At 29.0% G+C, this 121896-nt stretch overlaps 1 protein-coding gene across 1 annotated transcript; it reads right to left on the bottom strand.

Annotated features, from left to right (window-relative positions):
- Positions 1–232: 232 nt before the first annotated feature.
- On the bottom strand, positions 233–72669 carry kairos. The gene is made up of 3 exons (XM_088181439.1): positions 72567–72669; positions 70036–70258; positions 233–2880 (listed from the first exon to the last, which is right to left on the bottom strand). The coding sequence occupies exon 3, from the start codon at positions 2876–2878 to the stop codon at positions 1454–1456; it is 1425 nt and encodes a 474-aa protein (XP_088037565.1). The 5' UTR covers positions 2879–2880; positions 70036–70258; positions 72567–72669; the 3' UTR covers positions 233–1453.
- Between the last annotated feature and the right edge of the window lie 49227 nt (positions 72670–121896).

Below are 121896 nucleotides of genomic sequence, written 5' to 3'. Positions count from 1 at the left end.
TTATATATATATATTTATTTACATAAATAAAATTTGCATAATGTATGATACAAAATTTTAAACTCTTCGTTTATATTGTCTATATATTTAGAGATAGTATAACATCCATAAAATCATCCTAATGTATCTATATAATTGATTTTGAACATTTATTAAATATTTTATATTAAAATACACAATTAATATCAACGTTACAATAGATAAAAAAATACAATAGAAAATAGGTTCGTTTTGTAGAAATATACAAATTATATAGATAACGGTTCAAATTATACATATAAATTGTACATATTAATGTAATAATAAAAATATAAAATACCTTCTCAATTCATTCAGGTTTATATAACATTTTTAATAAAATATATTTTTAAATTGTAATAAAATATATTAGTTTAGAACATAATACAATAAGATGTTGAAATATGTAATATTCGCAGTTACAAATATTGTCTATTAAAAATATATAGAGACTTTCATAAGCTTGTTATATAATATTTTATACTCTGTCTGATACATAGTCATTATGATTTTTATGTGGTGTAAGAGAGCAATTCTCAGAAAATATTTTAATTATTATTCGTTTTGCATTATATTACTGACTATTCATAAAGACAGAGTGTAAAACTTAATCTAAAATGTAGATTGATATCTATAAAATAAGATGATTTTTAAAAATATTACATTGATCTATTTATATGTTTTATATATTATTAAATTTATATTTGTGTAATTTAATTACTGTTTTTTTTGTGCTACTTATATCTGAGTGTCTTGTAATTGAGATTCTAAACTAAGTAAACACAACCGGGAGGTGTCTATATACACATTCAACATTTAGACTTTCAAAAAACTTTATTTAATACATATGTATATAATAGGAAAAAATTGGTACAATTTTCATTAGTGATTATTGTTCATATGATTATCACGTTGGGGGGGGGGGGGAAAGGAAGGGAGATATATATTTTAAATATTATATAATATATGAATCAACAACATCAATTTTAGGTTTTAAAACGATACACGTTCGTGTGACACAACATTCATTAAATTATTTATCATTTTTGGGATATCGGGTTTCAATATACATAGAAACTACACTCGCTCATTTATCATCGATAACAGTGATAAGCACTTCTGTCTATGAATGTATTGTGTGTTTTCAATTTCATATGTCACTGTATGAAAAATGAGCGAATTATACTCGGGTACATAGGACTCTACACATATTTACAAGTAATTCAATAAAATTTATATATAAATTTAACAGTCATATATTATTTGATAAACTATATACGTCTCTAGATATATACCAAATGTGAACATAACACATTTATACGTGTATACATATATAAACTCTATGCATTATTCCAGTCTCAACGTTTCTGTAATTCTTCCAATCATCCTATTAGTTACTTTATACATTCTTATGTACATGATTGATTCCAAATATCTATTTTACAAATAGATCCTTCAGCGTGGAACAGAGGGATGTGTCACATGTCTCACCGGAGTCGTCGTCTTCTGATTTTTCGGCATACCAAGATCCTGCCACTTGCTGACCTTTGACGGATGTTGTAGATTGCTTAGGCTTATTGTTTCCTACTTGCTTAACGTTGGTTTTGGGTATTGCTCCTTTGTTAACAGTCGGGTTTGGGGGTTGTTGGATTGTGGGAGGTGAATCAGAGTTTCCAGTTTGTCTCAGAAATACTTCAATAGCGCTGCCTAGTACCTCAGCATCGACCACAGATCCGGATGGCTTGTCCCAAACAACTTTAGCCTTTTCAACTTTGGGAGAAGAGACCCTTTCAGTTGTTACTGACGAAGGTTTAACATAATCTTTCATGAAGCTAATATTTGGAGCTTCAGAACTGTCTACAGAATCTCCTTTCTTATTGGCTAACGTTTGATGCCTCTTAATAAACCAGCTCGAAGGACTCACAGTTTTATCTCCAGTTGCTGGTTTCTCTTGGTATACTCCATGCAGGACTGACACGTCGAAGCTGTTCGATCTGCTACTCTTTAGTTTGCTTCGCTTGTTTTCTATATTAGAACGATCTAGAAAGTCAAGTTTCGGTTTATCGTCGCATCGGTTGATTTCTGTAGCGGATGAAGTGAGCGTGGATAAGATTGATATTAGATCTGTGTTAGAGCAAACTATACCTCCTTTTATAGGCATAGCTCTGGGAGGGATTGGCGGTTGTTCTGAAGCTCGTCGACGTCCAGATGGAATGGAAGGCAGAGGAGTACCGCAAGTGAAGTCGGAATAGCGACGACCGCCTCTTGTGTAACGCTGCGGAGGTCTGGAAGCTCCTTCGACTTCATCCAACGGTTGGACTTCGCAGACTCTTTCGTTAGAAGTGTTCCAGAGCTTCATGCGCACTTTACGAGCAGTTACAATATCGTCCATAATGTCCAGTTGGAGATTATGAGAACTGCCACGTCGATCAGAGAAAGTAGAAATTGATTCTCTGCGGTTTCTTCCGAATAGGGCTGGTGGAACACGAGATATGGTGACCACAGAATGGCGACGACCTCCAGGTTGAGGTGCTGGAGCTGTGCTTAAAGTGGCCAAGAAAGCCGCTTCTCTAGGAGAAGGGCCAGAGCCTTCTCCTCCGCGTTCTGAAAGGCGACGCACTTGACTAGCAGTGATACCGGACGTGCAAGCCGGAGTAGGAAGAGAATGCTTCCTAGTTTCTCTTGGATCGCGCCATGGCGAGAGCAGATAAGGATTTTGCGGAGATTCAATATCCAAGCTGTATCCAGGCGGCGTAGATTCACTCTGCTGTTCTTCTTCTTCAACTCCACCAGATTCTTCCACTACGATGAGCGGCTCTCCTCCTTGACTCATCATTGGTGCTAGCGATGATCTTCTCATTTCTGGAAAGAGATAAAATAAATGGTTATTTATATGGAAAATCTAATTATTGTAATACATTTAGGAATAATGCTTGAGTGGGCACTGAGATGGATTTTTAACCTATTCGTACATGCGAAAAATGAAGAGTTTCAGTTTAATCACCCGGAAAATTTATATCCGCCGACATTCTTTTATGTTATAAAGCAATTGCCTCCGGATCAAAGAAATACTATTAGACCACGAAAAAAATATTTAAAGCAAGCCCTATAATACAATATATCACATAACTAATATTATTTTATACTTAATGAATATGTATATTTTTTCAAGAAATATATAATTAATTAGGTTTTGGTCGCTAATTAAAAATATGCAAATGAACTTGACACAACCAAAGTATTAATTAAGGATACTTTCATAAATTACGACCATAATTTTAATTATCAAATTTATTACACAGCTTACTTTCAGGTATAAAAATTATAAATCAAGTACATTTTTAATTTAGCGTATGTGACCAGTAATAAAAGCAAATTATTTAGTGGATTTTCTGAAACAACATATCATATAATGGTCATTTGCCTAATTAATTGTAAGTATTATTTAGAATTCTATTCATCATAAACACATATATAGCATAAAGCTAGTTGCGAGTGAAATAATAAATAATTTATGGTGTCACATACCTATGTAGCTCAATTTATTCAACTATTATTATAATAATTTCTGATCATAGATAATATAATATATATGTTTTGAGAATACTTTATTGATTGTTCAGCGCAAGAATTTTATAATAGTAACATTGCTATTTTTGGTATTTGTGATTATATTTGTCAGGGAAAAAAACAATTGTCGCAATTATTCGTTAAAAGCGTGATTAAACTAATTGTTACAAGTATTTGCGACTTGCAAAACAAGTTTATCCGTCACGTCGACGATGTCCAAGCGCACTTGACGATCGGAGATTTCGACGGATTAGGGCCGTTTAAAAATGTATGTTTGAAATGGACCTAAACAAAGGAATGTCGGTGTATATGCAAATTCAAAGGAACCAATATAAGTAAAGAGTAGTCGGTAGAAAGTGGATATCAGGTGTACAAATTGCAATTGTTTAGTGAAAGCGTTGCACAATCCCTAGCTGTTTAAAGTTTAACCGCTACTGCAGAAAAACCCAGACAACATAGTCTGCTTCCGCCCCAAATCGTGGGTCGGGAGTAGGAAAGAGCGTAAGCACATCTCGTACTTACGACACTTCATCAGAACCTTCTCAAGTGGTGTTTTATATGCGTTAAATAGTGCTTTCTTCTTTTTGTTTTATATATTATTTTATTGTAATTTTGAAATTCAATAAAGTGTGTTTTAATAAAAAATAAAAAAGCGCAATAAAACTAGTTGTTACAGAAATTTACAACATGCAAAACAAGTTTATTCGTCACGCCAACGATATTCAAGCGCACTTGACGATCGGAGAATTCGACGGATTAGAGCCACTTGCAAATGCAGCTTTCAAATGGTTCAAATGGTCGTACAACTGTAGTATTTATAAAAACAGATGTAGGTGTATGAAAAATAGCCACGCTTATCAGATAAATATTTCTTTTAAATTATATTAGATGTAGAAAAGTTTGAACGCTTTATTTTTTTTTTAAAAAAGAGAAAAAAAATTGCTTATGTAATGTTTGATCTATCTTTTAAGTCAAAAGAAACTCATTTTAAGGCGAAGTAAATAAACTATTGTGCGTATCAGAGCGGACGGATAAATTAAACGGTAGCAGTATATAATGATTTGGTGTCAAATGCGAAAGAATGCGGTGCGAACAGGTATTAAAAACCATATTACATATTCCATAGAATGACGACGTTAGCTATTTTTATACTGATTTTAAATATAACGTTACATAGATGCTGAAATACGAAAAAAATATATGTGTGCTATACCCCGTATTTTTGATGCGTTTCATCAATATTAGGCAGAGAATCGAGAACTAAAAAGGACCAATTCTCAAATGCGTATAAGCCAGAAAACTGCCGTAATATTTTTTTTAAATACGTAAATGTGTAATGAAGTCAAATAATTTATGTATTAGACAAAAACAAAAATTCTATTTCTGCCCCGAATCATCTAAATTAGGCAACGGATCGAGGACTAGGAAAGGTAGTTATACTCGTTCAATTCCTCGAAGGTATATAAGTCTTACTTCATCTTTTACGTTTCATCAGGAACTTGACTACAGAACTATTACTTCGTTCCCGACTTGGTATAAATAAACGTTCAGCCAAACTCACACCAAGCGGAGTACGCCACATTTACCGAAACGACATGAAAACGCTGCCGCTTCCCTCTTCAACCGACTTCATCGAATCTGATGTGAAATTATTAGGCAAGATTTACTCATTACTTGTTAAGATTTGTGTGATATGGATCAAGATTATCGTAGATCGTACGAGCCACTCGAAATAAAAAACTGAGTGATGAAAGTAGTTATAAAATATCTCTAATCAATGAGAATATTTTTTGTTATAGGCTTGAATAGGAAAATAAAAAAGAGCAAAGCAAAAAACCCTCACTTTGTTTCTGCATCCTACCGACAAATTATGTATTTTTCAATAAATTCTTAACTTTTTTTAAAAATTTAACTAAATACTTTCTCATCACGGAAAACGTATTTGTATTTATATGGAAAAAAATAAATGGGTAGACAGAAAAGTTTTCGGGAACGGTTATATTCCGTAAAACAAGGGAGAGAGAAATAATGAAAAAAAAAAAGTTTTTGCTACAAGACCAACTTTATAATGAGGCATTTCGTAAAAGACAAAATTATAGTATTTGATTGGCCTTTAATTCTATGTAAATACTATTTTATATGACTCGCCGATAAGTGCATTTGTAATTGAGCATCCCAAAATGCACCAAAAACGACTGTTCAATGCATTAACATATTATTATATTGTCAGCACGAGGAATGGGGTATGATAAGTGCAGTGTAGCCAAATCTCCACCTATAACGCAACTATACTTAAATAAATATAATTTTAGAGAGGAGCCAGACCAAAAAAATCTACTACAAATCTACCGTGTATAAGCGCATACATAGTGCATATCATTTAATTCCACCAGTAACTTTAATAAAAACTTCATTATCTGCTTCTGACTTATGACACACGAAGGTCCATTCGATTTCGCACCAAGTGGAGTTACGCCAAGTACCGCCCAAGACTATGAAGACCGAGAATGCAGCCGCTTCCCTCTTCACGTCGATTCTAGTCCAGAGAGTTCAACCGGATCTTTAGAGATGACTAGAGTATACGATCGCATCACGTACAATATCTACAAGAAATTACACAACTTGTACGGGATTCAAAATTGTTGCACAGCTATTAATAATTTATAATACAAATAACTTTGCCTTATATAAAAACAAAGACGTCTGGCAGTTAGATCAGGACAATCAACGAGATAATGAAACGAGAAATCGCCAAAAGAAGTATAAATATGAAACAAGGTATGATATAAAAGTATGGCATAATAATGACAAACTTGCAGTTGAGTTAAAATTTGATTTGAAAGAATGTCACTGTTCTGTATCAATAAAAAAATGTGAATAATTGTTAGGGACTGTTTTAGAATGTCATATAAATCATTCTCTTACATATCGGTGTATTCTATTGAAAGAAATCTAAATATTTCCTATCAGACGTCAGTCTTATACAAACGAACATAAGCGACTGACACGTGTCCAATGTGACCGCTGGAATGTTACGACACAAGTTTCAATTTTGGTCCGATGTCGTCCAAATACGATCGATAGATAATTCGGCCAAATATAGTACCGTATTCACCGCCTTATTTTGTGATGAAATGATAATCTATATGTAGCCTTTCTATCTACAGTTATGAAATTCTGATACCCATAGATAGTGGATGTAAACATGAAGTTCTATAATTTAATTTACCCTACATTTAGGTTCAGTAGAGTCATAATAAAAACGAGGCTTTTTAATTACTTTTATTCTAGATTATTTTAAAATAATTTTGTGTACTGTATATGACAGTAAGAATAGATATCTTTATATAAGAATAAAATCTCCATGTAAGCTTTTAATATTATACAAGGTTTAACGATATAAAACTCTCATCATTGTAAGTAAAATGTGATGGTAAAACTTAGGCTCGTCAGATTTTCCATTAAAATCAAATTTATTTTATGAATATTTTCAATTTATTTCTAAAATTAAATAATCATAATATAGCAAATATGTTTAGGGAAAAATCAGCCGAACCAGAAAAAAAATCTTTTCGGATGGAAAAAGGATATTCGGCGTTTCACCATTAAAATTCAATATCGCTCATTTCCATAAATTTCCAATTTTTTATCGCTAAACGTTCCGCTTGTGCACACAGTTTCTTAATAGAATTTTCCGACGAGCAAAGTGTCCGAGCGTTTTTGCCGTGCGAGAGAGGTTCCATTAAGAATTCTCCTTTGACCCTAAATATCTTTATGGAATAGGCGACCGGAAGCCAGCGAGAGAGAGAGGAAGCCTTTTATGATGGAAAATGTGTGGGGAGCGAATTGTTACAAATCATATTAAAGATCGCGTGGCTATCGCCCTATTTTGTTTTTTTACATATAGTATTAAATATTAGGCATTAAGTTATATGTTAAGACCAAGTTGCTAGTATTATAGTTAAGGCCAAGAAAGTAAGTTACGGCTAATAAGCGCGTTATATCACTTTTCGACCGCTAATAATTATTTTGCTTTTGCTATTCTCTGAAGTCGACTTGATTAATACTAAAAAAATAAATTATACATACAGTATACCATTAAGTAGCTAAAAAAACCACATATTAGGCAGATAATATAACTAATATAAGATAAATCTAAAGGTAAATAGTTTCGACGAGTTTAGAAAGCAAATTAGAAAGAAAGTTTGCGCATCAATTTTAACCCACATTATTGTAACTTTAATATTTTTATTTAAAAATATTATATATTATATAAATTTTATACATATATATAGCGGCACAAATGAGACAGTTAATCTACTTCTTAAAAATAAATTTGTTCTAAATTGGCAAAAATTGAGGATAGCAAAATTACTTGAAATATAAAGTTTTTTATGTGCAGCTGCGCTTCGGAATTTATTTTAATTATATTACGCTGATTGGCGAAATGGGATTTACTTTTTTGTTATATACGTTACACAATTAATATCTTTAGAATATTCAATGCGTATTATTGCTGAACGTGTAGAAAAAAATTATTACTAAAACAAATTAAATATGCAGATTGCTAGTAAAACATCCTAATAGCTTAGCAGATAATATATCATATATTACATAATTTAGCACAAATATGGTTTCGGTTTGGTACATAGGTTTGGGAGAAATATAGAAAGAGAATTAAAAAGAAACATTGCATATAGATTGGAACCCCCCTTTCCCCCAATAATATTTAATGTTTTTTTGTAAAAAACATTGAATATTATACTTGATTTTATAAATATACACAGTGGTATACATAATACGGTTTATTTACTTATAAAATATATATTTGTTTCAAATTGTTATACAATGAGGATGGCAAAACTGCTTGAAATATAATGTTTTCTATGTGCAGCTGCGCTTCGTTCGAAATTGTTTATAACGTAATTTTTTTGTGATATTCGTTACATGATTACCAATCTTTTGATTATTCAATGCGTATTATTGTTAAGCGTGCGGAAAAAATGAATAAAAAACTACAAAAATAAATTATGTATGTGCAGCTGCGCCTCGGAATTTATACAAATTGCATTACGTTAAATAGCAAAATGTTTTACAATTTCAGTATGTTTATAACATGATTTTTGGCGTGAGGGATCTATTTTTTTGTGATATACGTTACAGAATTACAAGGTACAATAATAAGGGGCGCAATCGCGACTCACAAGAGCACTCTAACCTACAGCTAAAAACCACCAAGTATCTTTTGATTATCAACATCCCCCTTTAGCAATTTTAAAAAGCTCTTCATTTAATACATACTATGCATTGCATCTCAACGTTATTAAATGAACGGCTCCTGTAGAGATATCTAGAAAAAAATTTCAAAACCTCAATAACAACAAGTAAAAAGCTATACTCAAGGACATTGTGAATTAATGATTCGTACAAAATGCGAATCAGGAATAAATTGTGACGCGCTCCGCATAACAAAGCCGAGGATCTTAGGTGATTTGCATATGAAATTTCAATCCTTGTTCAAACGTCACTCTTCTTCATAAGAAGTATTTCTGTTTAAAAAAATTCTGCCTAAATTATATTTATATTTTAATGATAGAAAATAAAATTATTTTGCTAGTTTATCTTAATCGAAAAGGTATAGATTTATGCTGTTACGCTTTCTTTAATAAATGTATTTAAAGTAAATTATATTTTTTTTCCAATAGGCTAAGTAAGTGTCCAAGCGTGCTCGGTGAGCTTTTAATAGCCATTAAAATGTCTCCTTTGATTCTAAATATTTTTATTGAATAAGCTACTGGAAGCGACGAGAGAGAAAAAAGCTTCTTTATTTGAAAGCGCGACATGAAAAAAATATCCACTTTGCCGCTTCGATGCCACTGGAAATTTATAGTGGAGACAAATTGCACTTTTGCGAATACGAGAGCTGCGATTGGAAGTTTTCTCATCAGATATTATTCGTAAAAGTTTTGTTGAAAGTGATCAAAAACGAGCAGCATTCAGTTGAAAATGTTATACTATACTTATGTACATATCTTGAATAATTTGAGAAATTGAGAGAGAACTTTACAGTGACCATTTTTGATATGATCCGAGGACCAGGGTTGAGAAGGGTCTTAGAATATGTTTGGTATTTCAGGAAGATATTTAAGGCTTATTGCCTCTATAAGCTCCGAGCTTCATTCCCTTTTATCCTAATAAAAAAATCGCAGCGAAAATGAAAAGGAAGGGCTACAGGCTTATGAAGATACAGTTGTATCCATTTCATCGGGAAAAGCATTATTACGCCAAAGTGCTGGAAAAAAAACTTTTTATGTTTAATGGATTTTTTTCAAGAATATGTACTTACTTATATTGAGCGTTCAAAAGCGGATATATTATACTATATAACACACACTTATTTCTAATAAAACATATAATCAGTACTGAAATTTATTAAGTAGAAATTTGTCATATAGCAAATGAAAATTAAAACCATTACTAAACAATTATATATTAACTGCATATTTTATGTAATAAAGAGCTATTTATAATAATAAACAACTAATTTAATTAGTTGTACCGCTTGATATTTATAAAAAAAACACTCGCTATGCTAAATTATAATGGAAATCATATAACGAAATTTATAGTATTATATAGGCATCCTATTGCTCATACGACAATTGCTCTTCCGGAAACTTTTTTGAAAAGTAGATTTTGAAAATATTTCAGCTTAGTTTTTATACGCCATCTTGTTTCAAATGGCAGCTATAAACATATAAAAAAGCAACTGCAAAATAAATAAATTAAAATTGCTACATCTTTATATGAAAAATATGTATTTTTTTTATTAACAAGGTGGCGGATCAGTGTGGGTAACAAACTTAGTTATGATACTCACAAGATCTATTTCAAAAAATGATTTTTCTCATTTGCTTATACAGTGGAATCTCTTTGTAACGAATACCGAAATAACGAAATTCCCAGTATAACGAATCTTTCATTTGTCCCCGAAAAACTTTCATACAAAATATTTTCATTGTAACGAAGACTAATCTCAGTACAACGAAATATTTTAATCCGAATTTAAGAATGACGCTACAATATTTCTCCAAATTCAATTCGTTCTTGGTTCGGCGTGTGCCAAATGTGGGTATTTCGCCGACACTCAAACTTTTTTTATAAAACATTTTTTAGCAAATTTTATTGTGTTCTTTACAGTATCCTTAAATATGGACCAAAAACAAGCTGTCAATCTTGTAAGTTTATTTTGATGCTGTAGTAATATGGTAATTAAAAATAAAATAAAAATATATCATCTTCCTTACATTCAGTATAACGAATTTTTTTTCTTCGGTCCCGTGAGCATCGCTATACTGAGATTTCACTGTATATAAATCTTAGCTGAGATATTTAAAATAATTTTGATGACTTAATAGTCACTAAAAAAAAATACATTTATGAAAATATGCAACGGAGAACATAAAATAAATACTTTACTTTACATTTTTAACTGTTTTACCTCATATATTAATTATAATAATATTGAAAGCTTTTACTAATAAATCGAACTATTTTTTTAAGATTATATTAAGAACTATCTTGCTCAAGTTTTGTTAAAAAACATTTGGTTTTACGAGCTCATCAAACGCTGGTGACCCGACTCGGCTGCACATCGTATGATACGCATAGCGTGGAAAGGGTTAAAATGCGCAAATGTTTTTTTATCGCTTTTTCAATGTAAATGTAACCAAATATATGACTGTTTAGTAAATTTCAGCGCTTGATATTTGTATAAATATTCGCAACGCTAAATAAATTTATGCAATTGCAAAACTATTCATATCCATAATCATATTTTATTACTTACTTGATTATCCAATTTGCGTTTTTATATATTTATAAATTTCGATAAGATTAAGAAATATTTTTTCTTTCACTTTTTTAATAAAAATATGACGTATAAGCAAGCTTTGTGGCTTAGTATGCATAAAAAAATCGCAACGCTAAATAAATAGCCAGCATGCATTGCCACTGCTGTATTGTACTACGGGTTAATGTATATTTTAAAAGAGAAAATTTCATAAAATATAAAATAATAAATAGATTTGTATGATAAGGGAAAAGAATATTTATAATAAAATTTAATCGAAATTAATAAGGAACATTTGGTTTATCAAGCAACACTTTTAGATATGAATTATTTTAAATTATGAGGAACAAGGATATTATAAAACGAACAGGATTATCGATTTTTATGTTTTTGAAACAATATTTTCAATTTTATATAGCATTTTTTTTTTAAAAAAAGGCCAATCCTTACAGTAAATCAAAGTCCACCGTAAGGATGAAGAATATAATATATAATAATCATATATGAGATTAGAAAATTTTGCGATACTGGATTTGAGCCGATCAATGGCAAAAATATATAATATCAATCTTCAATAGAAAGTTAAGAGGTATATTATTGGCAAAGTAAGTAAATTTATAAATTTATTTGGGGTTAAGCTTTTATCATAAAAGCAGATATTATAAATTTGTTGTATCAAAACTTTGTCAAAAAAGTTTACACCGAAATACACGACGCTACTAAATAATTTATAGGTTCTTTATATCACATCCTTTAACCCTTATAGTGTCATATTTATTTCTAGAGACACTGCCACCTTCAGGTATATAAGAGACGTTTTCCTGAAACGTTCATACTTGAGAAACGTTCTCCGGCTTTAGGCAAATTCACAGAGAGCGCACGCCTCGCTTGGCAATCAAATATGTCGCTTACCCAAGCAAAACTGTTTCTAGCTGTGTGTATGTGTGCGCACGCTATAAACACCTGCTTGGTTGCAAATATATGTCTTGTGAAAATGAAACGTGTTTCTGCTCTTAGTCTACTTTAATTCCAAGTCTTTACCCAAGAGTTATTTGACGCGTGTAACTACACGCCGTCTCTTCGCCGCGACCCTAACGTAGTTACTCGCACTTTTCTCTGGCAAAAATAAGAAAAGTTAAATTTGTTTTTTTTTCTCACCCCCCCTGGAACCGTGGGGTGACCGTGCTCTACTTTGATGAGCGGTTTATGTGTACATAGATATATCTGTAAGCTGATATACTCGTACATGGATAGATTTACAATGCGTCCCAGTTTGATTGGGACTATATCAGAGGAGATTGCTTTCAAAATCCACAACTGATTGATAATGCCTACATATAGTCTAGTTTTACTAAATTAGGAGATTGCTTTCGGAACGCTGTATACTATTATGTTGCTATAAAAATAATTACGGTTTATGCCATTAAAGTTCAAATACATTGGTTATTCCCGGCATGTAGTGCACGGCCAAACTAATAGTTTTTGGCGATTAAAAGGTTAACACTATGTATTCAAAAATAATACTTTTGTATTGTTTATTTAAATTTAAAAAATAAGTAACTTTAAATCAGTACCAAAAGTATTTTTTATATCTGCTGCTGAAAAAATTACAACATACCGGCTTAAAAAAATAAATTACTCAATAAAGATTTAAAATTAAACATTATTTAAATTAACTCAAAAGATATAAAAAAAAACAATATCAGCCATTGAGAAAGTCCACAGCTGCACAATATTTACTCGGAAATTTGAGCATTTTTTGGAATTTCGGCAATCACAAAGTCTTTTTTTTTTCAATATTTTATTTGTCGGCTATTTAGAGCCGTGGTTGTTTCAAATAACATAATGATAAAAACATCAATTCTTAAAAAAATACATAAAGAGTACAATTTCACTACAAATTGTATTTTTAAAATGTGTCAATTTTAGGTGATTAAAATTTTTCTTTTCAAATTTTACTTCAAATATAAACGAATAGTTGGACAAATATTGGAATAACGCATAGTTAAAAAATCAGGCATTTTGGCGGACATTAGCGTTATTGAAATTATATAAATGACGGCAGACAAGCCACCACCGACCATCGTGCTCCCGTCGAGGTCCACCCTCAACGCGAGGCCATCATGTCAGTGTCACCACCTGGTTTATTAACAAATAAATCGGCCTCCCACATCTTAAAATTATATTTTTAAATGCATTTGATTTTATTTACTAAATTTATTTAAAATGACAAACATTTATTATAAAGAAAATAACTTAAAAGTAATATAATTTTTAATGTTTCTAGTATTATTTTAATTGAAATTTAATTTGAATGCTTCTAGTTATTGTCGTCATTTATATTTGTGGTTGGTATTGTTCATTACCACAAAATTATATTAGATATAATTCTCGATAACAACAATATTACACCTCTCAAAGTTAATTTGTTAAATTGAAACTATTATATATAAGTATAGTATAAAGTAATTTAACCCTGCGGTGTATTATAGTAACTTAACATTGTTTTCTAACTTCAGAAACATAACTTAGTAAGAATTGTGAGAAGGCAAATATTGCTTTACAATTTTACTCCAGGCGTTTATTTACCCCGTAATTCTTATCTCAAATTCTTTGAATTGAATGATAAATTTTACTAAAAATAAAAATTACATCGTTGAAACTTTCAACAATCGGTCCTTTTGTTCAACTTTCCAGTCTTCGTACAGTCAACCAATCTCAATAGAATATACGTAGGTACGTATATCCAAAGTGAACCCGGGTATACGAGGATCGTAAAGTTTGCGAAGCAAGCACATTGTCCTGGTTGTCCTTAAACGAAGTCTGTAACTCCATTTGCTAGGGGTTGTAAAATTTGATTGGCGACATTATTCAGTAATGGTCCCGAGTTTAAGCCCTGAAGGATGTGCTTTTGTGTGTTTAGGATGATGTATGACATTTGAAAAGCCTTTATATTGCAGTTAAGCGCTCGCTTTTGCTATATTAATTTCTGACCAGGCTCGTGCTAGATTGTATTATAATAATATAAATGTTATATGATGTTAATGGGATTAGTTGAATTTGATACTACTGTTAAAGAGACGTTATGGAGAGTAATTGGACTAGGCTCTAATTACATTTTAAGATGCTCTTTGAGAGGTTTTATTTTTGTGCCTTTTACTTTTTTAATAAAAAAAAACAATGGTTTAATTCATAATTGCAATTATCTGGTTTCATTTTGAGCAAATTAGTTGCTTATATTAATATCATATAATTATTATATTGAACGAAGTTATAGTAGGATTGAATAATCGTTCTTGTTTGACCATCATGTAAATTATGTATCCTATAAGCGTTATAATGGCTTTTATGTGATTTTTATGTGTATACACATGCACATATTTATGGTCCACCTAAGCTTAAAGGCAGTATTTATAGATGACGAATTTTAAATATATTGTTATGTATTTATGTTGAGGCTTTAAACACTTTGTCACATCGGTAAACGTTCAGAGACGATCACACGCATTGAGAGAGACGTTTAATCGATTCGAGAAGGCAGACAACCAGACCGAGAACGAGAACAAAAAACAAGAAACACAAGACACCTTATTGGATCATCCAGAGGACATCACTTATCCACTAGTAAGTAAATATTTACAACTTGACACGATTTTGCTGTGGCAAATTGTACTTACTAACAATAAACTGTCACCAATTTTTTATAAAAATACATGACCAAGATTCAAGTCCAATATTAAATTTGTAGAAAATTAATTGATTTTTTTATAAAGGCCACCCTAATGTAATATGTGACTGAACGAATTTCAAAACCAATTTATAGGAACAGAATAGATAAATCAAGTCTTTGAATGGTGCCTAAATATCATTATATTTGTAATGCAAAGCATATTTCTAAGAAGTCCTAAGTTCAAATCATTATATTTATTTTATTGTGAAGTCATATCCTTTACATATGATAAAACGATAAAGGATAAAAAATATTTTTTAAATTGCGTTATCCTTTAGCTGAGCTTTTCCGGGCGATAATTTAATGGTGGCAATTTATTATAGTGGATATTGTAAGTAATTTATTACATTAGGTAATTTTTCAAAAGACCCATCCACATTCATCAACATTTCAGACCATACATCAACACCTTCATCTATCTATAACAACCTTCAAGACCCACATTAATTACATCGTTCACAGAGTACGATTAGCTATTTCTATAAGTATTTGATTTTTGTTCGTGCAGATCAAAAGACTCACTACTCAAATAACGCAAAGGCACAGACTTTAACCGTATACGATAAACACGAGTTTTTGAGTTTTAAAACTTGATATAACACAATTGCAACTTCATTATTCAAATTATATGTGTGCAGTTTATATTATTACATTATAATACTGATGAATTATTTAATAATAAATTATAAAATTAAGATCAAGACTTGGATAACAAATTATGTAATAGCTATATATCTTAAGAAGTGACATTTACTATAATATAGATTATTATCGCCTTCGAAGATTTAGAAGCGTTGAATGTCTCATTTAACTTTTATATCTGATCGTCGCTTAATGTGTATTAATGGCATACTTTAAGTTCAACGAGAAACTTCATAAAACGTAGGAAAATTGTTTTGTGTTTTACGCAGAAGTTGGAAAGTTTTTAGTCAAATATATTATATGTGATATATGAAGAAAAGTCTTATAACCAGGAAGACTTAATGTACAAATTTAATATAGCTAAGTTCCAAACGTTATATAAAACATAATGGTATGAAAACGGTAAATATAGCTTATTGATAAAATAATATTATATCAAATATCAACATAGGTTATGATAATAAAATATGTCGTAAACTTTTTACGCTATAAAAAATATATTTGGAACACTTTATATAGAATATTTTATTATTTTATTAAAAAGAGCAATAAAAACTGTACAGTTGTTTGAATTATGAATATTATACTTTGATTAAATCTTGTAACCCAAAATTAAATTATATTATTCTAAATAACTACATACGAAATCACTTATTAATTAAGTACTTACTACACGTTTTACTATCACCATTTATTTGACATTCACGAAATAAGATCTCAGTGTAAAAGGGGTTTCATTTTAATTCGTACAATCATTAATGGTTTCTTGTGTATAATTCGCATAGAAAAAATCGTGGTCCAAAAAGATAGTGGTAAAGTAAAGCAGTTAAGAAGCTAAGAGGTCTCAAAATCTTCACAAAATAAAGGAAATTCAAAAATATTTAAAAATAAAATCGATTTTCTAATATCATATTTTATAAAAATTTACTATAGGAATAAAACCTCAAAACATTTAAAAAGACAAATTTTTTAATATATGTAGTCAATATACATACATAATAAATCTGCAAAAAAATATAGATGTTTTAAACATATTCAGGATATTCATAACAAGTTTAACTAAAAAAGAACAATTCGACCGTGTTCAGCGAATTCAGACATATTAGCTTCGAGAGACACTTGCTGAATGTAAAGTACCTTAACAAATTAGTGGGACTTCTAATTGGTTCTTCGTATAATATCGATAATATGCAATCCCAGTACCATGTAATATTCCTTACCGTTAAAACGACTAAAAATATAATATATAAGATATTTGTTTTTAAATTTATTTACATATTTTGCAATTGAAAAATTAAACACAGTATTCAAAATCGACTGCAGAGATATACATATACATATGTATCTGACATTAATTTAAAATGAATTGTTTCATTTTTATTTTTCATTATTTAATCTGTTTATCTTTAGATGTATTTAGTGATACTATAGATTTTTCCTGTCTCTATATATTGTTTTTTTTTACATACAAAGCCTTGAGTAATGTATTTATGAACCTAATATTATAATAATGCTTTTTGAATTTATCTAGAATATTGTTCAGTCTAAGCGCTGGAGCTGAATAGCCTAGATTTTATTATTGCACATGTTACATGATATGCTACATGGGATATGAGAGAAAAGATCGTTGACTTTATAGAGGATGACCTAATTATTTTTCAATAAATTACATCCTATCGTCAGTTCTATCGTCGGAATATCGTTTATTTTGATATCTATATTTTATATTATATAAGTATTAAAATTATAAAGCCTTAATTCTCAAAAAATTAGATAGCTTTCACAAACGTGTCTAAATACACTGCCATTTAGCTGACAGTGAAATGTTAATATTATTTTAAGTGTAAACTATATACAGTATATTTTGTAATCTAATTATCTACCCTATATTTTTTTAATAAGGACTAAAGCATACTATTTTTTTTAAATATTATTTTTAAATAAGATTGATTGACAATAATGTCAGCAGTGACACAAATAGCTTTGCATTACTCCCATATCACCGCCACGTGCCTGAGGCATTAAACATAAAATTTTAATCAATATCATCTTCATTTTAGTATCCATAAAATTAATTCCAGCCGACACTGCATTAAGCAAAGCTTTCAATTTAATATCTCTCTCTGGATTTACCATTGCGGAATTATGGCATTAAATTCCTCACACGGAGAAGTTCCGCCGATAATTTGCGAAAGTTTAGGCTGCAAGAAGTTTATAGCGTTTATGTGGAAAATAGTTAGCGGAGCTTTAGCTACTATTATTCAAAGCCGTTATGTAAAATCGGGGTAACCAATGTAATTTAATATGTATAAGCATTAATTATTTGTAAAAACAACCATACAGATCCGTTTAATGCGTGAAGTTAGCAATAGTAAAAAAATACATATCTTGGATAATAAAAATATCCTATTGATACTACTATATGTAATTTGTGTGACAATTTTCAGTTATATAAGAAGCGTAGTTTGTGTCTGAAAGCTAAACATTGACGACGCATTTGGTCACGCTAAGTGATTTATTTATTTTGAGGATGACCGAATATTTGTATTGAATTTTAAATTGTAAAATCAGAATAAAATGCTGCTAATAATAGGGTAGCTTTTATGAGAATAAAATATCAAAATAAAAGTTTTTGAGTAATGCAAACGTTTCCATAAGGGTTATAAAGACATCGAAGATGATAAGAATCGAACAAATGTTTGATTTACTGCAGTAGCATTTGTAGCATTTAATAAGTTTATGTAGAAATGTGTATGTTATCAAATATAAAGTATTAAGAGGCGTCAAGTATTGCGGATATGTGCATGTGATATTTGAAAAAAATTAGAATGAATCAAAAATTAAATTTAAAACACAAAAAGTTGAGCGTCCGGTATTTACACAATCGATAGCTGCGGTACCTCACGACAGTGAGAGGCTGACAGCTAGTGTAAATGTTTGATTAATATTTTACTGCTTAATTTTGTATTTTTAACTTTATTAATGAGAAAGCTAACATAGAATTATTATATTGTTTTTATTTACTGCTATATATCAAAAACTTTGAAACTTTGATGCCAAAGAAGACAAATAATTGAACTGAGTTGCAAAATTAGACATTTTATGAATTAAGCCATAAAACGAGACATAGATTTTAGTGTTAATAATTTTTTAATTATTGTTTTTTTATTAATTAATTAAAACAATAGATATTGTAGTTAAAAAAATTATTAAAAAATTGTTTTTATTTGATAAATTTAGCTTACAAATTTAATTTAACGATTTTCGTTATTCTTAAAAAATATTAAGTTTGTTAAAAAAAAATATTTTAGAACTACTCTAACATTGTATTAAATAAAAAATAAAATATGAGGTATTTATAAGTATAATTTATTGAAAATGTTTAGAGGGGAAAAATGATTGAATATTAATCTAGTTAAGCATGGATTAAATGTATCGAATTTTTCTTTAGTACAAGCGAAAAATATTTAGTGCGATTATAAGCTTTTATAAATCTAATATTACTCTAAGCTACAAATATTAACCTAATAATACTGATACCAAACTGAATCATTAAATATTGTAATAATAAACATATAATGTATGTCACACTGTGGTTTTAAAATGGCATTATTATTATCTTACACTTATGTGTCAAAATATGTAACATAAACGTTAAAAATTATATTTTATTACTCTAATTTGAACAGTGAATAAGCTATTATTTTTGTTGTTGATATTTTAGGATATTGTATTATATAAAAAAATGATTATATTTTTGTAAATAGCGAAATTTAGTTTTTTAAAAGATTTTACTTTTCTAGTAATAAACTTTTGTATAACTACATAAATTTTTAATTGTTATACTAAATCATTTTCAGTACAAAAAGGGTCTCTTAAGTACGTGCCTCTACGGTAATCCACTACTGCCTTTTAGTATTACGACTAAGTGGTTTTGAGCCGCATACAAAATATTAGGCACTGCGTCATCCCATAAATTATGCACCTTTTATGTATTTGAAAATAAAAAAATATATTTTTTAAATATTTTTAATTATACTCCACAAATTATTAGCAGCTTTTAAGGCACTATTAAAAAAAAGTTTTTTTATTAAGTTTTGAGCGGAAAGTGGTTCTAGTGCATTTCTGACTTAATTCAATAAAATATTGATCAGGTTCGAAAATTGCATATACCTGTTTATTTTTGATGCAGATTGTTTATGTTTAATTTAGTGGTACTTATTGTTCCCGTTTGGAGATCTTACTTATATTATTTCTGTGCAAATGAATAGTAAACTAGGTTAGAGTTTCTGTACCTATTCTTTAACTGTTACATTAAGTAGACAAATAATCACAATATTAAATTTTTTGTAGTTATGAGACAATAATTACTTCAAAAAGAAAGCCATTAAAGATAATGATGTTTTTATAAGTTAAGGTTAAGGCCACATAAAAATATAATGCTTGAATTTTGTGGATATAAATGCTAGAAAATTTGTGATGAAACAATTGGCTTCTAGATGCAGTGCGTAGGGCGCACATATCCAAGCTTAAGAAAATACTTGTGAATAGCTTAATAAATCAAATTTTTATCAGTATTTGCGACATGGCGAATAACTCAATGCATCAAGCTGACGTACGTGACGAACGGAGATTCGGACGCATTAGATAAATACATATTTAAAATCAACCATACACAAAGGTCGGTTAGGAGTGCTACAATATATCTATTTGACAAGTTTTGACAGGTCAATTATTTGAGCTATTGTATACAGCTTGTAACCAATGGCGGTCGAGAGGTGGAACAAAATATATGGGATAGTGCTCATCTACTTTAGGTGTGCACTATAATTGTTTTTTTTTTAATATATATTTTTAGTGTTCAATTGTACATATATTGTTTGTATAATGAATATAATGAAGCATTGGGCAAACCTTATGTTGGTCAGATGTTTAATAAAAATCCAAAATACAATTTGCATATATAAACAAAAAGTTGAAGTCACTGTCAGCAAATATTATCTTTTTATAAAAAAACATACTACATAAGTTTGATGTAACTGAGTATCCTGAATTTGGATGTTTTAAAAAAGAAACGATTGCACAGAAGAAAAATTGATAAAAAACCATGACGTAGATACATATTTTGCTACAAAACATCGGAATTTAAAACGTACTTGGTGTGCAATTCGAGTAATTATATTCAATCAAATCTAACGAATATGTACATTAAATCACAAGCAATGATCATTTTTATGTATTGTAAAAGGAAAAACTCACTTTTCGGCCTCGGAGCCCGTCGACGGGAATTCAAAATTTGAAGATTTCATTACGAAGATTGTTGTATGATTGTTTATCTAGTTTAATCAATGTATTCTTATAATCCTTACACATATTTCATTTTTATAGTTATAACATACCTATTTAATTTGCAATCCGATTATTTATATTCAGCCAAATCGAACAACGCACTTGACAAATTAAAAAAATTGTTGATGTCGGCCATCTTGTTTTATATTTGAAAGCTTATTTTTCATTGGTCGAAACAACGGAATGTATTACCGGCGGCTTTGAAAATAATGTAGTAAATTCAATTTAAATTTAAATTATTATAATTAAATATATTTCCTTTGTTTACGTGTATTTTTTGTATGATGGTGGAATATTTTTATTTAACCAGAGTATACGCTATTTATATAAATATGGCAGCTAATAATGTGAGCATTTTAAATATTATATATTCTAATAGGTTTGAATTGCGTTGAACGTTCAGAGGGTAAAACGTGATAATAAAAAACATATATAACCGAAGTTAAAACAACACGCGTTTGAAACGAAAATATTGTTTCCATTAAAAGTAGGGTCGGGAAAAATAATTACCCAAGCATCTGGTTGACAAACCCTTCTCTACTCTTTTCATAGATATAACATTTTTTAATTTCCAGTAGCGAGGGATTTACTAAAAAATAATATTTTGCTACTTTTTGATCTTGTATCATCTGTATAAAATCTCTTTGCTTAACGTTAACAGCATTATTAATTTTACATTGAGCAATTTAAAAAAATGAAATTTTATATGAATTCCACAAGTATTAAATGAAATGTTTAACAAGATCTAGCATATGAATTTGAGTGTCTATATTAAAACATAAGTAACTAATAAACTGTTTGGATTGTGCTATGTTATTTTTTTTGTTACGTTTGTGCGTATTTATATATGTATATTATAATTCTTACAAATTTATTTTATTTTAAATAGAATATCAAAAGTCTTGAATACCGATTAGTACCAAGAAACGAAGAAATAAATATAGCAGCCCCATTAGTTTTATCGGCACCCATGAAACGTAAAATAATGACAGAAATCGTGGATAACAATATCAAACGTCACAATGGAAACAGCCAAACATTTTCTTCTATATTCGATAATGTCTAAAGCATTATTACTGCGGTCTATGGTGACGACAGGCGCCGTACACGGTTTCCTATTTCGTGCCATTCTGACTGACAGCCGGCTTCCTGTCTGTCCCGGGACCATTACGATGTGGTTACATTCCAAATTTGCGATATACGCTGAAGAATACTACGTAGCATTGTTAAATGGGAAACGCTGCATAAAATATAGGATTATGTCCTATTGACAGAATAGCCAACATAACGACTGGTTAATATCCGGATAAATTAAAATGTCATGATCCTTGTGTTTATTACGTATCAATGAGATCACATCGATCTTCATTAGAAATTGCGACGGTTTATTCCATAAACACAACTAAATCTATACTCAATCCAAAGTTCTTTGTTCTTATGGATAAATATAACTTTCAATATATCAAGGGAATACATCAAGAAACCGCGATTCAGAGAGACGACACAATCTAACAGTTATCTTATTCTCGTGGGAAGGCTATAATAATGATGGAGAAGTTATTCATTAAATTCTGATGTTTTATACTATTGCTGTATTTAATGCTCTAAATATTTTTTAATATCCATAATCGTGTAGATATATTAACATAGTCATTTAATTTATTAAAAACTAGTATATATTGAAAGTAATGTAGTCGTCTGTATATAAAAACAAATTCTAGCATAAATATTGTTATCATAATATTCACTTAACACGAAGCAAATATTCTTGACTTATTTTCATAGAATTATTAGTGTATTGAGTGTATTCATTTTTATTTTATTTGTAAAAATATTACATATGTATGTATTTGTATTACATACATATACGTAAATTATTTCTGTTCGGAAAATAACTAAAAAGCATTTTATTTTTAGATTAACTAATAATATTCATGGAACACACATTTGGTAATTCAGAGAATGAATTTCTTAATAACAGAAGCATGAAAGTTTCTTCATTTTACTACAATTTAATTATTAAAAACATAAAAAGTTTATTTTTTCAAATATTTGACTAAGCAAAGATAACGGATAATTGAGGTGATACTTAATTGAAGTGCTATTTTTTTTCTTTAGGATTTTTGCTGTTAAAAGTAATAAAAGCCATTAGTATGGAATTCTTATTTTTCAGGCCCAAGGCTTTATTTTTAATTTAATTTTTTTTACGTGCTTTAATTGCCCAATTATTTGTTAGTCTCACGAATTACACGTGTGTTTCTTTATGGGTATGCAAATAGTAATATAGGACATCAAAAAGCACTGACCAGCATCCCAGATTTTTCTTGATTGTTGTTACCTGTATTGTTTTAAATTTTTGGTGGAGAAAATATTTTAAAATAATTTGTACATAATTAAGAAAAATATATAATATCGATGAACTTAAATGGAAATCAGAATTATGATGTGATTTTAGATTTATATAATATAAAAAAATATTGCTTGTTAAAATTAAACACGAAATTTCTTTAAATTTAAATAAAAATAAATATTTCTCTCTCTATTAATTTTACAGGTCGGTTTTATTATACCACAAATGTTGAAATAAGTCAAACGGATGAAAATTTGATCTTTAAAAACATGAAAATCCCTAGGCTCGATTGATACAAAAAATGAAAAATAAACTTTTACCTTGAAATATTATTTTTCTTTTCGCAGCAAAGTAACCTTTTTAGAATTTAATAACCGGATATTGTCCACCCGATGCTTTTTTTTGATAATAAAAAAGTAATTGCAATAATATTATGCTGGAATAAGACGTTTCTCTTTCGGTGTTATTACTTTGAGTAGTCTTTCGTATCTCAGCCGAGCAGATGTCTCGGAATGAAATTTAACCCTTTGACGCGGCGACAGTACACAATGGGTTTAAATCCGCAGAGAGCTTTAGGCAAACTTGAAAACTCAACCCACTTTCTTTAGTGTACGTTGTACACTTTTAAATTAGTCGTTATCTTGGAGAACTTCCTTTTAACTTTAATTTACCTAAATAAACAGTAGAGAAATTGCTTATTTTGTTGATGAAATTAAAAAAGTTTATGAGAATGAAATTTAATTTAATATTATAAAAATAATAAATATAACATATATATACATATACGAAGGATATTTGGAAAGATAAGGTACAAGACTATTACAAGTATTAGGTGTAAATTATAGTAACTTTGTGATTGCAATGTGTGTAATAAATGGCATGTCATGATAATCAATATGAACGTATTTTGTAGGAGTCTCAAGCTACTGTGAAACGTTCTTTCCGTCGTTAGCACAGAACTAGTGTTCTCATAATACGCTTGAACAACAAAGTTCCGATATTTGATGGGCATTTAAAACGGCAGAGCTTAGTCTAACTCAGTATTCTACCTCTACTCAATGCCTCTCTGAAATATAAAATATATTTTTCATAGTACAATGTTAAAATATCATTCATCTACGCCCATTTGATATCGTTAATATGTAGTGTTTAAAGCAAATTTAAATAGCACGCATTTTCATAATATTTTTTATTTAGCTTTATTTTTTTAAATCAAATACCAATTCACATTTTAAATTATTTTACAGAAGAAAGTAATTCAATTTAATTTTTTTTTCAATAATGGTTTCAAGCGAATAAAATTCTAATTGTAAACAAAATTATGGCTGATTCAGAATAAGACTTTTCATTAAAAGTATTTTGGACAATTGTCTTTAATTTATTTTTATGCATAATCATTTCATTACCATTGTTTTTATTGACGTGCTTTGGAGCAAAGTATCTATTAGTTTGTAGTCGCATTTTGTATAATTTAATTACGAATGTGGTCGTCTCATAAATTAATTTAGAGAAATGAAAACACGCTCCGCTTTATTCACAAAATAATATATGCTCCTTTGCTTTAAATATAGGGTATATACCTCTGCTAAATATGGCGTATAAAATTCTTAGTAATATTCTGGTGGGTTGCTTGCGTCAAGGGGATTACATGTCGCCGATTTTATTTAATATCGCCCCGAAAGGAATAATGAGAGTCGGGAATATACATACTACGAGAAATGATTGCCTCATACCAGCATATACGGGTGATGGACACATAATATAAATATATGAGGCAGTAGTTTTATTTGGAGCGAGTTGCAGTGAAATTTGGCTTAGAATTATATGTGAATACATATATGAAAATATTGAAAGCAATTGTTGAATCCGTATAAGCGAATATGTATTCTGTCTTGGAATTTATAGAACGAGATTTCATAGAATATCCCATATAAAATTTGTTTTTAATTCAAGGAAATAATTTAAAACATTCGAGATTTTCGTTAAGAATATGTAAGTGCTACGATGAAGTCGTATAATTGTATTATTTATTTTTACAAAATATCGATTCTTACATGTTCTAAAGAAGAAATACTTTTATTGTACTAGGAACCAATTTTACAGCAAATAGGAGTTACATAAGACAATTTAAAAACAAATAATAAATACGATGAAAAATAAGAAACATTTTGGGTGGATGGAAAGAATTCTAGATGTTGACAACAACGAATATAGATTGCTTCCATAAAGCATTACTAACGATCAAGCATATGTCTACGGAAAATAAACGTGTATTTTGTACGATAAGGATTTATACAAAACGCAGACTCTTGAATACTTTATTTTTTGTTTCCCATATATATACATAGGTTGTTCAGTATATACATTGATCGATCGCAAATATATTTTAGGAAGTTCATAAAAGTGAAAGTGTCGAATTATTCTATAAAACTGAAAGTAATACTTAAAAGTGAAGATGCATTTAATAATATTTTTATGCATATTTTACAAAGCAATAAATTAGATTTCATGACTTCGATACTTTACTTAGAAAAATATAGTAATATAAATGTATATTAAATGTACCGAAAAATATTTTATTCATTAGAAACCTTTCTTTACCTTTCAGTCAAATTTTTAATGTCTCTAATATATAATTCAGAAAGCTTTGAATTAAAATACTGAGTGAGTCATATTTTAACCTTGCATAACATTTAATTTATTACAATATAAAAAAATGTTGATATTTTATATCTGGATAACAAATTATTGTTCATCTTAAGCTCTTACTTTTCCATTTACGTGAACGCAAGTTATCAAGCTGTAAAAATAATTTATAATGATAGACATTTTTCATCGTAAAACGATACAGCTGATCGCAATAAAACTGTGCTGTAAATTTCCGATAAGAATTGAGGGTTTCGAATTGAAACCTTCCAGCTCTACCATGAGGGTAATAGCACGTTTTTATAAGATATGCTAAAGGGAACCATTATGCTGTAGAGACCACTCATAATCAAGTTATTAAATATGTGAGGGTTTTAACACTACGATTTCGAAAGTTGCAAATAAAACGCTTAACAAAACATTGATAATATCAACGCTTCAGAATACACATTAAAACGGCATAAATTATAATTAAAACTTTTTAAATCCCTTTTTATTTAAGCTTAAAGACCCGCCTATAAAAATAGTTATCGCATCGAATAAGCATTGTTTTAAATATCCTTTGTAATTATCGGACGGTCACCAAACGTTGAATTACCTTGGAAATTTAAGCTTTCACTGAAGAGGTGAATATGAGGTAGAGCTAAAGAAAAGCACGAATGCCTCCCAATTTCTCAAACAGTCCAAAGCTCGCAATAGTGGACCATTAATAGCCGTATTTTTGTAGGTTTTATGGCCACCGGCCGGCCGGTGGGCATATAATAATTATATATTATATTTTCTTTTGCGAAATAAAAAAGATCCTGTATTCTTAATATTCTAATAAACGTTTATATAAATAAAAATAAATCAGAGAAATTATATTTTCCTAAACCACTGCCAGGGAAGAAAATCAGAAGCAAAATCTCAAGCACGGATGTATCAGTCTGATTTGCCGCCGGGGCTTTTTCCTTGGCTAATTAATTTATCAAGAGCTACACACAATGCCCGCATTACTGCTTAATCGAGTAGGTCTTTATACATCTTAGTGAAACTGCCCCATTCAAGTGAGTCGACGCTATAGAGTAACTCCAGTGATCACAACCTCCAGATGCTGCGTCACAAGATAACTTGCGCCCTTCAGATACTGGGTTCTCAGTGGCAGCATCATTATATTTTAATTATATATGTATATATTATATTATACCGCAACATTAAAAATGTCAACATTATAAATCTCGTGCAGTGAGCTCTAGCGTCATGAAATTTTTATGTTTAGAATTAAACTTCATGAATTATGATTTTTTTTATTATCAATTTAAATGTAAAATAATTGTGTGAAGTATTATAAAAAAAGTTATTCGAATGATATCCAAATAGCAGAGTTTTTTTATGGGTTAACTTGAAAGACCAGCGGAAATTCGTTTAACGACTTTTTTGTTGAAAATTCAATTCGAGAAAAGTTAAACAATTTAGCAATTATCGCAAATTAGTTTTCAGACAATGTTTGTGATTAAATTTCAGCGGGATTTAATTTTTTGATCAAAAGTACCTCATCTTTGATCCGATAAAAGTTTGGGCCTTTGAGAAAACATCTCGAGGCTCTCTGTGTATTAATTGTCCAGTCACGTATCCCCTTTATTACTTTCGGTGGAATTCTGGGGGACTTTAATTGATGTCTTCGGACGTGGAAACTTCTACTATCTTCCACAGCTCGGTTTGACAAAAGTTTACAAGCGAGAAAAATAAAAATGACATCCGAAAGTACAGTGAGAAAGTTGAGACTTGTAATTTATAAGTTAAAAGTTGCGGCGTCTCTAGACGCGTTTTTAAAAAACAAATTTTGTGAAAAACATATTTTTATAACAATAAACTAAAAAATATTATAAAACAACAAATTATAAAAGTAAAAGAAAAATTCATATCATATAAGTGAGCTCTTTTAAACTACTAGTCATATGTGATATATTTTTCATGTATTGAATTAGCACTTTGTTGTACTTCTGTAGTTGCCAGTGTGTATTTTATCACAAACTTGTGTACATAAAGTTTCATTTGCCATACAAAACGGGCATAAACTCGCAAAAAGGCACTTGTGAATTATTCATGAGCATGTTTTCCCAAATAATAATAATATGCAAACGGAATATACCTACATCTCGTGATACACAATATTTATGTGGATGAATATATATTTTATATGTATCTACATTAGAATCTTTGTTTGATGTTGTATAAAAACAGCAACAATAAAAGCGACCTAATAAAGAGAACAGAAAAAGAGCAATGCTTCTTTGAACGATCATAAATATTATATATAAAAAAATCCATCTTTTTTATATGTCAGAGGTGATCGAACCTGTGGGCCCTGCGGGTAATTTATTACTGACCTTATTGCTTCCTACAGCAAAATTCTCTACATTCATTCCAAAGAATATAAAAAAACTAAAATAATTTTCAGGAATAAATTTATGTAAAACATATAATTAAAAAATGAGAGCTGAAAATTTCGCGAATTTTTTATTGGAAAAATATTAAAATATTTTAGTATTGTAATTAAAATATATAAAACGGAAACCAGAAATTGTGTGATATTAAATGCGCCATTCAACGTTTCAATAGTAAATATTTAGACTATACAATTTGTCTAATCAATTGTTATTTAGATATATAATATTTATATATACATAATGGAACTTTTATTCCGTGTCGTAAGAGCTCGAGCGAATTCCTGGCGACTCTGAGGTAATTGTACCAAATCTGACGATGAAGTGAAAAGGCTGCCTTCCACGCTTATTTCAAAAAATCATTGCTGATTTGCGTAATACTGAAATTGCTTTACTTATATTGTAAAATGCACGAACACGTAAATATGTAACGGTATTTTTTGTAGGTTTCGCTACCTGCTCAGACAGAACGGTTTAAACTGGCAGTATTAGTATTTGTTTATTGTTTAATTTATAAATATATATGATATTATTTAATTTTAGAGCAATGAAATGTATTTTAGGCTTAAAAATTAGTCATTATATTTATAAAACTTTAATGTTCAATTTGTCACGCCTTAAAAATATTTTATCTGGTTTATTACTTAATTAAGCAATAATTGAGGTTAAATATATTTTTATAAGCATGCAAATAAATTATTTTACTTGTGAAGAATCCGTCAAAACCATGGCTTATTATTATCACTGAAACCCAGGGATTGAACAAGTGGCTATTGACCTTGTGCCTCAACAGCATTCAAGTAGCCGGAATATTTGCGTTTGCAAAACAAGTGGACGGATGTTTGGTCGAATTAATTTAAAAGGGTTAAGCAATAATATTAAATCGAATTAATTTTGTAAGAAGGTAATCATTATAATTATTTATATTTAAAAAACATAGATAAAAAAATATAGCGCCTTATTTACATAAAGAAGTAGTACAATAGATACATGTATAATATTAAAAAAATACAAAAGATATGTTTAAAAATATTAGATAAGACTTGAAAATGCTTAAGATTCTTATTGTGACAAAAAATGATGAGCTACGTAAACGTTCGATAATATATAAATATAAAATCTAAGATAAATCGCAAAAAATTTACGTAAACTCCAACACTTTTACCAAGGTTTCAACTTGACAACGAGATAAATTATTTCAGTCGAGATATTAAATTAACTTAAAATGACACTTGTCATCTCTGCGTATAACACTAATGAGTCACGACACTTTTTACATCGCAAAAGAGCTTTTCGCAACAGAAGTTACATCACTTATCTATTATACAAAGTTAAAATAACTGATCCCTCGCTTTTGTAATATACTATATTCTTATACATTTATGTATATATTCAAAGGGTTTCGTTTAGATACTTTCTGGCCGATACAAAAACAGTGTATATATTTTGTTTAATTTAATATAATTACACACAGGCTAGGGTTCAACTGGATATATGAAATGTGTTATATATACATATATGATTTTTTTAACCTCAAAACCCTAAAGGACTTTGGATTTTTGTATATTACTTATTAAAATAATACATTAGAACATGCGTGTAAATATGTGAGGATAAGCAAATAAATTATTTTATATATTTGGATCGATATGAAGTATTTATTACGCGTTTTTTGCTTTGGAACACGCTCATAAGTTAAGACCTTGCACACTAATTCATTATGTCATCAGACGCTAGTAAATCAACAGCACAGTTTTCGCCCGCATCGTTTCATGGCCACACACTTCTTGTGTAAAAAATCAATCGATTCTAATATCCGGGTCGTTATAGCCTATATAGATAAATTTTGATATAAACTTCTTCGGAATTAAAACCATTTCCATTACTCGATGGTTTTGTTAACTAGTCTAATCTGTTTCATCTGTTGTTTCTTATCTTTCTTAACGACCAACATATATCAATAAAGAACGAAAAATATTTTTTGTATGCTGGTGGACTGAAAGTATTTTAGAATATTCGCACAAATTTTTTAAAAAATATATTTGAAGTCGTTCTTACATTTTCTAAATATAATTTCCTGGCGGAATTTTATCGTATAATATTACAATTTAGACAAAAGTGTTTTAAGCATAAATAATGTTATTGATAATTTAATGAGATTTTGTATGCACATCGCCAAAGTTTGTGACAAGACGTCGAGATTGCTCGGCTTTGATATGCGGAGCGCGTGTCACTTAAGCAATTTATTGTCGATTTTCGTTTTGTACCATACACTATTTCATAGCATATTCGAATTTAAACATAAATCAAAAAACGTAATAAAACAAAAATAAAGAAATCACCATAACTACCACTTGAACAACGAAATGAGAAATTTCCTATTATACAGAATTATCAACTAATCTACGAAAGTTTAAGCCGCATACATCACACAGCGGATGAGAGATCTCAGTAACACAAAAGCAGATTTTTTCCAAAGACGTTACCACCCATTATTACTGCAAATAAAAATAACCCTTTAAACGAAAAGATGCGCGCCAGAGACAATAAGTTTTTATTACAATTGCTTTTTTTACCATCGTTCTTCGAATTCCCTAAATATTTATCGTCGTAGACCGTGCATTCTTTTTAACCATAAACACAATTTGAAGGTGTGTTCATGAAGCACAGAAAAACTATATAAGCACAGAAAAACTATATATATATATACATGGGTTAAGGCCTAGTTGGAAAAATACGTGATATGTGAAAATGCAAGTTGTTCAAAGCCTCTGAATATTTATTGTATTATTTATTTATAGATACTTGTGAGAAATATTGCAATATATCATATGTTATTGAACTAGTTGTATCAGCGGTAAACTTAGCAATCGTCAGTTTCGCGACTTTTGATAAAATGTTATCGCAAAAAAATATATTATTAAGTTAGGAAAGCTTATTATTATAGATATATTTTTGAGCAGTTTGCGATTGATGGCATAATTTATATTAAATTAAAATTGATTAAACTAAAATTACGATTTTTTCTTTTCTTTTTAAAGGCCACTTAAATTTTACTTGAGTCTAAAATATTCCCGATTCAGCCATTCAAAAAAAAATTGTTGTACCATATTTTAGAGGATCGCGATTTCGTCCCATATTCTAGTCGTTGCGGCCGGGATACAAGCGTTCTAGAACCATCCTATTACATGAGCCTTCCAGATTCTCATCAAGCTTTACAAACATAATGATGATTTTGGCGATAGTTAGAAGTAAACGGTACAATTTATGTGTGATGATTCAGATCTATTTTGGGTGTGCATTAAAATATTTTTTAAATAATATTTGTTGAAGTAATGCAACATTTAGTGTGAAAGTTGAAAACTTTTTTTATGTAAAGGTCACCACAACGCATTGGAGAAACTATATTTGTAATAAATTAATAAAAAAATACATTTCGGCATCATTTTCTAAAAATACAAACAGCATCGGTCCTTTTAAGCAAAAAATTAAAGCACAACATTGCTAGGACTGAGGCCTGAAAAAATTAGGGATAATTCATGTGTAAATCAAATTTTTAGTAATTAAATACTATAAAAAATATATTGTTTAATTAATCACTTCAATAATTTAAAGAGATTTGATTCGAACCTTTTTTTAAATAATTATTAGACCATAGTCATTAAGGTTTATTACCCCCTTGTTATATGATAACTGGTAATTACGTTTAACGTAGAAAGTAATTTATTAGAAAGGTGCAACATCGCAGTTTTAGTTTCCTCTTGATAAAAACTATATAGTGAGCTAGTTAGCCTCAGAAGTGTTTCTGCGAATTTCTGATTAAACGCTTTTAATGCTAGAATTTTTCTTTTGTGTCTATCTAAGTAGAATAGTGCTTATGTTGTCGTTTTATTTAGAGCTTATTAAATATAAAATCATGCTTTCGAAAGGATCAGCTCTTCGCGTGTTTTCTGAAACTGAACAAATATAATGCATATGCATTTTTAAATAGCAGTCTCGTAGCTCTTTCAGCGCTAACGACCCTTTGCACTCGCTTCTCGCTAAAAAACAAAAAAAAAAAAATGAAGCTGAAAAACAACACCGCTCCTTTCGAACTAGCTTCGAATTAAACTGGCCTTTGAGGTTTTCTAGTATTTAAAAAAATGTTTTTAATGTAATGGTATGTTAAAAAATATCAGTGAACATGGTATATAAATATTTACTGACATTTTTGGGAAGATCTTCGGCGCTTAGGGATATTAATCAAATAGCTTAAAACTCAATTGCCTAGGTCAGACTTGACCCAATTTCAACCGCAAGGAATGACAAGATTCCCTTCTGATCCATTCGCGGTTTCGCACTGAATTTGCAAATTGAATTTCGGACATCAAAGCTCGGGGGGACGTTGGCGGATGTCGAATTTTGTGACTTATTCGATTAGCCCAAATCGGCTTTGTTTGCGTTGGAAGGGGATAGATTGTCCATGGCCCACCGACAAGCGATGAGATTGTAGGGGTTGGGATGGCGAAAGGTTAACAAGGGATGGGGCACGAGATTAACTTCCATGTGGGTAAACAACGTTGTCCGCGGGGCGCAACACTCTCAAGGAAACGAACTTCGAATCTGAGTAAATAATGGTATAAGTGGTTTATTATTAAGTTCGTAGTTGATTTTTCAACGCAGGACTAACCCAACTAACGTAAATAGGACAGAAACAGGGAGGTCCACTAGTAATTTAATATTAATATAAATCTTACTTTAACAATGGCCAGTTATTTATTAGAAAATGCACACTGCAATAAGCAAAGACGATAAAATACGAATACACTAATGACAAAAATCTTAGATATGTAATTAACACATTCTTTATTTATCAAAGTGCAGTGTATAGAGTTCTTGTAATTATTGCTAAAATTTATTTTAAAAAAGAAATAAAAATCTTTAGACGACAATAGTTTAGTCGTTCATGATGAATTTAGTTCTTACGCGAATAATAATTGCCTATAAACTACGTAAAAGAGATCTGCTATACAACAGAAGGGTAGCCCAATAATTAATATATAATCGTGTATGAGACCCAATATTGCACAATAACCACAAACTTAAAAAATCCATTAATAATCACCTATTACCGTAGCCATAAAAAACTTTGACCCTTATAAGAGGCAACAAACACTACTTTTAGACGCCTTAGATTTCCATTTTTACATTTAAAGGACATATTTTCAATTATACTCATCAGTATTGTTACAAAGCTTCTATGAACACCGAGAAAGCATTAGAAAAGCAGATAAAGAGATCGAAAGAGCATATTTTTTGAAGATTGCAAAGAGCTTCAATACTTTTTAATATGAAAACTAATATTTTAAAACTTATTTTGAGAAAAAGTGTAATGCCTTTTTATGGGAGATTAGATTAGTTCAAGATTGCTTACATTTAATATAAAATAGTAAATATCATTAAAATCCTCCTAATATAATTATAACTAATGAATAAAATATGCATGAACACAAAATTTGAATTAAAATATTAAAAGTATATACAAAAACACATCCAGTTTGAATTACGACACTCGTAAAGTTAAGCATAATGGAATTTCTTCAAAAGAGTAGAGGCAAAGATTTTAACGTTTTCCTTAATGGCGATGTTTATTCGGTCTTCTCTGAAAGTATTTTTTAGCTTTCGCAGTGTGTAAAGTAATCCCTGAACTGGTAATTAAATTTTGAAATTTTCCCTTGTGTTTTCGAACAATATTAATGTGCCCCTTTTGTCCCTTTCCTTCTTCACTTCTTCTTTGGATTCGACTCGATTTTCGCGTTCGTTATATTGTTACGATGATGCCTTAGCAATAAAAAATACATTACGAAAGTGTCTCGTAAATTTTAATGTAGTCTAAAACGTAAATAATTAGCCAAATTTGCTTCGGAAGCGCAAAGAAAATATTTTCAAATGAATGCCAAAATTTATTAATTTTCTCAATCGCGCATCACTTACTTTTAACATTTAGCGCACTGTGTGAAATAGCTAAAATCGTGATGTGTTTTCATGATGCTCTCTGGACGATACACTGATGTCTCTTGTGTCGATACAGCTTGGTTTGAAACAGCTCTGGCAAATCGCAGATGCGGATGCTTGTGGGCCAATTGCATCATTTCTTGGACCCACCCTCCAAATGTATTCATGCCTTAAAAGAACAGCCCAGATAGCTACTCCGGCGATCATTAATAAAATATTAACGTATGCATTGTATAATGCGCGTATGCATTGTATCTAGCGCGCGTCCTTTCCAAACAAATAGTGTTTTTTAGCGGTATTTATAGTTAATAAATGTCTCTGGTAGATGTGCAATATTTCTAATTATTAACGAAATTCTTTGGTCACGAGAACTTTCTTCCATTGTTGTGTGAATATTTCTATAACATTTTTTCGTTAATTTAAATGATCCATAAAAATAAATTAAAATCCATATTAAAATTAGCGATGCTTAAATTTATTTTTAATGTAACTCATTCTAGAAAATGTCTATTCACAAATATATGTGCTGAAAATATAGTAAACATTTTAGCAGAAAATAAAGATATTTAAAGTCCATTATAAAATTATATTAATAACATTGATTTGAAAGAGACTATTAGCATGTAATTTGTTCGTAAGTCAATTATATCGATTCGTAAATAATCCGAAACATCTTTAAAACAGGTTGCAAAAGGATTCTGAAAAAGACGAATTTCTGTGACGTGTTTATGGAAATCTTGAAATCGTTTAGGAAATTCGTTTTGTAAAGATTCATTATACTCTGAAAATTAATTTATTGCTAACACTGTTCTTTTTTGTTTACATATAATAATTTACAATATGAAAAGTTATGAAGTTTATTCTCAATCAAGTTACTTTTAATTAATATAACTTAAATTTTGCATGCTTTAGTTTCAGAAAATGTTTTATGAATTTTTTTTTGCCCTGGAGTTTTAAATTTATATCATTATAGAGAGATGTGATATTTGCCAAAAATGCCAGTTGAAGAAGCCGTTCCGAATTTATCAGTTCTGACATTTTTTTACCTTTTTCGGTAACGGTAGTCAATATCTTCTGTTAAAGATATTTAGAATAAGCATTTTTAAGTACGGCCCAACGGCTTAGTACTAATTAGGTGTTTTACGTCGTGACACAATTTGCACCACTTCACTGCACTTTATTCCATTCTTAACGCACAATTAAATGATTTAAATGAGCTTGACAAAATACTATTTTTTATTTGTAATATGTGGTTTTAAAATATTTTTTTGCTTATTTATTTGAAATATTATTCATATATTTTTTGTATATGAATATTAATATTATATTTGAATTAATTTTTTTTAAACATTCTTTTATTTTCAAACATTTGACGCATTGAGAAATGGAGACTGAAGGAAATAAGGAAGCTTCTGAAAATTTAAACGTTGCAAGATCAGCGACGTCAAGAGCTTCAGGATCAAGAACAAGGACGATGCACAGACGAAGAGCAAGCAGGAAACGAGTTACTCCCGGAAGAAAAGCAACAATCCGGATCAATATCTGTAGAGATGCGGTCACAGGTCGTTTTCTGCCAAGGAGTGCTTGCTCTTCTTCACGCCAATGTTAATTAAACAATGTACGCAAAATAATTTCTTAGTGTAATAAATTATTGTAAAATTCAATTTCGAAAATAAATATTATATAAATAATTTTTAGTTTATTTTATTCCTCTTCTTTTATAATCTAATGTTTGTCAAGTTTCTCTTAATGTGTTACTGAGGTTTTTCTGGTATTAGTTTATAGATTTCATTGTAGAAAAATGAGATTCGCAACAGTAAGTTGCAATAAGAAATAATTGGAAAGCAGTTTTATATTTATTGTAATATTTTGCATTTGAGATTTGTTTTTAAAAGGTTTTCATTTCTTATGGCTTTTCTATGATCCTCAAATAATAATTTTATGTACTTAATCCATTCATTTTTTTTCACTCAAGTTAAATAATATTTTTCTCTTTGTATCTTTTGGTAGTGGCAATTTTTATCGATTTAATCCTAAAGTTTATTTTATTTTTTTATGTAAATTATATTTGTCGTGTTTTTGTTGCAAATTTTCTATTTCGTTGCATTTTTGATTCATTCAATTTTTTTTAATATTACGATGAATAAAATAGCATTCTATCTGATTCATGTTTTTTAATTTTCTACAATCGTTCATTAATTCCAATATTTCCACATTTAACGACATCTAACGTGTTTTTTTAACTTTCTTCTTAGACTTGAGGAACTTTTTTTTCACTTGAATCATTGTTCTGATATTTTCCACATTTCTTCTTCATTGTAATTTGGTTTAAGATTCTGATTAAAATCATTTGAAGTATAATTTGGTTTAAGTTTATGATTTTTGTATACTTTTAAGCCACATTTTCATATTGTCAATAAAAAGATTATGATCTGTGAGCATTTACACATGGAAGTGTTCTTGCTGATTTAATGCTATTTTTAATATCTCATTAATTAATCTAAAATCAATTTGGTTACGTATTATATTAGCCTTGAAATTTAACAATGACGTCAATATACATGCCCTTCTTTTTGATAATTCAAATAAGGTATTGGAGATGACTAAATCGTCCTCTTGGAAAAATTAAATTATCCGTTCTCCTCTTTTACTTCGATCACCAAGTCTGAAGCGTCCTGTTATTTGCGACTTTTGCATTGAAGTCACTTATAATCATAATAGTGTCGTGTTTTTTTTAGTATATTTCAATTATATTTTAATTACTACACAGAATTTTTCAGTTGCCTTGTTGTGTTTGACAACTGTAGAAGCATATACGCATAATAATAAGTTTGCGCTTTCGAAAGCTACGTATATTTTAAGCGTAATATTCATACCACCTATATAAAGGCCAAACAACAGCTTCAACATCGTCGTGACGTCACAAGCTCTAGGGTAGAGTGTGCAAACCGAAGTGCAAGCATTAATTTAAAAATTAAATCTCAGATTTATTCGAGAAATATATAATCATATAGCAAAGTATGCCATTATTGATTTTTTTTATATGTGTACATATATTTGCCACAATACCAATACGAGTTTTGTCTACATTAAGAAAGTAAATTTAGCTTTAGAGCAACGGTAAAGTTATATTTTATATATGATCATGCATTATTTAAAAAATCTCTTAATTTAAGCCACACTGATGAGCTACGATTCAAGTTGTATTTTTTATACAGTATCAGGCTCTAAATCTTATTTTGTTTAAATAAGTTTTGTTCTAATAACATTTTGTCCTAACACACAGAAATGCATTAACATGAATTAAAATAGTCAACTTTGAAAATAAAGTTTTCGTTGTATCTCCAAACTATCTTTACGATTTTAGCTTTTTAATTCAATCTAGTAAAAGCTTTTAAGCTTATGGGTGTTTCAATCACCTATCCAATTTGTTATAATTTAAAGGTCATTCTAACTACCAATTAATTACGAATTTAATGAAAAGAGTCGTGACCAAATAATTGCATAAGAATCACCAATAAATAAGTAGCGCCAAAAAACTACTATTTATTTGGAAAATACGCGCACTAGACAATACATTACTATTGTTCTTTTACTTTTCGGTTAACGATCGCTTGGATGGGCATCTGGACTGTTTCTCTTTAAGTGTGAATACATTTCGAAGCGATGTAATTGGCTTGTAAGCATTATCATATGTGATTCATCAAAGATATCTCACATTAGCATTATAATATATGTGACACTTGATCACAAAGAAGAAGCCGCCAAGGTGACGATACAAAAGATCACATAAACACAAGAGACATCAGCGGATCATCCAAAGAGCATTGAAAAAACACATCACTTACCGAATTACCGAAATCACAGCAAATAATAATACAACTCGACATGCCAGCGAAGACTACTTTTCATTTATATATATATTTATAAAATAAACTGTTACTAATAAATTAAAAGTTATTGTTAATATCATATATTAAAAAGTTAAAGAAATTTTTTAAACATTCTATACACGTGTTTGTCTATGATAGCAGGGCTTTTCCTGACGCATAATAAAAATCCATTTTTATCAAAAAGTTGCTGACAGGTCTCTGGGATTAGCGAGATTGCTTTCTCTATCCGCTTTTCCGCTGTCTGGCTACGCAAAAAAGTATCGAGGTATTTTTATGCGAGTGAAGTAAAAACAGGGTGAACTGTTCTCGTGTTCCACCGTTGAATAATAGTTGATTAAAATTAACGCTCTTGTTCCGGTTTCTAATTTCCCATTCGAGGCAAAGTGGTGTTCGGTTCAACTACGTAAACTCAAACGACCGAGCTAATTGAAGAAACACACGTGCACAGTGTAATTCGTGTAATGATCACGGTGAGTGAGCGTGTATGGGCTGCGCGGAGTACTTGTGCTTTACACATTTACTAGCTTTGTACTTGTAAATTTTAAAGCTGGCTTTAAACCAAAAATTATTGATAATAATAATATCGTACTACCAGTGATTATGATGTGACAGAGTGTCACCCTAGAAAGCTTTAACGTAAAGAAGACAAAGCCCAGTAAAAGTCACTCGTATTTGAGTCCAACTCCACCTCTAAAATCTACCTTTGTGAAAGCTCGTTTAAAGGCGCCGCGTTCAACCGTCTAATAATTAAAAATGATAAAATGCATATTTAATGAGAAGTGTTTTTTTCTATGCGAATTTCGAAGCTTAAAAATAAAATAATGTGCAATGTGCAAGTAGGAGATACTAAAATAATATGCAGGTAATTAAAATAATAAAAAAGAATTCTCAAGTAAATCACATTGGTTTAAGTTAGTTTTTCTGTTTGATTGTATATTTGTTTATTACATTATTTTATTTTAAAAGGCTCGTATTTATTTCCATCAAATTTATCGTTAAATTGAATGCATACTCGGCCTTTTGATGAAATATTAAACCTCATATACGGGCCGCAAATTTCCTAAAATAAGAATTAATACATATTTTCACAACATCAACGTTTTTTCAACATTTCAACTGTAACGCGAGCTTGTAATTCATGTTTCGCAGAAGAAACATAAAACCGCAATATACTTTTGACATTATCAGAAATAATATTATTCTTTTACTGGAGAGCAACAAACAATACACCGTTTCTGTTTTAGGTCTATTGATTGATCGCACTGAGCGTAACGAAAATGTATTTCACAGGTAAGGACAGGATATTAAAATTTGTTTTATAGATTTTATAAAATTTAATGAAATTTTGTCATACTAGCTCAGGTCAATTTTACAATCATTACATAGGCTACTACTTCAAATTCTTTATTGTAATATATTTTTAAATATGTATATAGTGGCTCATAAATATTAACAAAAATCAAGAGACATGGAATACGCGCATCTGAAGTCCCGCGAGCGGTACCTGCGGACATAACAGCTTGTACTTATTAGTCTCCTTATCATTTAGAATATACCAAATCTCTTTTTTATACCCCTGGTTAAAAATTTAAATTTTAATATTGATATATTTTGAAATGAAATTTAAACAGGTATATTTTTAATTATGGATTTTATTTTTTTATTAAATTTTCCGTTGTAACATCACAGGCATAAGCCAAATACGCTACAATGCGGTAAATTTGTACCAAGTGAGTAAGTCAATCAGATATAATAAATACCTACAAATAAGACCACCAGTCAGAAAGTCTGGGAATCGGTGAAATCTATATTATTAATTATAAATTATTATGTGTTATATGATTTATAATTTATAACCAATAGATGTCACTGCAGTTGGGGCCGTTTTATTTTTAATAGCGCAATTTTATAAATAAAAATTCAAGTGCCGCTCTTGGGGCTCGAACCCGCAACCTTAGAGTTACTAGTCTGAAATGTTACGAACTATTTGTAAACGTAAAATGTAAATGAAATTACTTTATTAATTAATCTAAGTGACATCAATAATCTATTTATAAGCTGATTAAAATTCGAGATGAATAAAGTAGGAAGTATTTTTAATCTAATGTATTCATAAACTGTAAGATAGTTATAATTAAATCCTACAAAGAGGTGTTAATATCGACTTTAAAACCGACCTACATAGCTTTGTTCCGGTATCGTTAATTTAAAATAATATCGATTCAGACTTGTAAGTGACAGTGTAAGGCGTACTGATACGTCGACGTCAACGAGCGCGTTCTGACACTGAAGTCTAAATACAATCTGTTATTTGATTTACTTTTTAACAAAATTATCGTTAAATAAGAAAACTGAGTTTGCGAATTTTTACTAATTTTATATGTAGGGAATTTATAAATATTAATAATAAATGATAATCAACATTTTATTTGGTATGTTTATATTATATTTAGCGGAAGTTTTATTTGATTGCGCTAATCGAAATATCGACTGTTGCTTAGCTGCACATTGACATTGTAATTTCCGACGCGTTGAACTTTAGTGCTTTTAATATTTACTCTTTAGAGAGATGAGTAAATGTAAAACTTATTCGAGATGTTAGTGTGCTTATTGCTTCCTCTCCCTCGGCCCTGATCGCCATGGAGGCATTACAAATATGTGTAACGAGCTAGAAAATTTCTTTGATGCGAGCGCGTTGGAAGTTTCGCAGTGTTCCATGAAGATGTGCTTTGCGATTATCCTGCAGGTGGAATTCGCCATATTAGCTTTTGCTAAGCGTTATGAAATTACAGTTTAGACGAGGTAACGCATTGGATTTAATGAAAATTGCGAAAAACTTGGAAGCAGAGCTCATTATCGAAAGGTGAAAGAGCTTTATTTTTGAACTTTGTAATATATTTGATCTAAAGTCAAAAGCATTTTATATAAAGAAAACTTTTATATAGCTTTCGTATAAGATACATAAAATAAATAATTATAGGTGGCAGTGCTCATAATCTAATTTATTTATAGAATCAATATATAAATAATTTGATAACCACATTTTTACATTAAAAATATATTTGCCACCTCCAAAATTTTTTTTTCAGTTTTACTAGATTATACTGCACATTTTACTTGAGGTACAATTCGTTGTTTGTTTTAAAGTTTAAGTTAAGAATACTACAGTCAAACTGCTGTTAAAATTATATGCTATAGTTGTACAAAAATTGCGTATTATCGACGATTTGATGAAACGTTGTATATTATTTTATGTTGCTAGCCTAGCACATTGTCTGTTATTTTTTAATTATTAAAGAATTATTATATATATTTACAGCAAACTAACATATAAATAAATGCTATTTAGATTTTACCTCAAAGCTATAGCGAGCGTGAAAGAGGGAGATTGGTTTGTTTTAGTAAATCTTGTTTGTAATAATTGCAATTGACGAATACTGCAATCCAATTAGTGATATATAACTGTTTGGAGATTGCAGACGATCAATACTTTACAATTGCGTAGTTTTCTCATAGTACACGTACATTTAGAACGCTGTTATTGTGTAAACTAATTAAAGTTAATTGCACAGCAATAACTAGCTCTATTAATTAATGAAACAATGAAATAAATATTCATTAATATTGTAATAAATATAATTAAAAAATTGAGGAGCCACAATAAATATTTAAAAGTGCTTAAAAATACACAAAATAATACAAATATCTATTTTATAATTTTGGTGATATTTTGATTGATATTTTAATACAGCCAAAATAAATCACTTGGATGTGCTGTTATAAACGTTAATCTATTGTTTTATTAGTTTTTTATCTTAGCCATATAAAACACGGAGAGTCATAAAAATAAACTATAAATATAAATGGATTATACTATTCCATAATTATTTTTAAATTTAAATATTTTATGTCAAATTCATAGCAGTAGCTTTTTGTAAATATTATTAAATAAAAAATATGACAATATTGGGGTTATACCTTTATATAATAATTTACCTCACCCGCAAAGAAACATGTATACAATCATTATGACCGTCATGACTCCTTTTTATGACTCAAATTAAAAAAACTAAAATATTTATAAGCTTACTAACACTCATATTAATAAAATGCTAGATATGCTTTAGAAATCAATGATTCATAAACTACAAGACAGACGATAAATGAGTGGTGTTTTTTCCTTGATCTACCTCGATATTCAGTGACCTTTTTAACCACTTTTTAATTTAACAATTAGACCATCTAATCGAGGGATTAAATACAGTAGACCCCTTAATAACTGTGAGCTAGCCAAATGGAGAATATCTCATCAGACGCGCCTGATTCGTATGTACTAAAAACGCTCGAAAAGCTTATAGCAAATTTTAAAGGCGTGAGAATCCACGATAGTATGCTAAATAAATAAATAATTAACCCTTGTGACTAAGCCAGTCAGCATATAATAAACAAAAACAGGATGTAAACGTTTACGACGAAAAAGAGTTTCTTTGTAAAAATAGAACACCACCGTGAGAAAACATTTTTGTTTATTAAGTAATAGTAAAAAGTAAACATGAAATATAAATATTAAGTGTTTATGTGAACTTTTCAAGAAAGGATGACACATGCATTTTGAATTATATGCTGCCGACTGATGGTTTTATGTGGGCATGACTTAAGAAAGGCTATTGTTTAATCTTTTAGAAGCATTTGAAATATAGATAGACTGACACATGCTTTAAAATTGTATCATTCAAATAATATACGTGGAAGTTATATTAGGGATGATGAAAAGATCGACAGTAAAAATAAGAAAACTCTCTTGCTTATCATCAAAGGTAAATGAAAAGATATCTGAGTCTTATAACTGAACATAATCGCTCATTATTCATTGAGTAATACAGGTAGCGTTACGCGCACTGCTGACTAGTTAACTACTAAGAGTTGTGTGGCAAGAGTTTGCGAAGTAGTCCAGTCAAATAAGGCGAAATAAAGGCTAAACCTCGGAATGAAAGATAACAAGCTGAAATTTTGCACAGACTTTTGTATTGATGTTCTAAGGACAGGGTGAAAAGTCTCATAAAATATCGTGTCTGCTAATCAAGATATCAAAGGTCAAAGGTCACAAAATTTGTTTTTTGCAAATATCTCGCATTTTATGCGTCGCACGTCATTAGATGCTTTACAAAACTTGTAAAACATAAAATTTTCTACAAGTTTGGTTAAAATATTTGTTTTGTATCCTTAACCGTTTTTGAGATATAGCGCGAAGAGTGGGAGGCGTACATCCGTTTATAGAATCCAGCGAGTATTTCTACCTGCTTATCTTGGTATAAGCTTTGAAAAAGTAAGCAATCGTGAAAAAAGTGGTCTCGGCAAGTCGTTTGAACCATAATTTTATTACTTTTTTTATTGTATTATTAGGAATTATGAATGAAATATTGCTCTACTAGAAATTTGTGCGAAAAAATTGAAAGAGTTGAGAGATGTCCTTACGGAGTATGTACCAGATGATAAGAAGATCATTTCCAAATTAAGAGAAAAATATTTAACTGACATTATAATTACAACGAAGATTGGATCATTCCCTATTTTTTCTTTTCGCGATGCTCAAGCTTAAGTTTTATCCATAGCTTGGTATGAAAATAAAAAAGGCACTTCGGAAGAAGAACACTTGCGCGTAGTGGAAGCTGCTGCGGCGATTATTAGAGAAGATATTCGATCTTCTGTTGTTGAGACCAAGTCCTATCCGCCCCCGAGTAAAATATTAATGAAGAAATTCCGAAAACTTTATTACATTTTCTGCAAGAAGTTATTATAAAGAACAGAAATGGAAAGACGGGGCATTTTAAAACGAAATACACAGCTATAAGTCATGCTATAATGACTTCCATACGAAAACGGTCCTTTTCTTCGCAGTTATTAATAGGCCTATCTGTATTTCTTCATAGAAGAAATACAGATAGGCCAAACATCCATAAAGACTTTTGGGTGTTTTGTCAAGTTTAGGTTTTTTCGCTTCATATAGTGATACTGTAAAATGTTAAATTTCAGCTGTTTATCACCTACAGCATCGTAATCAACCATCAGAGTCAAGTGCCTTAGTACAGTATGCAGCGGATAATGCAGAAAAATATTTATACTCTTGATGGCTATAATACTGTTCATATAATGGGAATGATAAAAATAATAACTTCAAAATCTGAAGTTATATCCGATGACCGCATAAAGAAATTTACAACAAATCCAAGTGCAAAGGAGTTAGCAGCACTATCACATATACCCCACCCCTTCTAGTGTATGAAAATCATGTCGTACCCGGATTGAGCAAGAGATTCAAGTTCGAAATTTTAATGATGTATAAGAACTAACCGAACAAATATTTAATGTAGTTGATTTGTTGTGGATGTACGGAAAGTGGAAAAATATCTCACCGTTGCCAGGGTGGAATGGATTTATTGAACAACTTACAAAAACAATGAGAACTTTGTAACTTCTCGGATTCTGTTTCTTACTTTTATTCATCATCCTGCGAGTAATATGGACACAATTTACAACACATTACAGTGTGCTATAAACACTGCCAAGAAACATGAACAAAGAACATGCTTAATAACTTTTGATCAGCCGTTGTACATAAAAGCACGTGAAATCGTAGCAGCTTCAGATGCTAGCTCAGACTTGTCCAGAGTAGTTGTGAAACTAGGAGGCTTTCATATGCTTATGTCTTTTATTGGATGCATAGGGTATATAATGAATGGAAGCGGAATCAAGGAAGCTCTCAGTACAATTTATGCATCGAATTCTGTCTACAAAATGTTGGATGGTCCCGCTTTTGCAAGAAGTATCAGAGGCCATACGTATTACTTTTTGCATTATCGATGATGATTTTTGAAGGTATGGAGATTGAAAGTTATAATGCTTTAGATGGGTTCATTCAGCAGATAACAATTTGCGATGTTTCCTATGAAACTGTGGAAGAATGTGCAGGCTCCGTAGTTTACATAGCGTTATCCTATAAACGGATGCGCGCTTCCCACTCCCCGCGCTATATCTCGAAAACCATTAACCATACGAAGAAATAAATTATAACAAACTTGTAGAAAATTTTATTTTCTATAAGGTTTGTAAAACATCTAATGACATGCAACGCAAAGGAGGCGAGATATTTGCAAAAAAACGATTTTTATGACCTTTGACCTTTAATATCTTGATTAGCAGACACGATATATTATGAGACTTTTCACCCTATCTTTAGAACGCCAAAACAAAGGTCTGTGCAAAATTTCAGCTTGTTATCTTTCATTCCGAGGTTAAGCCCTTATTTGACTGGACTAAAGAGAGCAATCTTCTTATTTAGAACAGTGGTAAATAAAATAAATGTAGCCAAAATATATGTCAACATCTCGATATGAATAATGCATTTTAAAAAGCTTGTATGAAGTAAATATGATGTATTTCTGCTTTAGTAGATAATATTTTTTTATGATGAACAATGTTATTTTCTGAAGAAATGTGTGTAAAGACTTAATCAATAGTTATTCAGTAATAAAGTTCACAACAGCAACAAGTATGAATAGTCAAAAGCGAATGTTTTATGTTAAATTTTGTTTTACTGTTCATTAAATATTATTATACCATAGATTAGAGCTTGAAAATTAGCTTGCTAAATGACACCGGGACCACCCTGTGATCGTGCGACTAAATTTGTCGCATCGACTTAATGACTATAAAGCTAATTGCTTTATTTATTTGTAACTTTCGAAAAACAAGTTTATTTCTTAGTTGCCATGATACAAACGCGCGTGCCAATCCACATTTAAGCACTGCCAATACAAAGCTAAATGTTTGGTGGCAATGCAATGAAATTACATCATTGTCAAGTCTATCACTTTTTTATTATTAATTATTGCATTGGCCAGACTATCCAAAGTGAGAAGAGCGGAGAAATTTCATAAATTCTAAAATAAATTAGATCGGAACACGGCGTACTTAAATCACTATCATCAGGAATTATATCCAGAATTACGACTTTCGACATGGAACGAGAAAATAAGACTTAAGCCAAACTCGTACAAAGTGGAGCTACGCTTGTATCAATCACCGAAAAAGCAGCTGCTTCTCATTTCACGTCAGAACTAGTTTAGCTAAGAAATCACCAGAATGTAAGGGTTTAATCATACATTCTAGACCAGTTGGGTCCCAGCCCACGATGGGGGTCAAAAAATGCATTTTCTTAAAATTCAAAGATTTTTTTATAACAAAAAATATAAGGATTTTACTTAACAATAATGAAGTACTAGTAAAATAGCTAAATAAAATTATATTAGCAAAACTTATATATTACTTTTTGGGACGACAGTAGGTACAAAGAAGATACAGTCTCAATAGCCGCACATGGAGTGCCAAGCGACGCGATGCAAATCGCGTACTCACTACATCTCTTAGCGACTATGTTTATTTTTATAAGTGCAAAATTTTAAAATAATTTATATTGTTCGTGTGCATTACACCAATAATTAACAGTGACGTCCTGTTCTAATATTTTTTTTTATAATAAACATAAACATATTTAATATTTAAAACACAGAAGTACTAAATATTATCGCAGTTTATTTTACCTTAAATAATATAAAGCGATAATCTAATATAAAGATTTTCATGATATTCGTTTCAAATTGTATCACGACTGAATATTTTATGACACTTCGTCTTTGAAGTAGAAATTAAATTAAAATAAACTACGTGACGCATTTTGGCGCTGAGGTTTATTTTTCTCTTATCTCTAGAAAGTTAAATGGAACTGGTCGCGAACTTTATTATTATATATTGACAGTACGTGATCTGAAAATGTAGGTCGAAAATTTAAATGTAATGCAAAAGTTGGGAAAGAAGGCAAAGGTCTTGGTTCACACATAGGTATATTCATACTCATACTTATATTATATATAGAATAGAGAGAGATTTACGACTCTCGTATAGAGTGTAGGAGTTTTCCGTCTCGTCGGAGAATTTGCATTGCCTATGGGTTGGCGCGTAATAACTTCTCCTCGGATGTAGGTGTTCATTCTTCCCTCGGTGGATAATGTAAAAAAATGTATATTATTTTTTTTATGGAAATTATATAAATTCAACATGATAAATATATATTAAGTATTTATTATAAGTACAATAAACACATATATGTGCTCCTACTTCATTTTGTAATAAAATAATTCAGATTTTTTATTTCTTTTTCACCTCGTGTGAAAAAAACTTAATACAAACTAGATTTATAGGATACTCTGAGAAGTTGTTATTTAAATGCAAAAGACAAATTTGACAGTCGGTTTAGTATGGCTTTCGTACAAGTTTCTAACTGACCAATCAAATAAGTTCTAGTTGAAACTCTGAGACTTTGAAAGTTTGGAGGATAGAAACTGTAAAAGACCTTCGTTAAAACTGTTTAAGTTAGTTGTCTAAAAGGTTTTCCAAGTTTGTATCTATATACAAAATTGTAAGCGATTTATGAACCGTCCTGTAGACACACGTGCTGCTCAAGTTGCTTAATTGAAAGTGATTGATTTTACGTGGAATTGCGTTTTAATTGAAATTTATATATTATATACATTGTTTTACAACGTTACAATATTATTATGGTATCATTATATTTTGTACAACAGTTTAGTTAATTAAAAGATTGAGGTATCGAAAATTTGGATTATATGACGCGAAATATAAAGCACAACAATAGTGAAGCGTCATTTTATATTTTATATTGTACACTGCTGTTTTAAATAATAAAATATGGGTAAATAATATCAAGTCTTAATCCGAGTTTTTTAATCAGCCCTTTATTTCTTATCCAGCAAAATTATATCAACAGATTTTAATGCAATTAAATACATAAAAGCACAAACGTTTTGCCCACAGGCTATATAAATTACATTGTAAATTTGTGAACTGTGCGCTTCAACTTTATTCTTTTAAATTTAAAAAGCATGTTTTAATGTTTTTTTTTTAAAGTTAAATTTGAATATTGATAATAAAAAACATGATTATTCAATTTCGGTACCCTAGATCCACCAAGTCGTGATCCAATGTTCCACTCTCAGATTTCAATTTACTCCTCAAAGTAACGTATTGGTATTCTGGTCGACTGAATCAAATCAAAATTTGGGTCAGGCTTGTGCCTGGAAAACGTTTCAGGCTTTATCTCTTGATTCCCGCTATACCTCGATCGATTCTAACAGTCCAAATACACACAGCATGTTCTTTAATCCCCATAGACTAAACCTACCCCGAAGTGTGTATATAATATGATGACACAATAGTGTAATTCGCCTACTGTTTATCGAATTGAATTAAGCATTAAGCATAGCAGAGTAGTGTTTACGATTAAATTGAAAGCATTATTAGTTTAAAATTAACTTTGAAATTAGACGGGTTACGTAATTGGGGTGAATTTTTAGTGTATTATTTATATACAAATTTTATTTGTACTTAGTAATATAGATAATAATAAAACACTAGTCGGATTTATACTAAAATTTATCAATCAAATTCACGCTAAATAAACTGGTAATTTTACACATGTATTAGAACAAGTTTGGAAAATTCAACTACTCGTACGGGTTTTAGGATATTTAATTAACGAGACTTTTGATCCGCACGAACAAGAATCGGCTGCTCTTCAATTTGTTATAGTTCGTTAATCGTAGAATGCGAAGGATGTAATTAACGTGGGTCTAGTTACGGTTAGATCATCAACGTGATGGATGAAGGCTTTGAGGCGTTGATGAATAGTTTGGGGGTCTTTGGAAAAAATGAGTAATACAAATTAATTTATTGGGTATTATCTAAGAAATATGTGGCATTAGGATTATACAGAAATAATGAGGGAATGTAGCGTTATAATACAAGATGTATTTATTAAATTTCGTATCAGATATTTTGTATGTCTCCATTAGAAACATGGTTTTTTAGCTAACTTTTCCGGTTTTGATACTTCCCCTTAACCTTTAAGAAAAGTTTGCCGCGATTCTATCCTCTATCATTGCGGTCTTTCAGTCTGATAAAAATAGATTTTCATTTTAGTCAGTTATCAGGTATCCTCTATTCTAAATATAATACATGCTTTACGTATTTCACTCTTTGGCTGTGAATAATGAGAATATATTCAAATTAAGTCCGCTGTCAGAGATAATTAATATCGCCTCTTTGTTTTTTAAAGATGCAGGAATGACATGAAAAGGGATCATTGTTTGAGAGTTTGTCATAAAACTCACACCTTTTGGAGCTTCCTACTCAACTCGTCATAACTGTATAAAACCAAAATTTTTCAATTGACGCATGCAGCCAGAAAATTAATTGTTTATCATTCTAATTCAATAGTCGGCAAACTACGGCATGAGAGCCAAATTTGGTTATTAAATTATAATTTTTTAAACTCAAAATTTTCAAGTATAGGCTATAATGAGTTAAAAAGTTGTGAGATAAGATCGTATGTGGTGCTCATATTGTGTGTTACACAGTTATATTTATACAGCGTCTTTTATAAACTGTAAATATTCATGATGTATTGTCAAGGCTAAAAAGAAGAGACTTGTGGGCTATGAATGTCGTTTTATTTTTAAAGCAGTGTGGAATGTGAAATATTGTGTTATTTAATTAGATGCCAAAATATAGTGCTTATTGTGAGATGAATTAATATCTGTACTAAAATAATACAATATACTTCGTCATTAGATGGCCATACATTCGCGGGCACATCCGACGGATCTGTCCGTTGCGGATGCCTAGCGGACAAATCCGATCGTGTGTGGTGAGAAAAGACACAGATTTGTCTGTCCGTCGTCTGTTCATGCTCAGAACGAACGGACCAGACACGGGCAAATAAATCTAAGCACCCGAACCCGATAATTAACAGTATTTTTTGTTAAAATTTGTTCCTTAAGTGATTTTATGACCCGGACCATTTCCGCTTGCCTTTATTAATTTGTGCTATCTGTCTAAAATAAGATTTTGGTAATAAATTTTTATTACTTTATGACAAGTTTTTGTTTTTTTAAAAAATACATAAGACAATTATTTTATTTAGACAAAAATATTTTTTAAAAAGAGTAATATTTAATGTGATATATAAACTTTCTTTACATAGGATATGATAATATTTAACATCGAAAAATGTAAAATATTTTGTACAAAAAACCTTCTATGATAGAATGAAACTGAGTACATATTCGGAATCAAAATAAATAGTTCTTTTAGATTCACTTATTATTTCTGATGTAATGAAATTTTATCTCGATTTATGAGCACTAATGCCATTAAAATGATTACTTCTGAAAATGGTTCGCCGTTCGGCACTTATAAATGTTATGTTGTAACATATTCTAGGAAGATAGAAATTTTCATATGATTTCAAAAGAGCTATTTACAAAAGGCAAAATTCTAACGAAGAATTTTGCCAGTTTGTTTAACGTAAATATTCGTTTAATACTCACATAGTTAATATTTTAAATAAGGCAGGAAATATGCTGGGAGTTGTGATGCGAAATTCGAGGCATCTCAATAATGCTAAGTACTTAATATTTTATAGCACACATTTGTGCTTTGCATATTATTTTATAATAAGGATCAACAATATAAAAATTTACGATACAAGAAAATATGCATTATTTATTATAAGATAGGATACAGTAAAAAATATATTTGTACGTAAAGAAAAATTATAAATTTCCATTTGAATATCGGAGCAAGTTTATCTTAGAAGCTCTTAGACATAATTTGGATAAAGCTCCTGAAAAAATGTTTGTGATTGTCAAAAAGACATTGCGAATCATTTTTCAATGCTTATTGGGATCTAGCTTTGCCTTAAAACAATTTATGTATATTTTTATTGTTACACTATTAGTGAATTATTGCTTTTTTGAACTGCTGGCATAACCTTTAGTTTTTGCCTCAAAATATAAACGTACTACTTTTAATTACCAAGACAATGGCTCAATGCATAGAATATTCATAAAAATTCTAATGGTTTTATTTTTAGTTATATTTTTGCTAAAAATCAAATTATTTCACTGATATCATGAAGTACGGTATTACAATACTTTTTTGTATTTATAATATTAAATGCACAAAAAATTGTATTTAAAAACACCGATGCCAATAACGAACTAAATGCTAGAGTTTATTAATTATTATTACGTTACACTAAAATAACATAATAATAAATACGTGTATTAAGTAATAAATTTCGAAGCGCAGCTGCAACATTAAAAAACACCGACAGTAATAATACTGGCGATTAATTGCAATATTATTCGCATTAAAAACACTGCTAAATAATAACAATAATAAACGTTAAAACTAGACGTAATTTTTCAAGTTACACTGAAATAACGGCAAAATATGTATATGCATTAATTAGAAATTCCGAAGCGCAGCTGCAACATATAAAAACACTGACGTCAATAGCAATACTATATTTTAAAGCTAGTCTCAATGTTTTGTTACGTTACACCGACATATCTGAAGAATGTGTACGATTACAGATAATAGTTTAGTTTTTTTGAAACGCAGATGCAACATACAAAGACACTAGAAAATATATTTAGTGTCATAACAACCGATATATTACAAAGAAGTTCCGACTTTATGCAATTTGAAATAAATTCCGAAGCGCAGCTGCAATATTATGAAATTAAATTATAAGCAATTGTAACAAATCCAGTTTTGGCATATAATAAGCAAACGTGGGTTAAACAGGTCTATGACAAAAAGGAGCTACTTTTTTAGAAATAGGACACCACTGTAAGAAAATATTTTTATAGATTAAGTTAAAGTATCCGTATTAAAAAAATTGATAAAATATTTGTCGCTCACAGTTTGAGAAAAGATAAAACGTGCATTCAGGATTGCCATCAAAACGGCCGTTTGTAATCTGTTTTAGCGGACAACGTTAATCTGTTTTAAAAACAAGCAATTCTTTTGTTTTTGGCGTTCCACCGCAAATGGCTCAAAAAGAGCTCATGGGTATAAAAACGGAAACGCGGGCAACCAACGATCACTTCCTTAGACATTTACTCAGAGACTGACTGTTCTACTGACTTTTACACTTGGACATCTATTGGACACAACATCCTATTTTCTTGTTTTTGCTGTTTAATGCATCAGAAAATCCATTCTTTAATTATATAATTAAATTATATATTTATAGAGTAAATTTAATATATGATGGAAATTGCTCGAGGTATTAAATTGTTTACTTTTAAGTCATATTTCAGCCGGGCTTTGAAATTCTCATCCGTTTTTAATTAGATAGACCATTAACTTTCTCACTTTATATTATACAACCACGTTTAAACCGCAACGTATGCGAGCGACTTGCATAAAGACCCCGCCACACGAGCCCTTTGTGTGTAGGTAACCACAGAGAGAGGGAGAGAGAGAGATATAGAGAGCTTCAGGAAGCAGGGCGCAGTCATACATTTTCATCAGACCGCAGAACCAGCGTGAAGCTAATTTATTCTCATTCGTCTCGCCCAGACACAACCGCCGAAACGTTTTGCAGGGTTGGGGATCGCTCACTTTCCCCACTCCTGGTCTAATGGCGGCGTATATAAATTTAGCCTGTGGCGGCGCATTTTGTATTAATCATCCGAAAATGGGATTATCTCGTAATTTTTTTATTTGGTAATTTTTGTATTCCACATAATCCGAAAGCGTATATCCGTATTTATGAAAATATAATTTAAGATTGGGATATTAAATTTTTCAATGTTCGCCTAAAATTACAAAGTACAAAGGTATTGTGAATTGAGTTTTCCAAGCCTTCCACTGTTCTTGGAAATTATTCATATATACAAAGCATATACACAAGAGGTAGTTTATCTTTAATGCATGATATCTAACGAACGAGTCAGTTATATAATTAAAATTTTCTATTAAATTATTTTATTTTTACGCAATAAAAAATGAGATTTTTCATTCTAACATTTCGTCAGCAGCACGACTTGTCCCATATGGACCTGAAATACCTGTTTTTTCCAGATACACTAGGAAGAAATATAAAACGATATCGAAGTACTGTCCCAAATATATAGCGATGACGATAGTAGTGATTCATATGATCCTGACAGCAATGATACAAAAAATGAACATGATCGCGGAATATTGCTATATGGTAAAAAATAATGATCTTCAGTAAGTTTACAAAATAAAAAGCGGAAAAAGAAGTTTTGAGGGCAAGAGAAAACGTTGTTTTGAGGACTTTTTTAATGATTTTAGTTTTCATATTTGTGTGTTTTTGGTAACATTTGAACGCAAATATCTTAAAATTGTATTTGTAGCATTTTTTTAAAATATTTTTGTGAAATAGCCTTACGTGATTGAAAAAAATTGATGTCATAAAAACAGCAATAAAAATTGCATAAAAATCATTTAACAAAACTAATACAATTTTCAAAAAGTTTTTTCCTGGCCTATGTTATTAATTAAAATACATATCAATACAATACAAGTTAAATATTCCTGCTATGTTTTTATATAAATATGACAAGATTGAATTTAAACAACTTAAAAGGTTATGCATATTCTAGAAAGCTCGAAAATTTTAAAGGCAATTCAAGTCTTGTACCTGTTACTTTGATGAACACAAATTGATGTGGATTTATAAATAATCACAGTAAAAATAATTATTGGAGATAGAATTGCAAATTATATGATCATATATTATATATGTCCATATAAATAATTTCATATGTATGTTTTAGTATATATAATATATGAAATAATCTATGTCTGCAAAAACTTGTTCGGGAAAATCTGAACACCATTGAATTTCAATGCAGCATTTGAAAATAATTTAAACAAAAAGGTAATTAAGATTAGTGGAGCAGATGATTCAAGTTTTAATACTGTAAATACTAATATCGTGTGAAATAGCTATTAGGTTTACTGAATTGATTGAGTTGGATTTATTTGCCAAAAGAAACATGACAATAATTGAAGCAGTTAACATAATTAATATTTTAACTGCTTGTTGTAAATGCTACTGCTACTTAAGGAATAAGTTATTAAAACAGGTAGCAAATATCATTAATGTTCTGAAAAAATAATAACTGGTTTTATAAAAAAATTCTATGGTTTTTTAATTTTATAGAATATAAAATATTTATTTTAAATTTTATAAGATTAAAAAAAACCATTGACTTATTTTTTGTATTATATACTATTAAATAAATATGTAAGAGTTGCGTAGACTTCTTAAAAAGTTTGGGTATCATTGTAAAAAAATATATGTTTATCTAGAATAGTATATAATGTGTTAAACTATAAAATTAACTCGTTAATAAATATACGAAGAGCTGACCTAAAAAATAATCTAAATTAAGTAAGATTAAACTATTAATATAAACCAACCGATGGTATTTAACACAGTAATATAATTTAAAAAAAAATATCCTTTGTGTACGAATAATATTAACATACATTACAGTTAAAAAAATGATACGATTTATTAAAATAATCTTTTGATACAATGGATTCATTCATTTGATAACATAAATTATAATTGGAGAAATAAAACATTGAATCATCGGTCAGGTAAGCATAAATATATAGTATGTTCCACCAGAGAACAAGAAACATCGTGGCACAAGCAAAAGTAGATTTTACCAAGTTTTTTTTATGGATTTGGCATTTAATTGAATTTTTTTAACGAACAAAATAACATTGGTTTATGAACTGGTCGATCAGCGAGCTAATTATAAATTGCCGGCCGACCCAGAGAAACACCTACAAATCTTATTTTTGTCTACATGCTGACCCAGACAATTTGTAATTCGACCATACCGAAGCAGTCAGATGAAATCCGACATAGACATCTGACCGCCAGGCGCGTATGGTGAGATACTTTCCCTTTTGCTCGCTCGTGTATTAAGTGACGAAAATAAGTGAGAAATAAGGGCGTGAGAAACGCATGTAACGCACGTTCTTATCTCTCACTCACTCTTGTCACTTAACAAGCGAGCGAGTGAAAAGGAAAGTATCTCACGGTGCGCGCCTGCTGACCGCACGTTGCACACGGATGTCTTCCATCAATATATATTATATATAATATGTTAATTATGCAAAGCATATTATACAAATTTTATGCTTATTATATATGTTTATTTGAGGAGTTCCAGTATTTGTTTTATTAATATGAATATTTATTTTATATTTTACATATTTACTATGTAAGAAATATTAAATTACACCGTACAGAATCGGCCTTTTATAAATGTTGAGTAAATTGAAACACATTTCTAAATGTTAAATCTAGAAATTAAAAATATTCAAAATTGACAAAACAAACCATGAGAAAGGTTAACGAGTTTTATGAAAGTAGTTAAAATTCTCGATTTACCCAACGCTTTGTGTTTAATCAAACACAATAAAAGTTAATTTCATTGCTTTTGAGTTTGTTTCATGTTTTAATTAATATTTGTTTTCAAACGAATTGTAAACATATTTTTTTGATCACAGAATTGGTCCTTATTAAATTGATAATTAGATCAGATTTTGATATCGTAGACTTACATATAAAAAAAATTCGTGGAAAAAATATAATGGTCGATATTGATTTATGTTTATAATTATCTAAAATGGGAGAAAATAATATATTTTTTACACGTGTAAAAAACTTTTTATATTACTAGAGAAATATTATCGAGAATTAAACTTATCTTTATGCAGATTTTGCGTGGAGCTGCATTGTATAGGGGAGAGAGATTATATATTTTCGAGTTTCTCTTATATTTGTATATCTATGGTAATATATATGTTCGGATTTTTCTCGGTTCATGTGAAATATAAAATTTAAATCCATCGAATCATTTTCAATGCAACCGAAGTTGAAAGGAATACATTTTTGTATTTATGCGTTGTATTTTTTTTATATTTTGTGTGAGACTGCACATATCGTTTGGATATGCAAATAATAAAAGCTTTTTCATATTGAAAATGTATTGGTTTAACGGAACTTTACAATGCTTCTGTATAGTTGTATTTGGTAGCATAGGAATAGCAAATAAATTTATAAATGCTTAAATTGTATGAATTTATAATATTTAAGAAAAATTAAAAACAGTTATCAGACTAATATTTGAAAGGTGATCAATGGAATTTTAGTGTACAAAAGTAAATTGGTGATAATTCAAAGAAAAAAAAAACTTATTGAATGTCTTACAATAACATACATTTTTAATCTTGCAAATAGTATTCACAGTATTTTGCATTCGACTAGATATTTTGTGATCTTATCAATAAAATAAAAATATGTTAAAGCTAGTTCTTACCTTAGAATATCTTAATAATAATGTTGCTTTAAGCACTAAGAATCTAGAAACATTGGAGGTTAATAGTGACTTATTCCGTTTCATTATTTAGCCCATAAATTGTGGCTAAACGTATTTATATAATAATGACACACTGTATATTAAATTATGCTCAAAGCACAATTAATTACTTACTTAGGAGATTATGGTAATTACTGCTATTCATCATCGGTGTGCGAATCAAAACGAAGATGTTTACGCAAATCTAGCGCTTTCAATGAAAGTGATATATGGTTTCCGTTAACAGTTTCGAGATTGCTTTCACTTAAGAAACCATTGTGTAAATAAGATATGGATATTATAAATTAAATTAGTAAGCGTTCTCCAAACATTTCGGTCACTAAAAAAATAAATATATTTATGTAATTGATTGAGATTATTTGAATTGCTTAGATAAGATATAAATTGTAACTAACTTTTATAAATATAAAAATTACTTATACAAATTTTGATATTCGGAAAGTAAAAATACAAAATCAAGAAAAAAATCTGAAATATATCACAGAAATTTTCCCTTAAGTTTATTTTACAACAATACGCTACGAACTGGCGTATCGTACAGAGCGCGAATCGGCAATAAATTATTGAAGTGACACGCGCTCCATGCAAACTTTGGCGATGTGCATAGATAATTTATATTCTTACTCAAAAATCACTCTCAAGTCATCAATGAAAGTATTTATTCTTAAACATCTCTGCCAAAATTGTGAGACAATTTTCAGAGAAGCAGTCGATTGTTGATCGACCACCTCCATAGCGGCTTAATACAGGTCATCAGTTTGTAATAAATATTTCGAGTTATTAATTACTACATGTATATTGTTTATAAAGACCAAAAAGAGCAGAGGATCCAGATTGAATTCCTATGGTATTCTAGAATGAGTACATTCTCACCAGAGCGACGTTTGCCATTGCTTACGTACTAACAATGAGGATTTAAGTGTCTAAATTTTAATAAAAATAATTTAAAATCGAGAAATATTGTCACCACTTTTGAAAGGCACAAGAGGTTAGTGACCGTGGAACGACGTGGACGAAACCCGTGTTGTAGGTTAGAATACGCGATTTTTAACCTTTTTAATGGATCGGTGTGATTTTTCCTATATGGTGTTAAGTAACAAATTGAAAATTAGTTCACGTTTAAATTGTCAAAGATGTTTATGACTAACACAGACAGGGAACTGAATTTCATTAAAGTTGTTTTGTAGCGACCTCACACAGATGACCACGTTCAAAATAGTCATTGTCTCAAACCCTAAACTCGCATTAATGACTGACCAAAAATTATCATTTATTAAAAATGGAAATAAACAACATAATAGCGAAAAGGATTTGCGGGACCACACGGAACATGAGTTCACAGTGAATATTATCCGTCGTTAAGAGAATCCCTTTGTGGCAAAACGGTCACGGATATCATAAATCACTACATCCGTGACATTTCCAAAAATGCAATACGACCTTGAACGAGCGAACGTCGCTTTCTAAAGGCGTAGACTTATTTCGTCGTTCTACGAAGCGATTGGCTGGAAGATGCGATTGCCCAGCGAGCATTATAGCCCTAAAGTATATAAGCCTGGACCCCGATGAGAAGAGGTGGACAGGCAGTCAGAGTCACCAACAGCCATATTTATCTATAATTTTATTTTATTTGTTTATTAATATTTTTCATTTTAGTTATTATATTATGTTAACATATTACCTATATTTAAATATTATTGTAATGTTATTATTATGATAACTTAAATCTAACTGTTCAATTAACTCAACGACCTATTTAATCATAATTTTGGAAAGCATTCAACTAATATAGATATAAAATTTGCTTTCAAACACGAAAATGATCCATCAATCAATCTGCCTAGTCACGGAATCAAGTTCTCGTTGATTGATCTATTTTTGCGTTTATATAAACAACGGTTTGAACTGGAGCGTAACCCACAATAGTTTATTTGTATTAAAGGTTAAAATATGTAGTTAATTAAACTCGAACGTTTCCCTTAGTAAACCATTTATATGTAACGATTCAGAAATTCTGCGAAATTGTAAAATGTAGAATTTCTTTCTCTTTCGCAGCTTTGTAGCTTTCCAATTAGCGAAGCAAAGATGTGAACGGAAACGTTGAAGGGCGAGCGAAGAAAATGCATTTAACCAAATAGAACGGTAATTAAATTACTTTTTCGCCTTGATAATAAAAAAATATAAAGAACAATTTACTAAAAAGGACACTTTTATTTATAAGACATTTGTTCGTGACAGGACGACTTTAAAACCAATTAAAAATGAACGCATCAAATTTATGCGTACTAAATTAAAAAAAATCCGTGTTAAAATTTATTTAAAACACTTATTGTTTTGCAATATATTTTTAATGGTAATCATCTCAAGGTATCACGCCTCATTAAAAAACAATCTAAAGGTTCGGCTCATTTAATTTATATCTATAACCATTTTTTTTATAAATATCTAAACCACTCGAGTTAATACGATTTTTTTATTACTCAATAATCCGAATTAATCGCCTGCGCGAGCAAAATTTCACGTCTCAAATGGCGAATAATCAGAGTTGCGTTTCGAATGAATTTCGGTATTTTCAGATCTGGGGTTGGGGGTCTCAAACGAGATCTCGTAATGGATGCTTGTCAGCGTTATTCCTTTGGCCCGTCTCGATATCCCTTTAAGCCCTTAAAAAAGTTACTAGGTCTCGTTATTAGATCACGCTGATTTGGCCCCGCAAAGCTCCCCCAAACAATATTCCATTTGTTGAGCTTTCGATTTTTATTGTGTATATGTACGTACGTATACATTTTGGACTAAAGCTGGGTAACTTTGTTACAAAATATTGTCATTTTGTCGTAGGCGCATTATCATATAAACGCAGCCACCTGTTATCCGTAAAGTTAAATATTCAAGTTCGACAAAATGAAGCTTTCATATTTAGTAGCTGGAGCTTTTTAAAGCTTTTGATTTTTACGACGATTTAGTTATGTGTTCAGAAAGCTTTGAATATTACAAACGGTTAAGTAGTATTCTACATATATGACACATCGGATAATTAATAAGCATATCCATATGTAATATTTATTTTTTACCTGAACATATAAAATACTAATGCACCCTGTATAGATGTATATCAACAATAATTTAAAATAAGGGTAAAATAAACAAACAAATAAAATATACATTAGTCAAAGTATAGCAAGAAAAATTGTTTTTTTTTAGAGATATACTACAAGAAAACAAATAAAATAAAATCGATGCCCAATTGGCAAACCCTTAAAACCCTACACAAAATATTAAAAATATTTGCAAACATTGAGTTCATAAGTCGAATTGCTATTATAAACTTGTCTTCTAATTGATAAGAATTGTCTAGGTCGATTTGGTGTTATTATGTTTGGTGAAAGTATGCCTGAACTCACTTTAATTGCAAATCGGAAGCAAAGTGGTAGTTATGTGGTAAACGGTAGTGTTCTGGCTCTTAAAATCTTGAGAAAATTCTCAATAATGCTGATGATTTAAGGCAGAACCATACACTCTGTTTTTTATACAATAGACTGTCATAATTCTATGAAATGTTAATCCAGGTTGCTTTAATGCACTTATTCAGTGGATATATTTGCACACCGACACTAGCATTTAGTTAAGTAGTAGCTTTTGAAACTGTTAATGGATACCGTCTAATGGATGTCTACTCAGATATGCAATATTATTTTGTTTACGCTGACGATAAAACAAGTACGTTTATAATGATAAAGGACACAAATAAATAAATTAGTTTTATAAGACATTTTTAACCAGTCTTATGGGATTAATTTTACCGCAGCGGTTAAAGGTATTCCTGATACTGATAATAATAGTCAATTTAAATATGAAAACTCATTTTAAGAACGACATAAGACCTCTACTGGAGTACCTCAAGGATCCAACTTGGGTCCATTGCTGTTTCTATTACTCATTAATGACATAGAAACAGCAATGCATCATTAATGTTTTTTATTATATCCAGATGACTTGTAACTTTTCAAGAAAGTGCAGTCAATTTTGGATTCTCTCAACTTGCAGGAGCATCTCAATTTTTTATGGAAGTGGGCTTGCTTATAACCCATTGCGTTTCAGCGTAAAGAAATGTCACACAATTTTAATTTCAAGGTTGTCAATGCCGGGAGAATATTCCTACCATTTCGGCGGATATATTTTAGATAAGTTTTTCGTTACTAAGGATTTAGGTGTGACTTTCAAAGAACGTTGGAAATTCAGCAAGCACATTGCAGAGAAAAGCTCACACTTGGTATTATGAATATGATCGATCAGCTGTTCTATTGCGTCATCAATAAATCAGCAAATCTCTCTTGAATGATATTATTCCCGTCTACGTTTGTATGGCCTTTAGGTAAAATAAGTCACGAAGAGAGATTTCACACCTGATCGGCTATTGAAAAGCTGGCAGCTTTCACTACGAGACATGAAGGCCGAAAGACCGGAGAAATAGACAGATTCAAAACGTCAACCGCATGCATGGTTGATGGCGAGCGACTGTAAACACGAGCACGTGTAACGACTGAAGTTCTAATGCGCACGCGCGACCAATTACATTCCCGAAAAAAACAATTCATGGTGCACGCGTATTGACTGTGTAAAACAGTTGACCAGCCAGTCCGCCCACGTTGCAGTCGACTTCAGCCTCTTCCTCGGTGTGGTTGTCTATAGCCGATTTTCTGAGCGATTACGTTTCATAATTGGGTAAATTAAAAAAAATAATAAGCGATAAAAATATTTAATTGTTAGAATCGTTTTACAATCTCAAGGCATGTGCCTTATCGACCGCACACCACTGATATGTACTGTTTTTAAAAAATATAACTTATATAAAACAATTGTAGAATTATATAACGACAATCCATAATCGACGCATTGCAAATAATTTGTACAAGATAAATTAAAGGAATCATATTACAATGTGCGTGTAGATAAAGCAACATTTTAGCGACTTGCGCAAAAAGGACGGAATAGCGTAGCCCGTAATGTCACAGCCATGTAGCTCTGAGGTTGCGGGTTCGAGCCCCGGCAGCGGCACTTCAATTTTTGTTTATAAAAATATGCGCTATTATATAAAAAAAACGCTCCCAGCTAAAGTAACATCTATTGATTATAAATTGAATGGCAAATAATAATTTATAATTAATAATATAAATGTCACCGATTTAAAGACTTTTCAATCTGGTGATAACTTAATGGTATTCAATATTTCTGATTGACTTATCCAGTTGGCACAGATTTTCCCGTTATAATGCATTGAGAAAATTTAATAAAAAAAAGCAATGAAAGACAAAGTATGAGCGACGTATTTCACTGCCATTAACAATTAATTTTAAAACGGAATCTATTTCAGATGACCCATATAACTAAAGAATGTATGCATTTTTAAATATAACCAACTATTAGCAAAATGTCAGTAATATACCATTTATTTGAGCAGGTAGTAATCTGTATTAAATCACATTATGCACATATTCATACAGTTGGAACATAGATTTCAGTAGTCCTATCAAAAAACCTACAATATACTTTAATTTCTCACTACAATTTTAATCTTAAACTTGCATCCAGCGGAGCTTACACGAAATCTGCACAGACATCACCATGCATCATCAATAGTTTTATCACAATATATTTATTTAGTTTTTATGCTGTATTCAATATATCTTAATAATCGACTTCTAAAACTTATGTATGTATTTCTAATAGATATTTCACAAAGTGAAGTCTATCTTTCGATGGACCATAATACTAGAATACGACTGGTATCGTTGCAAACCTTATATCTATATTTTGACTACGTCCTATAAAATATAATAAGTTCTTAACGGACGAAGTAATTTGTTCCAAAAACCTATAAGTCCAATAAATTTGAAGAAAAAGGTATTTTAAAAAGCTATATAGGGCATGAGTTCTAAACCGCACCCTTTAACGGTACGTAGCGTAGGATACGTTTTAATCCGATTATACGTATGACGGAATACGTGGCGTTCTCTCCCGCAAGATTACTCCTCTGAGAATCGATATTATTATTATTAAAACGTAGAAAGTTCCTATTTTACGTAATCGAATTTATCTTTACTCGAGTCGTTTTTGCTCAACAGTCCGTGACATAATAGTTGACGAGTTATACAGCGCACCGTTAAAGATAATGGTAAATAACGTAGCGCGACGTGAACACGTATATTGTATATAAATACGTGGACGGTTCAAAATGTTCCTAAAGCATAAAACTATAATTTGAGATGAAAATTTATTTCAGATAATTGAAAGTTTTAATATTTTTTGCCATAAATATGGTATTTTGAATTAATTAGGGTTTCTTTTCTCGAATTAAATTAAAATAATATTACAGCTATTTTTTATTTTTGTTATCACTAAGATTTTTATGCAAAAACTATCAAAAATATTCAGCGTTGCTCTTTGTAATGCTTTATCATAATTAACATTTTATATTTTTTTGTCTAAAGTTAAAATGGATCTATTGGGAGTGTCCATTAAAAAAACACTTATAGTTAATTATAATTATGATCTACCCAAGTAACATTAAGAGATTGTCACCGAAATTAGCTCATGGTCATTGAAAACACAAGTCCGACATGAAATTGCAGTATTTTAAAGTAAAATGTCCATATGTATATCACATATGAAACAACATACAAGTTAGTTGTGTGAAAATGTACTTTTAAAATATTAGATTTTTTTTAATGCATAAAGTACTATAATATCAAAATTACGAGAGAATAAATAATTTTAATAAATAGCTTTGTATATATATTAAAATATTTTGTTACACCTTACTGACGCTACATCACAATCGATCAACTATAGTTTTTGCATAAGATCTTTATCATGAGTTAACTCTTGATAAAGATCTTATTGTTTTTAATTATTTTTCAGAAGCAATAATAAAACAATATGATACCCTACTATATGACGACAACGTAGAATTGGTATATGTAAACAAAAAGTCAATCATCGCACTGTCAGCAAGTATTATCTCTTTATAAAAAACATATTTCATAAGTTTGATGAAACTGAATATCCTGAATTTGGCTATTCCAAAAGAGAAATGATTGCACAGAAGAAAAATTGATAAAAAAACATGATGTAGATACATATTTTGCTACATCGGAATTAAAAATAACCCACTCTTAGATATTGTGGCTATCGATTATTCCAGGTATGCAATCATATATTTATAATCATTGTAAAATGTCCTTTATTAGATGACATCCAAGAAACTAAACACTTATAAGCTGTCCGTTGGCTGATATACAGCGTTCCCACTGCGACAGCGCCAATTTTCTCGACATTAACTTTCAATTTTCATACATACTAAGGATATATTACACGTTTACGTTTAAAACGTAACTGATATATTTGAAATCCGTTAAATCTAATGAATATGTGCTTTAAATCAAGAGCAATGATAATTTTTATGTATTGTAAAAAGAAAAACTCACTTTTCAGCCTTGGAGTCAGTCGTTGGAAATTCAAAATTTGAAGATTTCATCCCGAAGATTGTTTTATGATTGTTGATCTAATTTAATGAATATATTCTTATAATCGCTACACACATTATGTATATATTTCATTTTCATAGTTATAATATACCTAGTTAATTTGCAATCCGATTATTTATATTCAGTCAAATAAAACAACAGGCACGACAAATTATTGAAAATTACTGTCGCATAGCAAATTATTACTAATAAATAACAATTATTTGAAACTGTTGTCACGTTACTGTTGGCCATCTTGTTTAATATTTGAATGCTTATTTTTGATTGGTCGACAACAAAAGAATTCATTAGCGGAGGCTCGAAAATCATCGTGCCAACTCTATTTTGTTTTTAATAATTATAATTAAATATATTTCCTTTGTTTACGTGTATTGTTATATACACCGTTCATACAAAGCCATACGATTTAAAGAGCAGAAAATAAAACGGAGAATGTTTCATTTTAAAATAGAAGCGATGGGTTAAAACAATTATATTATAGAAGATAGAGTCAGCACTTAATTAACATATAAATTAGGTTAACTGATGTTTGTGGCAAAAATCTTCAATAAAGTTATTATGATGAAAAAATATTTATTTATTGTACGACAAATTCTTTGTTGTTAAATACATTAGAATCTAAATATTTTTATTTAGTTAACTATTTAATGATTAGATAGTTAGCTAAATAAAAATAAATTGTTCTCTTATAGGGATTGTGGAAAAATCTTTTCTATTGTTTTACTTATATTTACTTTCGAGCGCCGAAGGATAATTTTAAATACAAGTGCAAAAAAATTGATAAAAAATACTCCGTGGCAAAGTATATTAAAATCATTTAAAAAAAATGCAGTAGAATGTATTATTGAATCAAATATATAAAAAAACAATGAAAATATAGTCAATGACATTTTTTAAAAATATTTTTTTTGTGTAATATTATTGGCAATATGGCAATATAGAATTTAGAAAAAAAATAGATAACACGAAAAAAGTTCTCGCGTATATTTTTGTACTAATCTTCGTAATTCGCAAACACTGTTATTAAGCTTAATGTAATTTTTGTTGATACGCTTTCGTGAAACTCAATTATCTCTAAAATCACCGACATGCTCTAAAATCGCATTATCTAAAACGATGCAGTACCAAAGCTCATACTAAAAATATCATAGAATGTTATAGCCGGTATTTAACTTGGCTCTTATAAAACTTCGGGAGCTTTTTGAACATCTTATGTATTATACATACATATTTATAAGTAAGTCTTCGTTTTATGCTTAATTAATTGAATTAATTCGCCGCTTTTCAGCGTTCATTGTTTCCCCGAGTTCTCGCAAAAACACGGCTTTTGAAAATGTGTAATTATTAATGTGTAACTTGCGAAATGTTACGTTGCTATAGCGAAATGATTAAATATAAACGCTGGACTATTTCACATAATACAATATTTTTAGAACCCGTTACGGATTCATTTCGATTAATTTTTAATTAAAATAGGTGTTTTTCTTGATATTTAAATATAAATCAAATTAAAAATCACTTTGAACGTTTAACACAATACAATTGTTGATAAATATAAAATATATGCCAACGTGACATTATACTTGAGGTGTTTAAAATAGCAAAATAAGGTGTTTTTTGATGAAAGCCTATGTTGATTGCTTGATTAATTAAATTTGTTTGTTAAAGTCTAAATATATATAAATATTATATTTTTTTATTTAGCATTTATAATATTTTGTTAAAAAAAATATGCCTTTAAAGCTTTTTTTTACTATAATATGTATGTTTATTTTATTGGCTTATTTTAAACATCTACTCGATATATATGTTATGTAAGAACAGATTTTTAAAGAAAAAATGGTAAGTAGCTTTCAAACGAAACGGTTAGTAATATAATATTATTAATATATGCTCAGGTAAAATATATATATAGTATAAATAGTTTATCTAAAACGGTCAGTATAGTAGCTGCTCTTATTTACCCATCATAATTTCAATATTTGTGTTGTATGGTATTTAAAAATCTTTTAACGACAAAGATTTAATTAAACATGAGTCAAATTGGCATTTTAGAACACCCATCTTTTAGTCACAAAGACTTTCGGACGACGATAGATGGCACACAATTTTTATCAATGGCACACAATTTTTATCAACCATACAATTCTACAAAATGAATTGGTTTTTAACACACTTTTTTAAAGTAATAAAAATGCGAATTTTCAAATAAGAAAAAATGTTTAAGAGTTACAGATAATACAATAAATTATTTTTAAATTTAATTAATATTTATAATTTAGCTACATTTAATTACACTTAAGTTAATATATTCGTTTTAGTTCGATGTATGTATTATTTTATTTTATAAGTTAGATTTACATTGACATATAAAAGTTTATAGGTACTAATCCGTTGGTAATTTTATGTATGATTTATTTTTAGCATTCTTCGAAAAAGCATAGCGTCAAAATAGATTCTGGGGTTGAAAAAATACAACTTTTCAAATCACCAACAATAACGTTACCAATGTTCGTGCAAAATAAAAGCCCGTTTCCCTAAACCATCCCATAACTAATCACGATAAAATTGAGGTTTATGATACATAATTTATTACACGGAAGAGCGGCGTTTAGATTCGGATGTTAAACCATTGAACGACCGTATTTCATAGCAACCGGGTATCGTGCTGCACGGCGATTCTATCCTGAATATAGTATAACTATACTTATATGCTACCGTGATGGGTATTTGGGCTACCGGAAAGTAATATACTAAAACCCGAGAAGAGCAAATAGCCATTTGAATTTACCGAGAAAGTTCTTGATTAAGAAAGTTATTTTATATATTGCATCAATAAATAAGTTAGTAGTTATGTGTTGGATTTGATTTTTCCTACATTACTAAAGATTGTTTGAATGAAAATTGTGGTTTTTATTTTTTTAATTTCAACTCTCATTTTTATCAATGAAAATGTCATAGCTCGTGTTTATGTTAAAAAGCATATAAACACATTTTTAAAATAACTTTAAAATTAGTAGTAAAGTAGCAGAGACTGTTTGTGAATTAAGCTATGGTTTTGATTTTTAACCACGCGAGCCCTACTCTTGACCGTTGAGCGAGTTTGTTCATTTAGCGGTCGAGCATTATTAGTAAGGTGCTTTACAAATAAAATTTACAAGAAAAAAAAAATACGCGTTCAATATTACTTTTGTATTTTTTGTCGTCATCAAGAAGTGATCACAATGTTTTGGCTCATAAAGGGCCACCCGGGAGACTCTTGCTTCATTAGAGTGGGTGTTAGTTATAAGCGAAGTTTAACAGTATGTTGCTATTTAAATTCATAAAATAATAACAATTTTTATAAAGCTAGATACTTGTTTAGAACGACTAGTTCATATAGACAGAAAGAGAGCGATAAGAAATGGCCCACATAATTAGATTAGCGCAAGGTCCAGTCATTACTACCTCATTGCCTCTACTATATCAGGCCAAATCTCAACCTTTTTAAATCGACTTGAATTATTTTTCATTTAACACCACTGTATGATATTAAGACATATTTTTTTGAAGTATAATTTATGCTTATGCTTAAAAAATTTAAATCAAAGTATTTGAAATTTGCAAAACAAATTTAATTATCACGTCAACGTTACACAAGCGCACGTGATAATCAGATATTTGGACGGATTCGGATTGCTTGAAAATGCGTGTTTCAATTGAATCAAAACAAAATAAAGTCGGCGTCTATACAAATATAAAGGAACTAATAAAAGTACTAAATAGTCGGTAAAAAGTGAAAAGTAAAGTATTTAAATTACAATTGGCTAGTAAAGTGTTGCACAATCTCCAGCTGTTACTGAAAAAATCAGTTAAATAGTGCTTTCTAATTTTTTTGTTATATATTATTATAATATAATTTTCAAATTTAATACCGTGGGCTTTAATTTAAAAGGCAACCAAAGACCCGGAAAATAAAAATATCAACAAGTTTGTTTCTAAGCTTTGAATATAGTAGTTAAATACCTTAAACTTTACACACATATCAAATATGTTTGCTGATCATAGAACGGTGAGCAAACACTATCCATTTTCCATATAATTGCCGCATATTACAAACATATTTTCGTATACTATAATTTTACGTTAGCATAAATTAATAATTAGTAACTTGATAATCGATTATAATTATAAATGTTGTAGTATATCCGAAAAACACATATACATATTTTTATATATTAATACATATACCAAATGTGGGATATAATTATATAATATTACAAACTCCATTTAATTTCCCTAAATAAAGGTTATTCTTGCATCGAATTCAGTTCAATATACACTAAAAAAATAATTTTAAAAGCCTCACTCTTCGATAAACGTGATTTCGTGTTCTTAAATTTTATTTCTAAAGACTATCAAAAGCTCCATCGAAAGCCTTGGATGTAATTGATTAATGGCGATATCGCCGAACTCGGTTTTATACGCAACCTTAATTAATTGCCTTTCATACTTACATAATTTTGTAAAACGTGGACGGTTTTATGTTTATTTTTTGGTCGAAACCCTAAAAAAATATTTGAGGGTTGCTGATTAAATTGAAGCAAATTTAAAAGGTAGACGGATCGATACTCTTGTTTGACTTTGTGGTTGTTTTAATTTAATGCGATGAGAGTAATTCATTTTGTGGTAATATGTTATTAATTCGACAATGGTATTAAATCATTTTCTAATTTAATGTTATAATCTATGATGACAAAACTATACACCTTAATTACATTATCTAGTAATTAATTAAATTTCAATAGCATTTTTTCGATATTTGTTAATTAAAAATCAGGTTTATAACAAAGGATTATAAAAAATAATAATCATAAATTTCATATTTTATCTAATTATATTAATTGGTCTAGGTATCTTTAATAATTATAATCTATTAAAATATTTGCTACACAAAATATGATATTAAATTATATTGTTCAATAGTCACTATTTTTTAATTAGCAAAACACTTTTGAAGTAATTATGTACAACCTAGAATGATTTTTATTTAAGTAAATATTTAGCTATATCGTGATGATCGATTAAAATCAAACATAGTGATATCCATTGATTGTTTGCAATCATTTCTTTCCAGTTTTTTAGTAGTTCTTAAATGTGTTTAACTCGTTGTAACGCATTGGTCTTACGCCTGTCATTTTGCAAAGATATTTTTATGAAATATAGTATATTTTATTAAATATTATTATCCCTTATAAGTAATGTATATTTATTTATTTTATATACATATTTATAATACCAATCTTTATCGAAGAATTGTCAATACGAAAACCCACTATAAACAATCGTAAATAAATAACATCTTCGAAGAACTTGATGTTCGATTTTATATAAAACATTAAAATATTCCAGACGAATTTCAGTTGAATAATAAAATAGTTTTATATATCTTCTATATTGTTTGAATTCATTTATCAGTTAAACTTGAATAAAGGACAAAAAGGTCACTATTTGCATTATCTTTTGGGAATGTAACAGGTCACGGTCTTTAGCTGTAATGATTGGTCAAAATAGGTCAAGGGTATGTCGCGACCTATGTAGAATCAGATCTCGATTTAATGTTAAAGTAACAATTATAAATGGAATATAAAATTTACAATAAATAAAATAGGCAACTTACCGATCGATCGAGCTCAATCCTAGGGAGTCAAATCCAAACACTTTTTTTTATATTGTGTACTTTCGGTTGTTTTTATTATTATTTTATAATAAAAATGTTGAAATTTTAAACCTTTAATTACATTGTTTTATTGTAAGGTTTGTGTACAATTATCGTATCGTATAGCGAGTTCCAATAGGGCGTGAACTTATCTCACAGGACGACGTATAATCAACTTGTTGCGCTACAAAGGAAAATATATTTTTGTATGAAAAATATAAAAAAAGTGCGACAGAATTTTATATATAAATAAATAGATTATTAAAAATGTGATTTTGATATTTTATTTATTGTTTTATTTAATATGCAATTTAATTTGCACAATTGGAGCAATTTTGATTTCAATAAATTAAAATTGCTTAAATAATTTTATAGTAATTGAATATTATTTTTTATAAACAAACATACGTGTAAGCCTAATAATAATTAAAAAAACATAAGATTAAAATATATATTATACTCATTAATAAGGCGCAATTTAAAAAGAGGTAGAAAATGTTTTACCTATATATTTGCTAGTGAAATGTATTTTGACATCATAAATATAAATAAATTTATCAAAAAAAAAAAATATACACTAGAATGTGGCACATTTAAAAAAAATTTTTTTTTAATTATATTTTTTAAATAATTGAAAAGGTTTTGCAATTTTTTTGGTATTGTCATGTCAAATTTTGTATTTTGTAATCAGATAAGGGCGTTTGTCTATGAATACAAAATTACTATAAGGTTTAATTTTAAGTTAATGTAAAACATTGCTAGCAAATATAGCATACTTTAAAGTCGTTATTCTGCATTTTTAAATTTATCAAAAAATAACTCTTAAATGATTTTTTATTGCAATTGCAATAAGCATGTGTATTATGTATTTTGTATTATTATTATAAATACAATAATACCAATTCAAAAGTAATGTGAAAATTCATACTCTAGAATATGGTGCAATTAAATATAGCGATATTATATAAAATTATCATTTTATAAAAATAAAAATGATTCCATCTATCAGTGAAAACTACTAAAAAATGTATTTAAATGTGGGGCACGCCAAATAGCCTCTATTTAAAAATCAATAATATTTCCCATACTAAAAATGTTTTCTAATATTTTCCTCATTGTCATGTACTATTTGTGTCTACAAATACAGAAATATAGAAATACAGAAAAAATATGCTTTTAAATGAAGCGCCTTAAAAAATAGCACTTAGTAATAATAATAAATATTTTTATGATTCATTAATATATGAATCTATATACATATATAAATATATAGAAAGAGCAAGATTAATTAGCAATCGATGTGAAAAAAGGCATTGAAAATTTTAAAAACCCGTAAAGATAGCCTCCATTTTTTGTCATTGTAAAATCCTTTTTATTTAATGATCATATGTATGCGTTCTTTAATGAATATAGAATGACCATGAATATTTAAAAAGCAATGAGAAAATATTTTCTCTTAAATATGGCGGATATAAAAGTAGGTTCGATTAGTAATACTGATTTTTGGAATTGAGCCTTTTTTTGTCATTTAAATATATTTGTATGTCAAATTCTAAAAAAAAACATAACTAATTATAAATCGATGTGAAAAAATATTTTCTAGAAGTAATATTTTTTTTATGTTGTACTAATTTATTTGTCAATACAACATATTTTTTTATCTTAAGAATATAAGCACGCATTTGCTTATTAATATTAAAAAAAAATATTATCAATTAAAAATTAATGTTAACTAATTTAAACTAAGCTTTTTTTTAATAACAAGAGATAATCGTCACCATTCATTAGAAACATTTTAGAATATAAATATATTATGTAAAAAATATATATTAAGAACAATGTTTAATCTAAACTTTATCCAAAATATAAAGCTTGTGTAATAAAATAATATATTAAAAAACAATAAGTTGTTCTTATTTAGAATCTGAGCTTCGGTACATATTATATTTAAAATAAGTTTATAGAAAGCTCACTTATAGCCTTTCAATAAAAAGATGAGTAATCTTGTCTTATCCTAATTTACTATAAAATATTTTTACTTAAATGATAAAAATATATTGGTAAATCTTTATTTTCATTTAAAAAATTAAGATTTAAAATTGTTTATTATATTTTTTTTAATATTAATAAGACTGAGTTATATACATTATAAAGAGAACATTCAGTAAGTTTTATTTAAATTGTATTAAATTAAAATATATCATACCTCACTAATCAAAACGCGCAAATCAAATTATAATGCAAATATATATTTTTTCGTTCATTTTATCTAACAGTAATAAAAACTAAAAGCTCCTGATAAAGTTCAAAAGCTCAAGATTATTTAAAAAAAAAAATACTTATTCCTAATAAGTATTGTAATTCAATTTTATTTGGAAAATAAGTTAAAATCTGTGCTCGTATTTCATACCCCCCCTTACTTTCCCCTTAAATCAGAAACTGCAGTGCATATAATAAAAATAATAAAAAACATTTTTTTAATCTTTCATTACGTTAAAGAAACCCGAAAGCTCCCGAAAAGCTCCGAAAGCTCGTAGACCGTGGATAGCTCAAAGCTCAAAGCTCGAACGTACGTCGCTCGAGCTGTGCACTGGCTGACGGCCGGACCACTACTGGAAGCTGGGCGCCTCCCACCTCTTCTCCCTCCCCCGCCTCTCTCCCCCGCCCCTACCCTTCGGCTGGCCCTGGAGCTTGCACGGCGCGTAGACGGATCGGACTCTATGTGTTTTGATTTCCCTGGAGGAAAATTGCTTTTCGCCCACAGCTGGACGAATGCGGTTCGAATGACGAAATGCATTCTCTGCGCTGTTTTCCGATTTCGATAATGGTGATGAGACTTGGTGGTGGGATTCAATAGAAAATATGGTTTCGGCCATATATTTCGACCAAACCGTTAAATCAGAACCTAACAATAGAACGAAAAATTGATGGAGCAATTTAAAATGAAATACTTATCCATACTGTATGGCAAATTTCGATCGGCTATTGTGAGTATTCTTTTCTAGCTCCACGTACTCTTTTTGATGTCACATACTTTTTATGCTCCTTGTTGATAATAACTTATATTCGACATTAGGTTAATAATTGACCCGCAATGAAATTATAAAAGATGCGTCAAAAATAATAGTAATTAGATGGCATAAAATTATTGCAGGTGTATGCTTCTTAAACAGTAAAAAGTTTGCCGTTAATTTCGATCCACTATCACTAACCTAATATTTTTTCTATCTTTGTTCTGAAATCATTGCAATAAATGTATATATAATACTTTATGTGCATTTGTAATATAAGTAGGTGTGTGATATTGTTTGTGTTTATTTATATGTATAAGTGCATATTTAAGTTGATATTTAGTACATGTATGTGTATTACGTGCATTTTTTTATGTTAAGAAGAAGCAATTATTTTCATAAAACGTAGAAAAAACTTGCTACTACCGCTTCTAATTGAAGAAGGCAATAATGGCAAATGGAAAACATGTGCTTAATACCTGGGCTTACACATACGCTCCAAGCTTAAATTTAATAAACATATACTGACTTGTTGCCATTGCGGCCTTTAGACCATTAACAATTTATTAGATTAATTTTAACATATGCCGGTGTGGAGTAAAACTATTTTTACATCAGTAAAACTATTTTTTCTAAATTAGAAGTCATTCAAAACAAAGCTATTTTTAGTTTAGCTTAGCTTAAATATGCATTTCTAGCCTAAATCCGTTATGTTAAATTTATTTATAAATATATGTAAAATCATCTCGATTCCATTCTACTTTAAGAGATTTTTTTTTTGGCGAAAAACATGTTTCTTTTTAATCGAAATGGATATATTAATATAAACATTTTATTATGGATTATAAAGTTGAAAGTCAGAATCGTTTCAATTAGATTCTAAAGTTTAATTAAGATTTAATTTGATTAAATAAATATTTAATAAGGGGCTTATATTTATTAAAACTTTATAAGTGAGCACATTGTATAATTTTTAATTACATTAATAATCTATATACTGACTGTATTATATTAAAAGGCTGCTATATTACACACTATATTATAGTGAATTATGTATATTATATAAAATCTGTGAAAAAAGTATCATAAAATACATATTTTTTATTGAGATCGATAAAGCAGAATATTAAATATTTATTTAAATAATATATTATTAATTTTGTGTTACTTTGTTAACTGAAATCCGTTTCAAGTGATCAAAGAGAAGAGTTTTCAGACGTTAAATAACATTAAAATAATGAAAAAACTGTTTTAATAGTAGTTGTGATAAGCTCTCGAAATGAATAGGTGCGTCTTGAAATGGAAGATTTGCACCATTTGAAACATCTCTAAAGTACTCATTTAAGACAATTAGCCGGGAATGCTTATCTCAGCTTCTCTAATATAGGCTTCTTTAATAAAGCATACGTATTTCTCCAGGGTGGAAACAATAAACATACATATTTTAGTGGATTCCCGAACTTTTACGCAAGGTCGTTTACTCGAACACAAAGGTTCAAAGAAAAACTATTATCAGACATAAGACAACGTTACGTCTAAGAGAAAGAAACAAATGTTGTGGTTTTGGGTTCTAGCGAACCCTTTTATATGTTTCTTACGAGCAGATTTGACAAATCGTGAGAGTTTATTACAGCTAATTATATCATATTATAAATACGCAAATTGGTAGACTATCTGGTCGGCCATTTGATGCAAATAAATAAAAACGTCTCACGCATGACAATGCAATACAATTTAATCGTATGTTTCAGTCAATATAACACGGTTGTATTTAAATATTTTATTAAAAAATATTTTTTTCTTAATATAATTTTTTTCAGGTATGTGCCATTATACTATATACATTTAATTACAAAGTTAGATATATTTTAAAATAGCTTTAAAATATATTTACCTTATTATATATTTTTTTAAATTTAAAATAACTATAATACATTTAACCTTATAATATATACAGGTAATTGTTTTAAGTTCAGATTTCAAGTGAAGCAAACTTATTGTCATTTTCGTCGTTTATTAGACAGTCAGAAGAAGATCTTGCTGATTCTGACCGCGCGATTGTTGGCCATTGACTTTTTTGGTTTTAACTGTCATACTTATTAATTAGACATAACAATTAATTGAGTGTTTAATTTAATTATAGTATATAATACTACATAAAATATTTTAAATAGTAAATCACATCAAACATTATTAACTAAATATTTAGTTTTAATTTTTATTTGAAATATTAATATTTTTCAAGTGTATACATGTAGTATTTGCAATGTCGGCTTTCAATTTAGGCCGTCGAAAAAGGTGAGTACCGATTCCAACCGCGCGCTTGTTGGCGATTGACTTTCTTTTTTAGCCTCAACTGCCAGATTCACTTACTGAACTTAAAATAATTTATTTTTACTGTATAACTACATACATATTTAACTCTACCTTAATAAAAAATATATTTTAAATAGAAATAAGTTTTTTTTCAATTAAAATATTATAATATATATCACACTACATTTTTTCAATACTCTTAACTTCCATTAAAATAATAATTACTATTTCATCTAAGAAATTGAAACAATACAACTAGACTGAAAATTCTTTTACAAATTTACAACGAATAACGAAAACACTATTATCGTAGATATTTTAAATTGAGGAACGACGGACGCTTTATTGCAACTTTGGCTTGTTTCTGGTTTGCGGTTAAAAAAGATAATCCAAGGATTTCCTACAAGGCTATCGCAATTCTGCTCCCGTTCTCTATAACTTATATAACTTTAAACTCTAGTTCTAATTAAAAATTGTCTTTGAAAGAACTTACGCTTCCTTTACAAATATTGAACATAAAACAAGGTATTGTATAAAATTATTTTTAGTCAATAATTTGTGATAGTATACTAATATATGTATTAAGATAGCTATACAACAAAGTCAAAATTCGTAAAAAAGACACATAATTAAGTTAAAGATACTTAAAAATTGAATTAAATTAAATTGTTATTATAAAATAGATAGTTTGTAAACGCTATATAAAAATAATTTATGTATAATTTTAGTTGGATGCTAAATCAAGTTTATAACTATTTTTGTAAATCAATTTTACGATTGTATCTTTACAATCGTGAAAACTACATTATTACGCTGTTTATTACCTACACATTACGATCCAAATTTCTAACATTTCTCAAAAATCGTGCATCAAACCGTAAAATAAATCACAGTCGTAAATTTCGTTATTGAACGCTCGTAACCGGTTTCCGCCGATTAATATTTCACTTCTGCTCTCTGTATGCGAAAATATAAATTGTGTAACTTTCCAACATAAATTTTCACCTTAATTCGGATTATTGTTATCATTCGATTGCCAGAAACGTCGATACAAATTTATCTGGATAAATAATCTCGTAGTTGAATAACTGAGATCTTTTACACACCCTTGGAAAGGCGTCCATTTAGCGAGATAAAAAATGTTGTAGATGTATATAAATACATACATCGAATAAAAACAAGTATTTTCTTGGTATATAGAGACTGGGGCTTATTTATCAAAAAAGTCAAAGAAAATATTGGCGTATTAGAGTAAGTATGATATGTCTTAAAAGTTTGATTTAAATAAAAGACGATGTTATTTATGTATTTATTTTAAATTATGATTAAAAATATATTATAGCATAAATTATTTTTTTAAATACAGACGGCCTTCGACTTTCGAACGTTTGACTTTCGCACAATTCGCTATTTCGCACATTTAAAAAAAAAATTTAATTTTTTTTTTAAATCGTTCTGATAGCGGTGAATCCTTTGCTTCAATCGAACGTTCGTATGATACAAAAAGGTCTACGATATGTTCAATTTTGCAAAATAAAAATATAATTAAAGAATACGTTCAAAATTGTGTAAAATAAAGCTATATTTCCTAAATCTTTAATAAAATGTTTCCAAAAAAACACAGCAAAAAAAAAACATGGATGAAATGGAAAATCTTTGTCATCGTAGATCGATGACCAACATCAAAAAGTTGTCCCTCTGAGTATTTCAATTATTCAAGCAAAAGCACTTAATTTGCACAAAGATTGGAAGGATAGATTAAAAAAATATTTTAACACGGTTTTTCAAGCAAGTAACGGTTGGTTTTACAATTTTAAAATGAGGTAATTTTTTCATAATATTAAATTTACTGGAGAATCGGCTGATGCGGATAAAGATGCTGCAAAAGAATTTATTTTCTAATTATCCAAAATTATTGAAGATGTAGAACATTCCTCTAGCCAAATATTTAATGTAGATGAGACAGGTTTATTTTGGAAAACTCTTTAACAATGAAAATTATGAATGAAGCCGTCACGCACCTTGATAATTTTTTAAATATTATGGAAAATTGTGATCCCAATGGAGAACGCATATCTCAAGTGCGTGGGGCGATCAATAAAAACATAGCATGTTATAAAATACTATATGAAGAAAAGAAAAAGAATAGTGTAAAACAGTTAAATCTTGATAACTTTTCAAAGGAAGCACCCGCAAACCCCACTTAAACGTGTCTCCTAAACGCTCCTTAAACATCTTATATTTACTTGATAAATAAATATTTTAAAATACACACAATTTAGATTTTTTTTACTTCCCTCGACTTTCATACATTCAACATTCGCACACATTTTCAGGAACCAATTATGTGCGAAAGTCGAGGGCCGCCTGTATAAGGTATGTTTCAAAAAGTTTTTAATATAAAATATTATAATTTTATATGTATATTACTAATACTAAAGCATTTTAGCAATAGTATTGAGTCAGATATTCATATACATTCAACTTGTTCTCTAATTACACATAAATATATTGTGAACGAAAAAATGTGTGCAATTTTAAATCCAAACTAAGACGCGTATAAAATGCCAGAATTATCACTTTAGTTTCATTACATCCATAATGAGAGATAAACAAATTTGTCTAGTGAACTTTCACTGAAACTAGAAAACGATTCGTTAAAAGATAAGCTTTAGTTAACATTATTTTTGTGGACGACATAATTTTAAAATTTAGTTAACTTAACAAATTGAATTATATGAACTATAAATAAATTAAAATACGATACATATAAACCTGCTATTAAAAATTGGATTAAAAAACATTTTTAACAACTTACTTATATAATATGAAAGCAAAGCTTTTAAGCTATGACATATGACAAAAATAAAATCTGCTCGTCTATCTTATAAAACATTTTATTTTATTTATTTTTAAATAAAAAAAATGTTATTTGTAATTTAGATTAATATATATATAAATTCATGCTTATTACCACTGATACTAATCGAGATTAATATTTAAAAACATGCATCATTGAAACGGTCATTTACTTCTTAGCTACCGGTTGATACATATGAGCAATTTATAGAAATTTGGAAGGCTTGGAATAAATTTGTCTTTATTTTATTATTTATATTAGTAGATACATGTTACATGAAATATATTATATTGTATAATAATGTATTATTATCTAAAATATATTTAAATAAAGGACTTTTATGTAGAAAGCGCGTATCCATAGCTTCAAAAGAGTTCTCACGACCACTCCAGTCGTCGTTTACCTGTCGAGGTCGTCGAAGTAAGCAGTAGAAATCCTCGAAAGCAAACATTCGAAGATAAATTGCAGCCACCCGGGGCGAGAAACTCATGTGGCTGACACCCCAGATACAAAACACACATCACACACACTAAAGGAATAAAAACACACATTTCACCCCTAAACCGGCTTTCAGTGAGCGTAAAGGGTATTAAAAAAGTTTATGAGCTGATAAAAATAATATTGAATTTTACTTGTCCATTTATTTTTCATCCTTGGGTTTATTAACTTAACATTAGATAGACAGTAATAATTTAAGAACAAGATTACAAAGAAATGGATTACAGCATAAGTTTTAATATTTGCTTTTATAAATAATGTATATATGTCTAACATATAAAGTGCTCGGTGCTTTATATACTTTTCACACAGTTGTCATCTTATCTGTCACCACTTTTATAAATGTCTTAATAAATAAATATTTATATTCAAAACTGAAAAGTGATTAAATATATAAAAACTATGCTAAATATTCAGTGCGATATTAATATACATTTATTTAAAAACATCTGGTTTAACTTCTCAAAAGCTGTTTCCATTTTAAGTGCTTAATTACTTTTTTTGCTTATCATCCCGTAAATGATACACGAAAGTCTTCTAATATTGTACAAAAAAAACGTAAAAAATATATTTTAATATATGACTTCCAATAATATATGTTTATTCAATATTCCCTTAAGCATTAAGGATCGATATTGAGCTATTCTGAAGTGCCAAATTTAGAATGCTCATTTGAATGAAAGTATCTCATATAAATGCAAGCGCTTTAAGCCAATTAGAGTCGTGTAACTTGAAAACAAGCTGAAAAGGATGCTCTTATGAAAAACCTGGACCTCATTAAAGTCGCTTTACTTTTGTATAAAATAGCATAGTATAATATAAACTCATCATATCTTGCTTTACAGCTTTGAAAATTCTTGAGTTAATGGACTTTATAAAATTAATTACTTTTACAGCTCCGTCAAGATTAAGTTTTAATTCATAAAAAATGAGCTTAGATAATATAAATTTCCGATGAACACAACAGTGACTTTATGACATTACTGCAAGTATATTAACAAACAATAAAATTGAGAATATTCTAAAAAGAAAGCTAATGATACAACTATGTATAATCTATTTATCTCATCTCCTTGTCTAACAACTTATTGTATATTATACGATATTTTTATCAATGGTTGCAGTACTGATTTTAATTTAAAAGTTAAAGACACCTTTAAAAAATAATAATATAAAAAATCTAAATAATGAAAAATAGTCGCAAACTTTCGAATAACCTGTATTTTCACCTTTACTCGTCTGATCACAATACAGCAGCGTGTTTTTGTCTCGAATCTCACCCTTTGTTGTCTCCTGCTCATATTTATGTTAGCGTGTAGTGAATAACGAGCGACGTGGAAAAAAGTGCTCCTTTTGCTTGTTTATAGCAGCAAAATATGGAAAATTTGCGGAAAACCGTTTGAGCTTGTATCTTTATGTGTGTTTTTTTCCGTGTCAATATAATAATAAATATTTCAAGGAAAGAGAATTTGACCAGCTTATTGTACTTTTTGATCCGTCCAATCTCAAAGGGTTGCGAAAGGCTGTTTATGTTTTTATTAATATATTCTTGACCTAAAATTATATCATTTTAAAAAGAAAAATAACAAGTAAAAATGGTAGGTAATTAATGTTTTAAAAATAACAATAAGTATAAAATATATATAATTTCTGTTAATAGTCTGTATAACAAATATATATATATATATATATATACATAATACCGTAAAAAATAGCATTAAGCTTTTTATACGCTATAACTTTTTTCTTAAATTTTCATAAAGATAGATATTTAACATTAGCGCAAAGAGAAAAGTATCGTCTAAGAAAAGAAAAAAAGTAATTAATTACGAGATAAAAGGGCGTCCTTAAAAAATATAAATCTTAATAAAAAAATTACAGGATTTTCAAATTATTTATGTATACTGTATTTAATTAAACCGTACATTAATATTTATCATATACATACAAACACAAACTTGAGCTAAAGCTAAATGGAAAATCCTAAATTTTAATAATAATATTTTGATACCCGCGGTGAGCTTGACATGTTGACATTTCATGTAAAACTAATCACAACGAGTTATCAGAACACGAGTAAAATAATAAACTAGATTAAAGATTGCATTGAAAAATTGACTTGCTACGTAGTTAGTTTGTGTCACTTAGCAACGCTGTTTCTTTTTAATAATTCATTTGTTTAATACAATCTGTCTATTATTAAGACAATAAAGAATTTTTTACAATTATATATAATAAACGATAAATAATTTTATTACGAACAAAGTAATAAGCTTAAATCAAATTTGAAGTAATCTCCTTCAGAGTACTCTCCTTCGCTAGCGATTCACTAATCCCAACATTTATTCTATGATTGGAAGCATTTCTGGAAGTCTTTTTTCGGAAGGGCCTTTAGTTGCTTCGTCGTGACCCTATCAATGTCGGGAATGGTGAAAAAACGTTTTCTTTTTAGCACGGTTTTTATTTTTGAGGAGAACCAGAAGTTACATGGCGCTAAATCCGAAGAGTTAGGTGGATGTGGACAGACAGGCCAAAAATTCTCGGATCAGAAACGAAGTATGGAACGGCGCGTTATTGTGATGAAGGAGGAAGCCATTGGCCCATTTTTATGGTTTTTTCCCCCGTATATCTAACCTAACCTAACCTAACTCTTCCGGCTCTGGAAGCCGACTGACAAGTCACAACTTGTTCAAACTTGACACCGACTATCTCAACGGATCAGGCTATCGGCCTTATTACTTTAAATGTATGTAGCATCAGCAAATACTGCTATGAAGATTTTGTAGTCTTCAATGAAGACCACATCAAATATGATTTCCCTATAAAATTGTTACTTTCTGTTAATATTTTTGTCTAGCCTTTTAATTATGAAAAATATTTACTATTTCTCTAAGTGCACTCGTAATAATTTGATATAGTGCGCCTTGAGAAAACCTGGATTCCGAAAATGCACTGAGAGGCAAAAAGTTTAAACTTTTTTTGCTATTAAATTGTCTATTGATGTTACTCACAGTGTGCTTAAAACTTCCAGCAATTGTTCTTAACAAAAGTTTGATAGATTGAAATGATGCTGCAACAATCATACACGATTTATCTATTCATAATCAGAAAATGGCTTTATTTTATTGGTTAATAAATCCGCTACTTGTAAACTGATTTAAATTACAGCTTCATTGACCATATTTTATTTTTGCAAAAAATACGCTGTGATAAATGAATCCGTTTTATACTTTAAACTTTTATGATCGTTGCTTTTATAATCTATTTATTATTTTAGTGTACAATAAATATAATACTTTGTCATATAATTCGATAAGAAAATTATTTACACTCTACTCTGCTTTAAAAACACCACATTCGGAGTTCACCAGTCTTTTCTCATCTGGCTTTAAAATTTGTATGAGGAATATTTACTGGTAATAAAATGAGAAGAATATAACAAGACAACGTTCTTGCAGTAAAATCGCATTACGTTACAGCGGAATGTAAAGCAATAGGAGCACCACATACAGGCAAATCTTGTAACTCCTCAACTGTTATAAAATTTTTTTTTGTTATAAAGCATACCTTGACAGTTTAAAGAGTATTTTTCTATGTATAGCCTGCTTGGAAGAACAACAGACGAAAATATTATGGATGAAATTGAGAACAATGTACAATCTGAAGTAAAATCGACTAAAATGTGTCACATTAGTTGGTGGAGAAAATATGTGCAGAACGCTTAATTGGAAAAATATGAAGCTTGTAAAAACTATAGGTTTAAAGCTTATGCTTCTAATTATTTATTGTATTACTTATCAGCAGGTACTTTGCGGTAAATATTTCAATTATTCGTGTGTTATTGAACCAGTTCTATCAGCGGTCGCAGTTTTTTTCATCAGAAATGGATACCAAATATCTTTTTGCTTATTTTTTTTATTGCCTATATGCTTTTACATTATTTTATATTTACAAGGATCAGTAATATAATGCTACTGTGGCAACTATCGTGAATCGATCATAGAAAATATTTACAAGTACACACAATATAAAATAATTCAAAGTTATGCGACATACATTGACAAGAATGCCATAAAAGTTAATGGATTTATGTCTTAAACGTCTAGATAAAATAATACAATTTTAAATCAAAAAATAAAGTAACACAACGCAATAATGATTTTTCCTGGACGACGACAACGATATACGGTACGCACTCACAGTAATACTAAAACAAATAATTCAAAGAATAAATCTCAACTACACACGAATAACATAATGGAACCAATTATAAATTAATGGCTATTTAATATTATATTTTTTCATTATATACACAGTTATAGTTGATTTAAATTATTAATCAAATTAGGTTATTTTAAAAATATCTGTATACATTTAAATATATTGCATATGCAATAAATAAATAAATAAATATTTATTGTATTATATTACTTATGTACAATATTAGTTACCCAATATAAAAACGATATTACATTTTAAATAGTACGAAGAGTACAATAATCCACAAAGTGGTATGTGTGGTCTCTTCGTAATCGAATTCTTCTCAAAAGCGAGATTTAATCAATGCGTCGGAGAGCTCCATATTACTAGATGCACTCAAAGCATTATCGCAACTTGGTAGCAAACAGGGATTGTCAATCTTTTCCATTATACCCACTACTTTAGACAGTAACACACATAGTCTTTCATATCAAAATTGATATAGAAATAATAGTGTTTCTTGAATATGTAACAAACGACTACCGTATGACATATGGTATAAACAATATACCAAAATATTAGTGCAACAACTTTAAACTGCCATTTTAATAAAGTTTTAGAATGTAAGATTTAGAACAGTTTTTAATATTATTATTATTATTATAAAAATTGTTATTTTAGGAATAAAATATTAAAAAAGCGGACATTAGAACGGGAAATGATTTTTTTTACACGTTTTTTGCGATAGTTACGATAGTTACTCTCAAATAAAATAAATCATACTTAAATTATAAACATATTGATAATCAAAAAATGACAAATCAATACATAGGTATTATACTATGTATATAATATAATGATAACACTAAAAATATATTTTATGATATATAATCTATTGACCTACACATAGCTAAATTAAGTTTACATTTGAGAAAATCGATATTTCATAGCGTTATCTTAAACTCATCAAACCCAAGTTAACGTCACTTTCTGACGGCTATTGATTGATCGAGATGAGCTTACAAGTTCGTTAAACCAGAGGGCCTTAACAAATATTGTTCTTTGGTAAAATACTTCTACTCTCTACCTAGTAAATATTTATATCTATACTTATATATACTATAATGAAAAAATAACGACTGAATAAATTTATTGAAACGATTTTTATTTGCTTAGTGATGCGAGAAACCTTTGTTTAAATTTATTGAAAATTTTATTTTTAATTAAAAAACATACATACCTCAAAGGTCATAATTTTCTGCGGCGTTGCACAGAAGACTTTTAATTAAGGGTCTTGAGGGAAAGAGGGATAAAAGCTCGTCGCATTGATTAAAACTAGGCAAAGCTTCGCAAATATAATAATTTTTCAAATTTAAATTTTACCTCTTTTTACTTTGATATGATCATATATGAATATTAGGTGATTTACTTTGTAAACTAAGAAAATACACAGTAAGCTTATTAAAACATGAATTATATTTACAATGCAGTAGATTTTCAATTTCTTTATAAAATTATGGTGGGGGTTTCAAACGACTGCATAAATTTTTATAATTTAGAGGTCACTCTAATGACCATTTAAATAATTAAAAAGAAATATCTAAAGTGTCGGAAGCTGAGTCACACACAGTATATTCACAACAATGAAAGAAAGATATTGTGACCTAGCAATTGCGTTACTAATTGAAAATATTGCATGGAACAGCTAATAGCGCATCTGTCACGAGACGGTTATCACCCATATGTACCGTTTAAAAAACTACCCTTTGTTTGGATAGGATGCGCGCAAGACAAAACATTTTTCTCTATGTATAATAGTATTGTTTTTCTACTTTTTCAAGGTGTGAACACATTTTATGGGTGTGTTGTGCTGCAAATATACTCATCTGCAATTCGCTAGAGCCGTCTTGAACCAGTATTACAAAATATATTACACAGAGAAAAAGACGCTACGGAGTCACATCGGCAGAGAGACCGTATGTACACGAGAAACATCAACGGATCGTACAGAGAGCAACGCAAGACAATCCCAGCCGCTCTACCGAAATCACAGCTGATAATAATACAACTTGACATGCCAGCGAAGACTCGCTGACTTCCATGACCTACCATTTCAACTCTACTGTCTAATAGATGCATTTACATTTCTCAATATATGTGGTAATTAATATATGCTCATAAAATAAACTATTATCAGCTTTTCCGGCGTCTATTTGGATGTCACCCCTTCGGTCTTAAAACCCGAAACTTGGCACTGATTTTTGATCCATGAAGTTAAAAAACAACTTAACAAATTGCAATTTTGTAAAGAGGAAATTCGTAGAAGGCATTTCGTAGATTCTGAAAGACATCAGATTTATTTTATTCTGGCTACTATCAATATATTAAGCACTGAACCGGAAAAATATATTATCAAATGTATAAAAATAAGGGAGATAGCGAAATCTTCCTCAGTAAAAGTAAGTAAAATATTATAATTTTTAATCAAAACCGTAGCATAAATAGGCCGGACTTTAATACAATATCGCGAGTATAAATTTAAATTATTATTTTACCCAAGAACCGGCACCGGTGTATCGGGTTTCCCTGGATTTTATTACGCATTATACCCGGGTACGACATTTGTTTTTAGGGTAAGAACGCAAAGGGTAATTTTGTTAACGAGCAGTGTGTGTTTAGCATTTAAAATTCAAAAGAACATTAAACAATTCGAGTGGCGTTTAACAAAACCGAAACCTATTACCGGGAACCTTACGAAGAGCTCACAATACTCTTTTGTTTAAATTATTACTTATATATGTTTATACATATTTAATATATACATTTAAGAGTGGCAACGACTAGAGGGAATCTGTTGATGAAATTTTATAGTGCTAAATCAATAGTGTCTGGATCGTTAAAAATATTTCAAGCGCTGCTTAACCACAAACACATTGTAATGAAGCGCAGTTAGTTTTAAATGTATTGTTCATATATGCAAGCACTAGTAGACCAACAACATAGGTTTCATCTGCGTTGTTCCATGTTCACTGATATTATGTGGCTTTGAAAGCGGTGGCAAAATCAATCAATTTTAAAATCAAGGTCGATGTAGTCTATACTGACTTTCAATAACCACATATTCTTATATGTCAGTTCAAAACAGCATTTTTATATATCAGTTCAAAAGCAAACAAAAAATAAAACGAATGGTAATTATAAAAACATCGTTCTAAAGACAAAATCATTGGAAATAAACAACTAAAAATCATAGTTGTATTAGAACAACGCTTTATAATTCGACTTTTAGCAATCTAAAATGTTTGAAGCACTTAAAACAGCTAGGTAAATAGAAAAGCTTGACTAATCTATTATAATTTAATTATAATAACATATAAAGAATCGTTTATATGTTGTAAAAATTACTCGAGCGCACATTTATCGTTTTGACATTTTGACATAGAACTCGATGTAAAACTTGAATTTCTAAACTTTCCACTGCACTGTATGTACATATGTGTATATTATTAAAATCGATACATCGGAAATGGACCACGTAAATTTTGCATGCGTGTCTGACGGACGATTCTACATAAATGACAGCAACTGTCAGCAGATAGTAAAGTGAATAAGTATTGATTTTTGCGATGAATGCATCGCTTTGAAAATATTTGATTACGAAGCATTTGGCAAAATGATGTATAATATAAATTGGAAACTGTGACGCAGAGTTTCACCGTGGGTATTGTAATATTATATTATATGGATAGTATGATGTGATACATTTTATGCTTGTAGTGAAGAAAATCTGTAGATCACGGATTCGATTTATTTTATCATATTTGAGATATTAAACTATGTACCTTCGTCAAAAAAATGTCAGGTCAATGTCGTATACTTATAATAGTTACTCTTATATAAAGGTTGGAATTTTTATTTTCGAAGCAGTTAAATTGAGTAGTGTCATATAGATATATTATACATATAAGTAAAAATCTTCGACTTGTATATATTAACACATTCATTTTTTGAACGAAGCAAAAAAAAAATCTAACGTTATATTTTTTTTCTTTGACACCAAAATCAAGCAAAGTTTCTAATAGTCTAATATTTCAATCTATAAAGTCCTAGTAAAACATTTTTTTTATTTGCATAGAGAAAATGAATCATTAGAATTGACATGCAAATTTTAAACATACACTGTAACTAGTACTTAGGATTAGTAAGCTCTACCACTTCTTGGAGATTCTATAAAATTTATCTCTATAAAAAACTTACTTTAATAAATGTATAATATTAATAAAATATTTTGTCAGTACAATATCAATCTTTTAGTCTCAAATATTATTAATTTATAAATATTTTATTATGTCATATATATGATACAATACATAATTAAATCAATGTTCATATAAAATAAACATATTGTATTATAAAATGATAGATAATGATTTATACGCCACACTATCATCCAGGCACATATCGATTGTGTGTCATATATATTTATACATATGTATAAACTTTCAATTTTATCCTTCCATCCATCTAATGGAAAAGAATCCAAGTGTACACTTACTCAAGTCGCTTTTCATAGCCTCTCTAATGGCGAAACGTTATGTTAAGCCAAACCCAAAACCCTTCGCTTTTTTCTGGAATCGAAAAACATTCCATTCAGCTTCAGTAACTAGGTTGACTTAAATCGAATATGTATGAAGGTAACCCTAAGTTTATCTATGAAAATGGAGATTAAGAACAGTTTTAATACTCACTTAATAATCAGTATTAGTTTTAATGATAGTTTCTTACCTTTTAGTCAAATTATATATTTATTTTTCGAAGCATTTAGATCCTTGGACGGTAAAGTTAAATCAAGTGATGATATGATTTACATATATATATAATTTAAAATTATATTAACTATAGTAAAAAACCGTATATACTTAATGAAACTTGGAAATAATTCCGAGAATTTTTACTGGAAAAATAATCGCATTTAATATCAACACCTTATACGTATATGCGTGTATTAGTAATACCAAGTTGTGTGAGCCTTATATTTGTACAAGGACTAATGAAAAATTCTTTCGAATGAAAAACGGTGTGTACAATTTCTCTTTCCAGAGTCGGACTGGGGATTTACCGGATTAGTGCCGAATCCAGCACGAAATATAACGAATTTGGTATAGTGTTTTTTTACCATGTAACAATAAGGACAAATCCATTTCGCTTTGAATTCTAGTTGATTGCCCAGTGGCGTTTTCGTTTTGATCTCATTCGTTCCTGATTTATATTTTATTATTTCATTTTAATCTGAATCGTCCAAACATCTGCAGTTGAAAGGGTTTCTAAAGACATTTCATTAATTTAAAAATGAGTGCTTTAATAAACTATATTTAAATATAAATATGAACGAGAAGGTAACGATTTTTTTAATTAAATAATTTTTTAAAAGTAAACAAATGAAATATATTTAATTGTAATAATAAAACTTGAATTGAGCCACCGATGATGCATTCTGTTGTTTCGACCAATGAGAAATAAGCATTCAAATATAAAACAAAATGTCCGACATCAACGTGACAACAGTATCAATAATTTTTATTAATTTGTCAAGTACGTTGTTCGATTGGGCTTAATATAAATAATCGGATTGCAAATTAACTAGGTATGTTATAATAATGAAAATGAAATATATGCATAATGTGTGTAAGGATTATATGAATACATTGATTAAAATAGATAAACAATCATAAAACAATCTTCGTAATGAAATCTTCGAATTTTGACTTCCCGTCGACGGGCTCCGACGCTGAAAAGTGAGTTTTTCCTTTTACAATATATACAAATTATCATTGCTTTTGATTTAATGCACATATACGTTACAATGTAATATATACTACTCAGGTTAATGTCGATCAAACTATATATTATAAATGCTAATAAAACGTATTTTTTATCTATTCATATTTGGGGATACAATCTTTCACGACAATAAACATATGTGTAGTTTCTTAGATCTTATCAAATAGATGATATTTTACAATGATTATAAATATGTGATTGCATACCTTGAATAATCGATGGCCAAAATATCTAAGAGTGGGTTATTTTTAATTTCGATGTAGCAAAATATGTATACGTCATGGTTTTTATTCAATTTTTGTTCTGTGCCATCATTCCTATTTCGAAATAGCCAAATTCAAGATATTCAGTTACATCAAACGTATGTAGTATGTTCTTTATAAAAAGATAATACTTGCTGACAGTGAGACGATTGACTTTTTGTTCATATATATAAATTATGCGTTATCGCCATATATTATAGATCAGCAAATTCTTTTATCATTGCTTCTGAAAAATAATTAATAACAATAATACCTTTATCGAGAGTTGAACATTGAACATTGGATCTCTTCTTTGATTGATAAGTTATCCTAATACGTCATATTTTAATTGTTTGCCATACATAAATGTTACTAGATCTTTTATTGCTTCTGAAAATGAACTGTAAACGATACTATATAGTGGGTAAAATGTAACTTTTTGTTTACACTAATATGAGATTTTTCATTTTTACTACCATTGTAATGTGTTTTATTAACTTTGGTATGTATATCTTTGATTGCCAAATCACTGGTGTTTGTCTTTTAATATTTTATCCTAGAAAGTCAATAGTAATTTTGTTAGAATAACCGTGATATATTATTCATATAACCAAACACTTACTGGCACACTCATAATTTAAACTTTTATTTATATTGTCTATAATTCCAAGTGCTACACCAATTTGAATCATCTTTAATTAACACTTTGTAAAAAAAATGCTGTGATTATAACATATTTCACTTATTATTTAATTGCACTAACTTGCGCGTAAACAAAATTGACGTTCAGGGGGAATCCCGGGTATTGTCGCGCTTGAGAACGAACGACGCAATTGATTTTAAAACACATCTCTACATATTTAGAAAAATCATCTAGTTCTAAAAAAAATATTTTTATTACTTTAAAATTATTAGGTTTATAAGGGATTTTAAATATAATATAAATAATGTGAATTTGTATTAGCTTCTCCATACAGAAAAAAAATGAAATTAAATTTTGGCGAACGTTGAAAATTTAAATTTATATTTTTTTGAGAATTTTTAAAATTTAAGCTTATTTTAAAAAAAAGGATGAAGACTCAAAACAAGTACTATTTGCGCTGTCACAATGACAGCGCGTTTAGTACTGTCATTAACAACTAACTACTAATAGTTCAAAAATTCTATTTACGCGTTCGAAAGGAAACTACACAAAATTGTAAAACACTAATTTAAATACGTTTTGAATTATAAAGTGTCAGAATAAAATCATAAGATTTATTCAAAATATTTTTTTTGAACCTTAAAAATATTTTTATTTTATTATGGATTTAAAATAATTTTGGTTTATTATAAATTAAAATATATAATGCAGAAAAAACCTCTACTAAAAAACATAAATCAAAATATTTTTTAATAAAAATAGGTCTTAAAATTATTATTTTTTTTAAAGCGCATATTGTGCTTACTGTCCACTTTTGGTCTAAAGCAACATATTAGGTGATCGATATTTTTAGTTTATTGTTTCTTTCTAATTTCTAAATGAATAAATAAATAATTAACATAGCTACTATGCAAATCATATATTATCTGTTCCATTGAAATTATTTACATTGTAATATTTGTGCTGTACTCTTTATACCTACATATAGTATACGTCTCAAACGCAATGTAAATATAATTTTAAAAATACGCAGAAAACTTATTCATTAAGTATACACGTTACTTAAACGATGCGAATTTATCGTTTGTACGATGCAAAAATAAATTTTTAGACCCGAAATAAAAGTAAACACGTGTAACGAGTCTCCTCGGGGGCGTTAAGCTAAAAAGGCGGCTTTGCTGAAAAAAGCAATGACACGAAGCATCGTGAAACATCCACTTTAATAAGAGCACTAAATGAAGCGAGACTGAGATGAAATTGAGAAAGAATATTAAAAAAATCGTGACGAGAGAGAATAATAAAAGCATTTTGCTTATATGAGAACAGGTAAATAGTTTAGACATGTGTAGGAAATGCACTTAGAAAATAAGACGCCAGAGCTCATCTGCAGAAAGAGCTTTGAGGTATTTTTATTTTATTTTTTTCTCTCTCCATACCTCTCTTGTACACAAAGCGACCATGAATAATTCATTAAATGGGGTCTGATGATAGTCGAGTATACCCATGAGTGCCTTAATGGGCACTGGCAAAAGGAAACGCTTCCGTAACCAATTTTTCACATTAAGGCGTGATTTATGTTGAGAAAGGTCTCGCCTTTGAATGATTGGTGATTGCTTCCATCGAATTCATTCAATAATTAAGGTAAAATCAAGCTATACATATATATTTGTTACAGGTAATAAATATTACGTTTACTAACATTTTCATGTAGTAAACACGTCTTGATTTTATTAGTTAGGTTAGTTGATATGTTACGTCTCTTTTTCATTATTATTTAGCCCATTTTATTTTAGTATATGTACTTATAATAAATTTGAGTTCATTAATATTTAAAATATGTATAATATGCTGACCTTGTTCTTGACTTTCATATTTTACATCTTACTTTTTTAGCCCAATATTTAACAACTTATATTAAATATTGAACTTAACTTTTATAAATGTAAATTGTTATACCACAACTAGTTATATATTTATATTCTCTATTTAATAAATTAATTGCAGGGAAAAGCTTAAACAAATAATTTTATTTATTAAATCTATATCACGTAGAAAGTCAGTTTTCTCAAATAGTCTCAGTGGCGTAGATTACACTAATATATCTGATCCGGTGATCACTGGTCGTCTCAAGTAGCAAAGGTGGACTTCGACTAAACTATGAGCTGGTCCGTCTTCCGATTTTATATTAATAACCTTGGACAGACTTAAAATTAAACATTATTTGTATTGATTTAAAAAAATCAATACCAGCCATTCGGAAAATTCACAGCTGCATAATGTTACTTTTTAAATATGAGTAATTTATAGAATTTCAGCAATGACAATGTATTTTTTTCATTGATTTGTGTGCATACAAGATAATAAGATAAATTTCGTAAATAAAGGGTATATTAGAGCTGTAAATAATGCATCGGTACATCGAATAAAAAATAATACACGAATGTATTATCAAAAGTAATTGGTCTTGTGGTTTTTAAAAAATATTTCTTAATTTTAAAATATTAAACTACTAATTTAATACAATAATACTTTACAAATATTTTAATACCAAATAGTTCTTTGAATTTCAACTTAGATACTTAAGGTTTTAACCTATGTGTAATATTGTTTATTCATTTTATTATTGATAGTAGTAAAGCTCTTTGTAAATCCAAATCCCTATTTTTCGCCGAAGGCTTTAAAGTTTTTCTCAAAATAGATTTCATTGCAGATTGTAAAATATGTATGTGCGTGGTCATTCTCTACTAATAGATTAACCATTTGACATAAAACATTATACATGGAGCAAAAACAGCACTTAAATGTGATTATAAAATGGATAACTAGAAGCATATTTTTCTACTGCAATGCAATATATTGTATTATATTAGATATTTAATTATTGTGCATATTTAATTATAGTAGCAAATAAAACAGTCCAAATAAAAAAACATATACCTAACGTATATTGATTGTTTACTACAAATTATAACCATTCAACATTTTTTTAATAATTACATACAAAGATTCCCAGACGGTAGTTTAAAGCTCCCACCCGCACGAGCTATTTGAAAAATTCATTACTACCTAGGTATGTCAACCGTTTAATAATAACGACCGCAAAGCGGTGATATTCTTGCGAAAAAATGGTATAAACCCATTATTTTTCAGAATCCTCAGACCAATATATTAGAGAGAGAGACTTCATTTAGAACCCTTAGGCTTGATTTTCGAAGCCACCCCTGAGCTATGTAAATTTCATCCAACTTGCATATTTAAGAAAACGTTTGAACCTCAGACGAAAAACAATCGAGTCAGAAATGAGAATAAATTAAAATATTAAACGCTTTGGAAAACAATGCTTCATTTCATACCGATTTACTTTCAGTCAGACGTATTAATATTATATATTCATACATCAAAGAGAACTATGCATATAATTTTAAGAATAAAATTTCTTCCTCATCCTTTCTTTATTGATCAGAATCGTGACCCATTTAAAAGTCTTCGCTGATTGTCCATTTTTATGTATTATTTTAAATATCAAGGGTGAAATTTAAGTTATGCACTTACATAATGTATAGTACATAATCAATAATTTATTGATTTAATATTTTTATGACCAAAGCTGTAGATGTATTAGTTATGTCTGCACCATAACTGTTTTTTATTAAAAAAATATTTAGATGTTTATTATTGTTTGTATAATAGTCACAATGACGCATTAGAGAAAGTTGTCAATTCATGATGGTCAGAGTGTAATTATTTGGGGTTCTAATATCTCAGTTTTTTTAAATTTTTGGTAATGAGTTCTAGAAATTCCCGGGACCCCAAACATTGATTATTTTTTATTTAAAACATAGAAAAATATTTTTTTAAATAATTTTACAAATTACATTTAGGGCGTTATTGAAGCTCGGTTTCAGACGTAGAATTTTATTTGGAATTTCTGCACTGTATTATTTTTAAAGTCACTTTCCTCATTATCTTGTCATTTTAATTATCATTATCTTCACCAGAATTTTCATCTGTTTGACATTCATCATATTTTCAGTATAAAACGTTTTAATAAACGGCTAGATGAATTGAATATTTATACATGGTTGATTTTCGAACATACTCTTAATTCCAAATTGCACTGGTTCCATCAGTTGTTATTGCTACAATCTCGGTTTTAATCACAATTCCAAATTACTCCAAACGGCTCTTAAAACTTCTTCGGATCTCAGAAGAATCCCATCATTCTGATATGTAGACTAGTCCTAAATTGAAAATATTTCGATATTAAACACACGAGTTTTTAAAATTATTTATTTGACTAATGATCTCTTTCATTTTGTCATCATAAAAATTTAAAATAAATTTCATGGTATCCGATTGATCCTCAGCAATGCTTCCCTTTATCCCGAACGCGCAATTTGTGATCGTTTTAATTAACTGTTTTCAGCAGCTAGCCGAGTCACAATTTCATTAAGCGATATTTTCCACAAAATTTGATAGTGAAGGCTGACTTAATTTCATTATTTCTGCACTGTTCTGGCATTCTGTTTCAGAGATTTCCGTTGCTTTTTCGGGTTTATTGCCGATGTGAATTTTTTTGTATTCGATCCTTTACTTGAAAACTTTTTTCCTTGTTTTATTGAAATGCTTCCAAACTTCCTATTGACACTTATTAATTGTGGGCTAAAATAATTAAAAAAAAATGGTTAAGTAACACAAATTATACTGAACGTATTGTAAATGACAATGTAAATAAATAGTACGCCAAAGACAGTAAAGCAAATAACGTATTTGGCTAAAGTTAGAAGACGATCTGATACTTTCAATGAACAAAATAAATTTAAAGTTTTATTAAGAACAGTTTCGATTTTTGGGATAATTTTTTTAATTCTCGCAAAGCAGCAAAACTTTCGGGGAATAAATTCTTAGGTTCTCTTGACACAATATTCTTACCTATGATACAAAGTATATTTTATTGTATTTTAAAATTTATAAATCACCCAAAAAAATGCTTATTAATTTATTTGCAATTGTAATGATAAATAGTCTAATAACGATAATTATAAACAAGGAAACGAAAAATATTGAGTATAATATATATTAAATTACATTAGAGATAATGAAATATTGTAGAATAATGTCACTCATTTATGAGAGAATATCTTTGTTAGACGTAGCTAATTCAATTTACATCCAAGAATACTGGCACACGCACAAGTTTACGCATTTCGCTTTCCACGACATATTAGATCCAAGATTATTCTAGATGTGAACTAATTCCGCGTTCACAACGCCTTTCATACACAATACGCCATCTCATAAAACGCCAATCCAAATTCAATCTTAGAGTCGATTCGCAAAACGCTCTACCCACCGAGGGAGATGAATTTCGTAGAGAAAAAAAAATATATGTAATATTTTCCACGCCAAATTTTCCCCAGGGATATAAACCACCCGTTATTACACCATTTTAACATCCTTTCACAATTCATATAATATAACACCTCCCTTGCGAGATTTTATTACTCTCAGCTATATCTCACGGATACGGTTGAGTTAAGAGTTTGGTATGAATTTATCGATGGCATGACTAGAAACAGTAATAAAGTAGTTTTTCATCGTGGTAGTTTGTCAAATGTAGGCTGTAAAACTCAGTTGACATTATTAGACGCTGCTTTAGAGGCGAATGTGCAATATGGCAATAAGTTTCGCTCGTAAAAAGTTAAACGAGTGGGAAGAACAAATAAAAAAGTCGTAAAGCTTGATTTTTGCAATATGATACAGTGTTCCGTGACTAGAGTTTCTAATCTGAATAATCGGATATATAATCTAGTATAGACTTTCCAAAATATGAATATTTCAGCGAATATACAATAAATTTTAATATATTATGAAAAAAGCACAGTTTCATAACTTAATTTATTTTCAATACCACTCGTTAGTTTATTAAAGAGAACAGCTTTTATATATTTTAACGTATAATATAAATCAGATGCGCCAATGATTTTAATTTTCATGAAATTTTGTATTCTATATTTCGGCCGTGATTTTCCGGCCATGATCACGAATTATTCGTAACAACAAAAGAAAGTTGCGAATAATTTGAATAATAATTACCGAACAAGCGCTGTCGTAAGCAACCGCTTCGCGTGTGATTCTGCCTTAACACTTAAGATGGCATTGAGATCAAGCGGCATTATCAAGATGCATAATAATTATTTTCAAATTAAATCAGAGCTCGTTATATATTATTTTAGATTATATATATATCGCTGTACGCATGTAGATGTTAAGATGAATAAAGCAAACATAACGTGTCTGTTTTTTTTGCAAAAAATGTTATTTAGCTAAAGTTACACGGTGGGATAGTAATGCCATGCTTCTGCCTCATATGCATCTCTAATCTCGAGTTCATTTCTAGCGGCTTAAAGGAGATTAAATCAGGCGATTAAAGTTCAAATGTTGCTTTTCTCTATATTTAGTTTAATGTTCTTGCGTCTGCGTCGATTATATGTGAGCCCCACTGATAGTGAGCTCAGGATCTAAACTCTTCTATAGTTGCAAATCAATGATAAAAAGTAGGTGAAAGTAATAATGAGAAATAAGCGATAAGTAGTAATAGATCAAGAGATATTTCTGCATTTAATAGAAATGAGAGGAGGGCAACGGTTTTTCAATCTGGACTTTCCATTTTTTTTGAGCGGTAACTAAAATATCATTTACTGATTCTAGCTACCACAGTTGTATAACGTGGTGAATATTTATGTAAACATGTCTCAGGTTTCACTCTATGTCCTGAAAGAACGGTTGATAGAATGATAAAAAGATAAAAATAAAAATTAGACTTTCATTCATAGTTATTTGACAATTTTTTTGTGATGTCTTAAACTACTCAAATACCTATATCCTTGCATTACTTCTCTACACTCTTTATGAACTTTATTGGGTTTAACTAATTATTGAGTTCTGCTCACTTTGGTTACTTTAATAGACGTAAAAAACCAAAATTTCAGTAGCGTAGTAACCAAAATTTCTTTAACGTTGCAACTAATCATACAATATGCGGTCTTTAAAACGATATGCATTGCTTCACTTGACGAATGGTTATTAATATTCGCTATCCTTTGTAGTAATCGGCAAGTGACCACAAAGGTTTCGTTTATAGAGGATTACCCGGTAGCTTTTCTCATACTTTATTAAGGTAAGCAGACATTAGAGCAAATTTATTGTCTAATTTAATTAAGTAGAATACAAAGTGTATATGGTTTAAATTTAATATCGATATATTATATAAACAATTAAAAATATTTTGCACCTTACTTATGCTATTCTATAAAATATGTTTAGTTTCATTAACTATTATTAACTAACTTATTTATTTTATATTTATTATTAAAACTTTAAAATCAAATTTTTGCATTATCTAAAAATTAAAATTTTTAGTAATTTAAATTTCATTTTTTTATCTAAAACCCCACATATTCTAAAAACTGTCCTTGGGTATTTTAACAATGCAGGTAGTCAATTTTTTCCCCTATTAATCGCCTTATTGTACCTCTCCTTATGTTGCTTATAACATGGCTATCCATTATATGCGAGAAACAAAATAACGAGAAAAAGCAATTTTGAATTGCCGAAATTAAAGAAATTACTCATACTTATTGTGCAGCTGTGGATTTCTCAAAAGCTAGTATTTTTTTTGTCTTTTTAATTTATACAAATATTTTTAATTTCATGTCTTTTTGCAGTTATTTTGTTTGGTTAAATATACATATAAGTTATAGTCTTAGCGGCAGTAGAAATAATTGAAATAAAACTTCGTAATGATTTAAGGAGATAATTTAAAATTTATAACTATCGACTAGATTGTTGATTTTTGATTGATTAAATAATATCTCAAAACGTATGGACAATTAAATTATCTACTTATTACTAAATATTGAGAACCGAACACAAGATAAATATTACTACGAATAAGATCTGGCAGAAAACACAATAACATCTGGGAAATCTTACTTAAAATGAAAAGAGATTATATCATTACATTGTTGTTTTTATATACACTCAAATGATGGAGTTTTATGTCTAAATTCTTTCGTATTTTTTAATATATATTTTGTACATATTTTTTTAGCATGAGTTAGCTTAATTTTAAATTTATTACCACGATATTCATCAATCAATTCAGTGTATAATCGAAAAAAAACCCACAAAATTTGATAAAAAAGTACAATACTGTATCATAGAGAAAAGCTTTTTAAATTTAAAAAAAATAAAGAAGAATTACATTTTGGATTATGTTATAATTAACGTCAAAAGTTTACAAAAGTAAACCGCAATTAAAAAGCAGCATTAAAAATATATTACATTAAAGAATCAAGGATAAAGGAAAAATTTTATATGAAAGTTAAAAAACTGCTGCATTAAAATCTTTACTTGTAACTATGAAAAAAAGAACGAAAAATTACTTAAAAAGAATAGCTTTAGAATGCAGTGTTCTTTGATTGTCTATATAAAAATATATCTTATTAAAAATGAATCAAACAATTTTTGGTCTGTTTGGAAAAATATTTGTTTGTTCTGGAGTAATGCAGAGATTTAGGTCCTCTACTCTTTTTTTCTCTTAATCAATTATATGCATGAGACAAATAAGAATTTTTGGGTTTTGAGGCCAGAGGAGTGTGACTGTAGACAAAATGTATATTAAATGTCTAATAAAAATAGACAAAATGTGTATTAAAAATAGACAGCCGAAAAATTTGGCAACAATTTATTTTATAATAATATATAAATTATCACACAAGCAAAGAAATGGAAATGTAAATGCAGTGAATTTAAAATGGCAGGTCTTGAAAATCTTGAATCTCAGCGGTAGCTAGAGTGCCTTAGAGAGCGATTGCATCCCTTATTCTTGCCGCTGCAATTAAGACGCCAGCGCTCGAAAGCGCTCTCATCCCATGAGCCATCCAGCTTGCCAGACAATAATGTATTTAACGATTGCCTATCTAGTTTATATGTGACTATTGCATATCATTTTGAAAATATTATTTCATAAAACATCGCATTGGTGTGTTAAAGTGTATTGTATACGTATAAGTGTGTTTGAACTATTTTGTATAAAAGTTATCGTGACGCATTTAGGAAACCTGTCAAGTCACGACCGTTAGATTTGTAATAAATAAATAAACACGATCCATTGAGAAATTTATTACCGATACAATCGCTTTTGTAAAATAAAATAGGTTATGTAATCGGCTTTTGAACTGGAAAAATCAGATGCGATCTTTATATATTTACAGTTTACATTAATAATATACAGTACAAAATATGATTTTAACTATAGTTTGTACTAGCACTTTTACTCATAGTAAAAAGTTTTATCGTATTTCACATTTATCGTACTTTTAGAACTTCTGGTATATACTTAAAGATACTTGTATCGTTATAATACATATACGTGCCCTTAATAGTAATTGACTCATAGACAAGATGCGACTTCCGTCTTATCTACCTTCTGCTTTTATTTCTTTCTGTTCGTAAAAGTAGTCACTCGAATTAACTCTGCAGCAACTTCGTCTCTCATTTTTCCGATGAAAGCCATCGATGTATAATATATCTAGATATTATATGTTCAGATATTAATATAAATTTTTACTTTTTATTATATATATTATAAATAAAACTTTTCACTTAATTTATTTTATAATTAGAAATATTTTTGCATACGTGTTCTATATGAAAATTCGATAGTCACGTTCCAGCGTCAATAATAGCATTACGACGTCGCGTTTCAAAATCTTGTTAAGCTTTGAAAATTTTAAAGCCAGGGGCGCTACTTGTATTCAAAATGGCGTCTCCAACTCAATTATCCCACATAATTTCATCTAGGCTTGCGAGATTAAAAATCGAAATTGATTTTCACACCGAAGACAAATACATTATGTACAGAGCGTCGCATAAAATATACGAGCATTTTAAATTTAACATTAACAACATTAATATTCGAGTGGACACACAGCCGCAAAGTTTATTGATCTCAAAAAGGTATTTGCCGCAGTTAACCACTCGATATATACTTTCGGAAAATTACAATTAATTGCTGTGGCTGGACCGCAACTTAAACTTGCCGATATAAATGCTAGACATTTGCGCTTATTCAAGTTTATATATACATATTGATTACACTAATACATAATTTACTTATTTTCACGATGAAAACTTCGAATGAAATGTAACAGTTTGTCAGTCCCATATTAGTCCTATTTATGTTGTTAATTTTATGGAATAAATTAATCACGCGCTTTCAATGCGGCCCTGTTGAATATTTATGCCAATCAGTGTAGTTCATATAAATTATAAAGGTTAGTGGAATAAATATGGAAATATTCGCCCATCCAATCTAATATTTCGCATGTGCTGTATTTGCGTTTATACATTGCGCGCGAATTCCTAGATTCGTGTTAATTAGAAAAACAGGTATACTGATTAACCTTTGAATAAACATTATATTAGAGTTATTTAATATCCTATTATCAAAATATTGGAATTCAGTATACGATTAGATAATATTTTATAATCACATAGAAATATAAAGCCGCAATGATGTCAAGTGATTTTGCTTTTTAGGTGTTCAAAGCGTTAACTATATTTTATGAGAATTTTATATTCATTTAAAAATGTATATAGTAATAAACTGTATGGTCGCCACAATTTAAATAATTAAAGTAGCGTAAATTTCTTATAAAAAATAAAGTCAAGAAAAGTTTGATATGATAACTAGCGATTTTTTCACAACCTATACGCTGAAACAAAATTATACTTACTCGCAAACACATGAAAAAGTCAAACGTGTGATTCGTTAAATTTACTAATTAGTGATAGGTATTTGGGCTAACATAGAAAAAATTATGGATATTTTTAGTTATATAAATTAAAGAATAAAAAATTTCCATGGCTTGATAAATTAGATATCTGAGTACAAGCATAAAATATATATAGACATTTTTGAAATATATTCCTAATTATGATATTTTACATTTGTGTCAAATTTAATATCTATTTCAGGAATATATTTACTACTTTTATATATATATAAATGTATTACTAATATTTTATATTTTAATTCTTGTCTGTATTTGTATACATTCTGATTATTATATTGTATTTGCAACGTACTAAAAAAACAGATTTCGGTCTTGACAAAAACTAAAAGAAGCAGTCTTAGTCTGTCTCTAATTAACTTTCTGTCCCAAGTGCAATCAAGCGTAAGAAATACTTTTGATAACCAGTTATTTTTGATTAAACATTGCCCAATTTCAAATTTGCAATTATAATCATATCTAGTTTAACTTTTGACGACAATGGTAATTTTAAAGCTAATTAAAACGCGGAATAATCCCTTTGTCAAATCTCCAGCGTCGCTTCCGAACTTTTCTGATGTATTTTTTCTCACTCTTATTGTTGTTCTTGTTCAAAATTTCCATTTTTATTAAAGCCCTTGATGTATTTTTCATACCTTGAGACGACTGTCCGGCCGTTAATTTTCACATCTATACATACATAAAAATACAGAGTTTTATTCGCAGGGTAATTAGAAAAAAAACAGCTACTCTCTGAATACATTAATTAAATGTAAATCTGTCTTTTGTATTATCCAACCTGATCGATAATTAATTAATATATTTTTTTTATTAAAATGCAATCTGTCTACCTGGACATAAAGCAATTTTTATTTTACATATATTTCCATCTTTCTCATTCTTCCAGCAAGAAGGCACTTAGGGACGGAAAAATATTGGTCATTTAGTAAGAGATGATTAAGTTTCTCTATTAATGGTTTGCCTCTTCTGAATAGTATTTTTTTTTGTTGATAAAACCAGTAAGATACTTATCGGCAGTAGGAGGCAATGGCTTATGGTTATTTTTTGGCTTAAGTAAAATTATAATTTGAGTTTAATTTTATTACTGAATTGAATAGAAGGGTTATTACTTTCACATGTCATTCTTTTTATAATTTTTCGCTTTTTATATCATATTCATATATATTTTTCTATTATATATTCTACTTATTTTATTAAGAATTTTTAAATTGTTTTCTTATCTGAAAAAGTTTATTTAAAAAAATGTAAATTTCATTGTCACAATTCCAACTATTTTCACAAATGTATTCCTTGGAGAAATGATTTAAATGTATATAGTAAGTGATCGCCGAAAGCTTCAGCTTAATCTCTATCGTCTCTGACCTATTTTCCACTATTAAATAATTCATATAAACATGAGTCTATAATTAAATTTGCTCAAATAGTTATAACAAATTCAATCCAACTACACAATGGACTCATTTAAATAATCTCAAAGTGCTTTTCTGTTAAGCGTGTTTGTACTGGTGCATTTAAAGCTTGGTTCGTTTCAGCTCCACTTTGTTCAACCAAAAGCGTATTTAACAGTGCAGTTCCATTTCAACGTATGCTACTACTCTAAAAGAATAATCAGCTTCTGTCTAAACGTAAAATATTTTAAATTAGAGTGCTTGAAAAATCATACACTTGCAAAAGTTCGTTGTATTACATCTTCCGTATGAAATTAGAATAATTAAATTAAGTATTGTTTCCTTTTAAATGAAATTTATTATAAATATAATAACTTATCAGTTAATAAAAAATAATTTATAATATTTTTTTACTATATTACTTAATAAATAAATGATAAAATATTTTTTTAATCAATAGCAATAGGTTTTTTAGGAACTACATACATACATATACTTATATAAAACGTAAAAAAATATTGATTAATAAAAAAACTTAATTGCAATTTTTGTGTTTTAATCAATACATGAAAAAATATGGGGTAAGTAATCCAGTGCGTATTTTTTGTGCCACCTTGTATTAATAAACATCTTCAGAATTTAGAAATTTTGACTTATTTAACAAAATTATTTTTTCTACTATAAATATGCAGGGAGCAAAATAAATAATATTTGCTATGTGCGAAGTACGGGGAGTGTATGGTCGTTTGATTGGACACTATTCAAACTTTCTGTAAGTTCTCTTGAGGTCAGATGTTTGTAATCAACTTATATTAGAACATATAGTGGGCTCATCTCCCAAGGATAAATCATTGAAATAAAACTTGTTAAATAAAATAAACGCGTTTAATTCAGTAAAAATAACAAAGATCCCAAGTCGAAACACAGCATCGAAATCGTTTTAGTGTAATGAAAAAAATATGCTGACTTGCTGATTTGATCAAGTTAGTTATTTTGACGCATGAACAATTGAGATTTTTGGTGTCTAAGAAACCCTGACCCCTTTTGAACGTCATTTAAACTGGTTTTGGCTCGGAGTAATATACGTTTTCTAGTCTTGCAGTATTCCTGCAGAGTTGCTAAGGAAAAGCTCGTGACTTAAATGTATGAGTGAGTCGAAGTCACGACTTTGTAAATAAAGAGTAAACGACCACTCACGTTCGACGCACGTAGCAGAATGGGAATTGATGTTGATGCAGATAACAACTATGGCGTTGCTGCTGTTTAGATGTATATATTTTTAGTACGATAGTTTTTTTTTATTTTGGTTGTGATTAAATATTGTAATATTTTATAGATTCTTTTGCGCCGAGATTTAAATGGGCGCAGATTTTCTTTAAAAATAACTTAAATAATAAAAATAGTAAAATATAATTCGATACAGATAAGAATTATGATAATTACATATTAATGCTCAACATGTGTGTATATTTACATATAATTTAATTATTATGTAACATGTGTCTTTAATAATTTATTCGTTACTATCCGAATAAATTTTTATTAAATAATGTTAGGGAATTGAACCTATTGGCACTATTTTATTGCTTTTATCGTGGATTGTGTGAATGTATATTATTTTATTAAATCACACTGTAAACTTGATGAACATGCTATATATAGTACGTTAATCTAAGAAATATATTTAACGAATTATAACGCCATACCATGGAAATTACGTATCATTATTTTTACAAGTTTTTTTACGGTCTCAAAGACTAAATTTTCCACGAAATAATTTTTAGTTTTATTTTAATATTTTTACTCGTTAGCTCGCTTACCATTATACAAAAATATAATAAAGTAAAATGGCAAGAACACAAAGTCTGCTTTCGTATTTAGATTAATTATAAGTCTGCTATACACCAACGATTTTGAAACTACTGCAAGTTTCAAGCAAAAGTGTACCGCGCAACAATATTTTTATGCACTAACTTTGTTTTGAAAACACATCTGAGCTACGTTGTATACTTTTTCGGATTATAAAAAAATAATAGTAAATAAATACATTTATTTTCTATTACTACGGTAAAAAGCTCGCGGGCAACGAAACTTTTTCGATTTCGTCCGATGGTAGTATAACGCCTTTTCATGCGATATCGATACTTATAAAAGCCTCCAAAAATTGAAAAGGCTTTCATAACTCACCCGCCTTGACTTTTCCAATACCTTATTGTTGACCTTTTGGTTTATGGCGCTTCGGGGGTCACATTTCCTATCAATGTTCGGTATATTTAAAAAGAAGATGATACTTGACAAATACTATCGTTTTACGATGGAACGATATTAAGTTGACTATAAAATTGTTATTTATTATTAAATATATCTATAAAGAGGTATTGAATAAGCAACGATTAAGAAAAAGTTGCTATTAAATATTCTGCTACATTTTTTTTTTATATTAAATGAAATTTCGCGTTTCGGCGATAAAAGACCACACAAAAAAGCTTCACAGAAAAAATAATTTAGTCACGTTAAAATCCCACACAGAAAAATGTGTGTAAGCAATATTTTATAACACCCTTAATATATATTTTTGTCAGCAATGCTTTGTATTATATTTACACCAATTATGGAGGCAAATATATTATTTGTCTAGGAGTTGTATTGTTTATTTATTTATTTTAAATTTTATTTAATTAATGTTTTGGTGAAAGACAGATGGTTTGTTACAGTGGAACGGGCGGATCAAAACTAATTTTGTTGGTCCAACAAAACTTACTTATGTATCTATAGATAATTATTTCAAACAATTTAGCAGGAGTTAACGACACTGCGACTAATCTATAGTAATTTATGGACAATTTGTCACCCTTTTCATAAATTAAAGTTACTTTTGTGTATTTACAAAGATTAGGAAATTATTACGTCTTGAGAATAAGAGCATAAAATGAAATCAGAAACCAAATCAATTAGAAATATTGCCATAATTTATTACATCATAGAATGAAAGTCGATTTCATGCAATGTAATAAAGTAATTGTTCAATAAAAAATATGTTTAAATGTAGAACTAATAATTAGTTTAATTGACGTATTCCCAAGTTATTTCGATATTCATCACCAGATTTACATTTAATAAATATGTTTGGAACATCGTTAAATTAACATATTCACAATAACTATACTTTCCTCTACACAAAAAAGGGTAATTAAAAATCGTCCTTACTACAAAAAACTCCTATATGAATTTTGCTCTTAGAAAATAGCGCTTCCTTTATAAGCATTATTTAATTTTCTCGCTGTCAAGAATCTTCTTCGGCAGTTATGAAGTATTACTGCTTCAAAGTATAAAGGATCTCCACCTCTAAAATCTTTGACGGTAAAGGGATTGCCTGAGGACATTGTCGAAAATCGATCACTAACGTTTCCCTTTGTGGTTAATCGCGCTTTGTCTTTTGTCCGATTTATACCATTTAGTGTCCTCGCACATGAACTTAATTAATTTTCGAAAGACTGTCTGTGTGCACAATATGTTTGTTGCGAATCTATTGTTTGTGCGAGTGAAACGATGTCTTTTGTCGACTTCTGAAAATTGAGCTAACGATTTTGTTATCTAGGATTATTATGTTTCATATAAATGTACATAAAATTGTAATCACTAATATAAGTTAAATTGTTACTGCTGCGGAATAAAATTATCTCGCAATTATCCGGTGATTGTATATTGCAAAGAATAGTACACTTTAAATAAATAAATTTAAAGTACATTGCAATAAGCAATGATTAAGTTAAGAATCTTTAAAAAAATAAAGGGTATTTTTCATAATTATTAATAATAAACTGTCTTTGAAGATACGCATTTTTCTAAAGGCTATTTATTTTAAATTATAGATAAATCCTAATCCTGAATTGGATACGGATCGCTAGTTATATACATATAATCTGAAATTTAGATTTTCATTATTAATACATATTTTTTTTTTAATATTTTTTATTATATAATTATATTTCTAAAGCACAATATTAATGAGATAATAAAAAAATTGCGACTTTAATTTTATTTATTTATCTCTAAAGCTTTTCAATATTTTTGCGTATTTACCATTTGTCTTAAAATTCATTCTCTAACTCAATTCCTAATAAATCGCATATTGAATTTTTTTTTATATAAAAATAACAGTTTTTGTATAATAAAAGTATATTTTTTTTAAGAGCTTCAGTGTAACAATTTGTTAAATAAATAATATTTAATTTTGAGACTTTTTGAGAATTATCACACAAATTTATTTTGATTCATTTTGATAAAATAAAAAGATAATTTAAACTCATGCAAAAATAATTGATACATATCTTATGTTTTAATAAAAATTTAAATTTACTAATTTAACTTATACTTCACATATCATAAATTTAAATAATTATTTGATAATTATCAGGGGCGTATATTCAGGGTGTGCTAGGTGTGCGGCGCACACCCGCAAAACCATCTAAAATATAAATTTAGAAATTTAGAAAATTTAGGGCGTAAAGCGACATCATTTTGCATACAGTAGTATGCAAAATTATAAAATTTTAATATGCAGTGTATAGTATGCATTGGTATTTGTCATTCGCTCTGAACGTTTTCGCGCGAGCGATTGTTTTGGAACAACACATATAACGCGCTGACCTTGCGCGCGGCCGCCGACTAAAGTAAATTGTTCCGAGATTTAACGGCTGAAGTCGATCTGTCGGCTGGCAGCGCTCAGTAGTAAAATTGGTCTCGAATTTGGTGCGCGTACTTCAAAAACTCTTGCGTCCGTCGCTGCTTTTTTATTACATTATATCACAATAACAGGTCACTCATTTTTTATATTTTGGCGTAAAATAGTTTATTATCTTATTTACATATGATCAATATTTAAGTTTCTATTCTAGATTATATTTTTTTATTTACCCCAATAATGATGAAGAATACTGTTGAAGATATTCTAAATAATCTATTTTCAAAAATAAGTTATGAAATTAAATTGAAGATAATCAAAATTGCCAAACCACGTCCACCACTTCCCAATTTATTTATGAAGCATAAAGACAATAAATGTGAATATACAAGACATTTTTCATTTTCATCATATGAACGAACTGAGTGGTTAACAGGCTGCGAACTTCGATCTAGATTGTTCTGTTGGCCATGTATATTGTTTTCCAAAGAAAGAAGCGAAGTGGATTTGCTGACCTTAGTCATCTGATAACGGCACTGAAAAAACACAAAAGAGCGCAGTCACACGTTCAATCATTTTTTTCTCTCAAAATGTTTGGAAAACAACGAATTGAAGTCATGATTGACTTCAATTCGAAAGCTAATATAAGTCAACATAATGAACAAGTTCATAAAAATAGAGAAATATTAAAAGGAATGATTGACGCAGTAGTATATCTAGGAAAACAAGAACAACCTTTTCGAGGCCACGATGAATCCTGTAATTCACTAAACAAAGAAAATTACCTTGAATTTTTAAATGCACTTAGAGAATACGATTCTGTTTTGGATACTCATTTAAATACTGCAACGGTGTTTCGTGGTACTTCCCCATCCATACAGAATGACATAATTGAAGCGATTGGTGATGTTATTAAAGATCATATTAAGGAAGAAGTAATTTCAGCAAATTTTGTCTCATATGTTGAATTTAACATTACAACAAGGTCTTTCCAATATAAAAGTGTGCAAATCATTCTTTCAAACTTTAAATGGATTGTCTGCATTCTTTTCGAAATCTTCCAAACGAATAAATGCTTTACAAGAGTTTGTAGGTAGAAGACTTCCTTCTGTTACACCTACAAGATGGAATTATACATCACGGTTAAGTATCACAGTGCAAAAATACAGAAATAAATTTACGGACTTTTTTCGAGACGTCGTGAAAAATTGTGAACTATGGGACCCCGACACTAATAAAAGCACGAGGTTTTCTTAGCTTTTTGGAAGATTTTGAAACAAGAAAACTTCTCCACATATTTTCAAACCTTTTTGGAAAAACTGATGTGTTATACAACATTTTACAATCCAAATCTTTTGACATATTATATTGCTGTAAGAAAGTTACCGAAATTTTGCAACAACTCAGACATGAACAGGAAAATAATTATGAAACATTATGGGATTCTTATGTAACGGAAGAAAATTATCCAAGACTGAGTAATGATTTGCTTGTTGAAGAAAAGCACGCGTTTAGCCAACTATTTAATAAAATATGTAAGCAAATTGAAAACCATTTTTCTTCAATGTCCAAATTGGAATATTTTCACCTTCTGGAGAAAGAAAAATATGAGCAATATAAAGAAAAATTTCCAAATGAATTACTTACCAAACTGCAACAATTCTATAAAGCATTATTTGATTATATAAGTTTAAAAAATGAGCTTGCTGTTCTTTATCATTTACCTAAATTTGCAGAGAAATCTGTTCATGAGCTTGTACAATCTATGAACACAAATAATTTTGAGTCAGGTTTTCAGGAAATAGATAAAATAGGCAAACTAATATTAACTCTTCCAAGCAGTACTGCTTCAGCAGAACGTTAATTTTCTACTCTGAAACGAATTAATAATTGTTATCGAAGTACCCAAGATCAAGAAAAGCTATGTGGCTTTAGCTTGATTTCAATAGAAAAAGGGATCCTTATGGATATTAAAAAGAAGAGCACTTTTTATGACAGCGTGATAGAAAAATTTATGATTAAAGAAAGAAGATTAGATTTTATATATAAATAATTATAAGTTTATGTTTATTGTAAATTTGATATTTTTATATAATAATATTTTAGATTAGGTTTAATGTTTATTTATTTATTTATATATGGGAAAAAGCTGTAAGGCAGTTTAGGCATGCCAACACCTCGGCTAATAAAAATGAAAAAATGTACTTTTATTTTTTATTTTTTATAGCACACCCAATATTAACACCCACCGTACGCCACTGATAATTATATCAATCAAATTCTACATTATAATGACATTTACGACTTAAATTGATTAAGTGAAATATTATTTTCGTTGTATTTTTTTTGATTACACACATTTCATTTTTATTAAAATATCATCAACTTTCTAAGAATTTTCTGTCATCGCAATTTTTATTATCGGATTCATAGTTTATTTTTCGAGATTATTATTATCAGAAATGTAAAATATATATATATTATAATACCTTATTTTATAAATAAAATTATTACAGCAAAGTTAGCTTTATGCTTTAAAAATATTTCATTATGTAAAAAATAAGACTAAATTTGCTAAATCTATGATTTTTAAGTTAATTATTGCTTAAGGAATCTATTAAGTTCCAAATAATCTAGAGCGTTCTTAAATACATTTTCTGGGATGTAAAAAACTTTGATCGAATAATACTTATATACCAAAACACATATATTTAGGGGAAAGTAGAATTTCATGATACAAATTTTTTTAATAATATAAATTTAATTTAGGTACTTTTCATTGTGTATTTCCAAATCAAATATTATTAATAATTCAATTATTAAAAGAGCTTATATGTGAGTTACGCTTTAAACATTATATATTATAGTTTATTTATGTTATACTTACGTTAATTATATTTACTCAACTTGATTTGATTGAATATTGTTTATACATGTTATATTATACATAGTTTCAGTTACCGTTACGTATCATCGGCAAATTCAATTTCTAGTAATTTAATTTATTCCAATTTCATAACCGTGACAGTTACCGATAAAATCAATTAATTCCGTATTATTTTAATACAGGTACCGCTTTGAAAATTTTACCGTGAGCACGTAACACCGATAAAATACTCATTCGTACGTTAACCTATTATTCGGATCGGATTATCAGGTATTACGAATTTATTACAATTTACTAAGCTAGCGTTGCGCTAATTAATATGAAGGATATTTTGTGCTATTAAATTAATAAAAAAAACTATATCTTTTAATGTGGAACAATGTGTGATATAAATTTTATATTTTTGTACATGTGTACAAAAATAATGATGTAACGTTAATATGCGAAACGAGAACATATACTAAAAAAACAAACAATACCTAAAACAATATTGTTTTTGTGCTTATATATTATTTATATATTGTAGTGTTTCACGTTTGAGTTGATAAAAGCTCCTTTATAAATACAGGAATTCTGCGAGAATTCTGGACTCATTATACTTTAATAGGTTACGCTATATTATTTTTGATATATTTAGTAATTATTCAGGTATTAAAAATATAATTAGACTATAATATAATATAAGGATTTTTTACATATGTACATTGTTTAAAAATAGTCATTATGAATATACAAAGTCGCTTTGTTGTACGATAAAATTGTATCTTTACTAAATTATAATTTAGTTTATGAAACAAATATTAGTACAAATTTTCGGATTTTGAGGCAAAAGGGATGTGACTTAACAGCCAAATAGACGCCATATAAGTTGAAAACAGCTTATTTTAAAAACATATATAAATGTCAAAATAATGTAGATGCCATTATCAAGCCTTAAAGTTGAAATGCCAAGGACTGGGAGTCGGTAATTCTTTACTGGCGTGTCATGTAGTATTATTGTAGGCTTTGACTTCGGTAGAGCGGCTGAGATTATCGCGATGTCTTTCGTGTCGATGCGGTTCCTTGACTTGTAACGTCTCTCTAGTTCTTTCTTCACAGAGTTTTATTACATGTTTATCAAGAACTAGTTATCAATCTAACTCACCTGCCGTAAACATTGTTAAACATTGTTTACGGCAGGTGAGTTAGCTTGTGTTAGAATACAGATTACGGCAGTAATGTTAGGTTGTGCTAGAACATATTTCACATCAGTTATGCTATGTTAAAAAATATATGTTTTAAATGATTATTTTTTATTTTTATTTTATAATTAAAAATGTTTTTTTTATTTGAAATGGTTTTGCTACCTGTTTATTAGGAACTAGTTTTTAGGTTGCTAAGGTTGTGCTAGCACAGAGATTACGGCAGGTTAGTTAGTTTTTGCTAAAACACAGATTACGGTAAAAGTGTTAGGTTGTGCTACATATATTACCGCAAAAATGCTTTGTAAATTTTTTTGTATATCTTAACCCTTTAAATGCCGCTAACTGTAAGTAAGGCCGTGCGCTACAAGGCGAGAACCTTCTAGCAAAAACATATTCTATCGATTTTTTTTTACAAAATTTAACGATGATATATAATGATGATGTTTAAAATAAATATTCAATATTTAATTTAGCTTCCCACGCCAGGGTTGTCACATTACAAAATATAAAAATAAAATAGTATTTTAAAATATAATTAAAAGAAAAAAATATAAGTTTATTAATTACATATGTATTAAAACAAAATGCTAGGACGGTCACATAGCTATTAGAAAATATAAATAATAATAAAAAAATTAAAAAAAACTATTTACATATTTTCAAATTTATATATATTATGAATTAAAAATAAGGATAAGCATATTTGATGCAGACGAATAAAAATACATATTATCATGGTTGTTACATTAGTTTTAGAAAAAAAAATATTCAAATATAGACATAGATAAGAATAAGCCAGTGTTGTCACATATCTTTTTTCGATATTTATATAAAAAATGTAATATAAAAAATATTTTTTAAAAATATTGAAATATACAATAACGTTTAATACAAGTCAAGCTTGAGTTTAAACTGTAATAATTTATTCTTTAATAGTAATAGAAAAAGCTTGCGCGTCACAACCCTGAATAGCAACTCTCATTCAACTGCAAACAAATGTCTCTAAGATCGATTGTAATTGTAATTTATTCCGTCTCAATATTTTTTTATTATTTAAAGAGTTGTCACTATGTGTTAAAATATTTATTGTCACGCAAAACTCTTGATATTAGCTAGTAAAACAAGTACAAACTGAAACGCATTAATACGTTTAAGGCACAGAAAGGGTTAAATGTTAATATTTATTATTATTTTTTATAATTTATATATATTTTTCATTTGAGTTCTGTTTTCATTTTTTTGAACGTTTTTTATAGATAATTTTACACTAATTATGCAGGTGGTTTAAACAAAATAAGTTTCTGCTTTAAACTAAAAACAGTCTAGATGGATTCTGGTGATCGTTAACTAAAGGGTAAAAGAACAATAATATTATGCTTAGGGTATAACGTATTTTAAGAGTAGTTTTTAAGGTACTTATTGCTGGTTTATGACACTTGTGTTAATAGGTAGTACGTACAATATTTATAATTATTAATGCCATTGTATGGTCAAGATATTTATCTTCCATTGTTGTGTCCGACTATGGATCTCTTTTTTAATTTTTTCGAATTGATCGTTAGAATGGAATTTAAATTATGCAATGATTATTTTGTCAGTTTAGAAAAAAAAATCATTTATATATAAGGCATTTTAACAAGCACAAATACTTTTTCATTATTTTGGTACATAGAAAAATTCTTTCATGAAAATTTTTGATTGAAATAATATTGCTAGGAGTACAAACTTGGACTAATAAAAAATGTTATAATTAAATTGTTAATTTTGTGTGTTCGACATTAACGGCAGTCAGGATACTTTTAATAAAGTTAGCAAGATTAACGAGGATCAAGTAACAAGTTTATTGTCTGTGAAACTAACTTGATGGGATTACAGCAGTTGTAATATTGGAGCGATTATGTATATTATTATGAAACAGATGCGCTCGAATGAGTTGTCTAAATTATATTATGCTTTGTTCTACATATATACATATGTAGAACAATATCGGATTTTTTCGAAACATTAAAATATTTTCAAACGCCTTAAAACATCGTACGCAACAAAAGTCGAAAAATGTAACCCTTTTTTCTGTAGTAATATTTAATAGCGTGGAAAAGTTGCCTTATGCAAAGACAAATGGAAGAAATTTGAAGAAAACGCTTTTCATTTGGCCTTTATAAATTTCATTTAAAGTTTTTAAATTATTTGTGTAGGCAATATTAATATATTATATTAATAAACTTTACGTGTTTTTAAGACATACAAGTAGCATAAGATTAATTCTAAACTTGTTGTACACATAAATAATAAACGTAATAATAGTAAGATAAGTCGATTGTAAGGTAGATTTTACGGAGAGTAAGGATTATGCGGAATTATCTCGATTTACGTCGCTAATTCTCGTCAGATGCTATACAAAATGGAAACTCTCGTCGATTTTCGATCGAGAGAAAGCGAAAAGCTCCGATTTATTTTTAATGTGTGCTTCATTTTTATTCTGAACTAGGAGAGAATTTTAAAAGCGTATTTCATCCATTAAATGGTTGTTGCATATTTAATTACCATGTAATATGCGGTTGCTTAAATTTTCTTAAGTTCTTTTTTACCATTCAAAAGCTTTCAGTTTTAATAGATCGTTTAATGATTTGCTTTTTGCTTTCATACAGTTGTAATTTATATTTTTTTATTGTACTTTTTTGCTTATTAAAAACAGTTTTAGTTAAAATTTGGTTTAGTGCTATTTAAATTTAAGATATAATTTATAAATTGCATTTATATTCGTAAATTTTTTATAGTTTTAAAGGCCTAATTGCAATGCATTAAATAAATAAATTATTCTCATTAAGAGCGCATGTTAAGTGTTTAATATCCTGTCATCGCTTTTATTACAAAAGTTGTCCAAAACAAAGTATTAAAGAACCCAAAGCGTTTTAGAAATATATGAACACTAATGTGCTGCTCATGGTGATGAATTCAATGAAAAAACTTTGGACGCAATATTTTCATTTTATTTAAAAGAAATATTTTTCGCCTTTCATTTGGTGTTCAGTACTGACCATTAAAAAAACTGAGTGCTCAGATCTTAAATATGGCGTTGAGAAGTTAAACAATTTTTGCTAAATTATTCGAAATAATTATTTATGAATAATAAACGTCCTATATACAGATTTTGAGAAGGCCTTTGACATGGGTTATTATTAAAAAATATACTATTTTATGATTTTTTGCTTCATTCTTACAATGTTACTTTTTTATAAATATTTTTGTGTATTTCAATGATTTTTTTTTACCATTGTGACGCATTGGAATAACCTGTTAATAAGATGGTTTAAAATTAATAAATATATCGAAAATTATTTTATTGTATTAAAACAATATTCTGCCAAATAAAATAATGATAATCAAATTTTACAAATCAAACGTTTTCTTGCTGAATATACAGCTCATTTTAGAGCCAACAGCTGAAATGTCATCGTCGAAATTTATTTCCACTAACGATGGCAATTTAGAATTTCCTCTCGATTTCCCCCTAACGTTAAATTTCACCTCTCGTCCTCTACGGCTACAATAAAAAATGCTAATTCGAACCGAAATTAACGACAGAACATCATCATACGGCTTAATTTTAACAACGTATTAGAGCCTTAAATTATTTAACAACAGGTTCAACTAATCGTAAATAAAATAATGATCTTCAAATATTAAATAACTGCATATTTTATATAATTTTTTATAATGAAATAATGCTATAATCTATAACAAGAGAACGAAGCAAAATTTGCATTATATCCAATCACTTATACTGGTATTAATTCATCCATGACGGTTGGTTGTTACGCTACATTAAGTCCATTATGTTAAATATTTCAAACGAAAGCTCTCAAAAGCTCCTTTATACAGTACAATACAACTATTTTAATAGAAGTAAAAAATACTCAACGAATGCATATTCCAATACCTTTATCATAGAAAATTATTGAATAAATATTATTGCAACTTAAAATAACGTTTTAGGGTTGAGTTTGATATTTCATATAGTTATATATATTTGTACTTTAATTAATTAAAATATTATCAAATATTGCCAAAGTTACAGTAAAATGTCTAGCAAGGCATTGATTTAAATCTTAATTAAATTAAAATATACACATAAAATCAATTAAAAGCTACTTCTCTTTTCATGGAAATTAATAAAATATTCGATTGAATCGACAATAAGTTTGCGAGAAATTTAACGCCAAAATCAATATGTTTCGAATAACTTACATTTCCTTGGCAAAAAATAAAACATCTCTCGCCAGTTCGTAAGTTACTCATTTTTTATATGTACTGAATACAAATTTATGGTTCGCACATTGACATAAATTATATAGGCATATGCGAGTCTTTTTGATATATCGTAAAAACGAAAGCTATAAAATATTAGATTATTATGATAAAAGGTGTTAGTATATATTTGTACATCGCTGGCGATATTACTTGAAGGAAGCTGTAGAAAAAAATCGTAGCGAATATTTCTAGTCAATTTTAATTCCATATGTGTTCACTTGTATATAAGACAAAGTTATTTATTTATAAATTATTAATGTTTTCGATAATATGCATGCGCCTGAAGAAACCAACCGTCTACGAGAATCGAGGCGAATTCTGAATTTTGAACGTCGTTGAAGAGGGAAGCGGCCGTTTCTCGGTTGGTCTACCTGCACTTTAAACGAGTTCTGGAAAAAATCAGATGTCAGATGGAAGATAATATAATTATATGGAAGTTAAATATATGTGCCTCGCACTTATCATTTCAAATTTTGTTTGTCAATGCAATACAGTAGCATTTGTATTTGTAAAAGTCACAAACGGTCATTGGGAATGCTTTTAAATAATAATAGTTACGTAGGAAAGCACTTGTCAGCACGTCGTAAAGACTAATGACATTTTTGTATTGCGTTTATTTTTGTATTTAACGCGTATTGCAGCAAGTTTTTTTCAATTTTAATGTGGATAATCGCTGGTGATTGCCAGATACAATTAAAATACCGACACACAGAAAAAATTCAGGTTTAATTCACAACACGTAGATTGAATAACTTATATATATGAAATAAATATGTAATAAAAACATCTACTATATATATAGTGTCAGAGTATCACTGATCAGTAAAAAAAGTATTTAATAAATTATAAATATCAAAAAAATATTTTAAATATTCAAAATATATAGTATAAGCGCATAGGTAAATATAAATAAGCTGCACTATTCCCATGAGCTCTACTCTCGATTGATAGAGCTAGGTCACCATCTTGCGCAACAGTTCTAAAGCATTTCTTATTTTATATGCATAAATATTTTTTTTAAATTAAATAAACAAATCTAATATATACTGTCATTTTTATATGTATCTAAAGAAAAGCAAAATATTTGTCTGCACTACTAATAATTAAGACTTGTTTAAAATGGTCATAAAAGTATCTAATTTATTTTTCTCAAATTAAGCAAGAATCAGAGCATCCATTGATTTTTCAATGGAATCAAGAGTGCTACAGCAACGAATAAATGTAACATTATTTAACCAATTAACAGCCAGCTACAAATACAGTATTCGAGTGAGTAGATAACGTAACACAATTTCATATAAAATATACATGCATTCATAAAAAAAAATCTAATTGGGACGAAACATTTTAATACCAGTGGTAAGTATGATCATTTTTATGTATTAAAAAGTTTATTTCGTATAGTTTTTTTTTTATGTTTATTATTTATTTTAAGCAAGCCTTAGAAATTTTTTACATATAATTCAGTTTTTTATTGCGTAAACCGTTGGCGTTCCATGATAATATTATATTTTTTTTAATCGTGTTTCTGGTTCATAATAATTTTTTTAGACTTTTACGTTTTCAACAATAAATAAACAGTATTAAAGTTAATTTAAAACTGTATTTGTGAATTTGCTTTCTGACTTTTTCAGAAAAAAAATAATGAATGTGCGTAGAAAACGCTGAGTACATAAATGTAAAAACAGCCTTGGTGCAGCTGATAATAATACAAAGATTAAAATTCAGCTCACAATAATTTTGTTTGATTAAATGTTCAAGAAATAGTAGTGACGTTTGGCTTTTCCTTTTCTCGATATGAGTGTGTTAAGCATGTACTCTGCTACTTCTTTACTATGGCAAGGAGATCCTTGCGATCAATATTGTGAGAAGTACTTAAAAATAAAGACGATTCATAATTGCAACTGAATGTAAATTGACCTTTAATATGGTTTTGGGAAAACATATGTAAAAAAATATTCCAACCCTGATGTAATTAAAATTTGTTTATTGAAAGAATAACAAGACCTTATTGCTCATTTTTTAGCTTTTTAAAATAAATGTTTTTGGATATTTATACTGCAAAAGTGACTCTCATACATTTCCACTTACGTGAAATCAAATTTAACGAAAGCAATTAATAATTTTCTAACGCGAAAGTTCGATATCAAAAGGCCTAATTTTATTATCCCTGCAAACGTATAGAGACGATCATCCAAATCCCATATGGTTCTCCGAATAGTTTTGAGTGTTTAATTAGTTTTGCCGTATATAAAACGTGTTCGTTAACTCATATTAAACTGTGCGATTTCTATCAAAGCTAAGACTACTATTACTTCGCACCTAACGAAATAGGGTAAAATAAAATATTATTTTTTTATGTTATAAACAAGCAATATTCGAAAAGTAATGTCAGTAATATCAAAAACTGCGTCGGAGGAGATAAGATGTATGTTTTCGATAAATCAAACATATTATTAATCGAAATCGATTCATTTAAGATAATGACTCCAACACTGAAGGTCGAAACGTTACAAGAAATGACGTGATAAGAGATTACTCTTGTATATAAAAAAACATTGCTTTACATTTATAAAAATGTATTTATATGTACTGTTTTGTATATGTTATTCTGAAAGTCCCGTATTCAATATATTCGAACCTTTCCCAGTGCAAAGCAATATACATGGAAAAAAATTCCGACATTGTCATATGCTTCGATGGACACGTGAAACGATACGAGAAATTTGTCAACATCCCTCTATACACATGCATACTGCAATACTATAGTTTAATATCGTTTTTAGTAGCACAAGGGTGTGGTACGGTTGGGTTCGGACGATCCTCACAAAACGTTTCCATTCTCCATATGCTACACGAATCGTGACAGATGTATATATTATATATAAAACCTTATTTACTTGATTATTATTTTTAATAGGTTTAAAATGGGAATTTATTATGTTATAATATTTTTATTTTGACAAATGTATATGTTATTGTACATATTATATAATACGAATAATATTGTTTTCTGCCATTAGAATATACTGTGAAAATATTTTTAAAAACCACATAAGCCCTATAATGTCAATATCAAAAACTACCGAAAAATCCTTAAATTTAAATAAACAAAAATGCAAAACTCAAAATCACACATTTTAATGATCCTAGATCTTTAGCTAAATTTATGTAAATATGTATTTTTTACTTAAATCGATACAGGTTTTTTTAAGACTAAAAACGTACGTCTTCGTCTTGGTTTCTTCTTAATTATATTTTATTAATATAACGTAATTTTAATGTTTACAATTGTGTTATATAAATACAATTTAAGTAAAAAAAGGAGCATAGGATTAAGTACTTATTTAATAAAATTTAACTAAAGCTCTAAGACTGTTTTAATGTGTGTTTTTGCATTTTTTTTATCATATTAAAATTGAGGCTGTTTAAATTCGTAGTCTTGTGGTTTAGTGTGGTCATACAAAATATTTTTATAATATATTCTAATATGAAAATAACAATTTTATTGATTTATTAAAGCAAATAAGTTTAATATTAATTTAGGATTAACAGTTCAAAGAATATTTCATAGAATCATAGATTAAATTTAACTGACACAATCAATTTTTAAGACGCATTTTGAATTATTTTACATTCACTCATTTTTGAGTGACTGTATTTGTAAATAGAGTTATTTACCTCAGTTTAATATAATTTTAATAATAAGTTGTGTGTAATTTTAATTTAATTAATACATTTTATTCGTAATAATTAACTTGTTAAGTCAATAATGCTATTCTCAAAACAAACTACAAATTGTTAGAATAACAACTTTAATAATAATAATAAATTACTTACGTACTAATACAAGTAGCGAGACAAAATTTAGCATTTTCGGATTTTAAGGCTTAAAGGGTGTGAATTTAAACGGTGGAAAAGCTAATAAAAGTTTATTACATAAATTACTACATATATATAGGCAAATAAAGAAGCCTCTATCTGGAGGTAAGGTTAAAATAACAGGTTTTAGAAGTCAGAGAGACTTCGCTGGCGTGTCTAGTTGTATTGTTGTCGTCTGGGATCCGTCGCAATATGTTTTCTTTGATGTTTTTAATCTTAATGGCCGCGGCGGATTTCAGGTTGTAAAGATCAAGGTAAGAGCCTGAGAATGTGTACAAGATACAACATTTTATATGAGTTTATATATGTTTCAGTAAATTTCATTATTATTTAATTTTTTAAGCACGTGTACAAAAAAATAAAAAACACATGTTTTGCACTCATATTAATTGCAAATAAACAGCGAAAAGAATATCACGTTTTTGCAAAATTTAATAAAGAAGTAGTTTAAGAAGCATTATATATAAATTGAGTCGAGCACCGACCAAAATTAGAAAACTTTATGACGCATATGGGGTATATTAAAATTAATATTTCATCATAGACTTAAATACGATTATTTTAATATTCGAATAGCTAATAAATTCATTCATTATAAACTATATCTAGCTATTTGTAAAAAAATCGTAATAGTTTTGAAATATTTTAAAACGTTAACTTCTGAATGAATATGGCATTTTTTCATCGATGTTTCGCTAAAATATATACGACCAGTAAGCCCTTCTTCATTGTTTCCTAATATCCTTCTCTTTTTATATTTATTTGTTAAAGCTAATTGGTTTCAGACAAACTGACAAAAACAAAGTAATGAAGGAATAATTTAGTACTTCTAAAAATTAGTCTTATTTCCGAGTTAATATTATGCAGCTGTTAACTTTTTTAATGGAATTTCAGATATTATTAAAATTTATTTTTAAAATAAACAGGTATTTATCTAAGTTATATTTTATAAATTTTACAGTAAATATTTTAAACTATATGAATTACGAATATTTGGAAACTAGATGTGCCGCATGAAGGCAGAAAAGTAAATCGTGCCATTCATACGGGTTAAATCAGTACTATTTGAATGCTATCCCATACCGTTTAATATTTTAAGATATATTATATTCATATATTTTAGGATGAACTTATTAATTAAAATGAGACCTCATCACATTTTTTTCTCCTTTTATAACAAAATCTGAAAACCGGCAGATTAAAGTGCGATTATGCATAATTGTCGTTCGTGCCATGTTTTTCTTCTTTCAAACACAACACACATACAATGGAATATGGCGTCGTTAATTATACTCAACGTTTGACAAGGGTCTGAAGGACAAAAACCCTTTTCGGTTGCATAAAATATTATCACGAAGGCCACCGGAGCAATTGTATCAAAGCGTCGCGATAACGTTATTAAAGAGCCTTTGTCGTGCGATTAGGTCCGGCAAAAAATAAACGAAATATATGGAAGTCATATGTAGAAAGGGACAATGTGAGCAAATGTTACTAGAACTGGAATTACAGATTATTATTAATATAATATTATGGAAATGTACATATTGAAATAGGGGTGGATTATATATTTGGTTTAACATTTAATAATGAAGTAATTTGTTTCATATATGCTATGTAAATTGTGCACATTTACCGCAACGTGTTAAAATATATAATATGATATATGAAGTTCTCGAGTAACTGATAATTAGTTATACACGTGATATTAATTAATTTTACTTTAATATTTGGCAATTTTCACTAAGCGAGAAGCATTTATAAGATTTATGGCTAGAGTATATTTTTTTATTATGCAAATGATTTTTTTATTATGCAACAAAGAGAAATTTATTTTATATATAAGTTTTAACACATTTAAAACTAATTAGAAGGTACTTATAATAACTTGATAATACTGAACTTCATCATTTTAATTTGCTTATGAAGGTACTATTTTATTATGTCATATTAATTATTTAAATTCCATATCGATGTTTATTAAGCTTAAAGAGATATTATTGCCCCTTTGTGCAAAAATGGGTTTTAATTAATTAAGAAACCCATTTATTATGCATATAATTATCAATTTTATATTCATATTTATATGAACTAAGTCAGAACCAGTCCGATAAATTTGCCATGAAAATTTAACTGCCGAACGTGAACAACTTAATTAAACACCGGCCGTTGGGGAAAATTTATTTTGTCCCCCTTTAACGACCCAAACCCCCACATAACGTTATCGATGGTGCAGACTTTGAAAAAATAAATTTATTCCCACCAATCGCTTATCGTTCACGGACAGGTGTGTACATTTAATTCGCTTGTATGCTCTAAAAGGAATGTTATTGCTTTTAAATGAAATAATTATGTCTTTCAGAGCCATGACTTATAAATAAGTGACTATAAATAAATTGGGACTAAAGCACAACTGAAAATCAACAAACTTTTTTTGGGAAGAGCCAGATCGTAAATATTTTAAGTTCGGCAGGTAAGGAAGCAATATTAAAGTGAGCTCAAAAATATGCAATTATAAGTACATTTAATATATGAGCTCTGCTTCTTTAAAGTTATAAGCTAAATTTATTAAGAAATCAATTAGTATTCTATAATATTAGCTGAAGTTGAAAAATCTAAATAAAAGTATACCGTGAATAAGCTATCAACCTGCTGTATGATAAAGCAAGTCAGGATATTAAGCTTTCATTTCCGATTAAAAAGTCACGGAACTGACGACGGTTAAGCTCATGAGAGCGAATAAAATTCACCGCTGACACAATTGGTTCAATTACACATGATAGATTGAGATGTTTCCCACAAAGTCCCTGCTAGTGAATAATTCAATAACAAATTTTGCGCTTTGAACGCCTTGCATTATATTTTTTTCAGACTAAGAACTTGTAAAGAGTTACACACCATTAAGGAGTGCCCCATTATTAAGGTAATGCACGCAGGCTTCATATTATAAGATGGGTCGCAATTTTCATTTAAAAAAAATAAAAAAAATAGCATGGTTACCAAACTCACCAAAAATAAA

Source organism: Plectrocnemia conspersa, unplaced genomic scaffold (assembly GCF_051122295.1).
Source record: "Plectrocnemia conspersa isolate PC_06_02 unplaced genomic scaffold, ASM5112229v1 ptg000002l, whole genome shotgun sequence".
Classification (NCBI taxonomy): Eukaryota; Metazoa; Arthropoda; class Insecta; order Trichoptera; family Polycentropodidae; genus Plectrocnemia; species Plectrocnemia conspersa.
The sequence above is the reverse complement of the archived record's forward strand: the minus strand, read 5'-3'. Positions and strand labels throughout refer to the sequence as shown.

Excerpts from the sequence above, each read along its gene's own strand:
- kairos (XM_088181439.1), bottom strand. The coding sequence starts at position 2,878 with ATGAGAAGATCATCGCTAGCACCAATGATGAGTCAAGGAGGAGAGCCG.